The following is a 111,539-nucleotide window of genomic DNA, read 5'->3' as shown; positions in this document are numbered from 1 at the left end:
GGGAGCAGTTAGGGGTTCGGTGTCTTGCTCAAGGGCACCTCAGTCGTGGTATTGAGGGTGGAGAGAGCGCTGGACATTCACTACCCCCCACCTACAATCCCTGCCGGCCGGAGACTCGAACCCACAACCTTTGGATTACGAGTCCGACTCTCTAACCATTAGGCCACGACTTCCCAGGTGCATGACAGCAGGTGCTGCAAATTCTCACAACACAACCAAATAAAGAATTTTATTTGCAGCGTATTTCTATGTTTGGTTGTGTTGTGAGCATTTGCAGCGCGTGTGTTGTCAAATTGAAGTTGTTTTCTTAATTTGCAGGTGCTTTTTTCTATTTGCAGTGCGTTGAGCTCTCTCGGCCAACGTACATAAAGACTATTTGTGTCAACATTTAATTATTGCAGGTTTGCATTTCACAGTTTCAATTCATTTTGAGGAATCCTGAACCTGTTTTGTGATGCATTAATGCATTAAATGCATTGTAATGTATTACCCCCAACACTGCTCGTCACTGTAGATAATCAGGTGAATATCTTCAGACAGAGATGAGAATGTCTTTGATTGAATGGGCCGATCACGGGCTGTTTGTAAGTCGTCCATGATCCTTCGGTACTCCTGTTGTTTGGATGTTTCAGTCCCTGAGGTTCATTTCTCTCCTTTGACACAGAGACACAGCTCGCAGGGAAACACTGACGACCTCCCTTCACATTTTTGTCCATCTAAGGTTTGGAAAACTCTTGTGTTTTGGGTCGACGGGGTCTTTCGGCCAAACCTGCACCCACACACTCATGCACATGTAAACATGCATATATGCATTCACATGTGCATCTACACACACCGATAAGTGAGTTTCCCAAACAAACATGAAATCATACAAGATGGCTGGTGCTCAGGTGGAGCTCAAAACTGACCTGAAGAAGAGACAAGGACATGCTGTCAATCCAATCAAAACTCAAATGTCTTAAAGGGGTCATGAACTGCCTCTGTTTTTTATTTTGTACTGTTATCTGAGCTCCACTTATGTTATCAAGATTTTTACATCAAAAATTATAATTTAGAAGTAATAAGCTATTTACTGTCCTGTTTTAACCCCCCTCATCAGAACGCTCTGTTTGAAGAGGCGTGGAGGATTGCAGACACGAAAGTAAACGCCCACTGCTGTGATTGGCTAATAGTTGTGTGTGTTTGACAGCCTACTTTCCTCACAGATGGACGCTGCTGTGATTTAGGTCAAAAACGCATAAATAACTCAATACAAATCAAACAATCTGTGAGAAGAGACAATGCAATAGTGATCACGTTACTCACACTCGTGCTGCGACATGACTGTCGGATCCAATATAGTCACACAGCACTTTCTGAAAATCCCACGTCAAATTGTGCCTTGTAAACGAATCCATGGTAAAATAAAGTTCTTACTGATGCAGTCTGGATCTTCATTATAAATATAGTTCTTCACTCTTTCATAATGTTGGGATCAGAAGGAAGGCGACACAAACACTGTTTTTCCACAGCTTGGCACTGCACAGCGTCTTGTTGTCTTCAGAGCATTTTTATCATTCGGTTTCTGCATAGACCTGCATTCACCTCTCTTGTTATTTACACTACATGCACGAATCTGTGGGCGGAGCTAAACAGGCAGCAATTTAGAATCGGTGGGCGGGGCTAAACAGGCAGCGATGTAGAATCGGTGGGCGGGGCTAAACAAGCAGCACTTTAGAATCGTTGGGCGGGGCTAAACAGGCAGTGCTGTAGAATCGGTGGGCGGGGTTAAACCGGCAGTGCTGTAGAATTGGTGGGCGGGGTTAAACCGGCAGTGCTGTATAATCGGTGGGCGGGGCTAAACAGGCAGTGCTGTAGAATCGTTGGGCGGGGCTAAACAGGCAGTGCTGTAGAATCGGTGGGCGGGGTTAAACCGGCAGTGCTGTAGAATCGGTGGGCGGGGCTAAACAGGCAGTGCTGTAGAATCGGTGGGCGGGGCTAAACAGGCAGTGCTGTAGAATCGGTGGGCGGGGTTAAACCGGCAGTGCTGTAGAATCGGTGGGCGGGGCTAAACAGGCAGTGCTGTAGAATCGGTGGGCGGGGTTAAACCGGCAGTGCTGTAGAATTGGTGGGCGGGGTTAAACCGGCAGTGCTGTATAATCGTTGGGCGGGGCTAAACAGGCAGTGCTGTAGAATCGTTGGGCGGGGCTAAACAGGCAGTGCTGTAGAATCGGTGGGCGGGGCTAAACAGGCAGTGCTGTAGAATCGTTGGGCGGGGCTAAACAGGCAGTGCTGTAGAATCGGTGGGCGGGGTTAAACCGGTAGTGCTGTAGAATCGGTGGGCGGGGCTAAACAGGCAGTGCTGTAGAATCAGTGGGCGGGGTTAAACCGGCAGTGCTGTAGAATCGGTGGGCGGGGTTAAACAGGCAGTGCTGTATGATCAGTGGGGGGGGGGGGGTTAAACAGGCAGTGATGTAGAATCGGCAGTGATGTAGAATCGGTGGGCGGGGTTAAACAGGCAGTGCTGTACGATCAGTGGGGGGGGTTAAACAGGCAGTGATGTAGAATCGGTGGGCGGGGTTAAACAGGCAGTGACATGTGCTTATCCACACTATTACATCATAGAGTAGAACATTCCACAAGCTGTTGTTTTGGCAGACTGCCTTCAGTATAAGCTGTTTTTAGACAAACGAGAACGTTTAGAGCTCTGCAACTTACAGGATGTTTTTATAGCACAATGACACTTTGTGTGTCAAAAGATCAAGGGAATTTTGGATTCTCCGTTCATGACCCCTTTAAGATTTGATCTCAAACTGTCAAATCCAGTGCTTCAGTTCATACTTGGTTTTAAACCTAATTCTGTTTCTTGGCGGACTAATGTAAATCTGAACGAGTTTATTAGCAGTCGCTGAGCCTCATTAGAGCGTCTGACATCAGCAGGTGATGAACTCGCGCGCTGTATTCGATCACGGCTCTAGAACCGGAGCATCACGTGCATCTCTGATGTTTGAGGTAATTCACTCGCTGACTCACACTGACTCGCCCATCGCACGTTACCCAAGACAAATAACGACCCTCAGATGATCTCATCCAATCAGATCAGCGTGCGTGTGTGTGTGTGTGTGTGCATGAGCTCCATCAACAGCAGGAGGGCAGACTGACAGATGCAGAGGGCGACAGGCGGCTGATGGTCACAGCTGTCTTGTTTTCCTGCCGTCTGTAACGACCCTGACAAAAGCCCCTCAGTGGTGAAGATTAATACACACGCACGCGCAGCATATTTCTTGGTGTGTGTCACTGTTGGCTCCGGATGCGTCACATGACAGTAAAAATCCCAACAGCACTGACACCTGATGATTCAATCCCAACACACACTCGTAGAGCACTAGTGATGATCACATGCAAACACTGAAGAAAAAAATGTTGTTTTTTTTAAGACTACAGGAACTTAAAGTGCACAAAACAGTCTTTTCTTGCATATTTTGACTTGTAAATGTAAAATGTAGGGCAGGACTTGTTGTTGTCCATCGGGAACTGATTGGATCATTGTGGTTTGCTAATTGCTGTGATCTCATGTGTCACTCTGGGATTACTGTCCCGCCCTCATGAACACGCCATCAGAGAAGAGAGAGACTCCTCCTGAGTTCATGTTTTCGATTAAAGATTAAAGGGCACATGGAGTAAAGGACTAGTTCATCCAAAAATATCCTCACTCTCAGTTCATCCAAGATTAGGATGAGTGTGTTTCTTCATCAGGTTTGTAGAAATGTGTCTCTGCATCAGTGTCTCAGCAATAGATGCTCTGCAGTGAATGGGTGCCGTCAGAATGAGAGTCCAAACAGCTGATAAAAACATCACAATAATCCACACCACTCCAGTCCATCAGTTAACATCTGGAGAAGACAAAAGCTGAAACTAATCCAGCATTAAGATGTTTTTAACTAAAATACATAGAGTCCATAATCCATAATAACGCTTCCTCCAGTGAAAAAGTGTTCTGGTCTGAATCAGGAGAGAAATCTGCACAGATCAAGCACCGTTTACAAGACAAAACAGCTCTAAACTAATATGTGGCTGGATTTTGATGTGAGAGACGAGATGCACTTTTTCACTGGAGGAAGCGTTATTATGGATTATAAACTATTATGGATTACTATAAAAATTATTATGGAATATTATTTGAGTTAAAAATGTCTTGATGGATTTGTTTCAGCTTTTGTCTTCTCCAGATGTTAACTGATGGACTGGAGTGGTGTGGATTATTGTGATGTTTTTATCAGCTGTTTGGACTCTCATTCTGACGGCACCCATTCACTGCAGAGCATACATTGGTCTGAAACGAGCTTGTGTGACCGTTAGCTGTTTGCAAACAAAGCAGCATGTTGTCATCTACAGACGTGTTCAGTCGTGTCTGCAGTGAATTCACAAACACACACACAGTGTCTGAAGCTTGTGTTTCATATTTCATTAGACTGTTTTGCAGCAGATTCTGGATCTTTCATGAAGAGGCCAGTTGCTCACAGGCTCTCATAATCAAAAACATGAATTCCAAAAGCGTTACTGGCCTTGTGCTGTGCATGCTGGGAATTAACGCCGCTTCTCAGCAAATTTAAGCACTGGAATCTTGTGATTTTGGCGTTACGACAGAATTCAAGATGCTTGAGATTTGAGAAACACAAATTACAGGAATCAGGCTGGAGTTTGTTCTAAACGTCCCATGACTGAACATCAGCTGAGAGCCGCTGTGAAATATTGACTGAAAGCAGCTCACCCCTGTTTGTGTTACTAGTGCTTTATAGTCAGCGTGGGCTAAACCATCTGACGAGAGAAGTGCTCTGACTTTACTAGGACATATGACTGCGAAAACACTCAGAACACCCTAGCAACCGCCTAGCAGAACCCCGGCAACCAGCCACAACAGCCCAGCGCAGTGATATTTGACAGTCGCTGCGTCTGTTCTTCTGTCCAGCGACTCCAGCTGAGGAATTCTGGAAAGCCCCTCGGTCTTGTTCTGAGCGCAGACGATGGAGATTCTCGTGAGCAGCTGTCTGACGTCAGCCTGCGCCGCTGCAGCTCTCCACCCAAACTCACTCTCACTCAACACACTCTCCGTTTGGAAGCAGCTCTTCTGACTTGAGAAGGTTTCCTGTCAGATTTTACAGCAGTTATGAGCCGATGAAATCTGAAGCGTCTCGCTGCATGTTTTGCGTTTTTCCTGACTTCAGATCGGTGCCAGCTTTGTTCTCCTCAAACTTCAGTCTGCGCTTAGATGAGAGCGCCACCTTCTGACTGCACGTGTTAAACCAAGTTTGTAGTCGGACTCCATTTACTTTCTCAATACACACTCCTGCCCAGATGTTTGTCATCATCATGTTTCATCTATACGAACCTCTGATAACATCATCTCGTTCAGCAGTTTTGAGTCCATAGCTACTCATGTAGACTTAACACTAAAATTAAAACATCTTTGTTTACTGAAATAAAGCAGAATTAAAATATAAAAATTAGAAGTAAACAAAAATTAAAAACAAGCTTTAAACTGAAATAAGCTCAAGTTGAAGCACTAAAATTACTAAGTGGACTAAAACTGAAATAAAAATAAATATAATTAGTAATATTTAATAATAAAAATGACAAAAGCACATTTACCAAAAAAAAAAAAAAAAACTAAAATTAAAATGAAAACAGGAAATATAAAAATGAACGCTAATCAAAATATTATCGAAATAATGCTAAAAAGATCTTAAAAACGTCTGCTGTGGTGACAAAACTGCTGTTTTTCAACCTTTGGCAAAATATTAAAACTACTAAATCAAATAATTGCATAAAATAATTACATTCTTTAGGTTTAAAAAGTGAATGTTCTTAAGGATTCACACAGTTAAAGATCAATGGATTTACGTCATTTTTCCAGTGGTTTGTGATTACAGGACAAGGCTTATTTTCTATTTATTATTCAGAAATAGCAGTTTATCCCTCAGTAAAATATGGAAAACTCGCAATATATCAATCATATATCCACAAGACAATAAGAACCGTGGTTCTTCATAAAAATGACAATTAAGTGAACGAATTAAAATAAGAAATCTGATGTCAGCTTACATCTTCATTTTTAGCCGTTTCAACTTATTTTAAACCTTTGCTTATCAATGCAGTAAAAGCAATAATATCAAATTACATTAGACTTGGAAAGCAATACCGTCGGGAAATGAGGAGAAGATGCTCTGGACCTTCGGTTTCCTCCGGCGTGTCGCTTCAGGACTTGATTCTGATATGAAACATCAACTCCTGATGGATAAAATCCTTCGTTTCTCACTGAAATACCACACTACAGAAGTAAAACATCCAGAATGACTCCAGTAAAACACATAGTACACTAGATAGTTTACTGAAAACCGTTTAATTGTATTAACGATCAGTCAGAGGACAGTTACTGCATGTACAGACTTCACCATCAGAACTGCTGGAAAACACACGTCAGAGATGCGTGCTAGTTTCACATTAGTTACCAAAGCATGTTCACGTTTATGTACATAGTGCAAAAGACACGCCGATGAAGATCACTCCAAACACAGAGAGAGAGACGGATCTGTTATCACCGCACCCGATGCTGCTACAGAAGCTTATTGCACCGAGATCCTGCTGGTGCACAGTTTACACCAGCACCGGATCCACTAGCCATAAACACAGACGATTACCAGCATTAATCAACATCATCGTTAGAACATCATAAATCCTTCATGTGGAGATGAACGTGGCTTCACCTCTCAAGCGCTCCACTACAGACGGAGGAGAAAGAGCAGAGTAAACCTGGTTAGAGACGAACACACACAGACAGGAGCAAGGAAACCACAGATACGTCAGTACCAGGAGAAACGAGTCCAGCCGGAGACACACGTGGGATAAAACGCCCTCCGAGTCCATTCCAGCGCCATAAATAGAACCGAAGACGACGGAGTATTAGAAACATGTTATTTACACAGGGTTGGTTCATTTGTTCACGTCATTAGTTACGCACACATCAAGACGTCTGCTGCTTCTTTATTAATGCTTCGCGTTCTCTTTTCCTGGTTAAGAGCCATGGAGAGAACCGCAGAAGATCAGACATGTGTGGAGGAATGAATGAACTCTTGTTTCCTTCATTGATTTGAAGAAATAATTCACCCAAACGGAGAATCATTAACTCACTTTAAACACGTGTGACTCTTATTTCTTCAGTGGAACACGGATGAGATGTTCAGAAGAACGTTCACCGGCTCGGTTTTAAGGGAAAAGCACAAAAACACTGTAAAGCATCATGATAGTGATTCATTTGACTCAGTGATTCAGCTCATAAATATCATGCTTTAAAGGAATAATTCACCCAAAAATGATAATTCTGTCATCAGTAATGTCATTCAAACCTGACTTTATTTATTTAGTAGAGCACAAAATAATCTATTTTGAGAAGTCTCAAGGTGTTTTTGTCCTTTTGATGGAAGTCAAAGTTGGTTGTCACCCAAAGATCTTTAAAATATATTTGTTTATGACATGAGGGTGAGTAAATGATGATTAGGTGGTGAACCAACCCCTTTAGGACCTCAAGTCCAGTTACACAACCAAACCAGTGGTGTGTTAGATGTCAATCACTTTGTGAATGAGTGATTAAAGTATGAAAGTCTGAAATTAGTTTTTCACCCTAAGCATAAGACTGTTATGATGCTTTACGGTGCTTCGGTGTCATTTCTAGAGCGTCGTGATGCTGAAGAGCAGCCCGAGCGTCATCTGAAGACAGAGTCAGGCGTAGGGCTGGGAAAATAAATCGATGCATCGCGAATGGAGAAATGATTCAGCATCAATTCTGAGATTTTCCGAATGCATGGCGATTCTTTCTGGAGTGGATTCTGAGGTTAGTTTGAACAGCAGATGGCGCTGCATGCTTCAGAAACAGCCGTACTCTGCTCGTTTACAAATGCTTACACACACTACAACCTAAAATAATCATCGTTAAATTGAAAAAGGTTGAAGCGAATTACAAGGGTGTTTACAGTGGGCTGTTTACATTAATCTCACGTCATAAAATCATTCTGAGCCGAGGTGAGATTACAGACTCATCTGAACACACAAGTGCTCTTCAGCGCTCTTCTTCATCAGCATTTGAGTGTGCGGATAAAAACTAGAGTAGAGCACCATCTGCTGTTAAAATCTAAGCTCAGAATCGATTCCAGAGAGATTTGTGATGCATTCGGAAGATCTCAGAGTCGATTCTGCATTGATTTATCGTCGCAGCCCTAGTCAGGCGTGTTGAGAGCGAGCAGATATGAGTGAGAGTTATTCACAGAGAGCGTGTGTGAGCGGTTGGTCTGTCCGTTATTGATTCCTGAGCCAGTGTTTGTGTTTGTGGAAAGTGCGACCTCTCATCCCGCGCGTGAATCCACCGCGTCTTTGTCGTCGGCCGCCGGTTCGGCAAGATCAGAGGAGTCGAGCTCCTCTTCGTCGCTCAGCCGCTCTTCCTCATCTTCATCATCCTCGTCACTGCTCTGTCTGCGCAGCTGCAGGTTCTCCAGGGTTTTGGAGACCCAGGACTCGATCCTGGAGCTGAGCGGCGGCACCTGCACAGCGATGGGCTCGGGTGTGTAGTCCTCCTCCTCTTCCTCTTCCTCTTCCTCCTCCTCCTCCAGCATGCCGGGCACCAGTGTGCTGGTGGTGCTGGTGATGGAGGAGTTGAGCCGGTCTCTGCAGCTGCCGTCCAGGGAGCCGGTCTCGGTGCTCTGCTGGGATGCCCACTCCAGCCGGTCATCCGTGCGGGATGATTCTTCTCTCTCTGGAGCGCGAGTGAGCGTCGGCTGTGGAGGCGGTGAGCTGACCTCACGCTGCTCTTTGCTGGTCGCTCTGCTGACGGGTTTGGTCTCCAGCGGCTCTGGAGCATCTGCGCTCTCCACCATCGTCCTCCAGTTGGTCTCTGCAGGGAGAGGATTCAGAGTCAGTCAGATGCTAGGGTTGTGACAATTTTCCCACCAGTTAATCGACGTGTGACAACACCGGTATCACCAGTTCATTAAAGTGTCGTGAAACCCTAAAACACCTTTTTGAGATGTTAACATATATGAACAGGTTGCACATCAGTGAAAACAACTTTAGCACTCACGATGCCACGCATAAAATATCGATATCTATAGTATAAATAGGCACCTTTATTGTGCCACTGTCCACATTTTCACATAATGTCCATCTATGCATTACCGCCAACGCGTGCATTCACGTTCAAACTCACGTATCAGGACTCGATATAAGGACAGCCCGAGAAGTTTTCTGCGCGCACACATCAGAAGCGCAGGCACACAGACAGCTGCGTCTACACCACGCAAATACTAAATTGAGCTCTCTTCCGCTTTTTTGTGCATGGATGAATAAATACAGACACAATTACATTAAAATGCCTGTTTTGGTGAACATCCTAGTAAACACAGTTGGTTATATGTCTTAACTTAATTGGCATATGTCTTAACATAAACAGTTGAGAAATAATGTGCATCTATCAGTATATTAAATCTGTGCTTTCGAAGTGCTCACTGCTCCTCACTAAATAACCTTTGTAACATCATAAATGATTAATCTATATTTAATTTATACAGTGAAGACTATGCAGTTATTTTACATTTGATAATTACATTTCTGTAGCGTACCTGAAAATGTATTTTAGCTGAAAAACCTGAAAAGCACTGTTTATTGAACTTGTGTCTTTGTTCTATTGTATTTATTTTCTGCTATTGCTTGTAATTATCTGTAGAAAAGTTTTTAGCACTGAGCCCATAGTAGCAGCCAGAATTGTTTTTCCAATTGTTTGTTTTCTTTATTAAAAAAAAAAAAAAAAAGGTGTATAGGCCTATTTTTTTTGTTGTGAATGTGGTACAGGATATGAAAATTTCAGATAAATGTTCATGTTATATATTTTGGTTGCATTTTTGAGGTAATGAAAATGTAGATGGTTAAAATAGGCATATAATACCATAATAGATCAATATACTCCCGTATCGAATCAAAGAATTTTTTGAGGTGAGTCAAAAGCAGTGAGTGATTTTCTATTTCTTTTTGTCATTTGATTAACATTAGCGACACAGAGAGGAGCAGGTTTATTAGGCTGAGATGCACAGATCTAATATAGTGACATCCAATTTTCTTCCAACTGTTTATGTTAATTTAAGAATAAATCAACTGTTTATGTGAACCCTGTGTTTTTGTCTCACATTTGAAGTTTGCATCAATGTTGTTATTTTCCTGTTTATTACTCTGAAGCTGCTTTAAAATCATCTGTATTGTATAAAGCGCTATAGAAACAAATGTGACTTTGCTAGATTTTTGTCATAACCTTGTGTGTATTTGACAGTTTAAGTGCAATAATTTGTGAAAGCGGTCTCAGTTCGTTACTCACTCGGTATAACAGTCAGCCTTCTGGAAGTTTAAACTGGAAAGGCGTTAAAAGTGTGTCTTACCGTATTCCTTCTCGTTGACCTCTGAGATGGGCTCGGAGATGACGCTGCAGAAGGAGATGGCGCTGGCGGCGGATGGGTTTCTGGAGTGGCCCATGTGGTGCGGGACCTTCTTGACGTTCTTCAGCGCCTCCTCGGCCTGCTCCTGCTCCAGAGCGTTCACCATGTCCTTATACGCCCTCCGTGCCTCCTCCGTCAGAGACACCAGCTTATTGAACAGAGTCTGAACACACACACACACAGGGATATAGTCATGCACCTGGCAGATGCTTTTATCCTTACATTGCATTTCAGGTATATGCTTCATCAGTTCATGCATTCCCTAGGAACTGAGTGAGCATGCATGTGTGTGTGTGTACCTCTGCTCCAGAGTAGTTGAATATTCCCACGACGCTCACCGGCACCAGTTTATTTACACAGCGGCCCAGAGCTTTTCGACCCAGAGCGAACACAAATGGGATTTCCTGCTCCCTTGCCATGGCAATGACGTTATAAAGGGCCTCATCCAGACCTCCTGCACACACACACACACAGATCACAAAACATAAAACCCAGAAAGCTGCCACCTGTTTCTACAGGTGTAGACACAGCTGATTCAGTCTTTGACTCTCGGTCTGACCTTTGGCCTGGATCTTCTCACAGTTGGGCGAGATGATGACACACTTGATCTTGTGCAGTTTCATGTGTTTGGTGACCTCTCGCAGCCCCATGACCAGCCGCCGCTTGGCTTTGGCTTTGCTGGGCTCCTTCTGATAAGCCCGCTCCTGAAAGCGAACCAGCTCCTGCAAGAGCAGCGTCAGGCTCTCGTCGATCTCCTTACTCAACACCTGATTACAGTACCTGACACACACACAGAGAGAGAGAGAGTGCTTTAAATGTCATGATGCATCAAACCGACTGATAATCTCAGAGTGATCCTGATGATCAACATCTGTATGTGATGCTATTTCACAACTGACACATTGAAGCATTAAATTAATTAAAGAACTTGATAGACATTAACTACAACAAAAACATTCAAATAAACTTCTTCGGCCTTTTATTTAATATAAAGGAACCCGGTTTCTGCCACTGAATAAAGAATAAAAAAAGGTAATTGCAACATTATATCTCGCAATTTTGAGAAAAGTCAAAATTTCGACTTTATATCAAGCAATTGTGAGGAAAAAAAGTCAAAATTGCAAGAATATTTTTGTATTTTTTATTTAGTGGCAGAAACTATTTGCCACAGGTATTTGATGCATATAAATGCAAAAGATGATGTGAAAGACTATCTGCAGAGATTTCAAAAATCTAATTTAAGACTTCATGACCTTTACAAGAACTGCCCAAATAACACGAATACTGTATGCGTGTTTCCATACAAACCCATATAAGTTATATGTGCAAGTAAAGTGTGTATTTCGAATGAAATGTTCTTAGTCTTTCCTTATTGTGAGGGGCTGCCCAGAGAAAATATATGAGAATTTATGTTTAAATAAATGCCAGATGCAGTTTAATGTGTAACCAAATTACCAACAATAACCAGACAAAAAGATTTTATGCATAATGTAACTTCTTAACAAGCCCAAAATACACCAGGACTCTTTTTTTAAATGCTTTCTAAATGTCTATGCTTTGCTACCTACAGCTGCACATTCATAGAGATGAGACAGCAATGCACTGCTAACTAACACACACTAACATCTGGATCAGAGTGATGAACTGAACACTGCTGAATTCAGCTGATTTAAGCTGGTCACATACACAGACACACACCACACACGTTTGTTTTTGTGAATCGTGTGGCCTTTTCATAGGCGTAATGGTTTTTATACTGTACAAACCATATTTTCTATCGTCCTACACCTAAACCTAACTTTCTGCATTTTTACTTTCTCAAAAAAACTAATTCTGTATGATTTATAAGCCTTTTGAAAAATGGGGACATGGGGAAATGTCCTTAAATCACCTTCTCCTTATAATAGCCGTCATATCCATGTCATTATACAAATTGATGCCCTCATATGTGACCCTGGACCACAAAACCAGTCATAATTTTAATTAACTGTCATAATTAACCAGTGTCAATTTTTCAAAACTGAGATCTGCTGTTCCAAACCTACTCTCAGCCTGCAGAAGCAGCAGCACAAAGGCTGGTCTGAGATCTGAGAGGAAGAGACCGTGGGCCACCATATCAGGCAGGAATCTGCACTGCTGTGACCTCAGTGACCTCTGACCCCTGAGTGTGTGTGTACTCACTCTCTGAACCTGCGGCTGTGGATCATGGTGATGGCGGTCGCAGCCATGGGGCTCCCGATGCCGGAGCTGGCGGGCGAGCCCTGTGACACGGGCGTGATGCTGTACGGAGAGTTCTGACTGGCTGGAGAAAGAGACGCATCACTGGGCATGCTCAGACCGTTCTCTGCAACACACACACAAACACATACACAGGAGACCGATGAGGACTGCTGCCCACATTACACATCAAATACACATGATTATGTCTGTGATCATGTGTGACCCTGGACCACAAAACCAGTTATAAGGGTCAATTTTTTAAATTAAGATTTATGCATCATCTGAAAGCTGATGTAAGCTTTCCATTGATGTATGGTTTGTTAAGATAGGACAATATTTGGCTGAGATACAACTATTTGAAAATCTGGAATCTGAGGGTGAAAAAGAATTTAGAGAGAGAGAGAGAGTGAGTGTGTGTGTGTGTGTGTGTGTGTGTGTGTGTGTACCATCCTGCTCCTGTGTGAGCGGGTCGGTGAAGCTCAGAGCGTCTCTCTGCTCGTCGGCTCCAGATACGCTCGGATCAGCAGAACTCTTGCCCTTCTTCACCTCACGCTCCTGCAGAATGATCTACACACACAGAGATGGAGGGAGGGGTTAACGCTATGTGATGTCATATCCTGTCATGCTCAGTGCTGTGTGTGTGTTTTCTGGAGCACCTTCTTCATAGCAGTGGTCTTCTTGACTTTGGGAATCTCTCTCTCTTTCCCTCTCTTGACGCGCGGTGCGCTGGAGTCCAGGATATTGTGAGGGGGGGTGTATGTGTTTTTGAGTCCCGTCACTCGACTGCCGCAGCCGCCATCTTTACTGTGCAGAGCGCCCACTGTCCCGACTGACAACAGCACAGGTGTTAGGTGTTATTTTTATATTTTGAAAAAACACAAAAATGCTACTTTGTTTGTTCATCCGATTTGGAGAAATGTAGCATTGCATTACTGTGAATGGGTGCCGTCAGAATGAGAGTCCAGACAGCTGATAAAAACATCACAATAATCCACACCACTCCAGTCCATCAGTTAACATCTGGAGAACACAAAAGCTGAAACACATCCATCATTAAGATCTTTATAACTAAAATTATCCATAATAACTCTTCCTCCAGTGAAAAAGTGTTCTGGTCTGAATCAGGAGAGAAATCTGCACAGATCAAGCAGCGTTTACAAGACAAAACAGTCCAAAACAGCTCTAAACAAATATGTGGCTGGATTTTGATGTGAGAGACAACAGGAGATGGACTTTTTCACTGGAGGAAGAATTATTATGGATTATGGACTCGTTTTTGAGTTAAAAGTGTTTTAATACTGGATGTGTTTCAGCTTTTATCTTCTCCAGATGTTAACTGATGGACTGGAGTGGTGTGGATTATTGTGATGTTTTTATCAGCTGTTTGGACTCTCATTCTGACGGCACCCATTCACTGCAGAGCATCCATTGCTGAGCAACATTTCTCCAAATCTGATGAAGAAACAAACTCATCCTAATCTTGGATGAACTGAGGGTGAGCACACTTTCAGAAAGTGTTCATTTTTGGCTGAGCTATTCCTTTAATGTTTGTTAGGACGGTTTTAGTCATTTTCTGTGTTTTGGTCTTTTTTCCACACATGACAGTGGTGTGAGTATGTGTACCTGTGTATGACAGTGGTTTGGTGTTGTTGAGTTGTCGTGCTCTCATGGCCTGTTGTTGTTTCTCCAGCGCCGCCAGCATGTCGCCCAGATCCAGCTGCACCGGTGTCCTGCTCTTCTTACCTGCTGCTTTAGACAGAGCCTCCTACACACACACACACACACACACACATGCAGTCACGCTGAGTTCTCTGACCACAACAAATCTGATGATCAGGACAGACTGAGTGTGTGTGTTTGTACCTGTAGTTTCTTCTGCTCCATGCTGATCTCATTGTACTCCTGCGCTGTGGCGAGAGCGGCAGCGAGCGCCTTCTTCCTCTGACTCTTGGCTCTCTTGGGCACAGAGCTGGTGATGGGGATGGGTGTCTGCACAATGCTTATGGGAGAATTCTCCGGAAGGTTATCTAGCTGCACACACACACAGAGAGGGAGAGAGAGAGCGAGAGCGAGAGAGAGAGAGGTTTAGAGTAGGGATGGGTGATATTAGATTTTGCCGATATGCCGATATTTTTCTAATAATTTTGACCGATAGTCGATGCCGATACCGATATATACATTTCCCTTTGTTCTGAAACAAGTCTCCTTGCAGAAATGATAAACAAATAATTTTTTTATTTTGGTTAGTTTTAAGCAAAAACATATTTGTTATATCTAATAAACATTATTAAAGTTATTTTTTTTACATTTTATTTGTGGATTTAACATTAATAGATGGTCTAAAGCAAAAGAGCTGTAAAAATTCTAAAACCTTTTTTAGAGCTCCTTGTATTTAAAGCTGCAGTCCGTAAGTTTTTTGTGTTCAAAATGTATATAATAAGTGAGTACACCATGAATCTATTTTCCAAACCGTGTTTTGGCTTGTCCTGAATCACTACTGTACACCTATAAGTGTTTATATTCTGACTATTTTAGACTGGTTTGGGTAGGTACTGCTGCGGAGTAGCCCGTAACTGTGTGATTCGTCATAGACTTAAACAAAGAGAAGTAGCTTCAGCTACAATGTTCTTCTGCAAGACACATGCAGTTCTGTTTATTAACCGCTAGAGCGCCAAATGTTACAGACTGCAGCTTTAAGTTTTCATTATCAATTTGAAAAAAAAATTAAAATTACATATTGATAAATCTTTATATATAAAATTATTTCATTTACAAGTGTTTGTGATTTTTATTCATGTAAGCTATAGCTTCTGACCTTTAAATCAAAACAGACCGGTGATTTTAAGATATTAATACTGCTTTATTTATTCAGAAACACAAGTATCTTGAAGCTGCAATCTGAAACTTTTTTTGGTTAAAAATTATCCAAAATCAATTTTTGAGCAAGTATATAACCAGCCAGAGGTCAAAACTATCTCTTACCTTATCCCGATTCACAACGGTTAGCTTATAATAATGTTTTCTAATTTGAGTGGTACTGGTAGGTTTTCACGGGAAATTCGAGCATGGCACTGCATCATTACATTACGTCTGTAAACTAGTAGTCTATCACATGTGAGGATCCTGCAGGTGGCTGATCGTTTATAGCCTTTTCTCACAGCAGCTGGAATAATTAAATTTATCATTTTGATGGCAGATTGTAGAATCCAGAAAGGATTATGTGTTTATGAAACACATGTAAGTGACTGAAATTAGATTATATTCCAGTTTCAAATGTGCATCTGTTTACAAATAGCCTACATGGGATTACACAAGATTTGTAGTTTAAAAGACAACCAGTTCTAAAGGAAGAATATTTTGCTTTTAGGGAGAAAAGAATTTCTTATTTTGAAATTCAAATGGTATGACAATTAGAGATCAGACTGTACAGAAACTGAAATCTACATGCTAATACACACTAATAAGCGATCGTTAGATTTAATCATCATTGGTAGCATGATTTACCGTAATGCTTTTTTCCTCAGTTGGTCCGAACAAAAGTGGCAGACTTGTTATTTACTTGTTCAGATGACAATATCCGATGAAAATGTGACGTGATCTTATCCCTATCACACCCTGAGATATTCGTCTTTATCGGCATGGCATATCGGCATAAGTTTTAAATAATTGTCTGATGCCGACCTTTACATTTTAAGTCGTTATTGACCAGTTCTGATAACGTTCTGATAATATTGTGCATCTCTAGTTTAGAGTTTTTTTTTTAGCTCAGATTTCCTATTTGCTTCTGTCAAACTCTCACCAGGTTCTTGGGCAGTTTGGGCTGAACTGGTTCTGGTTTATTCCGCTGAACAGCGCCACCAGTGGCCAGATCAGGAAACTCGTCCTCATCCTGAACAACAGACAGACAATCAGCACAATAAATACAGGGAATACTGTCCTGCCTTCTGTATGTCTGTGTGCGTGTGTGTTAGTGTAAGAGTGCGTGTGTGTACCTGAAAGTACAGTGGCTCAGGTGTGAGGTGTGTGTTGGGCGTCTCTGAAGGAGTCGATCTCTGTCCTCCTGCACAACCTCCATAGCTCATCTGGAAGTCCTGGGGGTCAGATGATGTAGAATAAAGCCCTATTCGGACAGGACTAGTTTTCTAAACTACATTTGAGTTTCGATTCTTATCAACTGACATCTGTGATTTTCATGTACCAATTCAGACGGGACTAACATCTCCGTGTTTATTACAGTGATGGGAGGGTCAGTTTTGTACATCTGGGCGCTGCAGAGATCTCACGTTCTGTATGCGTGCACTGCGTATAGTCATTCGGATTGATAGCATAACCACAGTTTTACTACAAATAATGTGTGATTTTCTTTAGTTTAACTGTTTTTTTTTTAATATATTTGTAGTAAAACCATGTTTAATTTTCATAAAAGGTAGATATGTAATTAAAACATTATGTACCAGTAATTGAGTGCAGAAATGCACGAGTAATCTTACCAGACACTGATATTACAGTAGCCAGTCTTGACATAACTTGATTTGGCTCGCTTTTATTATTGTTATTTTTTTAATTCTTTGTTGGGAGGCAAATATATCAAAAATGCATGCAGTAAGAGCGTCTACGGTAGTTCACATTGGCCAAAACACAGGGAAATGCGTTGTGGAAAAAATATTGTCTGCAATCACAGACATTCGCATTCGGATGGGATTAGTTTTCTCAGATGATCACTGAGTTTGCCGAAAAACAGTAGGTAGTTTGCTCTCAAAATTAATTCAGACAGGATTAAAATTGCAAAGTACGTCTGTGAAACACATATTTCTCTAACGAACCCCTGTAAAACTAGTCCCGGCCGAATAGGGCTTAAGTCTCACGTATCAGAACAGCATGTCATGTGACGTGTGACGCTCGAGTGTTACCTGTGTGTAGTTCCTCTGCTCAGGTGTTCTGCCTCTGTGATACGCTGTGTTCCTGTCTGCCCACGGCTTCTGGACGGTCTGTGAGGCTACATTCCCCCAGCTAACAGCTGCAAACACACATACATACACACACACACGCACACATTTGTGCACACACACGCACACACACGTTAAAGGCGTGTCTAGGAACCATAACTATAAGAACCATAACGATAACGATAACTACAACATTAACCATAGCATCAATGATAATTATAAGAATATAATATAACTGAAAAGATAACTATTACCATAACTAGAATGATAACTATGATGCCAGATATAACGATAATTGTAGCTACGATGATAACTATAACTATGCCAATAAATATAACTATAACAATAATTACAGCAATAACTATAATGATAACAATAATTAGCAATAACTGTAACTATGATAACTTCGATGACAACTAACGATAAGTATTATAATTAAATAATGATAACTATAGCATTAATTATAATGACACTGGCTGATAACTATAACAACTATGAAGTCAACTATAATGATAACAATAACGACAATTCTAACAATAATTCTGAAATTAACTGATGATTATGATGATGTCAATAGCAACGATGACAACTAGAACAACAACGACAACTATAACGATAACTATAAATATAATATTTATGATGACAAATATGATGATAAAAAAGTAACAAGATAACTATTACGATAATGTTATAATTATAACATTGTTAACTAAACAAAAACAACAGATGATATTGTTCTATTTATAATAAGCGCACTTCAGTTTTGTCGTCTGCTGCTTTAAATGCTCGAGCTCTTTAAATTCATATGGATTCTGATTGGCTGTTAATGTTTTTATGGTTCATCAGCCAAAAAATTTTAAACGTTCTGAAAGTGATTCCAACAATACCATTCCTCTGTTGTTATCGTTTCAGCGGTGGTGTGGACTCTATTCTCTTAGAGGGATTATTAAAACTTTATAGTTGCAGCTATAGTTTTTGGTGTACATTTGTTCTTGTTGTGGTCATTCACAAGAGTTCAGATGGAAGTGAAGGATCTTACCTGTCATGACGCCAGCATCAACAGCCTGCAAACACACACACACACACAGAGAGAGAATATTGCGCAGATCAGGGGCATGCTCCACACGGAATTTCTTTTAAAGATATTTGTTGCTAATTTGTAGTTACTTTGAGGCATTTTTAAAAATAATTTATTACTTATTATTTTTTATTTCTTATATGTCCAAAACTGTAATTGTTCTCACACACACACACAAATGTAACATTGTTGCAACATTTGACAAAAATTAAGATTGAATATATTTGGTCAAAATTTATGTTATAAAAGATGAAGTGCTATGCAGGCTATTTAAGACAATATTGCCTGATTAGACAGCAATGCTGACCGAAAATGCTAAATGTTTGCCCTCTCTCTCTCTTCACCGTTCCCACATCTGAAGGCCTTTCCACACTGAATGCGAAAAAGCTAAAAAACAAATATCGGACGTGATTACATGCTGGAATAAATCAACGGATGCTTCCACATAGGCCGCGAACATTCGAAAATACAAAAGTTTTTTTTTTTTTTTTTCAACCAGTAAGACAAATCTTTTCAGTTTCGCAAAGCAAAAACACGGCCGTCCAATAAGATTTGAGCACTGCATCATGTGACCAGAGCAACTGCTGTTACCCAAAAGGTCGATGCATTTGAGCACGAGCGTAAAAACACCGAAGCAACCAACATACAAGGAATATGGATGTCGAGATGTTGTTGTCTTCGGTGTCTGAACATAGAGGTATATTCATATGATATATTTTCTGTATGTTTTTATGCAGCTCATGGCATTTTTATAACAATAAAGGATGTTTATGACAAATGACAAGCAGGTAGTGTTCAGTCCATTATAAAACATACAAAGAGTGCATGTCTGCCTACTATAGAATCAAAATCCACAATCAGAAGTTATTACAAGCACTCGATGATGGTTTAAAGTGGGGTTTGAGCACAAATATTGGTTACATACATTTTGAAATGTAGCTTGATGCTAATTGTACCTCTAATTATATTTGCTTATAAGCATTATGGATAGTTTCAGATGAAGAACCAAAAGTTATTTATCTTAATTTAATGCTGTATACGAGATACATAGGCTACATGAGGAAAAATGCATTGCTGGTCGACGCCACCTAGCGTGCAGGCGTGAATTAGCAGAAGGCGATTAATCGTATCGCGCTCGGTGTGAAACGGCCTTCAGACCTCAAATACATAAAATATTACCCTTTTTAGAGAGTTTTTGAAGTAAAGAGAAAAGAAAATACTATATACACTTACTGAAACAACTTTATTTACTCTTGTAAGATCACTAGTAAGACTTATAAAAACACTTTCTCATTGGATCTAAGCAAATCTCATAGGTGAACTATCTTAAAGGGGTCATCGGATGCGAAATGCACTTTTACATGTTTGAAGATAAATGTGTGTTGGCAGTGTGTGTACACAACCACCCTATAATGATAAAAATACACCCAGTAGTTTTTTTTTTTATCTACTAAAATCATTACCTTTCTCAAATCAATCCGCTCTTAGCTTCTTGTCTGTGTGACATCACACAGACAGGCCCCTCCCACGATTGTTTGATTGACAGTAGCATTTCAGCACAGACTGGACTGGTGTCTTACCTTAGACCCACCCTGAGTGAGCTGTCGTCAGTCCGCCATTGTTTCGACGCCGGAGCAAATGTAGACAAGCGATTGAAGTGATTTGTTGTTGGATGTAATAATGAACACAGCAGTCTGATTTACTCCTGATATCTGAGCCGCTGAAGACGCATTGGATTACGATTGTTTGTGAAGGGAATGCGCCCCTGATCTACCTAAATGCGTCTATGTTCACGCAAATCATTCGTAATCCAGCTTCACCTACAGAAGAAGTGAGTATGTTTTTTTTAATGAATCTTTGCAAATCGCCTTTCCTAACAACGTGGTAGTTAGCAAGTTTCACGATGAATGCGGCTAAAGTTTACCGTCTCTCAGAGAGCGGCTCAGAAGAAAGGGGCGGGGTCAGCAGAGCTCATTAGCATTTAAAGGGACATGCACCAAACGGCTAGCTGTGAACAGAGCTGTTTTTGACAGGGTAAAAAGGGTGTTGTTTTACAATAACATTGAGAAATTTTAACCAAAGTATGTTATAGACTTTTCATTAAGACCCTAAAGAATCATATCAACTTTTGGAAAATGGGCATCCGATGACCCCTTTAAAAAAAGTGAGTTGTCACTGAAAGGTGAGGAGTTTTCATCTATGGAGAACAGCAACCACAATCATCCTCAGCATTGAACAGAGGAGCTGAACGTACCGCGGCAGCCGAGTGCTGATTGGTGGAGGTGTTGGCAGCTCCCTGGTTGTGTTTGGGGCTGCAGTAGCCGCTGTCGCTGTCGATGTCGGCCTCACTGGCTCCCTGTTCGCTGGACGACTCCTGCTGCGAAGTGCGTCTGCGCCGAGCTTTATTCTTCCACTGAGGACTCGCCTGATCCGACACACATCTGACGCTGCCAGACGCCTCGCCGGGGAAATCTGAAAACACACGCGGAACAGAGTGTTCAGAGCTCAGGGGTCACTGGTTCAGGAATAAAGCAGGAGTTCTGCAGTGTTTATGAAAGTAAGTTTAAGACCAAGAAAGGAAAAAACTGAAGGTGGAATATGGCCTCTAAATATAAATGTCTTGTATTAGCAACACTTCAGTTTGAAAATACAACTTCGGTTACACTTTATTTTAAGGTGTCCTTGTTAAAGTGATTAATATTAATTAACTACATGTACTTATACTGAAGGGTTAGGATTAGGATTAGGTTTTGGGTTACTTGCATGCAACTCTGCATAATTTATTGTTATTATAATAGTAAACAAATGCAATATGTGTAACAAGGACACCTTAAAATAAAGTGTTACCAAACTTCCTGTAGATCTCCATTACTTTTAAATTAATTTTACAAAAAGTAACGTAAAAGTACTGTAAAAGACTTTAAGTCTTGCAAAAACCCTGTAAAGGTCAAAGGTCAGCTCAGTACCTGTCTGCTGCGCCGCATCCACCAGCAGCACTGTCTTGGATCTCCCATCAGGCCCGGCGGCACACACCTCCTTCTGTACCGCCACGCTCCGCATCACGGGACGCTTGGCTCTCATTGGCTGAGCCACTGGCTGCTGCGAGTGACAAACATGCGTGTTAGTTTAAACTAGTGAGCAGTACGCTCACATCTTGAGTGTGTGGGTTAAAGGGTTAGTTCACCCAAAAATTAGCCCATGTTTTACTCACCCTCAATGCATCCTAGGTGTATATGACTTTCTTCTTTCAGACGAATCCAATCGGAGTTATATTAAAAATGATCCTTGCTCTTCCAGGCTTTATAATGGCAGTGAATGGCTGTTTTTGTTCAACAGTCCAAAATAAGTCAAATAAAGCGCATCCATCCATATTAAAGCGCATACTCATGCGAGTCTCGCGAAAACCAACGTTTGTTTACAGGAGCAAAGTTTCCTTACTTTAGCAAAGAAAAATCAGTCTCCTCTTGGCTTATATCGCAATCCTCAGACATTCTTCTTCTTCAAATTCGTGACTGGTGTTTTGTTTTCTCTCCATGGGCTTTCGCATTCATCACAATACAAAAATGCATCGATTCGCTATAGGAGGCCTTTATTCATCCCCCAGAGCCGTGTGAGGCACGTTTTAATATGGATGGATGCACTTTATTTGACTTCTTTTGGACTGTTGAACAAAAACACCCATTCACTGCCATTCTAAAGCTTGGAAGAGCAAGGATAATTTTTAATATAACTCAGATTGGATTCGTGTGAAAGAATAAAGTCACACACCCAGGATGCTTTGAGGGTGAGTAAAACATGGGCTAATTTTTGTTTTGCGGTGAACTATCCCTTTAAAGGAATCGTCTCGTACCTTCTGCAGGACGGGGTTTCGTGAGACGCCTCTCCCTCTCTGCGTCTGGGTGCAGTCGGAGACGGGGTTGAGCACGCCAGCCTGCAGGGGCCCCGAGTACGGCCCCGGGAAGGGCTGGTAGAAGCCCATGACAGGAGGGCAGGGCGTGGGCATGATGGCGTGGTAGTATGTGGGGTAATCGCTGGTGACGGGGGCCTGCGGGGACGACAGGATCGGGTACGCCAGGTACGGCCCGCCGGGGCTCGGGTTGAGCTGCTGCCATCGGTGATCTCCGTTATACATGGGCAGCTGCCGACTGAACCAGACACACAATCACAGGTTATAAAGAAACATGTCTAAAAGCCCTCGGAGGCTTATGGGTAGGACTATCAAGACTAATGTGTTTGGGGTGGGACTAGAGCTGGGCGATTTTTCCGATTAATTAGAATTTAAAGGGTCATGAAACCCTAAAACACATTTTTTTCAGATGTTAACATATGTACAGGTTTGCACATTATGTGTATAATTAAGAGGAAAGTGGTTATTTTTTCATTTTTTGGAGCCATTTCGTTCTTCCAGTTCAAAAAGCAAAGATGAATAATGTTTGATCCCAAATTTTTACTGATTTTTCTGGTAGTCCACTGTATGAAGAATGTTTCTGGTATAATATTTAATATATTATATTTAATAATATAGAATATCTAAAAAATATATAATATTAAAAAAAACATTTGTTACATGTATTGTGTTAGGCTAACAGACTTGTCATAGCACTTTCTTATTATTGCTCTTTTGTTGGTTTTGCTTGCTTCTATTGTCCTCATTTGTAAGTCGCTTTGGATAAAAGTGTCTGCTAAATGACTAAATATAGATGTAATATATTTTTGGGGTGGAACTAGGGCTAGGGGATTTTTCAGATTTGATCAATTAATTTGAATTTAATGTTCATGATTTTATTTTTTATAAATTGTCATTTTTATTACATTTTTTATTTTTATTATCTTATATACACGTTGACAATATGCCAATGATAACAGTAAAGAGAAAAGAATGATCCAACCGCTCACGTGTGACGCGCTCATATCGCTAGCTGCTGTTCACACAGAATGCGGTTTTGTGTTGATAAAGATACGACGCAGGCAGTGGAGGAGGAAAAACATGCAAGATGGGAGTGAACTTCTTTTAACTTGTGTTCTTCATTTTTATAAAGCCGTTTCATGCATTAAACATGAGCGCAACAGTCAAACGCGTCCACGTTTACATAGAAAAACAATGAAAAAGCAGCGCAATCAAAAAAAACAACAACCTGTAACTACTACTGTGTGTCTGATATTTCATGTTTGCATCACGGTGACAGACTGAAAGCTGCTGTTGTTTTACAGAACATTTATAGTTAATAATAGTCTACTCGAGTTATACCTTCAGTCATTCTGAATAACCTTGACTTTTGAGATTTTTTTACAGCATTTTCCTTGTATTATTTCTGAAAATATAATAATATGTATAAGACAAGTTTGTACAAGATGTAGTTGCAGTTCATGCATCTTTGCTGCAAAGATATTTAACAAGTGACTTGCTAAACATTTACATCATGTTGACAACTTTGTGTGTTCTGCACTTGGAATAGAATTGTTTTTTAACCCGAGGGTTAATAAAGAATAGGTTACTTGAATCATGCTGTAGTAATGTTTTCAAGTTGACTAGTTTAAAACTGTAAAAATGGAGAATCAGTCAAGTGTTCTGAAAAAAAAAAAAAAAAAAAAAGGATTTTTGTTTTTGCCATATCGCTCAGCCCTAGGCAGGACTTTGTGTTGGTCTGACCAATGGGAAAACAGGGAAAACTGTTTGAAACTGTCTGTTTTTTCCATTTCCATGCTGTGATTCAGCTGTGACACACACACACACACACACACACACAGGCACAAAGTGTGCACTTCCACCAATTCAAAATGAACAGGAAGGGTAAAAGCAGGATCCATTGGGAATAGAGGCAATCACACACAGATATGCAACTGTATACATGAAGGCATTTCATAGACTTTTATATCACACTAGAGACAAAGAGAAAACCTTACATGATTTAATAAGATGTATTAAGGTTATTAATGCTGTGTGTGTGCAGGACAGATTTAACTACACTTGTGAAGTCCTCACTAATGTAGTTTCATATCATTTAATGTCATTAATCTGATAAACAATGGGAAAACAATGAAAAACAATGGAATTCTATTAGATGGGCTTACTAATTTAGTGAAGCAAATGGGTGTGTGTGCAAGTGAATGAGTCAGTACATGCGTGCAACCCTGTGTGTGTATGTGTGTATGTGTGTGTGTGTGTGTGTGTACCTGTTGTTCTGATTCTCCTGTACGAAGGGGTAGCAGGTGATCAGGTAGGAGGGGATTTGTGTGGGCTCAGCTCCACCCTCACTGCACAGACTCATGGGTAATAATGAAGCTTCAACGCCTTTCTTCTGAGGGATAAACGGTTCTACTTCAGCAGAGAGCTTCATATCCTGAAACACACACACATATGCATTTAAGCTGCAGATATGAGAACATTAAAGGTTCTGGCTGAAAACAGCCACGACAATGCAAACAAACAGCGATGTAAACAAACTTTAATAGCTTCTTTCTCTTTAAATGTTTTGTTCTAATTCATTTTAATTGAAGTAAAATGTTGATTCAGTAACAGGCTGATTAAAGACAAATATCAGTGTCTCTGTCTTATATAAATTAGGTGTTTACTATTTACAAATATTAAAGTTCTTAAAGGGTTAGTTCACCCAAAAAATCATTTAATTGTTATCATTCACTCAACATCATGTCATTCCAAACCTGTATGACTTACTTTCTTCTGTGAAACATTAAAGAAGATATTTTGAAAAGTTCAAGAAATTGTTGTTCATACAGTAGAAATCAAGGGTAACCAAAATGCTTTGGTAACTTTCTACAAAAAATCTTCTTTCGTGTTTCACAGAAGAAAGTACGTCATACAGGATTGGAATGACATGAGGTTGAGGAAATGATGACAGCATTTATTAGCAGTAAACTTCCTGTGTTCTAGCACAAAATCAACGCTTATACAGTCAAGTGCATTTCTATGTGACAAAAATGCAGTAGGCTATTAGTTTGTTGCATTTGCTGTGAATTCAGTATCTATCATTATTTGTTTCAGTCCTGTTTGATTTATTTACTCCTATTGAAGGGCCATCTGAGAGCTGAATAAATAAGCTTTCCATTGATGCATAGTTTGTTAGGATAGGACAATATTTGGAATATTTGAAAATCTGGAATCTGAGGGTGCAAAAAAAATCTAAATATTGAGAAAATCTCCTTTTGAAAAGTTTTGATGGCATTTTCACGTTATCTGATAAAGCAGCGTTTATGATCACCTCCTGAATTTGCACTAGACTGTCACATTAACAAGTTCCATGGTATTACTCCAAGATCAGAGTAAGAAACCCAACATTGTAAATAATTATTTTCAATGATAACAAAACAATGCACATTAAAATTAAACACATCAAATGCAAAGATTTCCTTAAACAACAGAGAATCCAAGAGCATTCAGAATCATGGGTAATGTAGTTTTACACCATGAATTCTGCTCTTAAATGTAATTATTTAAAGATGCTGTATTTTGTAGGTTGAACAAGATAGGCTGAATTTGTCAAATATGAATTTGACAGCTTTACTGCATTAAGGGTAATCTATCAGATAGAAGCGTCTGTCTGATATGAAAAGCTGATCTGTGCGGGAAAAACACGCATTTCCTCCTACAGAAATTCCCCTGCATCACATTTGTGTGTCTGTGGGTGAATTCAGCATCGCATACTACCACACTACTCATACAATATGTGACCCTGGACCACAAAACCAGTCATAAGGGTCAGTTTTTAGAAATTGAGATCTAAATATTGAGAAAATCTCCTTTAAAGTTGTCCAAATGAAGTTCTTAGCAATGCATATTACTAATCAAAAATTAAGTTTTGATATATTTACTAAATATCTTCATGGAACATGATCATAATATTCTAATGATTTTTGACATAAAAGAAAAATCTATAATTTTGACCCATACACATTGTACAGGCAAATAAATTATGTCAGATCAGACATGTTTGTCCAGTAGGGTTACAGCACAAACAAATAATTACGGGAATCTAAAGCGAGAACACGACCAATGTGAGCATGTGACTGCTGGTCAGGTGATGTCATCACATTCCACACATTCCAGACATCTCAGGTGAAGCACAACAAACAAACAAGATCTCCATCATTCCCATAATTATATCACGAAGAGCTAATAATTAACTAGCATGACACCGTCACACGCTGCGATCACAAGCTGAACACGCGTGTTGTAAACACTTCCTCCTCACACCATCAGCAAACTTCACACCTTCTCTATAATCACAGGAAGACTGGGTTTAAAACATGATACTAGGGCTGTAACAGTGTGAACCTCTCATTCTGGGGTCATGATTCCAGCACACATTTCTGAAATGTATGGTTTTATGTGCACCAGCAGGTTTAAAATATGTGTTATTTTACACAAAACAGAAGAACAGTAGCAGGACAAGTTAAAATCTAGTGCTGTCAAACGATTAATTGCATCCAAAATAAAAGTTTTGTTTACATAATATATGTGTGTATATTTATTATGTATTTATAAATACTCACACATGCATGTATATATTTAAGAAAAACGTTTTCTATATTAAATGTAATTATAAATAATATAAATTAAATGAATATAAATATATACATGTAAATATTTTCAAAATATACACTGCATGTCTGAGTATTTATTTATATATAGATAATAAATATACACAGCACACAAACCAATATTATGCAAACAAAAACTTTTATTTTGGATGTGATTAATCGCGATAAATCATTTCACAGCACTACTAAAATCACTAAACTAGGAGGAAAAATTCTGCAGAGATTAAGAATTATGCAGGTATATATTAAAAAATGTATTTAAGTAAATATTAAAGTAATACTTTTTTCTGCTGCATTTACTAAGTCTTCTAGTTTCAACCATGGCTTGCTCTCTGTTAAGGCAAACTGTTTGAAAAATTTGAATTATGCACATTAATTTCCGTTCATAGCATCTAAATAATTTTGCATTAATTGGGAATGAATGTAAGACGGTTTGCTTAAAGATTTCAATTGTTGAGGCTGATCACACATTAATGAATTCTGCAAATGCATAATATCGCTCTATAATCGGTTCTGTCTCAGCTCTACCAGTCAGAGCCAAGATGCAATATGATAATAATGTAATGGAAAAGATATATAAGTATAATAATGAAGAATGATAATGACAACATCCTGATTCCTTGATGAAACGCACAATGACACAAAGGCACGTCTGTTGCTGAGATCCAAAGCGCTGATCGTGTGTGTGTGTGAGAATGGAGTGTGTGTTATAGCATACAGCAGTAATTGTTCGTCTGTAGGTAGTGGGCGGAGCTCTGTACACTCTTCCGATTGTGACATCATACACAGAGCTGCTCTCTCGTCCAATCAGATCACAGACGGTACCATCAGTCCACGCAGATAATCATTTCTTTATAATCATCTCCAAATGTAAACTCTCCAATCGGCCAGATTTAATCTGCATTAATTATAAAGTAATTCGGCTCGACATCACAAAGACTAAATGTACGCAATCAAGACTCCCGGCTGATGAACGGATGAGAGTTCAAACTGAGCGTCAGGGATTAAAGTGAGGATGGCGGCTGTCGTTAAGCTAATTAACCAAGTAACAGGAATGGACAGATTAGAGTATGTTAACAACACACACACACACACACACACACAGACCCTCATGTAGTTCAAACCTTCTTCTGTGGAACATGAAAGATGATATTTTAAGGAATAATGGGAAGGAATCAAACGATATCAAACCCTATTGATTTAACTGTATGGACGAAAAAAAAACTTTTATCTTCCAAAGAAGAACGAAAGTCACACCAGTTTGGAGAAACTTGATTGGTGAAGAATAAATGAAGACGGAATAATCATTTCTTGGTGCACTATCGCTTTAAAGACGATAAAATGTTTAAAATTTAACAGAATGTGGCATGAATATATAGAATTAACCTAAAAATGTAATAAATAAACAGATAGGGGTTAAATATGTGCAGACATCTTGAATGACAGAAGATCTGCAGAGATTCAGTACAGATTTACATTTACCAGACGCTTTTATCCAAAGCAACTTACACGAGGACAACGGAAGCAATCAAAAACAACATAAGAGCAATGATACGCAAGCGCTATAACAAGTCTCAGTTAGATTAACACCGTACACGTAGCAAGGTTTGTTTAAATTATATAATAGATATAATATAAAAACATTAGAAAAGCTAGTGTTGTTTTTTTTTTTTTAAGAAACAAAGTAGTAAATAAAAAAGTTTTTTTTTTGAGGCATGATGTATTTATTTATTATATTGATTGATTCATTTTTATTTTTTAGTTAAGACAATCTTTTTTTTTTTTACCCTCGTTTATAAAAAATTTATTCATGTAATTATTTACTTACTGATTTATAGATCTACTCTTGTTTTGTTCATGCTTTTGCAATACTGTGCAACTCACGCCAATAAAGCTCACTTGAATTGAACTGAATATGAGGCTGAGACAGATAGAGAGAGAGAGAGAGAGAGAGAGAGAGAGAGAGAGAGAGAGAGAGGAGAGAGAGGAGAGAGAGAGAGACGAGAGAGAGAGAGAGAGAGAGAGAGAGAGAGAGAGAGAGAGAGAGAGAGAGAGAGAGACAGAGAGAGACAGAGAGAGACAGAGAGAGACAGAGAGAGACAGAGACAGAGAGAGAGAGAGAGAGAGAGAGAGAGAGAGAGAGAGAGAGAGAGAGAGAGAGAGAGAGGGGGAGAGAAGCGGTGGTCTGCTCACTGTGGGCTGAACCAATGAGAGCGAGGAGGGACGCTTTTGTCTTTTCAGCATTTCTGTTTCAAGATTATGTGTAGAAAACAGAGGGTTTGTTGTGCTGAAGAATGACAGGACAAAGAGAGACAGAGAGAGAGATGGCAGGCAGAGGGACGGAGTTTGCAATCATACAGAAACAATCATTTTGGGTCAGTCCATCTCAAGTTGCTTGACCATTTTTAACGGATTGCCTCTATGCATTTTGGTGTTTTTAGGACTGAGACTCGAGCCCTTCCCAGACCCTAAAAGCTGAATTTCATCATTATATTTTCACTTTGGTTCTAGCACAAATGTCCTTCTATATGTTCATGCAGCTAATAAAGAGACCTGTTTTAGATCCAAGACCTCTGAATAACCAAAATGTGTCAAATAATAAACAAACTAGTGGTTTTCCTATATCAATCACTTAAAAAAACCTAAAAACTTGAACATTTTTGGACCACTTGAGGACTGAGGAAACACACCAGCAGTGTTCTTACAACACACACACACACACACACACACAATCAGAAAAAAAACAGTCTTCAGTGTCACATGATTATTCAGAAATCATTCTAATATACTGATTTGCTGCTCAACAAACATTTCTGATTATTATCAATGTTGAAAACAATTGAGTAGACTTTTTTCAGGAGTCTTTGATGAATAGAAAGATCCAAAAATCAGCATTTACCTGACATAAAAGCTTTTGTAACATTATACACTATACCATTCAAAAGCTTGGAGTATGTTTTTGGGGGGGATTATAGAGATTAATACTTTTATTTAGCATGGATGCTTTAAATTGATCAAAATTGATGATAAAGACATTTATAATGTTACAAAAGATTTCTATTTCAGATAAATCTTGTTCTTCTGAACTTTCTATTCATCAAAGAAACCTGAAAAAAATTCTACTCAGCTGTTTTCAACAATAATAATAATAATAATAAAATGCTTTGAGCAGCAAATCAGAACATTAGAATGATTTCTGAAGGATCGTGTGACTGGAGAAATTATGCTAAAAATTCAGCTTTGAAATCACAGGAATAAATTACATTTTAAAATATATTCAAATAGAAAACAGTTATTTTTAAATAGCAAAACATTTCAAAATGTCAATGTTTTTGCAGTACTGCTTGGTGAGCAGAAGAGACTTCTTAAAAAACATTAAAAATCTTTTGACTGGTAGTGTATATACGAGACGAGATGTGAGCAGATCTGACAGAACTGAACCAAAACAGAGAAACTGTGATGACAGACAGAAACATCACAGGAATGTGATCAATGCAGAAAAACCTGATGGATCAGAAGTGATCGGTGCCTGCAGAAACCAGCACACACACACACACACACACACACACACACACACACACACACACAGAGAGACACACACACAGAGACACACACACACACACACAGTAATATCACAGTCATATAACACCAATCACATCTGACAGACACAGCTGTAATCAACACAAAATAAACTAACCACACCAAATCAGCTCTTATTAATGTTTAACTGTCTGTTATTGTTTCTATTTTGTTGTGCCAATCACCCACAGATCGATAACGTTCATAAAGCAGCTGTGTCTGATCAATAATCATGTTTAGCTGTGGTATAACACGCCAGTACTATAGTACTTTGACATATACCATGGTACTGAATGATTCCCTTGTTGATGCGCGGTAATGTTTACTCTGTTCTCTGAGGTACTTTACTACAGTATTACTATGGTACTTTAATGAGTGGATTAGACTCATTGCGCTGTTTATAGCCGACTCGTTCATTAACAATCGACTAATCAGAGTAAAACTCATCTAGTTTTGTTTAATTGATCATAACAAGGGCGTCGTTGTTTTGACGCGTCGCGTCGCTCTCACTATCGCGTCTGCTCTGTTATACACGACTAACACACACACATTATTCATATCACACACACATTATTCATATCACACACACATGCGAGAGTTTGATTACAGAAATCACCGTTATTACTCGTTTCAGACTTTAATCCCGCGAGCGCTGCTAATGCTAAAGCTAACGTGACGCCAGCGGGTGTAAATCGCGCCAGTGCGTCGTGAAATCGCGTTACCTTCCTCTCGCCTCCGTCCATCTCGCTCGCCGACACCGGAACCGAGCCGCATGCAGCTGTCAGGACGCGGTGAGAACGCGCATGATCCAGTGTCGCTCCGGTTCTGAGATCCGTCACTGACTGACTGACTGACTGACGCTCATCTGGGACGGAAGCCGCGGAGGCTCAGTGAGGAGACGCGTTGCTGTAATTCCGCAGTGCTGCCGATTCAAAGTACAATCTTTTTTTTTTTTTTTAAATGCCAAGGTACCTATTATGGAAGCCCGTTACCGCCACTGAATAAAAAAATAAAAAAGGTAATTATTATCTCACAATGAAGACGAGATATAAAGTGCCGATTCTGCCTTTTTTCTCAGAATTGCATGATATAAACTCGCAATTGTTATTGCCAGATGCATAAATGTTGGCACAGGTGTGTATTTTACTATTTCACTTCCATTTCCTTTAATAAATCTATTTTACACTAGGTACACAAAATAGCTCCTCTCAGGACCTTTTGGACAAGAAATATCCCCATTGAAACCCATTAAAACTGCTATTTTTTAATCGCAGTGCCGTTTAACTGTAAAATTATGCAATTTTTGTTAATAGGCTTTCATTCTGTTGGCAAGGCTTTAAAATTTAATTTGACTATTTTTTACCAGATGGTGCCATTTTTTCAGGTTTGGCCTATAAAGCAAATACTCACTTTATTCCTGTTTTCTGCTTCTGCATATTATAGAGCTAATTGGATAAATAATTCAGCTATAATTGTGTGTAACTATGTGTAACCTTTTTTAAATATCTTAATTTAACTAGTCCTGGCTTAAGCTAAGCCCCATTTGTGAAACCATGCCTATAATGCCTATAAACTCTGAGATGTAAACTTGCAGTGGCGATAAAAATCAAAATTCAGGATGTGAGATAAAACAGCGCAATTTCCTTTTTTATTTTTATTCAGTGGTGAAAATGGGCTTCCATGCCAAAGATAAAAGTACATACTGTAAAATATCAACATTAGGCCTATGTACAAAGCAGTGACATTACATGCAAAGCACCATTTATACATGTATATAACACTAAATTAATAATACGAAACGCAACTTCAGAATCAAATATTTGTTTCTTTTGGAAAACAATTTCATTTTGACATGAGTTGCTGTTCCTGGCAAAGTGATTTATATTATTAGTATCAAACCTTAAGGTTCCAGTATTCAATAGAATCAGGCTAAAGCAATCTCGAAAATCAAAGGCACACCATACTGAAATTGTGGTGGTAGGCATGTTAATAATGTATTATTGTGGTTAACGTGAGTATAATGTGGAATTTCATATATATGATTGTAAGGTTTGCAGATATATGTATGAATTTGTTATTGATTTATGGATTGTTTGTCGAATAACTGTGAACACACTGTTATGCATGAAAAATTCAGACTTTGCTTGTCTAAGACAGTAATCCGGCCTGTGATTCCGTCATTATCACCAACCCAAAGGTGTAACCAACACCAGAGCAACACACACACACACTATTATACTGTGACCTGTGATGTCAGGCTGATGTGTCACACAGTATTGTTTCTATTTTTAATGCGACCCATACATCCCACAAAACAATACAGTTCTCACTATTCTTCAAAACAACCCTAAAATCCTGGCAGAGAACCCATAAACCAACCACACATGTTTACAGTGAAAACTATAGGATTCTGTCAGGAAGTGTTATCTGATGGGCCGGAGATATGTGATACACACACACTTACACTCCAGGCAGGGTGTGAATTATACACTGACCTTTGGAGCATATGATGGGAATTATTCTCTGATTAGTAATTCTTAACGACAAGATGGTATACATTAACATTTGCACATGAAGCATGTATTCCATTCTCTATCTTTCCCATACATTTGTTCATTTTGTTAAATTAAACATGTTTTGCTCTTTGTTAGATACATTGTTTTGTTTTTAATATATTATAGGCTGTATGAGTTACATCCTTCATGCTTGCAACACCAAGGTCATGGGTTCAAATCCCAGGAAAGCAAGAACTGTTCACGCTATAAAAGGAGAAGCAGATTCTCACATTCGCCTGAAGGTGGCGCTGCTGTATTTCATTCTATTGTGAAAAACATGACTCAAGACTTGTGCTTGCCTTTCTCCAGAAAACAGCTTAAAAAATCTGAAAGTGATCAAAGCGCTGCTCACCTGTGTGTGCTCATTATAGTAGTTGTTGTGTATGAAGCCACATAAAAAACGCAATTAAATGAATCACTCTGGTGCTTGTAATTAAATAAACTAGGAATTCTTTTCGGTGCCAGATGGACCAGTCCAGGTGCAGAATTAGTACATCCCAAATCATGTAAGCTACACTCAAAATAGTATAGGCTACTAAGGTGTCTGCAAGATTTTCTAAATGCATCCATGCATGCTTTTCAGGTAATATTACCCACAAGCCCTTGTGCAAAGGAACTGCAGGGGGTCGATGCTGTTCTCTTTTGAACGTTAATGACTTTTGTTCACACAACTATGAAACTCCATTTCTGCCATGTAAGAATGCTTTGGTAAGTCAGAAATTTTAACTTTCAGATGAAAAGTCAAGATATTGACTTTGAAAATAAAAATTATGAAATAGAACTAAGTCGTCTATGAGACAAAAAGTCACAAATTCTGGCATTCTAAGCTACTTTAAAACCGAAATGATGAGACACTAAGACATAAAGTTTAAAAGTAACAGGGGAGAGTGGGGATGATTGCAACACTTTTTGCATTTCCTTTAGACATCTGTCAGCTACTCGCCCACATTGCTGCAACATGTCTACATTTATACATACAATTTACACTTGAATAGACCAAGTGAAATGCTGCAACTGACCCCACAACAGGGGACGGTTGCAATATTCATTAAAATGTAATTAAATCATTCTTAAATATCATTTCACAATTTCTTTGTTATCTGTGCACAATAAGGTAAAATGGCTGTATAAAACCAAAGAATAGTCAATGGAAAAACATTCTCAAGTACCAATTAGATTTTAACCTGTTAAATAAAAAAAGGTGAGATACCTAACTATTGAAAGGGGTTCTTTGTTAATCCATAAAATTGCAATTATGTAATGTTATGGCAAGCTTTTAAAACAATGTCATGGTAAGGGTCAGCATGTTGGGATGTTGCAACAACATATACCATGTAAAAACTTGCTTGACACAATATCATTGACACATGCTATGCCTATTAGAAGCTCAGAAAACACTGATTAAAATGGTATGTTTTTATAATGCGTCATGCAAACAACTTAGATATGACAAAAAAATACTGTTTTGAAAATGATTTTTGTGTAGAAGGAATGGTCACATGTGGCTGATTTCAGCCAGGAAGAGGGACTAATAGAGCATGTGCAGTATGAATATCATCACTGTAGCTTATTCCTGCTTGAAGAAATCAGACATGACCACCATCCCCACTCTACCCTAATTATGAGATGAAAAGTTATAAAAAGTCGTGACGTATTGTCAAGTATGGTGACCCATACTCGAAATTGGTGCTCTGCGTTTAACCCATCCAAGTGCACACACACAGCAGTGAGTAGTGAACAAATGCACACACACACACACACACACACACACACACACACACACACCCGGAGCAGTGGGCAGCCATGCTGCGGCGCCCGGGGAGCAGTTGGGGGTTCGGTGTCTTGCTCAGGGGCACCTCAGTCGTGGTATTGAGGGTGGAGAGAGCGCTGGACATTCCCTCCCCCTACCTACAATCCCTGCCGGCCGGGGACTCGAACCCACAACCTTTCGATTACGAGTCCGACTCTCTAACCATTAGGCCACGACTTCCCCCTTATGACTTTTAACGTGGAAATTTGGACATGCCAAGTCACAATTATTAGATGAAAAGTTGACATTATGACTTAAAAAGTCGAAATTATGATATATCAAGTGGAAGAAATTTGCATAGCATAATTCATAATTTTGACTTTTCATCTTATATTAATTACTTTTAAAGTCTTAATTATTATGGTATCATGATTTTTTTTTCTTATGTGGCGCAAATAGACTTCCAGAAAATAACCCTTTACCCTCGGTCCCAGAAATAAGTCTGAGCTGTTTCAAATAAAATAAACTTGCACTGATTGATCTTAAAATATATCAGTGCCTTAGTTTTGTCTCAAGATGAACACCAGTAATGTTTTTTTTCTAAGGTGTGTCTAAGCCCTGTCTGTCAATAAGCCCAATATATGCATCAATATTACTGATATAAGAACATCATTTTGAGATATTGAGACTGTTTCCCATCACGACTGCATACTTAGTGTGTATTTGTGCATATTTGGACTGTTTCTGTCTATAATAATCAGAACATCAGTTTATGTTCTTTTCTCATTAGCTTTAAGTGGTTTGATGTGACATTATTTCACACAGAATTGAACACACTTATTTACCCTGGTGTCAAACACGTCTTAACGAGACTTTATTGCCCGTATAATGTCTGGTTGCTAAGAAAATGTGTTATTCCTCGGCTAATGAGCATATTAATGTAAAGCGTTTCTGAAACTCCCGCCTCTGGAAGGGCATGCGTGACTACACATGCTGTGTTTGTACTTTTACAAGGCTTGCGCGCGATTCTGACTTTATTCACTCGTTTAAGTGCACGGGGTTGTTTTTAAAACATCAAACCCCAGAGCACGCGCGCCGCCGGGGTCTCGCACGCAACCACGTGCACGCGCGCGCACAGACGCGAACCATGTGGACGCGATGGAGGCCACAAAGAGAGAGTTCAGGGACAGACCTTCTTTCTATTACAACATTAGTACTGATGTCTTATGAATGATATTTGTTTCTCCAGTGTGACAGAGAGCGGAATGAGATCAGACAAGTAGCCTACACTCTCTGGGTTCAGCCTGGTGTTTACATGTAATGCAGCCATTCCCAAACGACTTTCACCTAATATATTTAAAAGTCAAAAGTAATGTAAAAGTAGTCTGATTATATTAACCAAAATGTGTAATGAAATGGATTACGTTACTAACAATATTTGTCATGTAATTTGGAATCAGTAATGAACTACCCAGCTCTGCTCATAGATTACTGCTGTTTCTAAATTAAGATAATTATGACAACTAGACACTAGTTATTCAGACATATCACTGTAAAATTATATTTCGAAGTTTAAACAGATAATTGGAGTAGTTTAACAAGATAATTATATTTCAAATATAGTTCAAAATTTCACATTTAATCCAATGTGTTGTGCACAATGTTTATTTGAGTACATACAATGTGTACTTGTCTCTATTTTCAATTAGCAATTTCTGAGTGAAATTTGTTTATACACCTTTTTTGGTGAACGGTAGTGCTGGGTTGAATCAATCTCTTGATTTTTATTTTAATGAACCAATATAGATTTTTAAATTGATGTGTGAACAGAACTTAATGAAACTTTATATGTAATGTACCAACTGACAGGGTTTATTGTATAGTTTACAGCGTTAGTTGAGTTTTTTCCTTGAAAAATTAAGTAATTTATATCGAACCAAGTTGAATCGAGATCGAAACTGAATCAAATCGCAAGCTTGTGAATTGAAATTGAATTTCAGTACCCAGCCCTAGTGTTATAGGCCCTAGCAATTTTTTTGTCACGTTTTTTTTGTGTGTGGACCCAATTAAGGTGGTTACCTGTTGCTATTTAAAGCTGATTTTATTCCACGTGTGTATTGAGCCTGATGAAGACCTGAGGGTCGAAACGTTGCTGTTAATAAATTCATTTGGAGCAGCTATTTTCAGTGTGTGGACTTCTCTCCTTTTTCTTTGTTCAAGTTCCTCAGTTGTCCTGCACCTGAGCCCGATCTGGGGGGTTGGGATGTACACGCCTGTTTGACTTTTTCCAATGATCACTTTAAACATGGTAAAATGTGTTAAATTGAACTGAGTGTGACACTATTCCTTTACAAGGATCTAGTATATTTGTGAGCAGTGTTGGTAACTTTTAAAAGTAAAACATTACAATATTGCATTACTCCCTTAAAATGTAACTAATTACGTTACTTAGTTACTTTTTATGGAAAGTAATGCGTTACGTTACTTTTGAGTTACTTTTTAAATCTGGGCAGGGCTTGCTTGTTTGTTTTTAATATAAAAAAGTTCTTATTTTACAAATGTAAAAGCTCTTTCATAACAAAAGTGAAATGAATGAGCCTCAGACTGAAGGAGATGTAGATTCAGGTCTGTACAGTAGAGGACGCCGCTCAAACTAATCACATGAAGAATATGACGCAGGAGAAGAAAGTTCAGAACTATTCAGCAATAACTACAATCAAACACAAATGTGTCATTTTTGCTTATTATTATTGGATCATCGAAGGTCAGCAGCAAAGACACTGGTTAATAAAATTGGATTAAATACATAATATGTCTTATTTAACATTTAATTATTGCAGGTTTGTATAAAATTCGAAGTTTGCATTTGACTGTTTTTATTGATTTTGAGGAATGCTGAATCTGTTTTTGTGCAGGTGAGATGAGTTCATATTTAGTAGAACTACACAACACCTCTGCACTTACTCACAATTTCTCTCAACATGGCAACACGAGAGCTGTCAGTCAATTCACCAATGCATGGGAAACAAAGTTATTGGCATTTGAAAAAGTAACTCAGATATTGCCTTCTAAATTAAAAAGTGTGGTACTTCACTATTTACTTTTAAAAAAAGTAATCTTGCAATGTGATGTGTTACCCCAAAACCTTTATTTGAGAACATTCTGTTCTTCACGAAGTGACACATTTCACACATTTGCGCCAGAACTCTAAATGCTGCACTATAATAAACCTTCTTTCCCATCAAATCATTACGAAATCCTCAGATGAGATGCAGAAACATCAAGACTGTGAGAATCTGACGTGACGTTCTGCAGGTGAAGTCGGTCTGATGTGTTTGTGATGTTTACCAGATCAACAACATCAGGCCAGAGTACATTAACAAGCACAGGAGACACGACACAAGCTCACAAAAACCCTCTCAAGCTGGGAGGAAAAAGAACTACATCGGTCCTCTGGAACAATAGGATCATAATATCGATATCTGTCTTTCAGCAGACCGACTGTCTAAAGTAAATATTAGCACACAAATTACAGCCCATCATCGTCTGGCACGCCGCTCACATTAACCATGGAAACTGTAAACTGTTTTTCACCTCCGACACAAACTCTCCGTAACGCCTCTGTTTTGAAGGACGAATTGAGTGCAGGTGTAAAACATGATGTAATGTGAGTAATGAGACATGAAACCTATGAGTATGCAAGTTAAAAGCATAAAACTATTATTGCAGACACAAATACTGTGTTCTCAGCCAAACTCTAATGAATCTCTAGTGAATACGAGCAGGTCTGTCCTGACTAACACTGGAAACTCTTCCATCAAAACAACATTACAGCTAAACAAGCCAAGCAACAGGAACCAGCTCACATGTGCTCAGCGAAGGGAACGGATCTGAGACATTTGTGATGATGAGATTCTCTGAGACCTGCAGCTGAGGCCGAGAGCGTGCCATGTGAAGCTGTGCTGTGGTCCTCCAAACCCCTGCGGGACTGTTTCCCACTTCCCACCCAGACAAAAATCCTGCTCTGATTTACTGTGGGATAATCAGTCATGTTTACCCGAGGTGGGGGGGACAGGCTGTGTGGCCCGCGACAGAATCATCTGCCCTGAGAGAGAAACGGATGATAATATCATGCCATGATGACATGCAGATCCTGCAGCTCCACACAGACACTGGAGCAGATGCAGGAGTCTGCAAATTACACCTTTGCATGCGAACTGTGAACAGATGTGAGGAGCAATTAGAGAGGTACACACACACATGCACACACTGCACTAAGTCGGGATGTTCCTTAGTCTGATATTTTTTAATATACGTACTATCAAACTCATCAAAACCCACTAACAATGACAGTTATCCATTAAAAACATTATTAATATATTGTTTAAAAAAAAAAACATTTATATAAAAACAAAAGAAAATGTTTTAAAAAAAACATTACAGCTATGTATGTGCATAAACACTTCTCTCCTCCTCACTTATGACAGATAGATAGATAGATAGATAGATAGATAGATAGATAGATAGATTGATAGATATATAAAGCGTGTGTGTAAAACCACATCTGTATCTCACACACATGTGCTGCTCCAGACGCATGTGTGTGTGTGTGTGTGTGTGTGTGTGTTGATGGTGAGAAGGTAAAGTTCGTGACTGCACAGCTCATGATAGTGATTGCTGAATTAAAGCTCACAGGTCAAAGCATTGCATCACACAGATGATGATAGGACCCCCGTCACAGACTCAAACACATGCGCTTGACAGACAGACCATCTGGCAGTGATTCTGTCTGGACACAGAGCAGAGAAAACACTCTCAGTCTCTTCTAATACTACACCACTACAGTCAGGTCCATATATATTTGGACACTGACACAGTTTTCATAATTTCGGCTGTGTATTCCACCAGAACAGAATTAAACATAAAACAATCAAGATGAAATTGAAGTGCAGATTTTAAGCATTAATTCAAGGGGTTGAACAAATATATAACATAAAATGCTTTGGAATTACGGCAGTCCTCCCATTTTCAGAGGCTCAAATGTAATTGGACAAATAAATATAATCATAAATCTAATGTTCAAATTTAATATTTTGTTGAGAATCCTTTGCAGGCAATGACTGCCTTAAGTCTGGATCTCATGGACATCAGCAGAGACTGGGTTTCTCCTTTGTGATGCTTTGCCAGGCCTTTACTGCAGCTGACTTCAGTTGTTGTTTGTTTGTGGATCTTTCTGTCTTTAGTTTTGTCTTGAGCGAGTGAAATGCTGCTCGATCGGGTTGAGATCAGGAGATTGACTCGGCCATTGCAGAATATTCCACTTTTTACCTTCAAAAACTCCTGGGTTGCTTTTGCTGTATGTTTTGGGTCATAGTCCATTTGTACTATGTTCAGTAATCCCCTATCAACAAGCTTGGCCCCCCTTTGGCCCCGCTAAATTTGGGATCATATCACAGCAAACAATCTTGGGTGAAATGGGCAGTTTCAGTTTGTCCTGTGAACTATATATATATAAAAAAGAAAAACATCACCAGCTGATAAATTCAAATCCGCATTTGCTGGCTGGCACAGAGCCAGAGACACGTTTTTATAGCGCTGCGCATTATAACCAATCACACATGATTCTGTTGAGCTTATGAATGCAAGGACCAATCAGAGGTGTTGAGATGAGTCATCGCTAAAACACGCTGTTTCGTCACCACACGTGCTCGCTGACTAATTCTCTCATCAGAACAACAAAGTGAAGATGTACGAATGTAAATAAGATATTAATTTCACAGTGTAAACAGCTTTAGAGATTATTATGGCAGTTTTTGAGAGTATTTTATGGTATGACACCCATATCTGGTAAAGACGGGCTTTTATGCGTAGTTAATAATACAGTTTTAGGCTACTTTGCCCATCGCCCGTTATAGATCAACTAACATAATCTATAAAGGTGCAAAATGCATTTACTTACATTTTAGAATCGAGATATTTCATGATATATTTTGGGGATGTATCGAATAAAAAAATAAATAAAACCCCTGCTGAAAAAACAATAGACGCCATTACAAAATTAGTAATGGTTTTACTTGTTATAATTGTTGTATTGGTTTTACTGGGAACTGTAATGGACCCTGTGGGTCTCTACTGGTAATTGGTCGTCTTCTATTGGTGGCTTGTTAAAACCAACAAATCCTAATGGAATATGTCCCAAAACACACTACAAAAAAAAATTTTTTAATGGTTAAAAGTTGATGGTTTGTTATGTTTGTAATGGTATTTGTAGTGGAAAACATTACAATTTTCTGTGATGGTTTTATTTATTTATTTTTTCTCAGTAGGGACATAAGCCTATGTGACCCTGGGCCACAAAACCAGTCATAAGGGTAATTTTAGAATTTAGCAGTAAGAAATTACTAGACATCCATTTTTTTATATCTACTATGCATTCCGTTAGTTTTGCAAATTGGTATGCTTCATCGGGGTGCAAAGAAATATAGAGCTGAGTATCATCAGCATAACAGTAAAAGCTAACACCATGTTTCCTGATAATATATCCCAAGGGTAACATGTAAAGCATGAAAAGTACTGGTCCTAGCACTGAGCCTTGAGGTACTCCATACTGCACTTGTGATACCTCTTCATTCACTGCCACAAATTGATGACGGTCAGATAAGTACAATTTGAACCATGCACTTCACAAAATTACTTGTGATGTTCTTCATTTGTAAGTTGTTTTAGATAAAAACATCTGCTGAAGTGAATAAATGTGAAATGAATTGATCATATTTCACATCAGCCTACACAAGTCCAGGATTTACAGTCCACGCTGCGACTGAAGACGGTGTGTTTGAGGTGATCTGGACTCCAGCGACGACTGCTCTCAATTGCTCTCTTTTCTCTTGGCACTGCAGACGCTGAAATTAAAACCAGAATGTTTGAGCTCATTCTTTGCGTTACTACTGTTCAATTATGATTTACAAGAGCGTGCAAGCACTGTGATATCTCACGCAACAGCGTGACTTGAAGAACATGATCTGTCTGTCTGGAAGCGTCTGCAGTGGTTCAGATTCTTCTGTGATCGGCCTTTATGAGCTTCAGTTCAGTGCTTCATGAACACAGAATCTGTCCAATTAAGAATTCAGATTTATTCAAACAGAAAGATTTCAAGTCATGTGAAGGTCAGAGCACTACCAGTCAAACAAAAAGCCTTTCTGAATGCATCACACATTTCAAAAACATGCAACACTACGGCCCACCACTGCAGTGTGTGTGTGTGTGTGTGTGTGTGTTTAGTGGAGACTACAGCACTGCACACACACACACTGCATTTAATGAATCATACAGTGAGACTCCAGCTGATCTGTGAGGATGAGACACTCACCTGTCTGTCTTTCTCTGCTGCTTCTGAAGCGGTGCTCATTCAGAACCGACTGATCGTCTTCAGAGGTGAACATGGACTCTTTAACCTGTGCGTACATCAGCAGATTTATACATCTTGTGCTGTGGTTGAGTAAAGGCCATGATGAATGAAGGATGGTGACATTTAACTTTACTACCATCAGCCACATCAAAACACTGAGAGACAGAAAAGCTTGTTTGTTTTGATAGTAAAGCTCAAACATGAGTTACTGTGGAAATTCTGGTTAATTAAGACACCGAAGACAAAAGAAAGCGAGTGAAAGTATTTTTATGTTGCAGAGATGCAGCATCAAACGTGCTAACCTTGAGAGAAAAGGTGCAGCTTATCAAGTTATTCAATATATAAATCAACAATGAAGAAAACAATACAATAATATATTTTAGGGACAGGGATGCAGACGCATCAGTGGTGAAAAACAGATGCCTCCTGTGAAGAACATCTTTATGTATTTTTACGTATTTATAAACTTTCTGTTGTATCAGGTTTATTAAATTAAATGTATATTTAATTCTTATAATTCATCCATATGTACTGTATGCCTGTAGTAATATAATTTCTGTCCGCATTTTATTTTATTATTAATTACTGTGTTTTATTGTTTAGTGATAGTTGCTCATGAGTCCCTTGTTTGTCCTGAACAGTTAAACTGCCTGCTGTTCTTCAGAAAAATCCTCCAACTCCTGCACATTCTTTGGTTTTCCAGCATTTTTGTGTATTTGAGCCCTTTCCAACAATGACTGTATGATTTTGAGATCCATCTTTTCACACCTTTTTGAATTTGAAGATCAGGGTAAATTCAACTTTTGTCTTACACATCATCATTCTGTTCAAATGTTTTCACGCCCCGGCTCTTAATGCATGGGTTTTCCTTCTGGAGCATCAGTGAGTGTTTGAATCTTCTGTAATAGTTGCATATGAGTCCCTCAGTTGTTCTCAGTGTGGAAAGATGGATCTCAAAATCATACAGTCATTGTTTGAAAGGGTTCAAATACACAGAAATGCTGGAAAACCAAAGGATTAGTGTGACCTGAAGGATTTTCTGAAGAACAGCAGACAGTTTAACTGATGAACTCATCACTAAAAAAAACCAAAAAAAAAACACAGCTGTGGATCATTCAGATAACAACACAGTTTTAAGAATCAAGGGGATGTAAATTTTTGAACGGGTCATTTTGATCAATTATATGTGAAATATCTTATTCAGGTCAGTACTAAATAAACAATAACATGCATTTTGTGTGATCCCTCTTAATTTGGTAAAATAATTAACATTTGGTAGATTCTGCAAGGTCTATGTAAACTTTTGACTTCAACTGTGTATGTATGTATGTATATACTGTATATATATGTGTGTGTGTGTGTGTGTGTGTGTGTATAGCCTATATAATTTTTTGTTACTTAGAAAAATCGAAGAAAAAAAAGAAAATAATGTGATGCTCATGAAGCCACTGTCAGTCCTCTGCCGTGTGTGTCGTGTTCCCGCCTCTTGTGTCCATATTTGGTTTGTTTCCTGTCCTTGTTTAATGTGATCATTAGTTAATCTTTGTCCAGCTGTGTTTGTCTCATTATCTATGAGTTACCTGTGTATTTATAGTCCTGTCTGTTCAGTTTGATTTGGTCTGGTCTACTCGTTACTCCCCGGTGTTTCTGTCAGCCTTGCCTTCTCTTGCCCTGCCTTGATGTCTTCATTAAAGACTGTTATTTTGAGTTTATCCTCGTCTCCGTGTTCCTCGTTCCTCCCTGCTGTGTGCACATTTTGTAGGATAAGTAGTGCAAAGAAAACCATTAAAATCTAAGATTGTGGATGGAGATCCAGCAGCTTCAATGCAACATAAAATAAGAGAAATTCTAGACCAAAGTTTTAAGCAAACAACAGCAGCAACCCTAATAGTACTACAATCAAACATCATCGTCTGAGCAGAGATTTGAGTTTCTGAAATGTTCTTTACTTTTCCAGTTTTTTTCTCTGCTCTGTGTCCATCCAAAGACTTGAGCAACACAACCACAGCTATTTAAAGAACAGCCCACCGTTAACAGCCATGATCCCATGAGCTCACTAATTATGAGGGAATGCAGAAAGCAGCGGCTTAACCCAAACGTCACCCGCGGCTCAGAATAGACTGACCTTAAACCCGGAGAGCAGGTGAGAGCCGATCACCATCCCGCTGTTGATGAAGCACAGGCCAAACAAGCTCACACTTTCATCAGTCTCACTTCAGTTCCCTTGTTTACTGATATTGTATGCCAGGGTTATTCTACATAAGCTCAGAGTAAACAGCCGTGGATCTGACGCAGTGCAGGATTGCATGTTGGTTTGGGTTATGACAGTCGTTTTAGGTGCAATTAAAGCAGTAGGAGAGCAGCAGATCCGTCCGAGAGAGTCGTCTAAAGTTCACAGACGTCACGAGCTCAATGTCTCTCTCTCTCTCTCCTCCAGAACAGCTTTGATGTGTTCCTCGCTCTATCATTTCAGCAATAAACTCAAATGAGCGCTGGGACCGTAAACATAGTGAACGAGAACCTGCAGTACTTTACAGTCCAGTGAACAATCAGCCTTCAATTTACCGAGAGGTTCTGGAACATTACGAACAGCAATGAGCTTCAAGAGGAATGTGTTTTTGTGAGGATTAAACTCATTAAGAGAAGCATTATCAAAGATCCATCCTCTCATCATTGCGGTAAAACAATTAAACAGCAGGATAAAAACTTAACTAATAATATGCTTATAGTAAAAAACAGCCATTTTCAACTGCTTACACACAAAATCTTTCCTTGTCACACAGTTTCTGAAAGCTGACACTCAAACAGCAGAAGCACACACCAAATCTGCAAAACCAGACACTAATTCTCAGCCTTTTCAATTTCATAAAACACTTTTTGCAAAACACGACACAGTTCTCTATGTAACACACAAAAATCTAACATGGCAAAGGTGTTTGCAAATGTTTGCTTTTGAGATGTGTTTGTGATTTTTTAAATGCATTGCTTCATTTTGCAAGAGATGTGAGGCATTTTGTATTTTGTGTGTGCAATTCTTGGATTTGTGTGTAAAGTTTTGAAAATGTGTGTAAGCTGTTGAAAAAAAAACTGGAAATCATTTAGCAAATGCTTTTGACTCACAATGAAAGGATTCATCTGTATGATCATGCATAACTCTTCCTGTAAATATTTCACATTTGTGAAATCCAATCAAGCTCAACAATATTCAACAGTGACTTGGCAGATGTCAAATCATGAACAACACTATACAACCTGACCCAGACGACATTTATGACCTGCACATGATCTAGGCTAAATGTGTTTTATGTAGTGCAATACAGGCTGTAAAGGAGGATGAAACTTTTTTTATTTCGCATAATAAAGCATTTTAACATTCGTAAGTAGAAGCTCCACAGGATCACAGAAACACATCTGTGTTTGATGGCCTTTCTGTACAGAAACACAAACATCTTCAAATCGCGTGTTCCTGTAAAGCTTCATTATGTATTTAAAGTGAAGGAAAGTACACGGCTTTTGCATTTGCAAATGACCGTGAGCTTTTAGATCAGCCGTTTTACGAGATGGTTTGGGAAATGAAAGAGTAAAGCAGAGGTCTGCGTGTCTATCGGCCGTACGCAGCGCTTCCCTCGGGGCTACGACGCTGGGAACGTTTGATGTGCTGCAGAGGCCAGGTGTGTAAAACTGTAAATTTGCCTCCTAAATACAAACAGGAAAAGTGAAAGAGTGCTTGACCTTCTTTAGAGATGAACCGTTCCAGCAGTAAACGGCCCTCTGTTTAGCTTCCTCAATTGCGGCCCGCCTCGTTAGATTTATTACCCTCGTAGATTCACTATCAGCCTTTGAATTCAACTCAGGCTTTGATGTTTGTCTGTACAACACCGACAAATGACAGACGAGACCCTTCTTGCCAGGGTCTTGAGAAATCCTGAATCTCACAGCACGTGATTTTTCATAAATGTGGACGCAGTGGGCGTTGATGCAACAGCTATTTCTTAAAGTCTGTGTGCAGATCTCGCAGGATTCGTCCCACATACCTCAGAAAGAGAAAGAGAGAGAGAGAGAACGGCTCCCTCTCTCATCCACCGGAGGCCTGGCCAGCAGAAACAGACCATTCTCTCTCTCTCTCTCTCTTATTCTCTCGTGCCAGCATCCCAGTGACAGCTGAGTGGCTGCGGTGTAATTGCAGAGAAGTGAGGTCAGCAGGAGGCTTTTATCTGAGATCACACAGCGATCAGAAACACGAGAAGAAGATGCACAGCGCAGACGGTCTGCCCCAAAACTCCCTCTCTCTGTGCGTCACAGTGGAAGTTTCTCTGCAATCATCAGGACTCAAATGCACTGGAAGCAGAAGTAAGTCGCTTTTAAAAACTGTTTTTTATATTGAGGCATTCAAAGAAGTGATAGAGCAACACTGAAGCATTTGAAGTAGAAACACAGCATTATTGAGAGAGACATTTAAAGCAGAAATAGAGCTATATCGAAATATTTAAAATAGTGAGTGTGACACTGAGACATCCAAAGTAGAAATAGAGCAATACTGAGATGTTTAAATTAGAGAATGAGCAATACTGAGACATTTAAAGTACTGATAGAGCAATACTGAGACGTGTAAAGTACTGATAGAGCAATACTGAGACGTGTAAAGTAGACGTGTAAAGCGACACTGGGTCATCAGTAATGATAGAGTGATATTGAGACACTTGAAGTAGTGACAGAGCGATACTGAGACATCGATAGACCAACACAGACATTCAAAGAAGTGTCAGAGTGATATTGAGACATCTAAAGTAGACATAAAAAGACATTTAAGCAATGTAGCGATAAAGTGACATTAAGACATAGCAACAGAGCGACACTGGGACATTTAATGTAGTAATAGAGCTGATAGTGTGACAATGAGACATTTGGCAAAAAATTAGTAAATTAAGATTAGTGATAGAGCATCACTGAGACATTTAAGTAGTTATAGTTCTTCATACAGTGAACTACCAGTAAAAATTTGGGACCAAAAAGTATTCAGACACTTTGAGCTGAGCATGTTTTGCTTCAGTGTTTTTCTTTAATTGCTAATGTGATGTTTTTCCACCACAGACTGAACTAAATGAAGCATTGCTTGGTAATTAGTTGAGCTAAATTGGTATTATCTAATTATGTTCTTAAATTTAACAGCGGACAGCTATTCAACCCAATTCATTACATACCTTTCTATCAAAGTTATCTGACATTATTAAGATCAGTTTGTTCTGATGCAGTTTAACTCTGAGCTCTTCTCATATTTTATTACCGTTTTCTAAACTATAGTGAATAAACTGTGATTATGGGAGAAATGTTGAAGGTGACTGAATAAATTTTGGTTTGACTGTATATATATATATAAACCCTCTCTAAATATTGTACCGGTCAGACACTAAACACATGTAGAATCTGTTTTATATGTGAATTATACAGATTACTGTGGAACTGACCTGTCTCCTGTATCTTCATCAGGAATGGACAGTGTGTGACAGAGGCGTCCGTTTGTTGATTTGTGTCATTAACAGCAGAAACGAACACACTGCTGCCTCCTCCAGCTCTGAGGAGATTCTGCTGCTGCAGCAGGAGGTCAGAGGTCACATCACCATCTAAAGGATTGTACCGGGACGGGGTCCGAGCGGATCTCCCACGGCTTGAGGATCCAGCCTGAGTTTTGCCTTCAGTATGTGGATCATGAACTCCTTGAGAAACGCAGTATAATGCGCAAATGGACGCTGCGATGGAAACTGCCTGAGTTTGTGTGTGGACTGTGGCTGGTGCTGCTGGTCAGCCGAGTGTGTGATGGAGAGTCTGTGACCGACTGCTCCAAACACGAGCGCCACACCAGGAACTACGACTACATGGAGGGAGGGGACGTTCGGATCCGACGCCTCTACAGTCGCACGCAGTGGTTTCTGATGATCGACGAGTTCGGGAACATCAACGGGACACAGGATCCCAACAACTGCTACAGTAAGCGTGCCAGGAGTTTCACAGAAGATGTATCACTGGGCGATGAAAAATAACATTAACAAACGTTAGATGATGCTTACACAACTTTTTGAGAATATTGAAGTTGCACTATAGATTAAACTGAACTTACATTTATTTGGGCTGCTTTTTTGATCTAAAACAATGCGTCTAAAGCTTTGGTAAAGGCCTATTAAAGGGATAGTTCACCCAAAAATGAAAACTTGCCCGTGATTTACTCACCCTCAAGATATCCTAGGTGTATATGACTTTCTTCTTGCAGACGAATCCAATCGGAGTTATATTTAAAAACGTCCTGGCTCTTCAAAGCTTTATAATGGCAGTGAATGGGTGTTTTTTTTTCAATAGTCCAAAAGAAGTCCAATAAAGTGCGTCCATCCATAATAAAACATGCCTCACACAGCTCCAGGAGGTGAATAAAGGCCTCCTGTAGTGAATCCATGCGTTTTTGTAAGAAAAATATCCATATTTAAAATGTTATAAACAGTAATCTTCCGCTAACTGGATGACGTAGGACATTGGCATACACTCTAAAAAAATCTGTAAAAATAGGGCACAATATACTGCATAATGTTTCCATAATTATTTTTAGCGTAAGCTCCGGTGAGAATATGCTTGTCTTGCAAGAACCAACGTTTGTTTACAGGAGCAAAGGAAGCAAAGTTTCCTTATTTTAGCAAAGAAAAACCAGTCTCCTCTTGACTTACATCGAAATCCTCAGACATTGTTCTTTACAAATCCTCATTTTGTGTTTCTAATTCGTGACCGGAGTATTGTTTTACTCTCTCAAAAATGCATCGATTCGCTACAGGAGGCCTTTATTCACCTCCCGGAGCTGTGTGAGGCATTGTTTATTAAGGATGGATGTGCTTTATTGGACTTCTTTTGGACTGTTGAACAATAACACCCATTCACTGCCATTATAAAGCTTGGAAGAGCAAGGATCATTTTTAATATAACTCCAACTGGATTCGTCTGAAAAAAGACATCATATATCCCTATGCCTTAAGGGTGAGTAAAACAAGAGCTAATTTTAATTTTTGAGTGAACTATCCCTTTAAGTTATAGCAGAGTGTTTTCTCACTGTATGTAGGGTGAAGGAATCGGCAGTGGGATTATGAGCAGGTCGAGGACTGACAGGAGTAAAGAGAAACAGGTGTTTGGGGGGCAATATTTATAGCTCTTGTTTCCCTTCGTTAGAGGACTTAGTGGTCAGACGTTATCAGATGTGGTCAGAATGGAGGCACAGTTCAGTTTGTGTAGAGAGTGTCAAAACAACAACAAAAAATGAGACTGGAGGCTGATGTTGTGTGCATGGATACACAATTAATTATTAAACAGATAAAATAAATATTTAAATTATTCACTTTAATGATCATGTGTACACATAACATCAGCCCCAAGCATGTTTGGTTATTAGTAATCTCGGTTGTGTATGAGAAGAAAGTCATTGTGTTGGCGTGACGGCATGCATCTGTGCTCTGGAGGGAAAATGATTACATCAGCTGGCGCTGAAAAGAAGAAAAATTGATATAGCCAGATGTGGCCGACAACTGCACGCACAGAGCGCATGCAAGACATGCAGTGAGGGTCGGCCAGCGCCGCAGGAGAGAAAAGCAGACGCTTCTGAGGTTCTGTCAGAGCTGTGCCGTGACAGCAGCTTATTATACCACTGGAGCCGCTCACATGTGAAGCAAACACTTCCAGAGACACACACAAACATACAGAGAGAGAGCTCAAAACGACAAGAACCGTGTCCAGCTTCTCATCCAAACACAACAAACGGCTGTCAAATATCTGTGCAACTGGAGCTTTAACTCGCTGTAGATCATAATCAAACCGCCTGATGCTGATATTTAGCTTTATAGGAATGGATTCTGAAGGTGATTTCTGCATTATTAGACAGAATTGCAAGAATAATTTCTCTGCATATTGAGCTGAGATAAAACAGAAGTATTAACACCCAAAAAATGGCACACATCACCTTTAAACTCAATCTCAAATAAAGTCTGTAATAATTACCACAGACTAACTCGGATTGTTATTTAGGTCAGTGTTATTTTAGTATCACTGGGACACTATCATAGTTTTTGTTAATATTTACATTTTTATATTTTCATGTCAAGTTTTGATAACACTTTACTTAAAGCCTTTATGTATAATAATATAATGTATAATAAAAGTAGTTTTAATGCATTAATTATGCCTTGTAATGCTCCTTATAATGCATTGCACAATCTCATGAATAGTTGTAATCACAGCTAATACATTATAACACTTATTCATTGTTACACCATGCATTTTAAATTTGGTTAGAATTATTTATGACAAGATATAATGTATCACAACGCACATTCTGAATAATTATAATGCATTATACCCTCTAATAACCCTTTACAATGCATTATACATAAAGGCTTGAAATAAAGTGTTACTGTAAAGTTATTGTGTTTTTGTCATTTAAATTAGTTTACAAATTTAGTTTCAGTTATTTTAAATACAAATTAGAAATGCTGCCTTGGAAAGATAAGTTTAAAATGTATTTACAGTTTATTTATGGTTTTAGTTTTAGTTAACTATAATAACCCTGATTTAGGTCAAGTATGGAGCACCTTTCAACGGCCAGATTTAAGTAACTTCTGAGGATTTTTCAGAGCAACTTTGTCCCTGAAGTTTACCGTAAGCTACAAACAGGCGCAGGTCTGCGTGTCTTCCTGCATTTAGGCTGATCTGCTGTCTGTGTTTCAGGTGTTCTGGAGATCAGGACGGTTTCGGAGGGCGGCGTGTTGGCCATAAAAGGACTGAAGAGCCAATATTATATTTCCATGAACCGCACCGGAATGTTACAGGGCAAAGTATAAAGCCATCCGTCCTGCAAACACACAACAAACACCAGTTAATCTGATTATTCCAGCTAACGCTCCCATCTTTCATTAAAGAGTAAATATAACACGTGCCACGGATAATTCAGCAAACTGTACACAATGCAATACATCTCGCTTCTGTCGTACCTTACGATCTGTTCTTCTTCTTTCCCAAACAGAAAGACTACAACGACAGCTGCAACTTCAAAGAAGTGTTTTTAGAGAACTACTACACGGCGTACTCGTCCGTCAAATGGACTAAAAACGGCAAAGAGATGTTCATCTCTCTGTCGCAGAAGGGCCGGCCGCTGAGAGGAAAGAAGACGAGGAAGGAAAGCATCTCTTCTCACTTCATCCCTCGAAAGTGCAGGGAAGATGAGAAGAAGCTGGTGTGAAGGAGCTCCAGAGACGCTGTTACTGGATCTGTTTGGCTTTAATCGTCTGATTCATCAAACGCCTTCTATAAAACATTCACTCTTTCACTCACACACACACAGTCTGGTTAGCTATCCTTGTAGGGACTCAAGAAACTTTAATGGTTTTTATACTGTACAAACTGTATTTTCTATTACCCTACACCTAAACCAACCCCTTTTGTACCCATGGGGACCTCAATTTAGGTCCCCACCGAGTCCCCATGAGCCTGTGTGTATTCAGATTTAAGTCCCCACCAGGATATATAAACCTGTACACACACACTCACACACACACACACACACACACACATGTTGGTTTTTGTGGTTTATGGGGACTCTCCATAGGCGTAATGGTTTTTATACTGAACAAACTGTGTGTGCTATTGCCCTACACCAACCCTACACCTAAACTTAGCCCTCACAGGAGACTTTGTGCATTTTTAGATTTTCAAAAAAACACCATTTAGTATGTTTTTTAAGTCTTTTGAATTACGGGTACATAGGCAGTGTCCTCATAAACCACCTTCATATTGTAATACCTCTGTCATACCCATGTCATTATACACATTTGTGTCCTCATAAACCACATAAACATGCACACACACACACTCACTCACACACACACACACACACACACACACACACACACACACACACACACAAGAAGCAGTTGGTAAATCACGTTCATATATGAAAATGTTTTAGACTCATGTAAACTAACAGTTATAAATACTCATCTATATTTTGAGATGAAGCTATTTTTATATTTCGAAGAGATGTTTATGTTTCTGTTCATGGCACTTTCACCACCATTAGAGCCCAAAACAATGAAAACTAAAAATAAACACTGCAATGCATTTATACAGATGAACATTCTCATTAAATACGGCAGCGCTGTGTGTTCTGTAAATATCACAGTTTATATCGCTCCATTTATACTGCATAAATACATTCACATCACATCAACATTTTCATGATTGATTTTCATCTAGTTTGAGACATTCTTTTCTCATTTCCAGCCCTCGATTCTACAATTCAGTGAGAAAATAATAGCAGTTGCCTTACTTCATTTTGACTTTTTTTTATGCATGCTGATTCATCAGTTCTAAGAAATACTATGTTTATCTTCATAATCTTCCATCCAAATGTCCTAATGATTTTCCTTCTCGTCATCAATCCACCCTCATACTGAGACACTTTCACCATGCAGTCAGTTGGAGTAATTCTGGTAAACAAATGATGAGTCTATGCTTTAACGTGGGAGTCTGACCGTATTTCGTTTCTCATAATCACTCGGCGCTCTAATGCAATCGTGTCCATGTGTTGATGTGTGTTATTTATGATATTTATGTGAGTTCATGACCGCAGTGAACCGTCTGTATTCTGGATCGATGTGCTGCAAACAAAAACACACAAGAGTTTGCAGGAGTTTATCATTTGCTGCTAGAGGTTTTATATGATTATAGATCAATTTCAATAAACATGTATATTGTACCTTTCTATGGAGTTGTGTTGTGAGATTTGTTCCTGCTGACTTTATCTGGACACACGACGGGTGTTTATACAGCACAGCAAACACACGGTTCTGATCCGCTTCATCAATCACTGCATCGACCTGATTTCTTTTCTTTGTTGAACACAGAAGGATCGGTTAAGATCAGTGAGAACACAGTCTGAGCTCTCTGGCTCTCCAGCTCTGCTTGTGTCCGTCTCTACACACCCACTGAATGAATATCTTTATTGTCATTGTACAAGTACAACAAAATTGAAGAAAAGCAAACCTTTAAGGTGGAAAAAAATATATAAATAAATAATTCACAATTTACATTCACATTCCTGCCGGTCATTGCATATCTTATTGCACAGCAAGTGTACAGTAGATAATTACTAAATGTTTAAATCTTTTTTGTGTTCAGTGCAGTTATGGCTCTGGGGTAGAAACTGTTTTTTGTCTATTAGTCTTGAGTTTTCATTAATCTGTAATGTTTGCCTGAGGGCAGCAGTTCAAAGTGAGTGTGTCCGGGGTGAGATGGATCTCTGAGAATATTATTTGTCTTCCTGAGACAGTAGGAACTATACCGGTCTTCCAGGGAGGGGAGGGTGCATCCGATAATATTTTGGGCCGTGTTGATGACCCTCTGGAGCGCCTTCCTCTCTGCGACTGTGCAGCTGGAAAACCACACACAGATGCATTATGTGAGGATGCTCTCTATGGAGCAGCAGTAGAAGGACACCAACAGTTTCTGTGCAAGTGGATTGTTCCCAAGAATTCTCAGAAAGTACAGTCTCTGATGTGCCTTCTTGATGGTAGCAGTGGTGTTGGTGCTCCAGGTCAGGTCATCATCATCAAGGTGAACGCCCAGGAATCGGATGTTAGAGGTCCTCTCCACAGTCCCCATTGATGAACAGGGGCTGAATGTCCGTTTTCTTTCTCCTGCAGTCAATAATCAGTTCCTTGGTCTTGGTAATGTTCAGAGCCAAGTTGTTTTCTATACACCACACTGACAACTGCTCCACCTCGTCCCAGTATGCAGACTCATCTCCCCCAGAGATGAGCCCCACCACAGTGGTATCATCAGCAAACTTGATGATTCGTAGGGAAAACACTCGAACGAGTTGTCTTCAACCAGCTCTCACGGTTTCTTTCACAGTACAACAAACTGGATGCTAAACAGTCAGGTTTCAGGAGTGGCCATTCAACAGAGACTGCGCTACTCTCAGTCACTGAAGCTCTGCGAATTGCAAAGGCCGATTCCAAATCATCAGTCCTCATTCTGCTGGATCTTTCTGCTGCTTTTGACACTGTCAATCATCAGATTCTCCTGTCTACCCTCTCATCACTGGGCATCACTGGGATTCCACTTCGCTGGTTTGAATCCCATCTCACCGGTTGATCTTTCAGGGTGGCCTGGGGAGGGGAGGTATCCAAACCACATCATCTGATCACTGGAGTTCCTCAGGGATCGGTTCTTGGACCCCTCCTCTTCTCCACATACACTACATCACTGGGTCTCTTCATATAGGCACATGGCTTCTCCTATCACTGCTACGCCGATGACACACAGCTCTATCTTTCTTTTCAACCAGATGACCCAACGGTAGCTGCACGGATCTCAGGCTGCCTGGCGGACATCTCGGCGTGGATGAAAGAACATCACCTACAGCTCAACCTGGCAAAGACTGAACTTCTGGTCTTCCCTGCCACTCCGACTCTACAGCATGACTTCACGATTCAGTTAGGCTCATCAATGATTACCCCATCAACTTCGGTCAGAAATCTTGGTGTAATCTTTGATGACCAGCTGACCTTCAAAGGGCACATTGCAAAGACTGCTTGATCCTGCAGGTTTGCACTACACAACATCAGAAAGATCAGGCCCTTTCTGACAGAGCATGCTGCACAACTTCTTGTCCAGGCCCTTGTCGTTTCTAGACTGGACTACTGCAATGCTCTTCTGGCTGGTCTGCCATCAAACACAATCAAACCTCTACAAATGATTCAGAATGCAGCGGCACGACTGATCTTCAATGAGCCCAAAAGAGCGCATGTTACACCTCTCTTCATCTCCTTGCACTGGCTACCAGTGGCAGCTCGCATCAAGTTCAAGACACTGATGCTTGCGTACAGATCTACCACAGGCTCAGCACCCTCCTACTTCCACTCACTATTACGAACCTACATCCCCTCCAGAAGTCTGAGATCTGCTAGTGAGCGACGCCTTGTGGTACCATCACAGAGAGGCTCAAAATCACTCTCCAGAACATTCTCGTTCACCATTCCTGGCTGGTGGAATAATCTTCCCACCCCTATCCGGAACGCCGGATCCCTGGCAACCTTCAAGCAACAACTGAAAACTCATCTCTTTCGGCAGTACTTGACTTCATCCTAAACTAAAAAAAAAAAAAAAAAAAAACCTCACTCTTTCCCTCTCTTTCTCTCCCTCCCTTACTAGCTTGTACTTATTTGAACAATGACTTGGTGTTATGAGCACTTCCTCTGTCTGATTGCCTCTTCAAGATGAATCGCTTTTTGTATTCCCCAATTGTAAGTCGCTTTGGATAAAAGCGTCTGCCAAATGACTAAATGTTCAAGTTCAAGTTCACTTTATTTATATAGCACATTTAAAACAGCCACGAGACTGTCCAAAGTGCTTCACAAAAGATACAGCATCATAAAAGTAATTAAAACAAGCAAACAGATTAAAACAACGAACTACAAATAAATGTAGATGTAAATGTAAATGATGGTGTTGCTGGAGTGGGTGGGGGTGCAGTTATGGGTGTAGAGGGTGTAAAGAAGGGGACCCTGGGGAGAGCCTGTGCTGAGGCTAAGGCATGAGGAGTAGTGGTGGCCTACCTTCACCTTCTGCAGGCGATTGGACAGAAAGTCCTTAATGCACAGGCACATAGAGTGAGATATATAGGTCTAACAGTTTGGTCACCAGTCTGTCGGGGAGGATGGCGTTAAATGCCGAGCTAAAGTCCACAACGAGCAGCCGCGCATAGCTCCCCCGCTGCTCCAGGTGACATAGAGCCGAGTGGAGAGCTGTGGCGATGGTGTCCTCCGTGGACCTGTTGGCTCTGTAGGTGAACTGGTAAGGATCGAAACTGGGTGGGAAGGTTGAGACTATGTAGGTCCGGACCAGCTTCTCAAAGCACGAAACGGGCGAAGAAGTGGTTCAGCTCCTCTGCCAGTGAGGTGTCGCCGTCGGTGGCCGAGTGGTTGCTAGGTCTGTAGTTGGTCATGTGCTGGACCCCCTGCCTGGGATTGTTACTCTGGAAACAGTCCTCGATCCTCCTCCTCTGGGCAGCCTTGGCCTCCCTGATCCCTCTCTTCAGATCAGCATACTCCAGATCCGGGGAGCAGTAACTGCTTACTATCTTGGTATTAGTAGCCCATTTATTGTCTAGGTAAATGCATAAACCCCCTCCTCTGTTCTTACCGGAGTCTGTGGTTCTGTCGTACCGGTATACAGTGTGGCCTTCTAGCTCGATAGCCATGTCCAGAATGGATGAATTGAGCCAGGTTTCTGTGATGAGAAACGCAGCTGTTCTTCACAATGTTGTTCGTAGCCACCAATAGTCTCAGATCATCCATTTTATTAGCGAGGGATCTTGCATTCGTAAGAAAAATGCTCGGAAGCGGCGGCTTGTGTGTCTACTTCCTTAGCCTGGCTACCACACCAGCCCTACAGTCTCGCCTTGTGCTTCCTCTGCCGATATCGCCTACCCCTCCTTCCTGCGGGGATGATAATCCACAGAGAGTCGGGGCTTCTGGCTATATCCACCGGGATGTCATGGGAGCAAAGAAACTCGGCTGTAATAGCCCGCTTGCTGAGTAATCCTATTTGTAGCAGATCGTGCCGGCTGTAAATGTTGCTCACCCAGCAAAATGTTATCCAGATGAGTAACCATACACAAAAATAACTGAAAAAAAGCACCGAAAGGGAGAGCTCTGAGCCGCTGCGTCTATGTGCGCCGCCATTTTGTTTCCCACAAGCATCTGTGCTCACTCAGACGATACTTCGTCAGCGGCTTTCTCTGAACATAGTCTTTAATAGTGCTCAGGTATAGCGCTAATTTATAATCAGCTTTTATACTGTGGAAGTAAGTTAATTGCTTTACTTGAGTTACTTTTTGTTGCCAATCATGAATGTATTCTTCCTGGGTTATTTTTTCAGTTTCTTTAACTTTTGAATGTTTACACCGAATTGTGGAATTGAGTTGAATTGAGTGAAAGCACTGTGATGGTAGCTATCTGTCGGCGTGTCTGATGGAACCAGAACTTCGCTGCTCTCTCTTGTATTTCAGAGAGCAGAGGGAAGCTGCCCAGTTCTGCCCTGCAGCCCAGATTTGGGGCATTCTGTGAATTCCCAAGATGTTTTTGCAGAACTCAAGGTGGAATATTTCAACAGGGGTTTTGTCCCATGTTTCATAGTTTAGTTTAAATTTGGGACCCCAGATTTCAGAGCCATAGAGAAGAATGGATTTGATGATGCTATCATAGATTTTGAGCCACAGTTTAATGGGTGGGTTGAATTTGAACAGGGGTCTTCTTATATTGTAAAAATCCCTGCGTGCCTTATCTGTCAGATCTTTTATTGCAGTATTGAACTGTCCAGAGGCTGCGATCGTCAGACCCAAATAATTATAACAGGTGACATGATTAAGAATTGTTCCCTCAATTGTAAACTCTCTCTCTCTCTCTCTCTCTCTCTCTCACACACACACATATAACCTGTTAGATTTTCAAAAAAACACCATTTAGTATGTTTTTTAAGCCTTTTGAATTACGGGGACATAGGCAGTGTCCTCATAAACCACCTTCATATTGTAATACCTCTGTCATACCCATGTCATTATACACATTTGTGTCCTCATAAACCACATAAACACACACACACTATCTCTCTCTCTCACACACACACACACACTCTCTCTCTCATACACACACACACACATACAAACACACTCTTTCTCACACACACCCACATACAAATACACACACACCCACACACTCACACACTCACTCTCTCTCTCACACACACACACACTCTCTCTCTCTCTCTCACACACACACACACTCTCTCTCTCTCTCTCTCACACACACACACTCCTCTGACCCAAACAGAGTTAGCGTAGGTGAGCTCTTCTGCCAAGTCACGCAAAGCTGGATTTAGTGGATAATTTGTAACATGTTCTGAATGTAAACGGCGGCTGACGGGCCTCACACTAAAACCACATTATTCATCCATCAGATAAAAGGCTTTGATTTGGATCATCTGGGGCAGGAGATGCACGCTTCATCACCGTCTGTGAATTTCATGCAAATGTTTTGAGTTTTATCTTTCATAAAAGCGTGTTTCCTTCTCTATATCTGAGCCCAAACACAATCAAAAGCGTGGGTGATTCTGGCAGCGTGAACCAAGGACACGTCGACTGAGTTTATCAAAGCCTTGAATCTAAATGGAATCTGTTAAAGCCTAAAACAACACAGAGACTGAACATCAACGAGCGATTCCCTCAAGACCACGACCGGCTCACATTTCAACATCAAAAACACACCAAAATAAAACCTATTTTAGAATCACTGCATCATGACAATTACAGAATTTAACCAACAAATTCTCATTACCATAATGCAAAAAACCCCAAAAAAACAAGGATATATATTTCAGTTTTAAATATATTTCAAGATGCAAATATTATTGTAACTATTAAAATAATTAAGTTAATATAAATTATAAAAATGCATTTTAAAATGGATAATTTTGATAATTATTTTAAATATAACATTTTAATAATCCATAATTGTAATTATTAATTTAATCCAATAATTTTAATTATTGATAATTTATGATAATATACAAGATATGAACTCATTTTCTGAAAAATGTACTATTGAGCAAGACAAAAACTAAGAATAAAGATTACTATAAATTATATTTTAAAAATACTTAAAAAACCTCTGTTGTGCAGCATTTTCTGTCAAAAATGCAATGGTCTGTTGTAAAGTAATTGTTATATTTTAATTTGATTGCATTTTTTTTTTTTAAATGAAAGTTTTATGAATTAATTTGATTAGACATGCTCTCAGATGATTATCATATAACCTGTTAAAATGAAATCCAGAAAACCACAGAATTTGGGTGAAATGGGAAGTTGTGAGGATCAGAGGTGTGTTCTCCTCCAGAGGGAGCCGCTGCCCTTCTGCACACATCAAGATCATTATCACAGATAGAAAACACACTTTTTGCAGATGTTAATCAGGCGTCTGGGTGAAGATGTGGTTCTGGAGCTTCACTCTGGTCTCAAGCGTCTGCAGGAGTTTCCTCAGGGATTCTTCAGTGCCGCTGGGAAACGGGACTCTGGCTCTGAGATCTTCACAGATTTCTCCCGAGTGCTGGTAGAGATGAGAAGAAGACTCGTCCAGATTCTCCTCACAGGTCACCGGCCAGTCCACCTGAAACACCACAGACAACCCGCACTGGACACTCATTACATATCCATCTGAAGCAGCATAACACAATAGAGCAGATCTCCAAAACTGCTCTATTGTCATCTCACATCTACTCAGCTGTGTGACGATGAACTCCATTCTAGTCTCTTCTGTTACAGTAATGTGTATTTTACCGATATTTTGGCTAAATTCGTTTTGTTGACGCACTAAAATCTGACAGAAGCAAACGTCATCTGACGTCATACTCATTCTGATTGGTGAGTTTAGTAGTAATTTAGTAATGCGAGAAGCTCATCATCCACAAACATCGCTTATATATATATATATAGGCCTATATATGACTTTTGTCAGACACCACATAAGTTTTGGGCTGATTTCATAAGAATCATTTAACACTTACACTGATAATTATATTTAACTTAGCTGTTTTATTCTAGTTAATAGTCACCATTTGAACTCACCAGTCCTTGAGAGTGAATAAACTCGTCCAGGGAGCAAATGTTCTTCTTCTCCGTCTGTTTCTCCATCTCAAACATCAGCGTCGCGTCTGTTGCTAGGAAACCACCCGGCGCTCCGCTTCCTGCTTCCTGCGGCGCGGGAGTGTTTCCGGTGCGTGGTGCACACGTGGGTTTGTTGTAGTGATGTCGGATGAGGAGAGCATCGCTCTGAGCGGCCTGCACATCGCGTCGCACGCCTCGCTGGATGCTGCGCAACGCGCCGGCCGAATGAAGTGCTCGCGGTGCGGCGCGTCACGCATGTTCTACTGCTACAGCTGCTGCGCGCTGGTCGGGCTGGAGACGCGGGACGTTCCGAGCGTCGAGGTGCGTGAAAACATCGCGACGCGACCAGAATCATCATTCATACTAGCGTCAGTAATGACTTCATTTAGTATGCATTAGATTATAACTGAGCGCATCTAAAGGAACAACCCTAACGGAAATGAGCCATGGTTTTATTATTATAGTTAAATTGTAGTAACCATGGTTTTATGGCGTATTGACTACCATTTGTATAACCACAGATTTACTACAAATACCATGGTTAAACTATAGTAACTATGTTTTTTTGGTTTTATTTGTAGTAAAACCATGGTTAATTTTGTAAGGGAACTCAGCATAAAGAGTCTATTCTGCCATCATTTTCTCAGCCAAACCTCTTTCTTCTGTGGAACCCAAAAGGAGATGTTTAGCAGAATGTTCACACGGCCTTTTTAACATTCAGTGAAAGTAAATGGGGACTGATACTGTAAAGCTTCAGTGACAATAAAAGTCTAAAGTTTAAGTCATTATTAAAGTACTCATATTTCCCAGAACTGAAAAACTAAAACAATACAAAACCCAAAACTTGTTACTCTTAAATAAATGTAATATGCTCTTTAATTAAAATTTGTAATTATAATTTTTATATAACATTTTATATTATATTACAAGACATTCGGAGAAATTTATAAATCACTGTTAAATTTAATATGTGGTGCTCTTTAATTTAATTAGTTTTTTTATATTATAAGACATTATGAGAAATGCATTAATTATTTGGGTTTTACGTTGTTTGTCAAAGGCCTTGAGAACCTACTGAATTTGACTGCAGACTATTCTTTGAAATTCAATAAAAAAAGTATGTGTGAGAGTTCATAAATAACTAGAACAGTAACAAATGCAGTAAACAGTAAAACACTTTGTGTTTTAGTATTGAGTTCAATTACATAAGAAGTAACTGTAATTAAATTACAGAAAAAATAAGAGTTAATCCCTTGCTTTACTTTTTCAAGGGAAAAGTAATTAAATTACAGTAACTAGTTACTTAGTAACTAGTTACACCCAACACTGTTTAGCAGCAATTAAAGGTTTTGCAAAAAGAGACACAGAATAAATATGTTTTATATCTAAATGTAATTTTTTTTTTTTACATTGGATAAGAAAATAGAAATCGATAAGCAGAATCGGAATCGATCAAATTCAAACAATACCCAACCCTAGTTTGGAAGAGCTCTGCAGTGTTTGTTAAAGCTGATGTCTGCTGTTTTTCAGCTGCCGGTGAAGATCGACATCATCAAACACCCCAACGAAACGGACGGAAAGAGCACAGCGGTGCAGGCTAAGCTGCTAGCGCCGCGGGACATCAGCATCTACACCTACCCCTGCATCCCTGAGCTGGACCAGAGCAAAGAAAACGTGAGCCATATCCGTCGAATTTAAAATATAAATCCACATACGACGTTGCATTTGAATTTTAGGTGTGCGTCAGGCAGCCTTATCAGTGGTGCATGATATTATTGGACCAATATTGGTATCGGCCGATAATGGCTTTAAATTTAAATATCGGCATCGGTCCAATATCAAAAATTATGCCGATATGTCATGCCGATAAGAGGAATACATTAGCTCACATGTGCTCACAGCAGTGTGACTCGTTCTTGATGCTTCATGATTAGATTCACTCTTTTGGATCGCTGCATTTAAACTGAGATGATAGAGTAAGCACCCCAGGTCCTAATGCCTGCTCAGTACTGAGTTTTAATTCCATAGGGGGCGCTGTTGGCCTACTTCTAATAAAATGAAATCAAAACACACAAATAATATTTAGACTGTGTTTCTGATTAAATAAAGCAGTAATTGATGTCATAAATCATGAGTATGTTTTGATTTAAAGGTCAGAAGCTATAGCTTACATGAACATAAAAAAATCACAAACATGACACTTAAATATTTATATATATATACTGATTTGTTCATTAATGTGTTGTATATTTTTAAACAAATTATGAGCTCTAAAAGATTTTTAGAATTTTTACAACTCTTTTGCTTTAGACCATTTACAAATGTTCAATCATAAAATGAAATGTTAAGGTTACCAATGCATTTTTCTGGAGAAAAAAAAATTGCAAGGATTAATATATAGTCTATTTATAGTTATTTTCAAATCTTCAATGTATTGTCATTATAAAATACATTTATTATTGTTTATTTAATTCTAACAAATAAGTTATTGTTAAAAACTAGCCAACATTAAAAAATAATTACATATCGGCATCAGCTATCGGTCAAAATTAGTTTAAAATTATCGGCATATCGACAAATATCCAATATCGTGCATACCTAGATGTCATTGCATTTTAATGCTTTTTTTAGTCTATCCAGTTGAACCCACTGGATGCGGCGCTGCTGCGTTGTTCAATCAAAATATTGCCGAAAAAGAGAACATCAACGCGGAGATGTTGTTTACGTCAAAACTGAAGCCAAGCCGTTCACACAGAACGCATATTTATCGCATTATCTATCAGCGTTGCACTCGCGTCTCGCACAAAAGAGCAGCATGTTTAGAAAGCCATGTAAAATTAATGTAAGTTCAACTTTTAAAAAAACACGTCTCGAGACTTTATGGCGGTTTTTCTCATGGTTTGAAATAAATAAAAACTCTTTGATTGGTTTTTAGTCCTTTGTATTAAACTATGCATACATGCATAATGCTGTTTTGTTTCTAATTGTTTAAGCAACTTAAGTAATTGTATTTGGTTTCTAAACATTATTTAAAAAATTATGCACTTTTTTCTCAGATAGTCATTAGGGTTGCACGATATTGGATTTTTGCCGATATTTTTCAACGTATTTTTGGCCGATATATTGTAACATTAATTGTATCACATTAATCAATAAATCAGTATATATAAAATTATTTAATTTAAGTGTCATGTTTGTGATTGTTTTTTTTTTTCATGTAAGCTATAGATTTTGACCTTTAAATCAAAACATACTTATGATTTTATGACATCAATTACCGCTTTATTTTATCAGAAACACAGTCTAAATATTATTTGTGTATTTTGCTTTCATTTTATTAGAAGTAGGCCAACAGCGCCCCCTACGGAATTAAAACTCCTTACCGAGCAGGCATTAATGTATTCCTCTTATCGGCAAGACATATCTGCATAATTTTTCATATTCAAGATTCAAGAGTCTTTATTGTCATTTATGCTCACACATAACGAAATTTTGTATGAGACTCTCAGCTTAGAACATCGTCAAGAGCAGAAAATAAACACAACTTTGAAATAGAAATATAGACTCTAAACACCTCAAGTAAAACTGGACACTGGGATATAGTGTATGTACACTATGGACACTATGAAATGAAATAATTAGATAGTAGCAGAGTGGATATAAACTAGAGTGTAAATGTAAATAAAGTAAAGTGCGGCAGTGCAAGACAGTCAGAATTTGTGGATTCAATGCCCTTTTGCAGAGAACTGATGCCTGTAAATATCGGGTCAATGCCGATATTTACATTTAAAGCCATAATCAGCTGATTCCGATATTGGCCCGTTAATATCGTGCATCCCTAATAGTCGTGTCATTTTATTGCTTTGAAGAAATGTGCATATTGATAACATTTAAGTACAAAATTCGAGTTGAGTTTTTTGACAGACCCCTGCAAAACTGGCGAGAGCTAACCTAACACATGCTGTACTTCCCGCAGATCGTGCTGGTGTTTCCCGGTCCTGACGCCATGACGGTGGAGGAACTGTGGGAGCATTTCTCTGCCGATGGTGAGCCGAGAGTGAAGAGGTTAAAGGTGACCGACGCAGATCCTGAGACGCACAGCTGCCCGATCCAGAGAGTGGTGTTCATCGACAGCACCTGGAACCAGACGACCAGAATCATCACAGACGAACGCCTTCAAGGTGCAGAAGACTCATCTCTCTGTGTTTAACTCACGCGTAAATTTGCAAAAAGTTCATGAAGATGAAGAAAGACAAACAAAATGCAAAAACTGAAATGTGATCAGCATTCAGTGTCTAATTACAATGTCAGGTGTGAAATTATCCTTTGCCTTGTGCTGCTAGAAAACTGATTTGGGTGTTTCTAGTAGAAATGGGCATCCTTTTAAAAATTGCTTTAATTAAAAACTTAATTGTTTATTTAAAAACTCCTTTTCATTCAATTAGCACAGGTTTTGTGCTGCTTTGTGGAGCTGATTGATTCTAGTCTCATTGGTCGGAGCTCATGTTCTTCAGTTTTTGAGTGAATAAATGATTTGCATTATTTGTGGATCATTTTGACTCAAAAACTGAGGTGCATGAGCTCAGATCAGTGAGGCCTACGATCAATCAGTTCCAAGAAGAAAGACAAAACCTGTGCTGATTGAAAGAAACAAGCTGATTAAAACATTGAATCTAATATTTGGTGATAAGATAGCATAACATGAAATTTATAAGCAATTATTTCTAGGCCGGACATTTGTGTCCCTGGAGCACAGAAGCAGTCATGAGTAACACAGGTATATTTGTAGCAATAGACAACAATACATTGTATGGATCAAAATTATACATTTCTCTTTTATGCCAAAAATCATTAGGATATTAAGATCATGTTCCATGAAGATATTTAGTAAATTTTCTACTGTAAATATATCAAAACTTCATTTTTGATTAGTAATATGCATTGCTAAGAACTTCATTTGAACAACTTTAAAGGAGATTTTCTCAATATTTAGATTTTTTTGCTCCCTCAGATTCCAGATTTTCAAATAGTTGTATCTCAGACAGATATTGTCCGATCCTAACAAACCTCAAAATTCACTGGAAACATGACAGTATTAATTCTTCACTTGCTTTTTTGATTGTCTTTGTTTTTTATTTATTTTTTGCAACTTCTCTGAGTTTCTGGCGATTTGGATTATCTCAGATTCACGGGTGTTTTTTCTCCACAGCTTTACCGAACGTGGAGCTGAAGAGCAGAAGAACCTGTTTTTGGCGGCATCAGAAAGGGTGTCCAGACACGTACCTGGCCACAATAGAGGCTGTTTACTACTTCTTAAAGGACCTGCACAGCCACTATTTCTCAGAGTACACAGGAGAATACGATAACCTGCTGTTCTTCTTCTCATTCCTGCATAAACTGATCAACAAAGCCAAACAGGCTGCTGGGAAAGTGTGATGAGTGTCACGTGTGTTTTATTTGAAAGCTGAATGGACTGGATGCAGTTTGTCACAGTGAGATTTATACTTTTATTTACAAGTCAAAAGCTGCATGCATTTACTGATTGGCTTCTTGTTTTTAAGGCACTTTAATGTGTAATAAAGCGGTTTTCTTGTGCACTTGTCTCGAGCTGTGTGTTAGTAAAAGGCCTCTCTGATTTTGGCCTGTAAACTGTCACAGGTCTTCTTGGCGTCTCCCAGCAGCATGGCTGTGTTGGGCTTGTAGAAGATGGGATTGTCCACCGCTGCGTATCCCACACCCAGCGTACGCTTCATCACGATCACCTGCACACACACACACACACACATGCTCCAGTCATATCTGATTCACTGTTCATACTAGGACTGGATTTATCACATTAATTCGGTGCGATTAATTCTGGAAAAAATGCATTGATGCAGTTTCATTCATGCAACATGATGCAGGACGAATAAGTCTATTAGAATGCATTTATATGAGCCTAAAATTCAAGATATGAGGACCCCTCTTATATTTATATCATATGATATAATTTAGCAATATTACACCAGCTGGAGAACTGTTTTTCCCCAATATCTGCATGATTGCAAACGTGATACTGATTTCAATATTGTCTTTTTTCATCGATTTCGAAAATGAAAATTGTTCGAATCGAGGTCACAGCAGAACTGTTGAGTCTCTGATCGACACACAGCGCTGATTCGTTACTGAATGCAAGATGCACATTAGCACCTGCTATAATCTCTATGTGCAGTGCTTTTTTCCAGTCTGTGACTGGAATCATGTTTATTGTATTGTCCCTATCTAAATAAACCAACGAAAATAAACGAATCCACGTTTTTGAACAAATTGAGTGAGTGAATGATTCAGTGAGTCATTTATAAAGACTTGCTTCATTTCTGAATGAATGATGTTTAATTTCATTTTGAGAGCATCATTTCATATTTCAGTGTTCATTTAAAATCTAGTGCTGTCAAACAATTAATCGCATCCAAAATAAAAAGTTTGTTTACATAATGAGTGTGTACTGTGTATGTTTATTATGTATATATAAATACACATTCATGTATACAGTTAAGAAAAATGTTACATTTATATATTACATATTTATATATGATATAATTTATGAATATATACATGTAAATATTTAAAAAATATATAAGCTGTATGTGTGTTTCTTTATATATACATAATAAATACACACATATATAATATGTAAACAAAAACTTTTATTTTGGATGCAATTAATCCCAATTAATCATTTGACAGCACAATAAAAAAAAACAATACCCAATTTATTATCATTATGCAATGTTGAATCAAAATATTTCTTTCTGAAGCTACTTTTTGTAATGTATGTTTAATGCTTTTCTCATTTTAAAACAATTAGGACTTCAAATTATCTTTTAGAGGGTGCGATTTGCGACTGCCACATCATGTAATTAATTGTCAGTTTTAATAGTTACAGTAAACCTCTCACCTGTTTGGACTTCCAGACTTCTAGCACAGGCATCCCGGCGATGATGGAGTTGGGATCCTCCTGTGCGGCCGAGTTGACCGTGTCGTTGGCCCCGATCACGAGCGCCAGGTCAGTTTCTGCAGACACAGCGAGAACAATCAGAAGGTCTATTAGCCGCTCTCATGCGATGGGATCGGGTTTCTCCTCGCTCTACATGCTTATCTGCACCAGCTAAACAAAAACACGTACTGCCCTCCGACTCGGACCGCAGACGCCAGTCGCTGCAACACGGGGTTGCTGGGATATGTTGCATGTCTAGGCACAACTACATAAAGTGAATTATTACAAAGATCAGAGTCCACATGTGTCCTGACCGCTGCCAAACAACTTTACTGCGGTCTGTGGATCATCGGCTCATCCGTCTGACAGATAGGAGACGCACTTCACACTCAAAAAAAAAAAATAGACTTTGCATATACTTTTTTCATGCATATTTTTTTTAAAAGAAATTCATATTTGCATGCATTAAAATGATCAAAAGAGAAAATAAAGATATTTATAATGTTACAAAAGATTTCTATGTCAAATAAATGCTGTTCTTTTTAACTTTCTATTCATCTGTGAATCCTGAAAAATAAAATATATCACTGTTTCCATAAAAATATTGTGCAGCAAAACTGTTTTCAACATTGATAATAATCAGAAATGTTTGTTGAGCAGTAAATCAGTATATTATTATGATTTCTGAAGATCATGTGACACTGAAGACTGCAGTAATGATGCTGAAAATACAGCTGCAGATCACAGAAATAAATTACAGTTTAATTATATATTCACGGAAAACTTATATTTTAAATTATAATAATATTTCACAATTTTTACTGTATTTTTGATCAAATAAATGCAGCCTTGATTTGAAAGAGACTACAGTTTTAACAGTAGTGTAGACAGATACTAAAGATTCAGAGTTGATGTAATAGCTGGATTAATTATTTAAATACTAATAGCTGCGGTTTCCTGAACAGGGTTTAAATGAAGCCAGGAGCACGCTTAATTTAGAATAGTTAATCATGGTTTTAAAAATTTCTGAAACACAGACTAAGTACAGATTATTAACTCCTGGACTATGGAGTCCTAAACTAAAATAAACTAGATTAATTTAAAACCAACTGTGTTCATCTGAATTAGTGCGACAGAGGTTGCCTATAAAACATGGAATGAACCAAGAAAAGCTTAATTGTATGGAACAATAGCAGCGGCAAAACCTCCAAAAAACCCTTACTTACAAAGAGAAAACTTTTTTAAAGCAAGCAAAGTAAACTGCACACATCAGGTATCAAATAAAAGAAAAGGAATGCCTAGAAATCTCTTTGCAATGAATTCTTGCCTACATTCTTGCAACCAGCTGTTGTTAAAGTTTTGCAACATTTTTATTATTATTATTATTATTATGTTATACATAAAGCAGCTGTTTTATTGAGAGAGACATGGTCAGAATTCTATTGGCACTCTACATTTTTAGGACTATGATCAAAGAAAGTATAGAAGAAAATAAAACTGTAATGTTTATCCTTTTGATCTTTCAAAAAAATAAAAAATTAAGTAAATCAAACTAAAATAAATGTAATAAATCACAAAAATCTAACCTTTCAACAAAATTGTTATCCAATTTATTAGCCTTAAAACATGCACGCATGTAGGCCAGAAAAATCTAAATTTTCTCAGGAGAGCATGCCCTCGAACCCCCTAACAATCTCCATTTAGGGACCTCGGTATGTAGAAAAACCTAAAAGGCTTAATCTCTGTCTGGGAAACCACCCCTTAATGCATAGCACTTAATTAACACTTTTGATTTATGCAAATAAAATAAAAGGGGAAAATAAAGATGGGGAAAAAACAAGACTGAAGTATCAATGTGTGTCTTTGGAGTTATCAGCTGTTGGCTGTTGAATCTGACCTGGGAAATCTTTGTTGATCTCGTCCATCTCTAGAACGACGTCGTATGGGACGCCAGCCTCGGCCAGAAGCACATTGAGCTGTCCTGGCATGCGGCCCGCCACCGGGTGAATCCCAAACCTGAGAGACGCACGCATTATAATCCTTATTTTATCAGGTTTACATCAGAATGATTCACTGTGAAGCATTTCAACATCAGAACAGATGGGAGTTTATCCCTCATGTTGTAAATTCACCATCTGCGTCGCTCTGATGTAAATACTCGGAGAATGTTTTACACTTTCCCTCTTTATTTACAGAAGGGTTGCATATTGTCAGTGTTTTTTTTTTATTAGACACAGATGTGTTTTGTCTTCTTTTTAACAGAATTACGCTGCTGACCTGCCAAGTGCTCAAGACATTAAAAACTCTGGACGTGAAGTGTGAGAATCAGGCATGCTGTTATTCCTGGAACTTATTACACTGCAGAAAAAAGGCTTATCTTACTTAGTATTTTTGTCTTGTTTCCAGTCAAAACATCTAAAAATTCTTAAATTAAGATGCATTTACTAGATAAGCAAAATGACATAATTTGTGACCCCGGACCATAAAACCAGTCACAAGGGTATTTTTTTATTATTAAGGCATAATCTGAACGCTGGATAAATAATATTTCCATTGATGTATGGTTTGTTATGAGAGGACAATATTTGTCTGAGATACAACTATTTGAAAATCTGGAATCTGAGGGAGCAAAAAAATCTAAATATTGAGAAAATCATATTTAAAGTTGTTCAAATGAAGTTCTGAGCAATGCATATTAAGTTTTGATATATTTATGGTAAGAAATTTACAAAATATCTTCATGGAACATGATCTTAATATCCTAATGATATTTTTGGTATAATAGACAAATGTATAATTTTGACCCATGCAATGTATTGTTGGATATTGCTACAAATATACCTGTGTGAAATACTTTTCAAAGAGAAAACAAGATTATTTTGCTTACCCCATTTGCTTGTTCTAAGCAAAAACTCACTTAATTTTGACTTGTTTTTTTCTGAAAACAAGACAATAATTTTTACTCGTCTAGAAAATCCTTCTTGGTTTAAGAATTTTCTTCTTTTCTTTTCTTCTTTCTACAATCTGCAAAACATTGATTGTAAAATATGGTCACCCTAGCTTATCTAGTGCATGCATCTTAATTTAAGAGTTTTTACAAATTGTGACTAGAAACAAGATAAAAAATACTAATTAAGATAAGCCTTTTTTTGCTGTGTGTGATCAGATCTGAACACTAGTGTGTGAGCATGCGTCTGACCTCACAGTCTTGCCCTGCTCTGTCAACATCTTCACCATGTCAGCGATGGGATACTGAGCCTTGGCCGCACACAGACCCCAGCCTGCGCAGAGAGAACACACACACACACACACAGATTCATGTGGGTTATTACTCGTGTGTGTTTTCTGAGAATCTCAGCGAGGAATCCCCCAAACTACATGTCTCAAAATCCACATTTGCTTCAGGTTTGCTGCTAATAACTGGAGGAGCGTGGAGAATTGTGTCATCAGTGTGTGCTGACTTTCAGGGAAATCCGTTTGATTGCATTCAGATTGCAGAGTTCCCTGAACTCCAGATGTCTCCCTACAGGACGATCGCGTGTGGAGACGAGACACACACACATGTGTGACCCGTGTTTCCAGGCTGCTCGGGTTCCTCTCAGATTTCTCAACTAGGATTTGATTTGAGACTAAAGTAGGCGTATTATGTATTAAACAATGAAAGACTTGATCAAACTGCTTAGAGGAACAAATGTTTAAACTAATATGCATTATTTAAATCATGCAATACTTATCAGTTAATAATAATTAGTTTGTCCTGACACCAAAATGATAGAAATTAAAGCCATAAATTAAAACTATTGTATCTATATATGATCCTGGACCACAAAACCAGTTTCAGTTTTTCTTTCAGTTAAGATTTCCATTGATGTATGGTTTGTTATGATCTGGAATCATTGCAGATGAAAATCTGGAATCTGAGGGAGCAAAAAAATCTAAATATTGAGAAAATGGCCTTTAAAGTTGTTCAAATGAAGTTCTTAGCAATGCATATTACTAATCAGAAATGAAGTTTTGATATATTTACGGTAGGAAATGTACAAAATATCTTCATGGAACATGATCTTTATTTAATATCCTAATGATTTTTGGCATAAAATAGAAATGTATAATTTTGAGCCATACAATGTATTGTTGGCTATTGCTACAAATATACCTGTGCTACTCATGACTGCTTTTGTGCTGCAGGGTCACATATAACCAGCTTTAGCTGTATACATATACTCACATTAAGCCATATGTACTAATAGCAAATCTCATCTGGTTAATGTTTATATCGTCTCTAAATGTACACTATCCCATCGTCCAGCTCTGAACTGTGACTGTGAGACATTAAGATATTAGAAACATTAACATTATGAATTTCTGTGCAGCTGATTTGAAACCATGTGGATTAAGAAAAAACTACACAAATTAAACCGACGGATTCGTTTGTAGTTGATTGTGTCTGTGGAGCTTAATGCTTCGTCTGGTGTTTCTGCAGGTTTGTCTGGAAGACAGCAGGGAAACGTGTGTGTGTGTGTGTGTGTGTGTGTGTGTGAGAGAGAGAGAGAGAGAGAGAGACAGACACTCTCACACACACATCCTTTGACAAACACTGACCTCTTGTGTTCAAACGTCTGAGAAACAGCTTCAGAACTCAGTGACTTTATCTGATGCTCCACAGATCATTTCAACTCATCCTTCAGTTCAAACGAAGACCCAAAAACTATTTTAACAGTAATGCACTTAAACTGAATAGAGATCATACACCTCCATGATTCATGAGCAGAAATGAGGCGCTCCAAATATTTGAGCTGTACAGATGTCAAAATCAGTTTGTTGTAGAACTGCTAGTCTAAACCAGTTATTCTCATCCAAGAGACCTCAAGATGACTTAAAATGATTTAAAATAAGACAAAACAAACATTAAAATAAGTTAAAATTTATATTTTTTAAAAATACTTTGGAAGTCAATGGGGGCCAGAAAAACATACTGGTTTATAACAACTTGAGATAGAATAAAAGTGACAGAATTGTAATTTTTGGGTGAACTGTTCCTTTAACATGCATTAAACCCAGATCATTTAATGACCTGCATCATTCACCTCATGCTTCTGTAAGAGTGTTTGTTTGTGTGTGTGTGTGCGTGTGTGTGTGTGTGTGTGTGTGTGTGCGTGTATGTGCGTGTGTGCATGTGTGTGTGTCACACCAGGTGTTATGATGATGCTGTTGGCCTCTTTGATCATCTCGATCGACTGCTCCACGTTGACCTCGGTGTGTGTGCCGGTGATCTCCATGGGTTTCCCGCCGGAGGTGGACAAGGTTCCGTATCCTCCCAGAATGACGTTTGGCAGCGAGCGGTTCATGGCCTGCAGAAGAACAGAAGAACACACATCAGAAGAAGAGCTGGATGATCTCTGGTTAATGGCAGTGTGCTCTCGGTCACTCACCACACACATGATGTAGGACAGGATGGCACCGGACGAGCCGATCAGAGCGCCCACGATGGTCATCAGGTTATTGTCCAGCAGGAATCCCTCGGCACACAGCGCCCATCCAGAGTAACTGTTCAACACCGTGATCACCACGGGCATATCGGCTCCTCCGATGGCTGCGGTGAGCGTCACACCCTACACACACACACACACACACACACACACACACACCTGTGTTACTCAGGCCTTCCCACAATGGGTTCGGATGGACTGCTGCGGCAGTCACTGTGTTTAGGGTTTCCCAGCATGAAAAAAAACAAATAACAAAAAATCTGAATCTTTCTTATTTCAATTTTCTTTTATCTTTGAAGAACCAGGATTCACACAGTCTCGTAAACCTAGATAAACGAGGAAGCCTCATTAAGAAAGTGTGTTTCTAGACCTCCAAAAGTCAGGGAAATTAATCATCTTTAAACGCCATTGGCATTTTTATAACAAATATACATTTTACTAGTTATACAAAGCTCTAAAATATTGTATGTTATAGAAATTGTGAGTCCAAATTATTTTTTTTTAAATGCATTTATTTTATACGCTGCAATGCAAACGTTTGGGATCAGTAAGATTTTTAAAGTTTTTTAAAGAAGTTTGTTTTGCTCATTAAGGCTGCATTTATTTGATCAAAAATACAGAAAAAATATTGTGAAATATTATTGGAATTTAAAATAATGGATTTCTATTTTGATATACGGTAACAGTTTATTTTGATAGTCCACTTTAGGCATTCTACTAACAGTAAGTAACTTTGCAACTACATGTCAACTAGCAGTCATTAGAGTATTAGTAGACTGTCTGCTTAATATCTGCTAACACTTTATTTTGATGGGTCCACAACATACAACATACTGACTACGAGAAACTTTGAAAGTATGTCAACTTACTCTACTAACCCTACACCTACCCTACTGAGAATTAGTAGACATGTAGTTACAAAGTTATTAAAGTTAGTAGAATCTCTGAAGTGGACTATCAAAATAAAGCGTAATCTACTTTCATTCAGCAAGGATGTGTTAAATTATTTATATTTGTTATATTTTTATGTACTTATATTTTTTCTGTATTTTTAATCAAATAAAAGCAGCCTTGATGAGCAGAAGAAACTTCTTCAAAAAAACATTATATTTGTATATTTAAAATTGTTAAATGTTATATTTAAAAATATCTATTATAAATACATTGAATATACAAAAATATCCAGTTCAACCATACTAATAAGCAAAAATGACTTTAGATAAACTAATAATTGTGCTTCATTGTTTCTTTATTGCTGAAGAGTGTTGAACCTTCTTCTCCTGTGTTCTTTTACAGACGTCAATTTACTCCTCCTTCAGCCTGAGGTTTATTCATTACACTTTTTGGTGTGAAAGGGCTTTTACATTTGCTATAATTAGAACTACTTATAATAAAAACAATCAAGCCCTGCTCATATTTTAAAAGTAATGCAAAAGTAACGTAACGCATTACTTTCCATAAAAAGTAACTAAGTAACGTAATTAGTTACTTTTTTAGGGAGTAACGCATGCATTACTGCATTGTAATGCATTACTTTTAAAAGTAACTTTCCCCAACACTGCCTAGGATGCCTTGAGGGTGAGTAAAACATGGGCTAATTTTCATTTTTGAGTGAACTAACCCTTTAATTAGACTTGCTTTTCGATTAATAAAATATAATTTTCCATTAAAAATGGAATCCAGAAAAATTAAAACGGAATTTGGGAAAAAATAAAACCGATTTCATAAGGCCCTTTTTTAGGGTGTTTGGTGTGTGAGTTTGAGCTCACCATGACAGTGGAGAGGCCGGAGACGCCCAGCAAGCATCCCATGCCCGTGTTAAAGCTGTCACTCATCATGAAGGGCACCATCCCACCCACCGACGCCGCCATCAGACCCGCGTTTAGCATGTGACGCCCCGGCAGCAGCAGAGGAGACGAGTCCAACACACCTGAACACACACACAGGTTCATCCTCATCACAATGAACTGATATCAGCAGCAAGTGATGAATAAAATCACAGTGACGATCAACTGAGAGACATTCAGGCTCAAACACGCAGATCCCGACTAAAAACGGATGCTATTTTGTGTTTTATTTCAACAAATCCACCTTGTAACTTTCCGTAGGCGACCAGAGAGCCGCTGAAGGTCACTCCGCCGATGTAGGTGCCCAGATACGCCACGATCTTCAGCACGCCAGCGGCCGGATGGGCATCCAGGTGCGGGTGCTCGATCATAAACTCGGCGACGCAGGTGAGAACTGCCGCCAGACCCACCAGACTGTGGAACGCAGCGACCAGCTGAGGCAGATCCGAGATCTCGATGCGCTTGGCGAGGGTCAGACCTGAGGATGTGACATAAAACACACAATCAATGTGATAAACAACATTAGGTCACAAGTCAAATCAAGTCACCTTTATATATATATAGCGCTTTTAACAATACAGATTGTGTCAAAGCAGCTTTACAGTATTAAATAGGAAAATTGTGTGTCACTAATCCCCAGTGTTGGGGGAAAGTTACTTTTAAAAGTAATACATAGAGACAGAGCTCATGTAGGCCACGCCCACCGGGGGGGGGGGGGGGGGTAATCCAGTGCTCTCCATTGACTTTGTATTTCAGATACAAAGTCATTTCTCCTTGTCATTTCTGACTTATAACAAAAAACAGAACAGTGTCTAAAAGCTGCTGTGTGACAAGGTGTATAGCAAACAAGTTAAAAAACCCAGAACTACATTTTTATAAGCTGTCGACCCCAAAAAACGAGCGTTACAGGACACAAGAGTACAGCGCAATGTGTCATATGTGACCCGGGACCACAAAACCAGTCTTAAGTGTCAATTTTGAGATGTATACATTTATACTGAATAAACACGCTTTCCATTGATGTATGGTTTGTTATGATAGGACAATATTTGTCTGAGATACAACTATTAGAAAATCTGGAATCTGAGGGTGCAAAAAAATCTAAATATTGAGAAAATCTCCTTTAAAGTTGTTCAAATGAAGTTCTTAGCAATGCATATTACTAATCAAAAATTAAGCTGATATATTTACAGTAGAAAATTTACAAAATATCTTGATGGAACATGATCTTTACTTAATATCTAATAATTTTTGTCATAAAAGAGAAATGTATAATTTTGATCCATACAATGTATTGTTGTCTATTGCTACAGATATACCTGTGTTACTCATGACTGCTTTTGTGCTGCAGGGACACATATTACGTTTATTTGGGTCGACGTTACGACGGTTTTTTGGGTTGTAATGCATTACGTTACTTTTGAGTTACTTTTTAAATCTGGGCAGGGCTTGTTTGTTTGTTTTTAATATAAAAAAGTTCTTATATTACAAATGTAAAAGCTCTTTCACACCAAAAGTGATCTGAATACACCTCAGGCTGAAGGAAATGTAGATTCAGGTCTGTACAGTAGAGGACGCCGCTCAAACTAATCACATGAAGAATATGACGCAGGAGAAGAAAGTTCAGCACTATTCAGCAATAACTAAAATCAAACAAATATTTTTGCTTAGGTTGAACTGGATCATCATGGTCAATAGCAAAGACATTAGTTAATAAAATGGGATTGGATACATAAATTATATTAATCTTATTTAACATATTTAATTATTGCCGGTTTGTATAATATTCTGAGTTTGCATTTGACTATTTTTATTGATTTTGAGGAATACTCTGTTTTTGTGCAGGTGAGATGAGTAAATATATGTTCATAACTAGTCTAGAACTACAGTAAGATCATGTTCACACAGTGCACTTACTGCATTTACTCCTGATTTCTGTCAACATGGCAACACGAGAGCTGTCAGTCAATACATGGGAAACAAAGTAACTGGCGTTACGTATTTGAAACGTAATTCAGATATTTCCTTCCAAATTAAAAAGTAATGTGTTACTTTACTAGTTACTTTTAAAAAAAAGTAATCTGATTACTTGCATTACTTGTAATACTGAAAATAGTGTTTGCTATTGCCCTTTTGCATTATTGACACACTATTTTCCTATTTGATACTGTAAAGCTGTTTTGACACAATCTCTATTGTTAAAAGCACTATATAATAAAGGTGACTTGACTTAATACGTTACCCCCAACTCTGTAAAACACACAAAAATGATGAAGCACACTAAGTCACATTAGACTGTGAGCATGCAAGATTTATTCAGACAATGCAACACCTGAGACACGATGGACTCAACATATAACAAATAGAGTAAAAACACTGCACTGCATTACATGTGCTGAATGAAATCCAAATACTCATTTCTTACTAATTTTGAGCTGCTGATTCCAAACATAGTGTGTGTTTTGCTCTTTCACTTCATATTTTCTCACTAAATATGATCCATTTGATAGCATTTTTGCTTTGGACACCCATTTGTGTGGTGAAGAAGTCACAAACACGTAATTCCTATGTGAATCTGAGCCAGATTACAAATATCTGATCAATTCTCAGTCCATTTTCGCATGTATGAGATTATTTGATGCCGAATCCTGATTTCAAGGTCAGAATTATGGAAGAAAATGTAAACATGAACCTGATGTTTTCTGCTTTTTACAGCATCCAAACAGCCAGAGAAATCACAGATTTTATGAAAAAAGAACTTATTAGTAAACTCGTTCTTTGACATTAAATGGAGTATTTAAAAAGAAAAACATTATGTAAAGAAAAACAAGACATTTTGAAGACTTCTTTTTGTCATTAAAACTCAGACTTAAAATTAAGACTTAACTGCTTTAGTTTTTTTGATAAATGCACTAAACCTGAAACAAATGTATAATTTGAAACATTTCAGCCTTATTTAGTGAAAAACTGTACACGATGGAAAGTTTTTATTGATATTTTCGAACATCAAATTAGGTAATATTATGCCTTTTTTTGCAAATCAGCTGATCTGTAGGTGAGTGTGATCGGGCCTTCAGTCTGAGTCTGAGCAATAATCCAGAGCGGCGGAGGAATGAGTTCTTACCCAGAGTTCCACCTGTGGCCATGGCGAGGGACATCTGTGACAGGAGCTCAGGCGAGGGCTTCAGAGCACCCAGCGTAGCTGCGATTCCTCCGGCCACCCCGATCATTCCCAGAGCATTACCCAGACGACTGGTGCCCTGAGCCGAGAGTCCAGCGAGAGCACCCACACAACACAGACCCGAGCCCAGATACATCATCTGCACACACACACAGATTCAGACCTGAGCCCAGATACATCATCTCTACACACACACACACACACTGATTTAGACCCGAGCCCAGATACATCATCTCTACACACACACACACACACACTGATTTAGACCCAAGCCCAGATACATCATCTCTACACACACACACACACACTGATTTAGACCCAAGCCCAGATACATCATCTCTACACACACACACACACACTGATTTAGACCCAAGCCCAGATACATCATCTCTACACACACACACACACTGATTTAGACCCAAGCCCAGATACATCATCTCTACACACAGACACACACACACTGATTTAGACCCAAGCCCAGATACATCATCTCTACACACACACAGACACACACACACACACACACACAGCACCTGCTCGATGCTGTATCCTCCAGCCAGAGACGCCCCGTATCCGCCCACAAACGCCAGGCCGGGCAGAGAGTAGAGGTAGTTGTGCTCCGGAGGGTCTGTAGGCCTCTTAAACATGTCCAGCATCCTCTGTGTGATCAGGAACCCACCTGAAGAGCAGATCAAGCAGATCAGGCATCAGTGCTGTGTGTGATCTGTGCTTCTCAGCACTGTGTGAAAGCCATAGATTCAATTTGTGAAATATGAAAAACCAATGAAAAAAAGAGCGCCAACCAGGGGTTAATATTTAATATTAACCTAACTTCATTAAAATGCTAAAAATATAAGGATGCCAATTAAAATCATATTTCTTTTCACCCTCAATAACCAGTTTTTGCTGACAAATATACAGTTCTTGAAAATAAAATAAAATAAAAAAATCACAAAATGAATCATGGTTAATTTGACCTACATTGATACTCCCAATGTTCATTATAGTTACTATTATATAAAGTTTGTGTTTATGTCATAAAGGTCGCGGACTGCTTGTTTATGGGCTGTTGTGATATGTTGTGGTTTATGGGATGTATTCTCAGATTGGTTCTTCTCTGACCTGCGATGTTGATGGAGGACACAAACGCAGCGAGCAGCGCCAGAGATTCAGGGATAGATGATGGTGTGAGACCTCCACCCATCAGCACCAGCCCACCCACCGCCGTCAGACCTGCACACACACACGTACATAAGTACACACACATCAGCACATCAGTACACACACACACACACCAGTACACAGACACATACCAGTACATCAGTATACACACACACACACACACACACGTACACACACACATCAGTACATCAGTACACACACAAACACACATATCAGTACACACACACACACATCAGTACATACACACACACACACACACATATCAGTACACACACACACACAAGTACACACACACACACACACACACATCAGTACACACACACACACACACATCAGTACACACATGTTGGGTTTCCATGTTTTATGGGGACATCCCATAGGCGTAATGGATTTTATACTGTACAATCTGTATGTGCTATTGCCCTACACCAACCCTACACCTAAACTTAGCCCTCACAGGAAACATGCTGCATTTTTAGATTTTCAAAAAACTTTATGCTGTATGATTTATAAGCTTGTTTCCTCATGGGGACCAAAAAATGTCCCCACAAGATTAAGATTTACTGGTATTACTATCCTTGTGGGGACATTTGGTCCCCAGGACGTGATAAATACCAGGTGCACACACACACACACACACACACACACACACACACACACACACACATCAGTACATACACACACACACAAACACACACCAGTACATCAGTACACACACACACACACACACACATCAGTACACACACACACACACACACACACACACATCAGCACACACACACACACACACACACACATCAGCACACACACACACACATCGGTACATCAGCACACACACACACACACATCAGTACATCAGCACATACACACATGATCAGGTGTCTCTGATCTCACCTGAGATGGCATTGGTCACTGACATGAGCGGCGAGTGCAGCGCTGGAGTCACACCCCACACTGTGTGATATCCCACAATTCCAGCGAGGCCAAAGGTCGTCACCATCTGAGTGAAGTCAGCGTTAGGAGAGGCGATACCCAAACCCATCACGGTCGAGAGACCTTCACAACAGCACAGAGAGAGAGAGAGAGAGAGAGTTCCTCCATAACAGTGTTTCATTCATTTGTGCATTTGTTTTTTTCCTCAATCATTCATTAATTATGTAAATTTAATTACTTTGTTTGTTAATTTATTCATTATTTGTGACCCTGGAGCACAAAAGCAGTCATCAGTAACACAGGTATATTTGTAGCAATAGCCAACAATACATTGTATGGATCAAAATTAGACATTTCTCTTTTATGACAAAAATCATTAGGATATTAAATAAAGATCATGTTCCATGAAGATATTTAGTAAATTTCCTACTGTAAATATATCAAAACTTAATTTTTGATTAGTAATATGCATTGCTAAGAGCTTCATTTGAACAACTTTAAAGGAGATTTTCTCAATATTTAGATTTTTTTGCTCCCTCAGATTCCAGATTTTCAAATAGTTGTATCTCAGACAAATATTGCCCTATCATAACAAACCATACATCAATGGAAAGATTATTAATTCAGATTTCAGATGTTGTATATGACTGGTTTTGTGCTCCAGGGTCACATTTAATTCAAATGCATTAAATTTAATGGCATATCAGCAACACAGACGATTTCACAGCAGATACAGATTCAACATTCCATAAACACAAATTTCTAATTATTAACACACAAAAATACATAAAAACATACAAAATACCTCTATACTAGTTTTGTCCTGATTTATAATATTCATGCAATGCATTCATTCACTGAGCTGTTCATTCATTCGTGTATTCGTTCATTCAATCGTTCATTCATGCATTAATTTATTGATCCGCTCATTAATTCATTCATTCATTCAATGGCTTGTTTATTCATGTATGCCTTTACTCATGCATTCATTCATTTATAGCATATATTTATATATAAATATATTTACTTGTTTTTCATGAATTTATTTTGCAATACAAAGAGCAATGTGTAGCATTTGACCAGATTTAGTCCTACACTTATTCACTTATATTTGATCCCCACTAAATGTTATTTCACTAAATGTTTAGATTTTATACAATTATTGTGTACTCATGATTTTTCCTAGAATAACTTTTGCTGCTGAATTATCTGCTAATATTTTTTCAGCCGCTTGCACACAACATCTTTACTTGTCACAGTTTCTGAAAGCTGACGCTCAAACAGCAGAAGCACACACCAAATCTGCAAAACCAGACACTAATTCTCATTAGCACTAATTCTAATTCTTTTGACTCAGTTTGTAATTTCATAAAACATTTTTTGCAAAACACAACACAGTTCTCTATGTAGCACACAAAAATCTAACAGGGATTAATATTATGGCAAAGGTGTTTGCAAATGTTTGTTTTTGAGATGTGTTTGTGATATTTTGAATGCATTGCTTCATTTTGCAAGAAATGTTAGGTATTTTGCATTTTGTGTGCAATTCTTGGATTTGTGTGTAAAGTTTTGAAAAAAAAGAGGCAAAGTTTTGAAAATGTGTGTAAGCAGTTAAAAAAAAAGGGTAATAATAGTATTTTTGTCATAGATTATGATGATATAATTTTTAATTTGTTATTTTATGTTAAAATGAAGTTGTTGTCTATATTTAGTAGATTGTGTTTAACACACAAAAGAGTAATGGTCAGATCACCACACTGAGGCATTCGACATTGATTTAAAAACAACAACGCTGGTATCGGATAGGAATCGGCCGATACTCAGAATCTTTGGGATCGGATCGGTGAAAAAATGGTATCGGTGCATCCCTACCTTTCATTAATTTGCTCATTCATTCGTTTGGTTTCTGACCTGCTGTGTAGACGCCCGCTGATGTCATGGTGCGTCTGAAAGGGGAGATTTCTGCCTTTTTCTCAGCTTCCAGCTCAGCGACGCTCTTCTGTTTGGTGGGTGCCGGCGGAGTGGTTTTTGGCAGCGGCGCAGGGAAAAGATTCTTACCTTGCTGCAAACAGAAAAATAAAGCATGAATATACACACACAATCAAACAGATGAAATACAGTCAAACCAAAATTTATTCAGACACCTTCTCACATTATATCACAGTTTATTCGCTATAGTTTAGAAAATGGTAATAAAATATGAGAAGAGCTCAGAGTTAAACTGTCAGAACAAACTGATCTTGATAATGTCAGATAACTTTGATAGAAAGGTATGTAATGAATTGGGTTGAATAGCTGTCAGCTGTTAAATTTAAGATCATAATTAGATAAAACCAATTTAGCTCAACTAATTACCAAGCAATGCTTCATTTAGTTCAGTCTGTGGTGGAAAAACATCACATTAGCAATTAAAGAAAAACACTTCAGCAAAACATGCTCAGGTCAAAGAGTCTGAATACTTTTTGGTCCCAAATGTTTACTGTTAGTTCACTGTATGAAGAATTTTATACAGTTTATTTTATCCTCACTTACATAAATGAACTATAGTATCCTGCACCCACTAGTAAAATAATATCTGGTGTCTGAATCATTTTTGGTTTGAATGTATATAATGAGGAAGCTTTAGTTTATTTGGGTTCGATCACCTTCATCACCATCGTCCCTCTGATCACGTGATCCAGCGTCCCGTAGTTGAACTCGTCGCAGGGCTCAAAGTGGAAGAACTCTTTATCAGGGCTGATGGCCTTCAGCAGCTTGATGATGTTGTTGGAGTAGAGCGAGCTGGCCTGTGTGGGCATCCGGCTGGGCAGATCCGTGTAGCCGATGTGCGTCACGCCCCGATGGAGGTACAGCTCCCCGGGTTTGGTGGTCTCGATGTTTCCTCCGGCCTCCGCCGCCAGATCCACCACCACCGACCCATCTCGCATGCTCTCCACCATCTCACGCTTGATCAGCACCGGAGCGCGCTTTCCTGAACACACACGGCTGATCAAACTAGGGTTTATGAGGAGTAGTTTAAAGGGTTAGTTCACCCAAAAATGAAAATTAGCCCATGAGTTACTCACCCTCAATGCAGCCTAGGTGTATATGACTTCTTCTTTCAGACGAATCCAATCAGAGTTATATTAAAAATTGTCCTTGCTCTTCCAAGCTTTATAATGGCAGTGAATGGGTGTTTTTGTTCAACAGTCCAACAGTAGTCAAATAAAGCGCATCCATCCATAATAAAATGTGCCTTACATGGATCCGGGAAGTGAATAAAGGCCTCCTGTAGTGATTTTTGTATGAAAAATATCCATATTTAAAACGTTATAAACACTTTTCTCTCACTTTCACTTGGTGATTCATTGGAAGTGTGGAGAAGAGAGAGAGATGTCAAAAAAACACCCATCCACTGCCATTATAAAGCTTGGAAGAGCAAGGATAATTTTTAATATAACTCTGATTGGATTCGTCTGAAAGAAGAAAGTCATAGCATGCCTTGAAGGTGAGTAAAACATGGGCTAATTTTCATTTTTGGGTGAACTAACCCTTTAAGAGTTAAAAAAATTAAGGAATAAACTGAGCAGAACACAGTGGGCCCATCATACACCCGGCACAATGTGATGCCAGGCGCCATGCAAGTGTTTTTTGCTAGTTTCAGCCCGAACATGAGTGTGCTGGTCTGAAAACAAGGTGTGTTCAGGAGCTTTGCTATTGTGAGGCAAATAAAAACAACTGCGCCATCGAGCAACTAAAACCTGGTCTAGCCCTGTTTTAACGATCTAAGGTGCACTTAGAGCTGGTCCGAATCCACTTTTGATAGTTTAACGACGCTAAAAACGGTCGGCATGTCAATATTCTCTCTAAATGTGAATGCCTTGTATTAGCAACACTTCAGATTTTGAAAATACAACACATCTCCATTACTTTTTAATTCATTTTACAGAGAGAGAAAAAAATGTTTTTTTTTTTCATAAACACTAGAATATGGAAATAGCTTTTTACTCAACCTTCTGAATTCTGATCTCAAAAAAAGCAAAAAAGTTCTTCCTCAGTGTTTTTGTCCTGTTTTCCAGTGCAAATGTACAATGATTCTTAGATACATTTACTGGAGAAGCAAAATAATAAAGCAAGTCTTGTTTTCTAAGTAACTGATCAACATGAAGTGAGTTTATGATTAAAACAAGAACAAATATCTGCCAATGGGCTCAGAAAAATCAACTTAATTCAAAAGGAAAGCAAGCTTTCATTCCCCATTTGTTCTCATTTTAATCATAAACTCACTTGATTTTGTTCAGCTTCTCAGTAAACAAGACCTCATGTGTTCATTTTGCATCTCCAGTAAATGTATCTTGATTTAGGGACATTTAAATGTTTCTACTGGAAAACAAGACAGAAATACTGAGGAAGATATTCGTTTTTGCAGTGCATGCGATATTTAATGCCACGACTTTATGAAGACTTTCTGCCCTGATTAAAGATTCAAGATTCAGCTCAAAGTGTCTGAATACTTTTTGCTCCCAAATTTTTACTGGTAGTCCACTGTATGAAGAACTTTTGGGTGTAATATGTCACAGTTTATTTTATTTTGCTATCCTCACTTACATAAATGAACTATAGTGTCCTGCACCCACTACTAAAAAAATATCTGGTGTCTGAATCATTTTTGGTTTGACTGTAAACAATAAGAAATAAACAGCACAAATAATTAGTTTTCTATGCTGTGTTCACCAGGAATCAGAGCCGTGCTGATGACGATGTCGACGTCCTTGCACTGTTTGGTAAACAGACTCATCTCTGCCTCCAGGAACTCTTTAGACATCTCTTTGGCGTATCCTCCGACCCCTTCGCCCGACTCGGCGATGTGGATCTCCAGCGGCTCCGCTCCGAATGACTTGAACTGCTCCAGTGCTGCCGGTCTAACAGGAGACACACAGACAGTCAGAACGGCTTCAGTTTGATCTCAGGTTCAGACTGATAAAGCCACGTCACACACACCTGGTGTCGAATCCTCTGACTATGGCACCCATTGATTTAGCAGCTCCCGCCGCAGCCAGACCCGCGACACCGCCACCGATAACCAGCACCTACACACACACCGCTCCTTTTAGTAATGTTTACTTTGCTAATGCTTCTGTGAAAGCTTGAGAAATCATATTCAATTAGCAAAAGCCTTGTTTATTCACCTGTTTTGTGTATATTTGGAGAGTTAAGTAATACTTAAAAATGTCTGAATGTCAGCATCATGTGACATTCATTCCAAATAAAGATTTTTAAAACAAAACATTTCACAGAAAAAAAATATTTGTAATAGTAAAACATCAGATCTAGTGGAATATTACATTTACATGTATTTGGCAGATGATTTATTCATAGGACTTCTACACTGTAAAAAAAAAAAAGTTGAGCAACCTTAAAAGTTTAAGGCAACCAGCTTCAGCATATTTTTGAGTTTTCTCAACTTTTTGTTGCATAAACTTAACAAGTTGAGAAAACTCAAAAAATGTGCTGAAGCTGGTTGACTTAAACTTTTAAGTTTGCTCAACTTTTTTTTTTTTTTACAGTGTAGGTTATTTTTTTTATAATTTTTTTTTGAGTTCATGCATTCTCTGGGAATCAAACCTTACAGGGACGCTCCTGTCCATTAAAAATCACAGAAAACAAGTTCAGCAAAGTTTTTTTTTTTATAATTCAAGACTTTTTAAAAGACCTGCACCAGCAACAACCCTCAAAATAAATGATGCATCTCAGATTATTTAATTAATTTAACATATTCAACTGCAAACAGGTTTAAACACATGTTAAATTCAATGTATTCACGTACTGAATTTATCACATGGTCAATATTGGATTTTATTGATACAATAATAACATGTTTAAACTTATACTAATACTGGTACAATCTATACTAGTAAAATATTAGTAAAAATACAATACTAGTAAAATCTGTATATTAAATGTGTTAAATAATATTCCAAATGTTACCGTCCTGCGACCTTTTTAAGTATAATCACATTAGGCCATATTGTGATTCCTGTTTTTTTTTATTTCAGTTTTAGCTTTAGTTATTTTAGTACATAAAGTTGAAATGAAAATAAGAAATTTTGCCTTGGAAACTAAAGTTTTTAACCCTTTAACTGTCATCCCCCATGTTTTAATATAGACGTAAAAGTGCACTATTCAAACTTAAATTGTTATACAGTAATTCATGAACGAATACATTTTGTACCATTTCTGTGGTAATTCAATGTCTGATTTTAAAATGGTTTCCACAGGATGAATTTTGAGGTTTTAAGCTTTCATTTGATAAATACTTTATGATGATTTCTAAAATGTGATAGGGAAAAAGTCACTTTTTGTGACAAAGGTCAGAACTCCTGTTAAGATGTAGATGCACAGATAGGTGCACTCTTGCCATAAATGAATCTATTACTGTTCCTACATCATTTGTTCTACAAAAAACAGTGTTAAAATGGACCTTTACAACTATATATGTGTCCCTGCAGCACAAAAGCAGTCATCAGTAGCACAGGTATATCTGTAGCAATATCAACAATACATTGTATGGATCAAAATTATACATTTCTCTTTTATGACAAAAATCATTAGGATATTAAGATCATGTTCCATGAAGATATTTAGTAAATTTCCTACCGTAAATATATCAAAACTTAATTTTTGATTAGTAATATGCATTGCTAAGAACTTCATTTGAACAACTTTAAAGGAGATTTTCTCAATATTTTGATTTTTTTGCACCCTCAGATTCCAGATTTTCTAATAGTTGTATCTCAGCCTAATATTGTCCTATCATAACAAACCATACATCAATGGAAAGATTATTTATTCCGCTTTCAGATGGAATTGACCCTTATGACTGGTTTTGTGGTCCAGGGTCACATATATAGTTTGTCATGATTAGATAACAGTTAAGGGTGACAGTTAAGAGGTTAAATTTAATGAACATTTATTTTACTTGAAGTAACAATTTTAAAAAATAAATGGTTTTAGCTTTATTTTTAGTTAACTATAATAATCCTGGACAGACGTGTTCTGTACCTTCGCCGGAGGAACTTTTCCTGCCGCTGTGATCTGACCAGTGAAAAACCTTCCGAAGTGATTGGCCGCGAGAACCACAGCCTTATACCTGCGGACGAGAGCGTTATGAATGAGATTATCATCATCACACAGAGATCTCACACACACACAGAGCGGGATCAGCGGTCTCGTCTCACCCTGCGATGTTGGCCATGGAGCTGAGCGCGTCATATCCCTGTGCAATGGTGACCCGTGGCACCTGGTCCATCGCCAGCACCGTACACTGCTGTTTGCTCAGTCTGTCCATCAGCTCGGGGTTCTGCGCCGGGTAGACGAAGCTCACCAGTGTGGATCTGGGCTTCAGGAGGTCTGCCTCATGCACCTTCAAACCCTCGTTAAACACCGGCCCTCGAACCTGCGACACACGTCAGATGCCAATCATTAAACCACACTCAAAAACACTCATTATATGAGCTGAAACAGCCAGTGTTAAGGTATGTTCACGAGATATGAACTCAGAATTGCAAGATGTAAGCTCAGAATTGTGATATATGAACTCAGAATTGAGATATGAACTCAGAATTGTGAGATATGAACTCAGAATTGAGATATGAACTCAGAATTGTGAGATATGAACTCAGAATTGAGATATAAACTCAGAATTGAGATATGAACTCAGAATTGTGAGATATGAACTCAGAATTGAGATATAAACTCAGAATTGAGATATGAACTCAGAATTGAGATGTAAACTCAGAATTGAGATGTAAACTCAGAATTGAGATGTAAACTCAGAATTGAGATGTAAACTCAGAATTGAGATGTAAACTCAGAATTGAGATATGAACTCAGAATTGAGATATGAACTCAGAATTGAGATATGAACTCAGAATTGAGATATGAACTCAGAATTGAGATATGAACTCAGAATTGAGATGTAAACTCAGAATTGAGATGTAAACTCAGAATTGAGATATGAACTCAAAATTGCAAGACGTAAACTCAGAATTGTGAGATATGAACTCAGAATTGAGATATAAACTCATAATTGAGATATGATCTCATAATTGAGATATGAACTCATAATTGAGATATGATCTCAGAATTGATATATGAACTCATAATTTCTAGATGTAAACTCAGAATTGAGATATGAACTCATAATTGAGATATGATCTCAGAATTGAGATATGAACTCAGAATTGAGATTTGAACTCAGAATTGAGATTTGAACTCAGAATTGAGATATGAACTCATAATTGAGATTTGAACTCAGAATTGAGATATGAACTCAGAATTGAGATTTGAACTCAGAATTGAGATATGAACTCATAATTGAGATATGATCTCAGAATTGATATATGAACTCATAATTTCTAGATGTAAACTCAGAATTGAGATATGATCTCAGAATTGAGATATGAACTCAGAATTGAGATATGATCTCAGAATTGAGATATGAACTCAGAATTGCAAGATGTAAACTCAGAATTGTGAGATATGAACTCAGAATTGAGATATTAACTCAGAATTGCAAGATGTAAACTCAGAATTGAGATATGAACTCAGAATTGAGATATGATCTCAGAATTGAGATATGAACTCAGAATTGAGATATGAACTCAGAATTGCGAGATATGAACTCAGAATTGAGATATGAACTCAGAATTGCAAGATGTAAACTCAGAATTGAGATATGAACTCAGAATTGCAAGATATGAACTCAGAATTGAGATATGAACTCAGAATTGCGATATGAACTCAGAATTGCGAGATATGAACGCAGAATTGCAAGATGTAAACTCAGAATTGAGATATGAACTCAGAATTGCGAGATGTAAACTCAGAATTGAGATATGAACTCAGAATTGAGATATGAACTCAGAATTGAGATATGAACTCAGAATTGAGATATGAACTCAGAATTGCAAGATGTAATCTCAGAATTGAGATATGAACTCAGAATTGAGATATGAACTCAGAATTGAGATATGAACTCAGAATTGCAAGATGTAATCTCAGAATTGAGATATGAACTCAGAATTGAGATATGAACTCAGAATTGCAAGATGTAATCTCAGAATTGAGATATGAACTCAGAATTGATATATGAACTCAGAATTGCAAGATGTAATCTCAGAATTGAGATATGAACTCAGAATTGAGATATGAACTCAGAATTGCAAAATGTAATCTCAGAATTGAGATATGAACTCAGAATTGAGACTCAGAATTGAGATATGAACTCAGAATTGAGATATGAACTCAGAATTGCGAGATGTAAACTCAGAATTGAGATATTAACTCAGAATTGCAAGATGTAATCTCAGAATTGAGATATGAACTCAGAATTGCAAGATGTAATCTCAGAATTGAGATATGAACTCAGAATTGAGACTCAGAATTGAGATATGAACTCAGAATTGAGATATGAACTCAGAATTGAGACTCAGAATTGAGATATGAACTCAGAATTGAGACTCAGAATTGATATATGAACTCAGAATTGCAAGATGTAATCTCAGAATTGAGATATGAACTCAGAATTGAGATATTAACTCAGAATTGCGAGATGTAAACTCAGAATTGAGATATGAACTCAGAATTGAGACTCAGAATTGAGATATGAACTCAGAATTGAGATATGAACTCAGAATTGCAAGATGTAATCTCAGAATTGAGATATGAACTCAGAATTGAGACTCAGAATTGAGATATGAACTCAGAATTGAGATATGAACTCAGAATTGAGACTCAGAATTGAGATATGAACTCAGAATTGAGATATGAACTCAGAATTGCAAGATGTAATCTCAGAATTGAGATATGAACTCAGAATTGAGACTCAGAATTGAGATATGAACTCAGAATTGAGATATGAACTCAGAATTGCAAGATGTAATCTCAGAATTGAGATATTAACTCAGAATTGCAAGATGTAAACTCAGAATTGAGATATGAACTCAGAATTGAGACTCAGAATTGAGATATGAACTCAGAATTGAGATATTAACTCAGAATTGCAAGATGTAATCTCAGAATTGAGATATGAACTCAGAATTGGAAGATGTAATCTCAGAATTGAGATATGAACTCAGAATTGGGAGATATGAACTCAGAATTGAGATATGAACTTTGAATTGCAAGATATGAATTGAGAATTGAGATATGAACTCAGAATTGGGAGATATGAACTCAGAATTGAGATATGAACTTTGAATTGCAAGATATGAATTGAGAATTGAGATATGAACTCAGAATTGGGCTAAACTCCATTGTATCACATCAGTACCAAAGCAGGTGTAATTGCTGTGATTATGCATCAGCAGAAGGACATAAACCGCTTTATAGTTTTATATAGCAGCCTGAACCTGGTTTAAACAGACATGTTTCTCACCTTCAGGACCAGATCTGATCCAAATGCTCCCTTGGTGTCGGTGATCTGGGCTCCGACGGCCCGGTACTGATCGTCAGAGAACTTGGCTTCGCGTCCGGCGCCGGACTCCACCTGCACCCTGAAGCCCTGTTTGACCAGCAACTCTGCGCCCGCAGGAGACACGGCCACCCGCCGCTCATTCAGATAGATCTCCTTAGGAACGCCCACCAGCACCTCTTTATATCGCACACCTGACACACACACAGAGACAGGAAGAAAACACCTACATTAGGAACATCTCAGAAACCCCAGCAACTGCATAGTAATGTGCTAAAAAACAACTCAGGACAATTTGGCAACCACCAATAACACTCCAGCATTGTGAGTTTTGGACAGCAAATATCATTTACAGTATTTTCAGAAAAGAAAATGCACAATCTACTTAGAATTACTATAGATTAACTCTAACCTAAACCCTAACCATAAATTGAAAACCTATTTAATAGGACATTACTCTGTGAAGCCTTTTTCTAAGGAAGTATATTAATTTTTGTGACTTTTTATCTCACTATTCTGTCTTTTCTCCTCACAATTTAGCTCAGAATTGCGAGATATGAACTCAGAATCGAGATATGAACTCAGAATCGAGATATGAACTCAGAATCGAGATATGAACTCATAATTGCGATAAACTCATAATTGCGAGAAATGAACTCAGAATTGTGAGACAAACTCATAATTGCAATAAACTTAGAAGTGCAAGATGTAAACTCAGAATTGCGATACAAAACTTTGAATTCTGAGAAAGACGTTATAGTTCCATTTTTATTCTGTGGTTTAATAAGTGTCCATAGTTTTCCGTGAAGTGTGTGGCTCCCACAAAGCTCTTTTCCAGGTTTTACAGTGCATCTGTTTCACAATGCAACAGTGGAAACATTGAGTGCACACACAGACGGGCGGTGTTCGGCGCAGCTTAGCGTCACGGCCGGATCAGCTAACACATTTCTCTCCATACTTGGCATCACGACATCCAATCAGAGCGAGGCAGCAGACATTATTAGAAGCTCATTGGCAGAGATCCAGTGGCAGAGTCGCACAAACATAAACTAAAGGGAAGTGACATGCAATGATAAGGACATTTCACGAGGACATTGAGAGCGAAAGATCATCTCGAGTTCACCTTTAACTGACCTCGCTTATCTCCACCACAGAACGATACATTCACATGTGTTACATCACTTAAAACTTTCAGCTGAAAAGAAGACACTCTCTGAGAGCTCCTGCTCTAGTTTGACCTCAAATGAACCGAGTTATAGATCTGAGGGGCCCGCCTCACCTTTATGAGCCTGTTGATCATACAGAACAGGGAAGGTCTGGAAGAATCTTCTCCCCGTCCGCTGCACAGAGCAGGAGGTCACACAGCGCAGCAGACACGCCATGTCTCAGACGTCTGAGGAACAAAACACACAGTCTCAGCAGCACACACACACACGCTCGCTGTCAGACGCAGACACACATGTTCCAGCAGCGGTGAGGCCGGGTGAAGACACCTGCCACTCTCGGACCGCAACGCGAGATCACTGACCAGTGACGAGAGAACAGGGAAACATGCCAACACACACTCACACACTGCACAGATCCCTACATGATGCATTAGATCAGGGGTTCTCAACCCTTTGCAAGCTGTGCAAGCTGTGCAAGTGCCCCCCCCCCACATAGTGTCATCCAGATGCTTCGCCAAATATATATAAAACTAAATACGACCTCACGTTTTATACGTTTGCAGCCTCTGCAACTTCCGTCCGTCATAAAAATTAATTCGGATAGTTCGATTTTCTGCATTTTTCGCATCCGTAGCAAATATTTTGAGGGGTGTTTTTGACAATTGAGAGCCACCAAATGACGAATATGAAGAAACGAATACGACGCAGCTTGCAGCTTCTCGAGGAGAAATCAAACAAATGAGCGCCGTTTTCTAAAGTCTATGAGCGCAGCACACACAAATAAACTAAATTGACATACTGCAGTTAAATTTCAAAATGTGGTGTTTTTATATTTATAACATTTGAAGTAGGGGTGGGCGATATGGGAAAAATATCATATCACGATTTTTTTTAGAAATATCACGATTCACGATTTTATCACGATTCTTTGTCATGTTGGTTTTACTATTTTGGTTTTACAAGTTGTCTGAGCATTACAGCCAAACTAGAAACACAAAGATGCATGGCAGATATTTAGGCCAAAGGGGGCGAAGATAAAAAAATCTTTGTCATTATTTTATCTTTCTTATTAAAAAATAAGAACAAAGATACACATTACAAATACACATAATATACAAATAAAACAAACAGTGCTTTATTTTCAGGTACAATAGGTGTATTTAGCAGAGCATTCAATGAAATTGAATGAACAAATATAAAAATAAAACACTAGATTCCTAAAGCAACTGTATTAAAGTTTTTCAGTCAAGAATAGTGAGTGATTTTTCTCTGTGTTTTGTTGTTTTGTCAACGTTAAATGAATAGTTCCCCCACAAATTAATATTCTGTCATCTGTCTGTCAATTCTGTCATAATGTTTTATTTTTATACCATCATTTACTCAAAAGTTGTTTTAAACCTGAATGAGTTTCTTTCTTCTGCTGAACATAAATGCTATTTTGAAGAAGGAGGAAAACCAATCAGTTGCTGGTCCTCAGTGACTTCCATAGGATTGTTCTTTCCTATCAAAGCCAATGTAGACCAGCAACTGATTGGTTACCCTCATTCTTCAAAATATCTTCTTTTGGGTTCAGCACAAGAAATTAATAGAAGTTTGGGAAACATGTGAGTGAGTAAATAATGACAGAAATTAAATTTTAGGGTGAACTATCCCTTTAATGACAGTCGACAGCATGTTTAGTGTCCTGTCCCTTTAAGAGCTGCACGCATCTAATATACAGACACTCATCTGTTTCTCTCTTAACTATTTACTTTCCTTTTAGAGATAACCAACTGAGTCTGTATGTAAACCTTGTGTGTTTTGACAGTATTAGCGCAAAAGACAAGTTAGTTGAGTAATCAGGCGCTGTTAGACAGGCTTTTTAGTGCGTGCTTCAGGTGTATGCGCTCAGAAAAAGCGCACGTCAGACCAGCGCGCGAATTAAACATTTAACCAGCAAGGCTTGTGTGCAAATGTACTTTTGCGATCGCGAATAAGTGCAGTGTCCTGTCAGAGTAACTCTACTGCTGTTTGTCGTGTTGTGCAGTATATAGAGACGGAGGAGCCAGAACTGTAACTTATTTGACATAATGTGCAGCACGATAGCCTACTACGATATTTCTTCAAAAGCAGATCGTGGAGACATTTTTATCGTCCACGATATCGCACACCCCTAATTTGAATACAATTCAGCAACATACATCACACGACCTGACGACCAAGAGAACTGACAATTGACCATCACTTAATTTACCATCACCTCACGATTGAAAATGTGCCACTGATTTCATATGACAGTTCAACAAACAAGTTAATAATATTAAGTCACTTACATTTTTTATGAAATTGTTTTGGTCTATTTTAGCAGCGAAAATAGATCCGATGAATCCAAACAAAGATCACAGCATAGCGCATCTCACAGCAACACTCAATCGTGTTTTGAATGATTCAATGTTTTGAACGAATCGGTTGAGTCAAAGATTCAATGACCCATGCACAAACATCTGTCTCATTCTTGATGAATCGGCCGTTTGAACGAATCGTTTGAATGAACGACTCAATGACTCGCTTAATAAAACCGCTTATCACCTGCATTTGCGCTCACTATCGACAAACCAATCAAATTTGTTCAAAACGCTTTTTTTTAAATCAGTCCAAACACATTTTAATTTTTATTCAGATAACTTTTTATGACAGTAGTTTAGTGATAAAAAAAATTTGCAATTTTTTTTTCGCGTTTTTTTTCCTCCCATTCTGTAGCCTACTCGCGCCCCCCCGCGAGAGTGTCCGCGCCCCCCCGAATATCAAAAACTTCATTTGTGATTAGTAATATGCATTGCTAAGAACTTAATTTGAACAACTTTAAAGGAGATTTTCTCAATATTTAGATTTTTTTTGCACCCTCAGATTCCAGATTTTCAAATAGTTGTATCTCAGACAAATATTGTCCGATCATAACAAACCATACATCAATGGAAAGATTATTTATGTTATTTATAAATCTCAATTTTGAAAAACTGACACTTAAGACTGGTTTTGTGGTCCAGGGTCATATTTATGTCTCTATATATTATTGTTTTTTTCAGCTACACACATTTTCAAAACTTTGCCCCTTTTTTCAAAACTTTACACACAAATCCAAGAACTGCACACACAAAATGCACAATGTCTCACATCTCTTGCAAAACGAAGCACTGCATTCAAAATATCACAAACACATCTCAAAAGCAAACATTTGCAAACACCTTTGCCATAAAATTAATCCCTGTTAGATTTTTGTGTGCTACATAGAGAACTGTGTGTCGTGTTGCAAAAAGTGTTTATGAAATTTAAAAGGCTGAGAATTAAGTGTATGGTTTTGCAGATTTGGTGTGTGCTTCTGGTGTTTGAGTGTCTGCTTTCAGAAACTGTGTGACAAGTAAAGATTTTGTGTGTAAGCAGATGAAAAAAAAACTGTAATAAACTAATCTTAATGGTAACCCTAAACAATAAACAATCACACAGTTAAAATACAGTGCTTTATCCACCATGCAGGACTCACTGATCTTAATGCCTTTATGTCTTAAAGGAACAGTTCACCCACAAATGAGAATCCGAGATCACTGCAGTGAATGGGTGCCGTCAGAATGATCTGATAAAAACATCACAATAATCCACACCACTCCAGTTCATCAGTTAACATCTGGAGAAGACAAAAGCTCAAACAAATCCAGCATGAAGATGTTTTTAACTCAAATATGAGTCCATAATCCATAATAACTCTTCCTCCAGTAAAAAAGTGCATCTCCTGTGGTCTCTCACATCAAAATCCAGCCACATGTTTGTTTATCTGTGCAGATTTCTCTCCTGATTCAGACCAGAACACTTTTTCATGTTAACTGATGGACTGGAGTGGTGTGGATTATTGTGATGTTTTTATCAGCTGTTTGGACTCTCATTCTGACGGCACCCATTCACTGCAGAGCATCCATTGCTGAGACACATTTCTACAAACCTGATGAAGAAACCCACTTATCCTGATCTTGGATGACCTAAAAGAGTGAGCACATTTTCATTTTAGGGTAGGGGAACTATTCCTTTAAAATGATGGCTCTATGTGAACACTATAGGCAAATGCATAAAGACTCCATGACTCAATAAACACCTATAAATAGCGTTTCACGTGATTCACATGGTTCATTGAGACTCTGCAAATGGATATAATTTCCATAACATCTTTAATGCACACCATAACAGTTTAGCTGAAGCTGAAGATAAACTTACTAAAATATAAACAAACAGGTGTTCATAACCATCATGATCCACGCCATGGAAAAAAATTATACTTAATTTTTTAAGGTAAGTGGTTGCAAACTATTTATTTTAGCTACATTTAAATAAATAAAAATAATGTTGAAAGTTAGTCAACTAAATTTGTTTATTTAAATGTAGCTAAAATAAATTGATTGCAACCAGTTACCTTAAAAAATGTAGTAAATTCAATAAATCATTTTTTTCAGTGTGTTCATACTTCAATGATTTCATAAATCATTAATTGACACTGCAGTGATGAAGACTGAGAGAACATGTGAAGATGTGTGTGTTCATTAAACTGATGCATAAATCGTTTCACCCAGTTTTATATTTAAACCAACAAACAATAATTAAACTTATACTTTTAATATTACCAGTGATTTTCGGGTTTTAAATGACAACATGACTGATAACAGTTTATCTAATAACATGTATGAGATGTTCAAATAAAACTTTGAAAAGGTTTAATCAGTCTGTCACTCATTGTTTATGAATGCATCAGTTCACGATTAATCACATACAAAATAAAAGTTTTTGTTTACATAATATATGTGTGTACTGTGTATATTTATTATGTATATATAAATACACACTCATGCATGTATATATTTAAGAAATGTTACATTTATATATTAAATATATTTATATAAATTATATGAATATAAATGCATACATGAAGAGTTCAGATGCAAAAACCCTTTAAGTGCCGTCAGCATTATCAGGCTTCTATGTTTATGTTCAGTAATTTCACTTTAATGATAAATTATGAATAGGTTATTTTCTTTGCCATTAAAGTGAAATAAGTGAACATAAACATAGGAGCCTGAGAAAAATGCTAGTTTTAGAAGAAAATGGTTTTTGCATCTGAATTCTTCACATGTAAATACAAGTACATATTTTCAAAATATATTCTCAAAACAATATTCTTCAAAACAAACAAAAACAATACGAACACTGAAGAGCAACGCACAATAGCTGCCATCGGCGCCATGTTGATATTGGCCTAGAAAATCGCTACTTTTCATTTTCCGTCGGTCTGAGTACATAGTAAAATGTTTATTCTTTCAAACAAAGTTGAGAAGCATTGTATGAATTTTTTTAAGAATGGCAGAGTCAACATTCAAAGAGAGAGCAGCATATGTTAACCTTGACAAACCTTCAGCTTTTCAGTGAGAGATCATCACGCTGGAGCCACATATTCAGTTTTTCCTGAGTACTCTCAATTAATGGATTCATCTTTCAAATTACAAATGACAAATTTCTGACAAATGACATTCTTTGATGGACATCAGTTCACACAGGTTCAAGAACAGGTCTGATGCTTTGGAGAACTGCTGGATATACTTTAATGATAAATATTAAAACAAAAACAAATCTTTCACTTATTCAAGCTAATCATTCAGAAGAAACAGTGGCTAGTTGAATAAGCATTGCCAGCATGTTCAGAGTTGGCTACATCTTTAGCGGTCACTCTTTTATCCTCAATCACAGCAAAAGGACCGTGAAAGCAGCTCTCTTTCCTTCCCGTCTCGCCTTCTCTACCGTCGGCCACAGGAGAGATCTTGCATGTCTTTCTCCAAACTTACGATTTTCTTTTCCAGTTCCTCAGTTTTATCATTCAAATGCTTCACCGTGGAATTCGAAGGAGCTGATTATCTGTTTAATAGAGTTGGAGTTTTCAAGTACCGTGTTTTCAACTCCTTGAATTTGGCAAAGTTTCTTCATGCATGGCCTCCATTCTCTGCATGAATCTCATTAGCATGGCATCACTCACTGAAGGACTGTCGCAGGGTTCGGTTCAGGTGTTTCGGGTAAAAGCGTGAACTCAGACTGTCCTACAGCTGCATCCAGTTCAGTGTTTAGAGTTCTCCTTCATAGCTGAGCATAGCAAGGACAGTTTCTTCTTTATCCTCCATATTCACAAGATAACACAGCAATTTATAGCAAAGGCGCGCAAGCTGAACCTAAATAGAAACATTGTTACCTTTTCACCAAACATCAGTGAAAGTCATTGTCTACGATTAAATGTTGCGTTTGCATTGTTATAGTGTGTAAATCATGTGTATATCATGTGTATATCATGTGTATATCATGTGTATATCATGTGTTGTGCATAGACCAAGTACTACACTATAAGAAAGTACAGTGTTTTAATTCCGTGTCAGATTGTGATTGAGTCCAGCAGATGGCGACAAAAACACAGATTCGCTCATCGTTTCATTTTTAAGGTGAATCGCGTGATGAGTGAGTGTGTGTGTGTGTGTGTGTGTGTGTACGTGCCAATAAACTCGTCTCCTTTGCGTTATAAGAGCGACAGTCAGAATGATGCTGTATCTACAGAGTAACTTCAGCAGGTCTGTTCATCACGACTCTTTTACTCATGTTTTATTTCATCTGTGAGTCTCACTGGAACATTCTGAATGGAGGCGTTAATAATGTGTTTATTTTATTATATATATATATATATTATAGGAAACCTCACTGCAACAGGTGAAAGATGTTTGGAAGATTTCTACAAATGCTCAAGAAGAGGAAGGAGGTGAGGAAGACCTCTCATCATCATCATCATCATCATCACTATCAGCCTGCTGTGGATGAATATTTTACGATCCTTGTTTAATTTTTTATTTATTGTAATTGTTCTAGTTAATTCCTTTGATTGGGTTTGTTGGATGTGCTGCACTTGGAGCAGCAACAGCTTCGATTTATTTCTTACTCACCAAACCTGATGTCATGTGAGAAACTTATCTTTATTATGAGTTTAATAATAAGATTTAAGTTATTTATGGGGTTAATAATAAGCATTATTATTATTTATTTATTATAATTACTTAGTTTTGCTAGTTATTGTTGAGAAAATTAGTTTCAAATTTAACACACATAAAATGAAACTGTCTGAGCAACTCTGAAAAGTTAATATTTAACGTATAATATTATCAAAGCTGTGCAGTGATCAAATTTCTTGACTTTTATAGTTTAAACAAGACCAGAAACCCAGAGCCATGGGAGACATTAGATCCATCAAAACCACAGAAGGTAATAAACGCTCTTTAGTGTGTTTCACAGATCAGGACGAACAGTTATGATGATGTTAACCAGCAGGCAAATATGTATTTATTCATTGTTTAAGATGCATGAATGTAGATTGTAAACCGCAATAACATCAGATAAGGATAGAGTGAAAATACATGACCTTTGAGACACGAGGAGATGCTCGGAACACTTTGCTCTGTTGACTTTAAAGCACTTTATTCTGTCTGGAAGCTCAAATAAAGTTCCAGAGGAACATTAACAGGTTGTTTCTGTCTCCGTTCAGCTCATAACCATTAACCAGCAGTGGAAACCAGTGGAGGAGCTGGAGCTGGTGAAGAAACTGACCAAATGATCTCCTCTTCTGAATCTCCATGTTAATTTAATGGGGATGTTGTTATCTATGTCGACGGAGTGTGTGCATGCACTATACTATACTTTAAACATGCACTGTGCCTTTAACTGTGAAAATCACCTGTGTACTGGATGGAAACTTAAATAAATTAATGATATGAATTGAACATGTCTTTCCTTTATGAAAGTATAAATCCTATTGAATATATTTTCTTGCAGATGAATTCCTCTCAAGGGGTTTTGGTTTAGCCATTAATCTGTCCAGTGACTCTCATTTCCTTCAGCCAGAACAACAAGAGAATAAATCAAACCTGCTGACAGATCATTGTGTCATTATATGTGATCTAACTGAAGAGGAAGTGCATCTGAGGTCTCAAACGACTCGGCGCTTCCTGCTTCTGTCTTCATGTTTGTTCCATTCAAGTTTGAGAAACAATCATTGATCTCTGACCTTTCATTCAGAGCACAGATCGTCACAGAGGCTGATGAGGTTCAGATTCTGTCTGTGTGTGTCTGTGTGTGTGTGTGTGTGTGTGTGTTGTTAACATATTGTGTTAGAAAAACAAACACACCCTCGTGAAATCTACTGTATCATCATGAGCATTCCCATCAGCCCACATTGTCCAGTCACATGTGTAAACCTGTGTATTACTGGTTAGGACTTGTCTGTCACCAGTTAGGGTTAGGATTAGGGTTATCACAGCAAGCTGTGTGTGTGTGTGTGTGTCTGCCTGTGTGTGTGTGTGTGTGTGTGTGCCTGTGTGTGTCTGCCTGTGTGTGTGTGTGTGTGTGTGTGTCTGTGTGTGTGCGTCTGTCTGTGTGTGTGTGTGTGTGCCTGTGTGTGTCTGCCTGTGTGTGTGTGTGTGTGTGTGTGTGTGTGTGTGTCTGTGTGTGTGCGTCTGTCTGTGTGTGTGTGTGTGTACGTGACTCAGTGTTTTATGCTGATGTCGCCCGTCACGTGGTCAGGAAGTGTTTGACAAAAAGCTCTGAACCAACAAGAAGAACTAAACAGCTGGAGACTGACAGCTAACGACTAACCGTCACGAGTCTATAACTGTAGCATGAAGATGAATGTACAAGAAAACATGTTTATCTGCTGTATTTCATCACTTTCAGTTTTTAAAATTTTAAATGTGATATTAATTATTAGTTTAATGATTAATGCACCTCAGTTCATCCGAAATGTAGATGAGTGTGTTACTTCATCAGGTTTGTAGAAATGTGTCTCTGCATCAGTGTCTCAGCAATAGATGCTCTGCAGTGAATGGGTGCCGTCAGAATGAGAGTCTGATAAAAACATCACAATAATCCACACCACTCCAGTCCATCAGTTAACATCTGGAGAACACAAAAGATGAAACACATCCAACAAGACATTTTTAGCTCAAATACTAGTCCATAATCAAAATGTAATTTAGTTTTTTTTTTACTTGTTGGACCTCAGGAAGAATTGCCACGATGGGAATCCAAATAAACAAATAATCCATAATAATGCTTCCTCCAGTGAAAAAGTGCATCTCCTGTTGTCTCTCACATCAAAATCCAGCCACATATTAGTTTAGAGCTGTTTTGTCTTGTAAACGCTGCTTGATCTGCAGATTTCTCTCCTGATTCAGACCAGAACACTTGAGGAAGCCTTATTATGGATTATGGACTCATAATTTAGTTAAAAGCATTGGAATGGAAATAAAAAAATCCACCAAAAACTTCAATGTAGATTTCTGATTTGATATTATATTTAAAACTAGAAAAAATCAAATGTCAAAAAAGGATCCATCCAAAAATGTTATAAAATTTGGAAACCTATGATTACATATTTTGAAAAAATGAAGACCCTACCTTCTAACTAAATAGGACTAGTTTTAGAAAGGCCACCTGAGTTTAATATACTTGGTTATGTCATGCTTGCTTATATATCTACACAGAAAGACCATTTGAGTGCCCCCCCCCTTTTTTTGTGAACTAATTTTTGTTAACAAAACTGACTTTGATATATCTGTTTGATAACAAAATATTGAAACGTATCCTGCTATTTTGCATGTTTTGAAACATGCTTGAAAAATTAATAAAGTGCAAAAAATTTGTTACCCCGCTGACTAAAGTTGACTAAATTAAAAAATTTAAGTCTGCGGGGTAACAAATTATTTTAAGTTGAAAACTATTTTTTGAAACAATATTTTTACAGTGTGGATGTGTTTCAGCTTTTGTGTCCTCCAGATGTTAACTGATGGACTGGAGTGGTGTGGATTATTGTGATGTTTTTATCAGCTGTTTGGACTCTCATTCTGACGGCACCCATTCACTGCAGAGCATCCATTGCTGAGACACTGATGCAGAGACACATTTCTACAAACCTGATGAAGAAACACACTCATCCTGATCTTGGATGACCTGAGGGTGAACATATTTTGAATGACCTATTCCTTTAACCTTCAGAACACTTCCTGTCTGATTCTCATACCACCACTCGTGCAGCATCTTCTTTGTGTCCTTGAGTGAAATGCACTGAACTTAAACTCAAACTGTTTGAAGTCACTGTCCATACAAATCATCACCTAGCAACAGCAGCATTCACACCACAGCACACCTCACTGTGATGTCAACAAATCACAATACAACAGACAGACAGACAGACAGACACACACACACACACACACACACACAGAGAGAGAGACAGACAGACACACACACACACACACACACACAGAGACAGACAGACACACACACACAGAGAGAGAGAGACAGACACACACACAGAGACAGACAGACACACACACACACACAGACAGACAGACACACACACACACACACACACACACACACACACACAGACAGACAGACACACACACACACATCATTTGTTCATCACGTCAAGGTTCATCCAAAGATAGATGTTTTTCGATGCAGCCTGATGTAGTCTAACCAGCCAAAACACACACGAAAGCCGAATACAAGCATTTAAAATGTATTTATTTCAAGTTATTTCAAGCGCTTCAGCAGTCAGTGTAAATCGATCATCCTGATGCCCTCAGACACACAGACCTGTATAAAACAAATACTGCAAACATAAAGAAACGACTGAACGAACCGACACTCTGAAGCAAAGCACTTACATTGTGTTTCGAAAACCAAAATCATAACAAAAAACAAAACCATAAAACTAATAAAAAGGCCAAATACTGATGACAGTCATTTAAATAATCATATTCAATCTGCATCTTGAGGCACAAAAAAAATCTAATAAAAGACAAAAGGGACATTTCATGTCATTTTGTTCTGAGTTTGTGAATCGATCACGTTGGCACACAATAATTATAAATGTATGAAGTGCACAAAACTGCAGTGAGACTACAGTCTATCCCATCAAAATATGATTGTCAGTTGCTAAATGAGGAATTCTGCAAACATATGCTATATTTAATGTTTTCTAATGAGGTGTGAGATATGAGGACACACGCGTTTGGATGATTTCAGTGCAGTCAGATCTCGGACTGTGAATCTCATGAAAGCTGTCAGGAACACGTTCAGGTCATATTTCACAAGATATATCAAATAAAGCCTGCTTTCTGCACGGTGGTGTTATTTTCATGTAAACCTAAGCACCTTCCCACTTTAATGTGAAAATTAAATATTCATTTGTTAAGTATTTCTAAATTATATGTGCTGCATTGCCTTTAATTCATGCTGATTTTAATAAAATTACAGTAACGAGAACCAAACCCCTTTGGAAGTAAATTCAAAGGGATTACATTATTGAAATGTGTGTTTTTTGCACTGACAATGAGAATCCAGGCATAAACTGTGCTTAACTGTGATTAAAATACTGTTAAGTTGCAAAAACAATACAAGCGTCATTCAGCTCAAGCAAAACAAGTAAGTGTTTGTTTTTCTTCTAATGTTGTCACTTTAATGCGACCCGGACGTGATTTCATGAGATTCACACAAAACACACAGACGCACAAACACAACAGCGTCCCTCCATCTGTCGACGTTCCTCAGTGACAGACGGCTCCCAGAACAAACACAAATCAAGCGGGGCCGGTCCGGTCCTGTGTGCACGTCAATATTAAAGGTTTATCAAAATGAGGTCAATATTCATTCATTATAGAAAAAGCTGCTAGACAATCATTACAACCCTGCTGGGTCCCCAACTCTCTCTTTAGTCCTGTGTGTGTGTGTGTGTGTGTGTGTCAGTCAGTGTGTGTGTGTGTGAGAGACAGTGTTTAGGCACTGGGTGTGAGGCAGTGTGTGCAGGACTGTGGCGCCCCCTGTCTGTGCGTCTGCAGCTGCACTGTGCAGTGTGTCACGCCGTGTGACGTCGTCAGCAGCCGCCACGCCTTGGACTGCACTTCCTCCCAGTTACCCACAATCCCCGGCGCTAAACACACAGCAGAGGCAGATGCAAAACATTAGTCCAATATCAAGGTGGTAACTGATCTCAGCATAGTGTTATACAACCTACAGTTACATGCATGAACTATACATGTATCCAGTGTTGGGGAGAGTTACTTTTAAAAGTAATGCTTTACAATACTGCCTTGTAAAAAAAAAAAAAAGTAACAAATTGGGTTACTTAGTTACTTTTTATGGAAAGTAATGCATTGCTACTTTTACATTGCTATTTGTCTCCCTGCAGCACAAAAGCAGTCATGAGTAACACAGGTATATTTGTAGCAATAGTCAACAATACATTGTATGGATCAAAATTATACATTTCTCTTTTATGACAAAAATCATTAGGATACTAGGTAAATATCATGATCCTTAAAGATATTTGGCAAATTTCCTACTGTAAATATATCAAAACTTAATATGCATTGCTAAGAACTTCATTTGAACAACTTTAAAGGTGATTTTCTCAATATTTAGATTTTTTTGCTCCCTCAGATTCCAGATTTTCAAATAGTTGTATCTCAGACAAATACTGTCCTATCCTAACATTCGGATTATGTATAAGTCTCAATTTCCAAAAATTGACCGTTATGACTGGTTTTGTGGTCCAGGGTTACATTTGTCACCTGAGCTGGGCTTGCTTATTTTTTTTAGTAACAAAAATCTCAAGAGTTATATTTTTGGCAACCGTAAAGGCCCTTTCACATCGAAAGTGAAATAAATTTTTCTAATTAAATTAATAATAATTGATTAAGTTTCAGGCTCTAGGAAACGCCTCTGCCCCTCACTCCCAAATTCTCTCAACACAGACTGGAGAGCTGTCTGTAAAGTAACTGGTGTTACTTATTTAAAAAGGCAACTCAAATATTTTGCTGTAAATTTGCAAGTAATGTACTACTTTAGTTACTTTTAAAAAAAGTAATCAGATTACGTAACTCACGTTACTTGTAATGCATTACCCAACACTCAACACTGTTTATATCAAGACAGTAGAATAAATCATTAAACAGCTGAGCATGAGTTTATGAACTAGTAACAGCGGCTTGGATACTTGTGTAAGGAAGTAGTTTTAGAGTCAAAAACACAGAATTTTCAGGATGTGGTGAAATGGAAAGACTCGCTCTTGAGTTGTGATTCTGCCGTTATTGTTTGTGATCAGCGACTCACCGAGCTGCAGGTGAACGATGGCTGCGGTTTTATCAGCCGTCAGCGCCCAGAGCTTCAGCTCCTCCACACACTCCACATGCTGCAGCTTCAGCAGATCAGCTCTGATTCCAGACACGTCCACATGACGAGGCACACCTGCAGCACACAAACACTCCGTCACTGAACCGGACTGACACACAACACACACTGACAGTACACTCCGAGAGAGACATACAGATATAAGGAAGGAGGGACAGATGGACAGACAGACAGAAAGACAGACAGACAGACAGAAAGATAGATAGACAGACAGACAGAAAGATAGACAGACAGACAGACAGACAGAAAGATAGATAGACAGACAGACAGACAGACAGAAATAAAGATAGACAGACAGACAGACAGACAGACGGTCAGGTGTCTCACCCTCCAGCAGAATGATGCCAGTGTCTCTGATGATCTGGAATGTGCTGAACAGCACCAGTATAGAGAACAGGTACGTACAAATGGGATCGGCCAGCTTATACTCCGGCTGACACACACACACACACACACACACACACACACAGCGCCATGTTATCATCATCATAAACTCAGCTCAGACATGACGCAGACAGAATAAGCTCAACAGGTCGTACCTTAAACCTGACGATGTAGGCAGCGATGAGCACACCAATGCTCTGAACCAGATCGCCTAGAGCATGGATGAAGGCCGCTCGCACCGCCAGACTGCCGTGACCCCGCTGACCCTGAGCCTGACCCCGCCCCGGTGACCCATGAGAGTGGGTGTGGCCATGTGAATGTGAATGAAGATGACCGGACTGATTGAGGAGGAAGCCCATCCTACACACACACACACATGGAACACAGCAGCGACTCATCATAAGGACAGAATACTGAGCAACTCCTGCAGACTTTCATCCTGAACTAAAGTGCTTTATGAGCCACAGCCATAAAGTCACATGAATTAAACAGATTGCAGAGCGTCAGATGAGCAGATGATATTGAACACAGAGCGTTTCCATGTTCACAGCAGCTCAAACCACCATCAGGACACTTCAGAACCGTCCTAGACCAGTTCTGCTGGGTTCATCACAGTTCTAGACTGATCAACAGTAACTTTAATGGTGCTACACATTAGTCCATATCCACAGTCATTAGTACTGAAGACAAATTAGTATATGTTGAAGTGTAGGTTATGTAATCTTCTTCTGTTATTGATGGAAAGCTGTGTTTGGATGTAGTGTGTACAGGTGCCGTTACATCTAAACAGTAAACGTGTACATTTGTTCACAGATGACTTTCCAAAACACACCTGCGTCAAAACTTTGCACGCACAATCATGACCCTAAAGTGAGTGTGAGAGTGCGTGCCTGTGTGTGAGTGTGAGAGTGTCTGTGTGAGTGAGTGAGTGAGTGAGTGAGTGAGTGTGTGTCTGTGTGTGTTTGTGAGAGTGTCTGTGTGAGTGAGTGTGTGTGTGTGTGTGTGTGTGTGTGTGTGTTTGGGACTCACAGCAGGTTGACGGCGACGCCCACCGCGGCTGTGATCAGCATCACGTCTCCGTTGATGGTGAAGTCCTGCTGAATGGTCCTCTGCACGGCCTCGTTCACCAACACTCCCGTCAGGATATAGATCAGCAGCACACTGATTCCCGCAGACAGAACCTCTGAACACACGTCCAGGGTTAGAGATAGATTATTATTAGAGAAACAAAAGTTTTTGTTTACATGGTATATGTGTGTGTACTGTGTATATTTATTTTATATATATATATATATATATATATATATATATATATACATACATATACATACATACATACATACATACAGTCAGGTCCATAAATATTGGGACATCGACACAATTCTAACATTTTTGGCTCTATACACCACCACAATGGATGAACAAGATGTGCTTTAACTGCAGACTGTCAGCTTTAATTTGAGGGTATTTACATCCAAATCAGGTGAACGGTGTAGGAATTACTACAGTTTGCATATGTGCCTCCCACTTGTTAAGGGACCAAAAGTAATGGGACAGAATAATAATCATAAATTAAACTTTCACTTTTTAATACTTGGTTGCAAATCCTTTGCAGTCAATTACAGTCTGAAGTCTGGAACGCATAGACATCACCAGACGCTGGGTGATTCAGGTCAGGTGATTGACTTGGCCATTGCATAACAGTCCACTTCTTTCCCTTCAAAAACTCTTTGGTTGCTTTTGCAGTATGCTTTGGGTCATTGTCCATCTGCACTGTGAAGCACCGTCCAGTGAGATCTGAAGCATTTGGCTGAATATGAGCAGATAATATTGCCCGAAACACTTCAGAATTCATCCTGCTGCTTTTGTAAGCAGTCACATCATCAATAAATACAAGAGAACCAGTTCCACTGGCAGCCATACATGCCCACGCCATGACACTACCACCACCATGCTTCACTGATGAGGTGGTATGCTTAGGATCATGAGCAGTTCCTTTCCTTCTCCATACTCTTCTCTTCCGTCACTCTGGTACAAGTTGATCTTGGTCTCATCTGTCCATAGGATGTTGTTCCAGAACTGTGAAGGCTTTTTTAGATGTCGTTTGGCAAACTCTAATCTGGCCTTCCTGTTTTTGAGGCTCACCAATGGTTTACATCTTGTGGTGAACCCTCTGTATTCACTCTGGTGAAGTCTTCTCTTGATTGTTGACACACATACACCTACCTCCTGGAGAGTGTTCTTGATCTGGCCAACTGTTGTGAAGGGTGTTTTCTTCACCAGGGAAAGAATTCTTCGGTCATCCACCACAGTTGTTTTCCGTGGTCTTCCGGGTCTTTTGGTGTTGCTGAGCTCACCGGTGCGTTCCTTCTTTTTAAGAATGTTCCAAACAGTTGTTTTGGCCACGACTAATGTTTTTGCTATCTCTCTGATGGGTTTGTTTTGTTTTTTCAGCCTAATGATGGCTTGCTCCACTGATAGTGACAGCTCTTTGGATCTCATCTTGACAGCAACAGATTCCAAATGCAAATAGCACACTTGAAATTAACTCTGGACCTTTTATCTGCTCATTGTAATTGGGATAGTGAGGGAATAACACACACCTGGCCATGGAACAGCTGAGAAGCCAATTGTCCCATTACTTTTGGTCCCTTAACAAGTGGGAGGCACATATGCAAACTGTTGTAATTCCTACACCGTTCACCAGATTTGGATGTAAATACCCTCAAATTAAAGCTGACAGTCTGCAGTTAAAGCACATCTTGTTCGTTTCATTTGAAATCCATTGTGGTGGTGTATAGAGCCAAAAATGTTAGAATGGTGTCGATGTCCCAATATTTATGGACCTGACTGTACATATATATAAAAAAAATACACGCACAAACAGTATATATTTTGAAAATATTTCCATGTATATATATTTATATTAATATACGGTAATTGATATTACATATAAATATTTTAAATGTATAAACATAACATTTTTCTTAAATATATACATATATTTGCATGTGTATATATATCTATATATTGATGGTGCTATTGGCGAAGTCTGCATATTTTTTATTTTTGCACAGATCCCTTTAGAGACTGTAATATGGTGCTAGGAACATCGTAAGAAGAAACCCAAAACACCTATAACCTGCATTGTTTTTGCGTAATGAAAAAGTGCACCTTGAATTCTTTCAGTCATGTTTGCCAATCACTAAAGAAAAACTAAACAGCTGCCATGAAAACACACTTCTTGTATGATAAATTTATTTTCATTAAATTCTTAATTTTCTATGATAGAAAACTAAACAAGGGCAAAAGTCTGGAAATGCAAATATTTTTCCATACTCTGCTTTTTTTTCCATGCTTTTCCAGACCTGGAAATTACTCAAATCAAATTCCATACTTTTACAAACTGCGTAGGAACCCTGGACATCACAAACCCGACAGAGACGCAGCGAGACGAGATGCTTACCGAGCCGATGGAGGCCGAAGGTGAATCTGTAGGTGGGCGGTTTGGCCGAGAGCCAGAGCGCTAGCAGCGAAACCACGATCCCGATGAGGTCCGTTAACATGTGCAGCGCATCCGTCATGATGGCCAGACTGTTGGCCACGTATCCCCCTGAAAGACACAGAGCACCAGTGCTGGGCCGTAACTAGTTACAGTATTAATACATGACCCTGCAGCACAAAAGCAGTCATCAGTAGCACAGGTATATTTGTAGCAATAGACAACAATACATTGTATGGATCAAAATTATACATTTCTCTTTTATGCCAAAAATCATTAGGATATTAAGATCATGTTCCATGAAGATATTTAGTAAATTTCCTACCGTAAATATATCAAAACTTAATTTTTGATTAGTAATATGCATTGCTAAGAACTTCATTTGAACAACTTTAAAGGAGATTTTCTCAATATTCAGATTTTTTTGCTCCCTCTGATTCCAGATTTTCAAATAATTGTATCCAGGGTGCGATTTGTGAACAAACCAGAAGGGGGGGGGGGGGGGGGGGGGTGTTTTGAAAAATATATCTTTTTCCCCATTAAAATATATCACAAATCACAGCAATAAATATATAGATTCCTTTTGACAGTTGTTACAAAATCATTTTTACAATAAGTATTTACTTTTGAAAGGAGTAACTAGTAACGAGTAATAAATTTAATTTTTTGAGTAACGAGCCCAAAACTGGAGAGCACTAGCTATGTTTACTAATTAAACTTATGCACAAAATTAGAATAATTTGGGAATAAAGCACCGTTTCCATCGAGTGAGTTGAAGAGAACAAAATCGTCAATTCCCAATTAACTTGCGCTAAAATACCACGAAGAAAAATTTAATTTGCAGCAGTAGAAGTCAATGTATATAATATTTTTTGTATTCAATAAAATCACGAGCTTCAGAGCACGCAGACAAAACACGGTCATGTTCTTATTTTCAGAGCTTGCCGTTTAGGAACGCAGTTCTGGGAGTTAATTATAACGAAGCACTTTGACGAGACTTTGCTCAAGCATTTTAGAATAACGAAACTAGCATTTCAGATGCTGTGCAATGAGATCGGTCAATTTATGCTGCTCCATCGCAAAGTCACGTCTTTTTTGACGCGCATTAATGAATTTATTCGGTAAAAGTGTTTCCATCGTAGATAAAGCGCATGTTTTATTATCCTACTTAGTGGTGCACACAAGTTTTTTTATGCACATTTTAAGAATTTATGCGCATTTTGGCATTTCCATCCAGTGTTTTTTACGTGATATACCAAAATACGCATAAAAATAGGTGGATGGAAACATAGCTACTAACTGCGTTTCCATTACAGGTTTGCACAAAACTTTAGTGATATTTTATGAATGTCGATAAAAATATTTTGCGAAATGGCTTTTCCATTAACTGATATTATTTGACTAAAACTTAATCTTTTGCGATACGTCATAGCGATGGATTTTGGCTAGTGCTACTGAACGGCTAGCTAGACCTTCAGATTGACCACAGGAGGTCTGGGAACCTCGGCCGCTTTGAATGGTCAAGAGACCATATGACTGACAGGTAAAGCAACCAATCACGCGTCGTCTTCTGCCGCGTCACGTTTAGGGGCGTGGAAATGTCCCCACAATAACAGACCTGTGTGTAAAACTCTCAGACGTATTTTAACGATTCTACGCTGCAAACTTTACATATTTCACATACTTTAGAAATCCCAGCGTTTAGTTGATCTTGATAAGTGCTCATCATCACAGTTGTAAACATGAAGGGGTTTGGCATCAAGGCATCTTTGTTTCTAGGCGGAACGTTAAAGAACGTAACACACATATAATTCAACCAATCCGACGACGACTTCATGACTCCTGAAGTGTTTCCAGCCTGCGGTTTGTGGGCGTGACTATGAGGCATTGAACTATGATTATATAACTTTTTACGTACGTCATGTGACCTGTAAATGCGAAAAAACGTTTCCATTGCAGTTTATTTTTTCAAATATTTCTTATTTGAATTGCTTGTAAAAGTACTCTTGCGAGTGTAAAAACTTTTTCACGATATATGGGTGTTTTTGCGGATTTACACAGTTTGAAGTGTGATGGACACCTATCCCGCCGCCGCTCACCTATCAGCTCGCCCACCATGAACAGGAAGTAGAGCACCGCGGCGACGCCCAGCTTCCTCATCACCCTCCTGCGCTTGTCGCGCTCTCTGGTCCTGCGGCACCCGTCACAGGGGTCCAGCGTCGCGCCGGGGCTCCCCAGACTGGACGAGGAGCCCAGCAGAGAGTCATCATCGTCCGCCAGCAGCGTGCTGACCGCTGCGCCGTTGCGCGAAGCCACAGGAATCTCTTCTGCTTCTCCGGACACCACCACCTTCAGCTGGCTAAACCGAGGCACCTCGTCGTCCTCCAGATCGTCGGAGAAGTCGAAGGCAGCCGTGTCGCTCAGGTGCCAGCTGTCTGGCCGCCGGCGGAACACCGACCTCACACGACCCATCAGCCCCGAGCCAGACATCTGTGAGCAACTCTAGAGACCACACAGCATCAAGCAGCTGACCGCATCACGCACTCCAGGTTACCTGAAACACAACACACACACACCTGGTTAGGTCACGTGACACAGCTTCACGCGACCGATAGTCGCTAGTCGCGCTGATGCGGATGTAGACGGTCAGTCCGTTCCGTTCACACTGAAAACACGCACTCCGGTTTATGAATAACATAAACGAGCACCAACCTCTCGAGACTCGTCTTGTGTTCGCTGGTTCCGTCCATCGCGGTGTGTGTTCAGGCAGATCTCGGAGTGTGTGTG

The 111,539-nt window shown here is 38.7% G+C and overlaps 6 protein-coding genes across 9 annotated transcripts in view; 3 read left to right on the top strand and 3 right to left on the bottom strand.

Moving 5' to 3' along the window:
- Window positions 1-6,361: 6,361 nt before the first annotated feature.
- Window positions 6,362-31,779, bottom strand: LOC306843286 (selenocysteine insertion sequence-binding protein 2-like). Of its 3 annotated transcripts, none has more exons than XM_079374671.1 (18): window positions 31,613-31,767; window positions 24,927-25,093; window positions 22,603-22,897; window positions 21,719-21,851; window positions 21,007-21,224; window positions 18,714-18,738; window positions 17,639-17,745; window positions 16,721-16,819; window positions 16,528-16,617; window positions 14,592-14,759; window positions 14,352-14,493; window positions 13,385-13,557; window positions 13,175-13,295; window positions 12,690-12,852; window positions 11,068-11,288; window positions 10,808-10,962; window positions 10,452-10,671; window positions 6,362-8,920 (listed from the first exon to the last, which is right to left on the bottom strand). In XM_079374671.1, exons 1-18 carry the CDS (start codon window positions 31,631-31,633, stop codon window positions 8,376-8,378), a joined length of 3,063 nt encoding a protein of 1,020 aa, XP_079230797.1. In that variant the 5' UTR covers window positions 31,634-31,767; the 3' UTR covers window positions 6,362-8,375. The 3 variants fall into 3 exon arrangements, with proteins under 3 accessions (XP_079230797.1, XP_079230798.1, XP_079230799.1); XM_079374672.1 differs by having other exon boundaries at window positions 21,719-21,848; window positions 31,613-31,753; XM_079374673.1 differs by lacking the exon at window positions 24,927-25,093 and having other exon boundaries at window positions 31,613-31,779.
- A 15,048-nt stretch (window positions 31,780-46,827) lies between these two features.
- Window positions 46,828-53,385, top strand: fgf7 (fibroblast growth factor 7). The gene is made up of 4 exons (XM_079374687.1): window positions 46,828-46,953; window positions 48,091-48,588; window positions 51,355-51,461; window positions 51,650-53,385. The coding sequence occupies exons 2-4, from the start codon at window positions 48,336-48,338 to the stop codon at window positions 51,863-51,865; spliced, it is 576 nt and encodes a 191-aa protein (XP_079230813.1). The 5' UTR covers window positions 46,828-46,953; window positions 48,091-48,335; the 3' UTR covers window positions 51,866-53,385.
- Window positions 53,386-60,441: 7,056 nt separating this feature from the next.
- dtwd1 (DTW domain containing 1) lies at window positions 60,442-65,943 on the top strand. The gene is made up of 4 exons (XM_079374683.1): window positions 60,442-60,667; window positions 61,877-62,020; window positions 64,323-64,527; window positions 65,556-65,943. The coding sequence occupies exons 1-4, from the start codon at window positions 60,488-60,490 to the stop codon at window positions 65,780-65,782; spliced, it is 756 nt and encodes a 251-aa protein (XP_079230809.1). The 5' UTR covers window positions 60,442-60,487; the 3' UTR covers window positions 65,783-65,943.
- Window positions 65,776-91,929, bottom strand: LOC306843285 (NAD(P) transhydrogenase, mitochondrial-like). Its single transcript, XM_079374670.1, has 20 exons — window positions 91,687-91,929; window positions 90,372-90,601; window positions 87,172-87,389; window positions 86,996-87,083; window positions 84,935-85,023; window positions 84,668-84,855; window positions 82,600-82,925; window positions 81,866-82,016; window positions 79,916-80,077; window positions 78,962-79,072; window positions 78,373-78,518; window positions 77,783-77,978; window positions 74,903-75,136; window positions 74,581-74,741; window positions 72,755-72,934; window positions 72,514-72,673; window positions 70,522-70,603; window positions 69,220-69,338; window positions 67,284-67,399; window positions 65,776-66,108 (listed from the first exon to the last, which is right to left on the bottom strand). Exons 1-20 carry the CDS (start codon window positions 91,787-91,789, stop codon window positions 65,962-65,964), a joined length of 3,207 nt encoding a protein of 1,068 aa, XP_079230796.1. The 5' UTR covers window positions 91,790-91,929; the 3' UTR covers window positions 65,776-65,961.
- A 6,228-nt stretch (window positions 91,930-98,157) lies between these two features.
- LOC306843300 (normal mucosa of esophagus-specific gene 1 protein-like) lies at window positions 98,158-99,394 on the top strand. The gene is made up of 5 exons (XM_079374692.1): window positions 98,158-98,199; window positions 98,318-98,384; window positions 98,492-98,580; window positions 98,821-98,881; window positions 99,162-99,394. Exons 2-5 carry the CDS (start codon window positions 98,343-98,345, stop codon window positions 99,228-99,230), a joined length of 261 nt encoding a protein of 86 aa, XP_079230818.1. The 5' UTR covers window positions 98,158-98,199; window positions 98,318-98,342; the 3' UTR covers window positions 99,231-99,394.
- A 2,784-nt stretch (window positions 99,395-102,178) lies between these two features.
- The window catches only part of LOC306843292 (putative proton-coupled zinc antiporter SLC30A4), a 9,443-nt gene continuing 82 nt past the window's right edge, over window positions 102,179-111,539 (bottom strand). Inside the window, exons 1-9 of one of the 2 annotated variants that reach the window (XR_013781831.1) lie at window positions 111,465-111,539; window positions 110,852-111,306; window positions 108,717-108,863; window positions 106,280-106,433; window positions 105,406-105,610; window positions 105,194-105,299; window positions 104,789-104,923; window positions 103,362-103,607; window positions 102,181-103,278 (exon numbers count right to left, since the gene is read on the bottom strand). The exon at window positions 111,465-111,539 is cut by the window's right edge and continues 82 nt beyond it. Coding sequence is in view for 1 of the 2 variants with exons in the window: in XM_079374681.1 (XP_079230807.1) it covers window positions 103,453-103,607; window positions 104,789-104,923; window positions 105,194-105,299; window positions 105,406-105,610; window positions 106,280-106,433; window positions 108,717-108,863; window positions 110,852-111,242 (1,293 nt within the window). In the remaining variant the exon portion in view is untranslated. Of the gene's footprint in view, window positions 103,608-104,788; window positions 104,924-105,193; window positions 105,300-105,405; window positions 105,611-106,279; window positions 106,434-108,716; window positions 108,864-110,851; window positions 111,307-111,464 lie in introns of both variants that reach the window. The other variant, XM_079374681.1, reaches the window with a different exon arrangement.

This window comes from Barbus barbus (assembly GCF_936440315.1).
Source record: "Barbus barbus genome assembly, chromosome: 23".
NCBI lineage: Eukaryota > Metazoa > Chordata > Actinopteri > Cypriniformes > Cyprinidae > Barbus > Barbus barbus.
This window is presented reverse-complemented; position numbering and strand designations above follow the sequence as displayed.

What these genes read in the sequence shown, in the direction of transcription:
- LOC306843300 (XM_079374692.1), top strand. Translation starts at nt 98,343, where the DNA reads ATGTTTGGAAGATTTCTACAAATGCTCAAGAAGAGGAAGGAG. An exon ending in TGCTCAAGAAGAGGAAGGAG is followed by an intron (nt 98,385 to 98,491) that starts GTGAGGAAGACC and finishes TAATTGTTCTAG; the next exon opens with TTAATTCCTTTGATTGGGTT. An exon ending in CTCACCAAACCTGATGTCAT is followed by an intron (nt 98,581 to 98,820) that starts GTGAGAAACTTA and finishes TGACTTTTATAG; the next exon opens with TTTAAACAAGACCAGAAACC.
- fgf7 (XM_079374687.1), top strand. Translation starts at nt 48,336, where the DNA reads ATGCGCAAATGGACGCTGCGATGGAAACTGCCTGAGTTTGTGTGTGGA. An exon ending in GGATCCCAACAACTGCTACA is followed by an intron (nt 48,589 to 51,354) that starts GTAAGCGTGCCA and finishes TCTGTGTTTCAG; the next exon opens with GTGTTCTGGAGATCAGGACG. An exon ending in CCGGAATGTTACAGGGCAAA is followed by an intron (nt 51,462 to 51,649) that starts GTATAAAGCCAT and finishes TTTCCCAAACAG; the next exon opens with AAAGACTACAACGACAGCTG.
- LOC306843286 (XM_079374671.1), bottom strand. Translation starts at nt 31,633, where the DNA reads ATGGACGGAGGCGAGAGGAAG. An exon ending in TGGACGGAGGCGAGAGGAAG is followed by an intron (nt 25,094 to 31,612) that starts GTAACGCGATTT and finishes TGTGTGTTTCAG; the next exon opens with GATATGAAGCTCTCTGCTGA. An exon ending in TGAGAAGATCCAGGCCAAAG is followed by an intron (nt 10,963 to 11,067) that starts GTCAGACCGAGA and finishes GTGTGTGTGCAG; the next exon opens with GAGGTCTGGATGAGGCCCTT.
- LOC306843285 (XM_079374670.1), bottom strand. Translation starts at nt 91,789, where the DNA reads ATGGCGTGTCTGCTGCGCTGTGTGACCTCCTGCTCTGTGCAGCGGACG. An exon ending in TGATCAACAGGCTCATAAAG is followed by an intron (nt 90,602 to 91,686) that starts GTGAGGCGGGCC and finishes TGTGTGTGTCAG; the next exon opens with GTGTGCGATATAAAGAGGTG. An exon ending in GAAAAGTTCCTCCGGCGAAG is followed by an intron (nt 85,024 to 86,995) that starts GTACAGAACACG and finishes GTGTGTGTGTAG; the next exon opens with GTGCTGGTTATCGGTGGCGG.
- dtwd1 (XM_079374683.1), top strand. Translation starts at nt 60,488, where the DNA reads ATGTCGGATGAGGAGAGCATCGCTCTGAGCGGCCTGCACATCGCGTCG. An exon ending in GGGACGTTCCGAGCGTCGAG is followed by an intron (nt 60,668 to 61,876) that starts GTGCGTGAAAAC and finishes GCTGTTTTTCAG; the next exon opens with CTGCCGGTGAAGATCGACAT. An exon ending in TGGACCAGAGCAAAGAAAAC is followed by an intron (nt 62,021 to 64,322) that starts GTGAGCCATATC and finishes TACTTCCCGCAG; the next exon opens with ATCGTGCTGGTGTTTCCCGG.